Below are 121,896 nucleotides of genomic sequence, written 5' to 3'. Positions count from 1 at the left end.
ACTGTCGTGACATTTATATGGTTGGAAGAGTGACCGGGGCCCTGAGTAATGTCCCCTACCCCCAATTGCTTCAGTGACTGGCTGAACCTGACTTCTGTAATGTGTATGTCACTTTGCATGAAGGGGTCTTCTAAACAAGGAAATGCATGAATCTAATTTGCATATGTGAAGGACACATCTTGGAGTAGGTGTTACCAGCTTACACTTAAAAGAACGAGTATGGTGCACAAATGTTATTTCTGCTAAGGAGTTAATGTAAATACCACAGTGTTTTGGGCACCAGCCAGAGCAGGTCAGACCAGTCCTGTCACATCAGATAACGTGGCGAGCATCTGAGCAGAAAGCCACCATCACCTCCTTGCGACACACCTGGCCGTCAAGTCTGCAGCTTCTCAAGTTTCACAGCTCCGGAGGGATGGGTCACAGGTAAATCCATGTAAGATTCATAATGGTACCTTCCATACGCGAGCAGATGGCCCATGCAGCATCCAGCTCTGTCCTTAATGGTTATGCTGGGAGTTTCATTAGACACCAATGACAACAGTCTTCACAACGTGACAGCGTACACACTCCCGTAGACTGAAGACTTGGCTTGAATCTGCAGCTTCATCCACACCCACATCACACTTAAAAAAAACACCAGCACACTCTTGTTATACAAGCCTTTCTCAATTTCATCTGCTTGGTAGGGGGAGGAGAATGTTACAAAATGACCTTTATATAAGAACCTAAACTAATTCCACAAATATTAAAAATAAGCTAATCTTCCAACGACTTATCCAGTTTCATGAAGTAGCGTATACCAAAAAAAAAAACACACAGATGACATGTTTAACAACCAAGCCTCCTTATAAAATGCCAGATAAATGGAATTGTGACATTGGGCACAAAGAAGATCGTAGCTGGTCCTTGTTGAAGCTGGCAGATACGCCAAAGTATCCCCGTTGGCTCATTCTGAGGTACACCTGCAGAAGATCACTTTGTTCAAGTATGAAAACTTGGTGAGACTCAGCAGGGATTTTGGCTGCAGAGCCGAACCCAGACAGCCTCCTCAAACAGACGCCCAAAGACCTCATTATAAATATCTCCTATGATCGATCACAACAGTTCCTTCAGAATGAGCCCAGACAGAACACACTGAGCCTTTCATATTTAAGCCGTACACATTAACGAGACACATTCACACACACAGCTGGGAGGTTTAATGTAACATGATATCCCACACTGCTCTTGTAACAAGATCTTTGCAATGCAACACATTCTAAGAAGGACCTCTCTCAACGGTACATCACAGTCCCCCCCGTAGCTCATTACATAACTTCATGCTTAATTACAGGGCCACCGGTTATACCTTATATTACAAATTAAATGTTACATTACTCAGCTTCACTAAAAACTAAAATTCTTACAGCCATGAAAGACAGTGATACTATTTAAGATATGCATGGAAAAAAAAGATTTGCTCAGACTGATCCGTCACAAACAATCCCATATACAGTACAGCAGGTATTTACATATCTGTGTCCCAGAAGGTGCACATTAGTGGCAGTGGGATGAATGATCTTCTCACATCGTTCTCCTGTGTGACTATTGCAGGATAAACCAGCCAATGGGAGGCTGAGCTCCAGCCCTGAGCTCAGAGGTGCTTCCTGAGGAGCAGGGGAGCCTCAGTGCTTTAGCAACCCCAGCTTCCTTAGTGCCTCTCGGCGGGCCTCGCCCACATCTCCGCGGGGGCTGATCACTACACTGACACCCTGCGAGCGCGGGAGCTTGGGGGGGCCCAGCACGTATTGGGGGGCCACCTTCTCCCTGTCCCTGACTTCTGATGCCTTAGCATCTGTGTTCGGCAGCGAAATGTTGCCCCTTAAGTCATGCCTGTTGCCTAGAGAGGCGGGTCGAGGCCTTGAGTTGTGCTCGGAGGACGGGGAGCCGTTGCCGATGGCCTTGGAGGGGCCCTGATGGCTGCCAAAGGAGCCACGACCGGCCTGATGCCTTCTAGGGCTGCAGGGGCTTCGCTCCAAGGATGCAGATTTGACCCCAGGAAAGTTCACAGGCTTGTTGACCTGCTCTTGATGCCCCCCTGGAAGAGCTGGTCTGTCTCTCGCTTCATGGAGCTCCTTGAAGGTCGAGGCAGATGCTGGAACAATGTTAACATCGCTCGACTGTAAGAAGGTGGAGGAAGGGCTGATGGGTGGGGTAGGGAGCTGGAAAAATCTGTAAGACTTGGGGGAGTGGCCAGGACTGTGGGTGACCCCACAGTCAACGTCATCAGCCTTCAAAAGGCCAATTTTACGTAGGGCCTCCATCCTCACCTTCTGTGGGTCCATCACCAGCCTCTCGCTGGGGGAAGTAGTTGTGCTGTTTGTTGGAGATGCAGAGTCTTGGCTGGACCCTGGTGTCTTGTGGCTCTTCAGGATGATGTTGGAAGGCAGCTTCTTGGGCTTGGGGGCCACCGTGGGTGGGCTGCTCTTTTGTTCACCGAGCTCATGCATGGGTACAACCTCAGTAGGCGAAGATGGCATGCTGCCATTGAGGGTATGTTCAGGAAGAGGTTTCCCCTTGGGGTCAGGAGATACAGGAGGTGATTTCTTGAGACTGGCTTGATTTTGCAGTTTCTGAAGGTCATTGTGGATAAGTGGACCCCTGATGACTGGATCTTTCTGCTCCAATGGATCATCCCTGAAGTCTAACGGAGGTGGGATCAACTCCAGGCTGACTTCAGGTGGGACACTGTCCTGACCTTCATGGTTCTGGCTTTCTGCGGTGGACCTTGGTTGGTCAGGCAGTTCTGTGTTTAATTGTGTCGCTTTCAGCGGTGAGACGTCTACTCCAGGATGAATGGTGCGGTCGCTGTGTCCCATGTGCGGGGCAGGGGGGAGGGGGTCTCGTAATTCTTGCACCCCTGTACCCCCGTCGCCTTCCCATCCTGGAAGATGAAGCATAAAGTCAAATACACAGAAAATACTGAGACTACCATGGAATTTACCTGGTAGATTCTTCTCAATCTCTAGCAGAGAAAGAGAATAATGGCAGGTTTTGGTTACTGGTCCTCAATTATAATAGTTAGTCAGTATTATTAGTTTCCTGACAAAACCACTGGCTTTAGAAAACATGGAGGCGCTCTGTACCGGGTGGGTCCAAACTCCAAGACAAGGCCGGTGTCTCGAACGTCGGGCTATCCGTGATACTGGACGAGGCGTGATCCTCCTCAGCCTCTAGGGATTCGATGGTCTCCTCCAGGAACATCAGGCATTCCCTCTCCGCCGCAGACAGGTCCTCCAGACTGCCGTTGCTCTGCAGTACAGACACATGGGCCAGGGCCGGTTAGCAGGGGTGGAAGTCCAGCTTCGACAAACACCGGAAAGTCGCCGCCGTGACCGACCGTGGAAGCTATGACGCGGGACCATGCAGGATGACCATGATTACTGTTCTTTTTGATACAGCATCATGGTGACTAACCAGTTTTTAAAAGGAAACGTGATATTCCAGGGTGCTGATTCCTGCTAGTTCCAAGTTAGAATGGAAGCTTCAGAGCAGAAAAGGTGATTTTTTGAAAGCTATAAGGTGCTCGACAGGCGGTGGCCATGGGTATCGAAGGAATTTCAAAAGCTGACAGGTGTTTACTTTTCACATGACGCCGGTGGAATGGCAATCTAAACACGGGTGTCTTTCAGAGGCAGACTGCAGCTGCCTCAGCCCTGCAAGATCGCTTCAGATCTCTGAGGAGCTTGTGCCCCTCCAGCCACAAAGTGCCCGTAGTCCTAACTGGCGTCTTTTTGAATATCGCACCGCAGCTCCGTCTGGGACGAAGGTAAGAACCTTCACCCGCCTGCCTCTGCCCTCCAACCCTGACACACCGTGGTGAACAAAACAATGTTTAATGACCTGGCAAAGCAAGTCGACCCAGCTACATATTTACCCAAGACCCATATGAAAGAAACCACACTAAGAATTTATTGAACTAAATTTAAATAGAGCCCGAGGTTTGATATGTCTCATGTGCTTAAAATACAGCCATCACTAAAGCCTGCTCTTGAGTTTAGGACCAGCGTAATTTGTATAGCAAACTTGTATCTTAAAACCGTAAAAGCAAGTCACTATAAAACTGTCTGCCAAGTGAAACAAACACAAAAAGAGCACATTCTGTGCAGCCAGCAATCCCTCCTAAATTAACCGTTGAAATAAAATTTACGGTCTACTAATCTAGCAAGCTCCATCTATTTTCGCTTTGGCTGGGGTCACTCAAAGCACAAGGGGTCTGAATGGTGTTTTCCGAGAGCGTTCCTGATGGCTGCAATAAGTCCGGCTGTGTTGTGCGAGGTTGAAGTGTGGGTCTCACTAAATGGTGAGATGAATTTGGACGGAGAGGAAGGTTAGAAGGAGACTTGCCACTTACAAGGGCAGGGCCGAGGCTGACCGCACTGTCACAGCTGCCATCGTAGGCCACGCTGGGGATGCCTTCCACAGTCATGCTGCCTGGCCACACGGCACTCTTTGGCATCACACCAGAACAAGGGCGTGGCGGCACTCCCGGCGCCCTCTGCTGGTGTGGGGGAGGGATAGTGTTAGATCACATACAATAATGCATAAAAACACACGCAAGTCACTCCTCTAAAGTTAGGACAGTTCTCCTATTTTGTGTGGTTCTGTGGGTTAGGGCGCTGCGATCAGAAGGTCATTGGATCAAATCCTAGGGTCGGCAGAGTGGTTTTACTGTTGGCTCCCAGAGCAAGGCCCTTAACCCCCAGTTGCTCTGGGGCATGACTGCTTACTTAATACAGGGTCTCGGCGAGTCTGGACCCTATCCTAGGAAACACAAGCAGGGACACATGCATAACCCCCCAAACACGGAGCAGGGGCACAGACCAAGCATACGGAGGCACTTTGGGGGGGGGGGGCATTTGGGGGACAGTATCTCGCAACGTAAACCAGCAAACCGACCACAGCTAACCCAGCCTGGCCCTCCTACTCCCCATGGCAGGGGGGTTATGAGGCCTGGTGCCCCCCAGCACTAATGTTAACAGCCCCTCCTGTGTTTTACTCGGTGATGAGAGAATCAAGATTCAAGATTTTTATTCGTCACATGCATGAATGTAGTGGTACACCAGCAGTGAGATGAAATTGCTGCTACTCCAGACTGTGCAAAAAAACAAAGCAGAAGGATAACGTAAATTATAAAAAATACAGAAATGTATACAAAGTATATAAAAGTAAAGATAAAAGTTATGCAAAAATATGAGAAAATCATCAAAGTGCAGACTGCAGTTATACCTTACTTTAGTTACTAATTGGTGTTGTGTGTAAGTAAGTAAGTCCACTTACTAACTTGTGTTAGTAAGTGGTGTTGTTCTCAGAGATATCCAGGTCCAAATTATTACCACAGAGACAGCTCCTCCACATCGTCCAGGTATGCCGTCTCAACCCTGGTGGTCGTCAAACCATGTGGGGCTCTGATGGAGTGTTCTAATGGTCGACTGCATAATACAAGCAGTCTAAATCAAGGTTTCTCAACCCAGTCCTCGGGGACCACCAGACGGTCCACGTTTTTGCTCTCTCCCAATTGGCGAGGACCGGGTTGAGAAACCCTGGTCTAAATTATACTGCTTGCCGTTATATAGCTAGCATCAGTGCTGCTTCGCACCTGCAGGGTTGTGGGCTTGAATCCCCCCCACATGTGTGACACTGTGTATTCTCCCTGTGCTGCTTAGGTTTGGCTCCAGACCCACCCCTGAAAAAGATATGTGGCTTGACAATGAATAAATACAGAGATAAACTGATACATTTATTATATCTAAACTATACAGGGGCTGCGTGTGGCACAGTGGGTTAGGACACTTGTGCCTGTGATCGGAAGGTTGCCAGTTCAAATCCCAGGTTTAGCAAAGTGATGTCATCACTTGGCCCCTGAGCAAGGCCCTTAATTGTTAGCTGCTTCAACAATCGTCCAACCCTGCTTTCCCCCTCCAAAAAAATGTATGTCACTTTAAATAAAAGTACTTACTAAATAAATGTAATATATAACGTGTTTATATGTATACATATAGAACATAAGAACATATGAAATTAAAAAACGAGAGGAGGCCATTCGGCCCATCAAGCTTGTTTGGGGAGAACTTAACTAATAGCTCAGAGTTGTTAAAATCTTATCTAGCTCTGATTTAAAGGAACCCAGGGTTTTAGCTTGCACTACACTAGCAGGAAGACTATTCCATACTCTAACTACACGCTGTGTAAAGAAGTACTTCCTCAAATTCATTTAAAAATGTTCTCCAGGTAATTTCCACCTATGGCCACAAGTTCTAGTATTTAAACTAATATTGAAATAGCCATTTGGCTGAACAGCATCCAGACCTGTTAGAATCTTATAGACCTGGATCATGTCCCCCCTTAGTCTCCTTTGCTCAAGGCTAAACAGATTCAGCTCAGCTAACCTCTCCTCAAAAGACATTCCTCTAAGACCAGGAATCATTCTCATAGCCCTCCGTTGCACCTTTTCAAAGGCAGCAATGTCCTTCTTAAGTTATGGTGACCAAACCTGACCATAATATTCTAGTTGGAGTCCTACCAAGGAATTATATAATCGTAGCATCACCTCCCTTGACTTAAACTCCACACACCTAGAGATGTAACCCAACATCCTATTGGCCTTTTTTATTGCTTCCCCACACTGGCGAGAGTGGGACATGGAAGCATCAACATACACACCGAGGTCTTTCTCATAATCAGCAACCTTTATTTCAGTGGAACCCATAAAATATCTGTACTTTATATTTCTGCTCCCCGCAAGGATTACCTTACATTTATCTATGTTAAATTTCATCTGCCAGGTATCAGCCCAGTCACTAATTAAATCAAGATCTCGTTGTAGCCTCTCTGCTGCTAGATCAGTATCTGCTACACCAACCACCTTGGTATTGTCTGCAAATTTAACCAGTTTACTGTATGTATTGGTGTCAATATCATTAATGGAAATTAGGAACAATAGTGGTCCGAAAATTGAACCCTGTGGTACCCCACTATGAACACAGGCCCACTGTGACATTGTGCCTCTAATAACTACTCGCTGCTTCCTGTCTGTTAAGCAGTTTTCGTGTGTTTGTGGTATAAACACGAACAAAACTGCCGTTATAGTTCCAGCTCTAGGTTCCCATGTCGGTTCTGCTTTCCCAGAGAAACTCACGGACAAAATGGAAAACAGCAGATCAGGCTGAACTGGTCCATCACAGGAATATGTGGCAGCCAATTATCCACTTTCGTTATACTCTACAGACTGTACCAGATGTACGATGGCTCGCACGTACAACCGAAGGTTATTTTTTTTAAATTAATGTATGGAAAAATAAATTTCAGGTGACGTTTCGCCCAACTGCGCTATACTACCTAATATGTGCCACATGTCGTACGATAGTCGACGCGGGAAAATACTGCACTATACGGCAGCACGGCCATCCCAGACTCACACGATCTCTCATCTTCCTCCAAATCATTCTGGACGGCATGATCTGCTAACTATTATTACAATATACGCTGCTCTCTTTTTTGGCATATAATTATTCTCCTCTCTTTTCTCAGTCTTCATTTATTCACCTTCTCTATATCCAGGGACTGAGGGAAAGTCAGCTCACTAGATGAGCCAATGATTGGATCATTGTTACAGCTCAGCAATGTTATCCAGCAATAAAGTAAAGTCAGCTGAGTACCTGAATCTACTGAATGGCCAGGTTACACCTCCATCCATCATCAATGGATTTTTTCTTTCCTGTTGGCATGGGCATATTCCAGGACAATAATGCCAAGATTCATCAGCCTCAAATTGTCAAAGAGAGGTTCAGGGAGCATGAGGAATCGTTTTCACATATGAATTGACCACCACACAGTCTTGACCTTAACCGTATTGAAAGTATTTGGGATTTGCAGAAGACGACTTTACGGAGTGGTTCAATTCATCTACCATCAAAACAAGCGATTGACAAAAACGAATGTAAAACTTCATGAAAAAAATGTCGAAATGTTGCATAAGCACGTGGAAACTATGGATTGCCGAAAGTGCGCCATAATCAAAGCTAAAGGCGAGCCGACGAAATATAAAGTGTGCGGTTTTTGTGGGGGTGGGAGCAGGCAGTGTACAAAGCCACGACTTCACACCATTATAACACATCCAGTTACACGCAGAAGCACAGAGGTTCACCTCGCCGAGTGTTTTCAGCACTTCAAACGTCAGCAGGCACCAAAGACTGGCAGCAAGAGGCCCCGCCCCCAGCTCAGGGCCGACGCCCACATACGTCATTCTGGCAGGAATGTTATTTTGCTGGCTGGATTTTATTTTTAAACTGCGTTCGGTTTAACCTGCTTCCCCCGTTTCGGCAGGTATGACGAAGTCGGTTTGTGCCGAGAAGTGCGGACAGAGAAAAACACGGTACTTCATACCGGCTCGGCCCACAGGAATGGCTAATCATTGACAGATCGACGAACTTTGTTGCGCAACTATCAATGTGTACATGAACAAACACACATTTATAATGGCCGCCTTTTCATTCTTCAGTTCTATAATCCAAAAAGAATTAGGATTGCTAAATATGTACACTATTTGCTGATTTATGAATACAACATACGCGCAACACTTTAGCCCTGTGACTCGGCTGGAATCACCCGTTCACGTGCAAACAGGCATGCAAAAATGCGACATCCTGCAGACTTATACACATACACACTTAATGTGTGATACTTTCTGTAACATTCTTTGCAACAATAAACATTTTTATTATCAAGTTTATTAATGCATTTTTACTGACTACTACTGTACTACTGTAAATCTGCAATTTCCTTCGGGATTAATAAACTCACTCATACCATTTCTATACCGGTGAGCACTTCAGTGTTGGCAAAATCCGGTTAACCCATTAAGTCAGGGGTGCCCAATCTTATCCGCAAAGGGCCGGTGTGTATGCAGGTTTTTGGGATAACCTTTAGGTCAGCTGTTCAAACCCAGGTGTGAGGATTCTTCAGCCAATCAGTCCTCTAATTAGTAATCTAATTAGGGAGTTGCAGCGAAAACCCGCATACACACCGGCCCTTTGCGGATAAGATTGGCCACCCCTGCATTAAGTGAACCACAGGACAGGTGGTGAGAGTCAGTGGATAGTAATTGGACAACAAAACACTAATTCGAAGTAAAGCAATCCCCGGTCCATCTATCTGCATACACAGAAATAGGGTTCCCTGGAAGTGGAATCCAAACATGCTGCCGACAGATTATTACTAAAAATTACATTAATTGCACACATTTGTTGCACAGCATATGAAAAGCTGCGTTTTGTAAAGTTAAAAGAAACATCTCATTATGCTGAATGTATTTTATTCGCGATGTGAATGTACTTACCCGATCAGATAAAGAATGAATACTGAGGTTAACTGGCCGCCGAGACCCCCTACATCTCTTTCAATAAAATAACAAGGCTCCATATATGAGGTGAAATTACGAAAAAGTATGTTGCAACATAAACCAAATTTCCCGGAATTAGCATAATGTCTTAAAAGCATATAGTAATTCTTTGTAAACGTAACACGCAGAGTGCCACCTGCAAAATAAAAAAAGCCTTTAATTAGTTTAACTTAAGCTGTGATCCTATACTGGATTAACGGATGGAAGATGGATGTATGGGTGAGTATTTTAATACGTTTTCTTCATATTAATCACCCCAGCCCTAGCTCTCATACAGAAATTCACTATTATCAAATAACTGTAGATAATGATTAAACAACCCCGGTTAACATGTTACTCCTGTAAAGATGACTTTGCCACTGGGACTCCAAAACAAAAACAGTATTAAGTCGGATGAGATTTGCAGCCTGTTTAAATGTTTCAGAGTAAGAAGTTCGTTCACTTTTAATCGAACACTCAAAACATATGCGGCTCTCTACCTTATTTAGGGGGGCTTCAGCTAATTTTATATACATTTCGTATCCCGTGCTAGGCAAACTTTCTCGTGGGAACCGCCCTCTCCCCTTGTCAGATTTAATCGAGTGGGTCCGGGGGATGGCGGTCGTCTCACACTAAGCAGGTTAAATGATAGTATACGTATTTCTGTGTGTAATACAATCAACACGAATACAAATCTGTAACGCACGTAGGAGAACCAAGCATAGGTAAAAAGTGATTCAAACCAGAACGTGGCCAGTGATGCCATTATATGCGTCGGACAAAGTGCGGTATTCCCTTACCTTCACGGAGCAGGTGACCGGCCGCTTCGCTTTTCCTGCGCCTATTGCGCATCCGCAACCAGGCTGCCGGACCGTAGCCGCTCCCTCAGCCCCATAGCGCCGCCCCGGCCGGCCCTTTCGCTCTCCCGTCCGCCCTGCAGGTGGAGATCGGCAGCTCCCGCCCTTCTCTCCCCTCTCGGCGGAGTTTAACCCGCGGATTCCACCCACAGGACCTTCCCGACTTGTTAAAATGCATTTTAAAATGGTTGGCACCCCTTTGCAGCTATAACAGCTGCCGCTCTTCTAGCAAGGCTTTCCACAGGATTTTGGGGTGTGTCTGTGGGAATTTCTGAGGACCATGCTTGACTGAGCTCTTCAGAATGACCCCATTCTTTCACAATGTCTGTAAACCTGACTTCATGTCTAGGTGCTTGATTTTAAACACCTGCAGTGGCAATGGGTCTGAAATCAATGATTAAGAGGTGTGTCCCAATACTTGTCCATATACTGTAGTGTATATAAATATGTTTGTACTAGTAATATGGTTACTTTGAGTTGTTCTAAATCTACAGTATATATCATGTAACTATAGTAGCAGGCAGGGCTAAACTGGAATTAAAAATCGGCCTTGGACTTTGGGAGGGGTTGAGGGATCCACCACAATAATACAATAAATTTAGTCGAGGGGGTGTCCAAATAACCATCCATCCATCCATTTTCCAACCTGCTTATCCTTTTCAGGTTGCAGGGGGTCTGGAGCCTATCCCAGAAGCTACGGGCATGAGGCAGGGAACAACCCTGGACGGGGGGCCAGCCCATCACAGGGCACGCTCACACACCACTCACTCACACACCATTCACTCACACACCATTCACTAACACACCATTCACTCACACATGCACGCTTATGGGCAATTTAGGAACTCCAATTAGCCTCAGCATGTCTTTGGACTGTGGGGGGAAACTGCAGTACCCAGAGGAAACCCCACGACGACATGGGAAGAACATGTAAACTCCACACACATATGACCCAGGCGGAGACTCGAACCCGGGTCCCAGAGGTGTCAGGCCCCTAGTCCAAATAACTTTTCAATAAATTTTGCTGGCCCACATGCCCTGTGCCCGGTATGCCAGACGCCGGATCAGCCCTGGTGACGGTGACAGTGACAGTGGGGCTGTGCCGCTCTGTCGTCACACCGTAGCTCGCAGATACCATCTCTCCGCAGATACCATCTCTCCACAGATACCATCTCTCCGCAGGCACTCCTGCACATATGCAAAGCAGAGCTGCTTTACATGCATCCTTAAACCAGACAGCGACCGTAAGATCCCTGCACATGCAGATCGCACTGGATAATCCCTGAAAATGAATTAGCTTCTGTTTTAGATGTACACTCACCTAAAGGACTATTAGGAACACCGTACTAATACGGTGTTTGACCCCCTTTCGCCTTCAGAACTGCCTTAATTCTACGTGGCATTGATTCAACAAGGTGCTGAAAGCATTCTTTAGAAATGTTGGCCCATATTGATAGGATAGCATCTTGCAGTTGATGGAGATTTGTGGGATGCACATCCAGGGCACGAAGCTCCCGTTCCACCACATCCCAAAGATGCTCTATTGGGTTGCGATCTGGTGACTGTGTGGGGCCATTGAAGTACAGTGAACTCATTGTCATGTTCAAGAAACCAATTTGAAATGATTCGAGCTTTGTGACATGGTGCATTATCCTGCTGGAAGTAGCCATCAGAAGATGGGTACATGGTGGTCATAAAGGGATGGACATGGTCAGAAACAATGCTCAGGTAGGCCGTGGCATTTAAACGATGCCCAATTGGCACTAAGGGGCCTAAAGTGTGCCAAGAAAACATCCCCCACACCATTACACCACCACCACCAGCCTGCACAGTGGTAACAAGGCATGATGGATCCATGTTCTCATTCTGTTTACGCCAAATTCTGACTCTACCATTTGAATGTCTCAACAGAAATCAAGACTCATCAGACCAGGCAACATTTTTCCAGTCTTCAACTGTCCAATTTTGGTGAGCTCGTGCAAATTGTAGCCTCTTTTTCCTATTTGTAGTGGAGATGAGTGGTACCCGGTGGGGTCTTCTGCTGTTGTAGCCCATCCGCCTCAAGGTTGTGCGTGTTGTGGCTTCACAAATGCTTTGCTGCATACCTCGGTTGTAACGAGTGGTTATTTCAGTCAAAGTTGCTCTTCTATCAGCTTGAATCAGTCGGCCCATTCTCCTCTGACCTCTAGCATCAACAAGGCATTTTCGCCCACAGGACTGCCGCATACTGGATGTTTTTCCCTTTGCACACCATTCTTTGTAAACCCTAGAAATGGTTGTGCGTGAAAATCCCAGTAACTGAGCAGATTGTGAAATACTCAGACCGGCCCGTCTGGCACCAACAACCATGCCACGCTCAAAATTGCTTAAATCACCTTTCTTTCCCATTCTGACATTCAGTTTGGAGTTCAGGAGATTGTCTTGACCAGGACCACACCCCTAAATGCATTGAAGCAACTGCCATGTGATTGGTTGATTAGATAATTGCATTAATGAGAAATTGAACAGGTGTTCCTAATAATGCTTTAGGTGAGTGTAGAAGGTTCAGAAGCCAAATGAAAATCCCGTCAAAATGGCCGACGTGGTCTGAACGGCTACGTACGGCCGAATGTAACTTGGTGGCGGCCAGGAGATCTCATGCTCAAAGCTCAAAGGACGCCACACACGGAATGACAGATTCCCAGGGTCAGCCTGGTCACGTTACAGCGCATGAAAAAAGACACCAAAACAAACAGACAGTCATTTAACTCGGTAATGATTAACAGGGTAACAGGCGCGGTCGCTGTGTGAGTGAGCGAGCGGTCAGTGAGTGACCCCAGACGTTGCCCCACCTTGCTTCACCTCTCATTGTTTGTCGCGGTGGAGACGCTGTTTCCAGAGTCAGGAGAGCCTGGAAGCCTCAGAGGATGGCTTTTGACCAGAACTCTGCGTGACGCTGGTCCTAACCCAACTCCCAGATGACCAACACGAACCCTGTGGTAAATATATTGCAGTTTTCAGGGTTAAAGAGTTCCAGTCACCTTTGAGGAATCAGAGAACAGGCAGATAAATTAAGGCTTTCTGAAAATGTCACCGGAGCCAAGTGGATAATTACAGATGAGCAGAAACGGCACAAAGCTGATCTTCTCAAGAATGGAAATCTCATAAGGATGCTTTACTGTAGCTAAAAACACTAAACAAATATACCCACCGTTAGGGAAGAAAAATTAACATATTGCAGTGTAATTGCTCATAGTGCTGTTTTGCAATGGAAATGATGGGGGGACAGGGTGGGGGGGGGTGTCACACAGTTGACGCACCACGTATATCTGACATTGTGCCAATGGAACCCAGGGCAGGAGGTCATCCTGGATACACCGGGAATAACCTTCCTGTCATGCCTGCGGTCCATAATTCCAGGGAAAATGCTAGGCAGCTCAACGTGTGACAGCGCCTCCTGTAGACAGGAAGTTAACATCCAATTCTTTTGTTCTGTCAAGTTCATGCTGATCTCAGGTCAGTTTTGGGGAGCTTAGGGTGTAATTAGAGGCAGCACCAGCACAGTGTAATGGCAGCAGTCCCAGAAAGGCAGTATGTATGCACCCTGTGGATCAGCCTCACGAGAAAACCACACCCATATGCATCATAAAACCTCAGGAAGGTTGGTGGCTGCATCTGAATGCAGGGGCTGCGTCCTTCTGAGGCTGCATTCGAAAACCAAATGCATCACAGCGGTGCAACAAGACCTCTTGAAATGCAGCCTAGAAATGCCTCCTTCTTTTGCCATGTTGTGAAGGATCCACCCATTGGATCCTTTGCAGCCCAACGTATCTCAAGATTCGTTGCGCGGACCTTCAAATGCCACAGCCTACAAAAGCCTACATAAACCCTGCCCTTCGAAGGATGCAGACGCTTTTGGATACAGCCGGCGTCTAAAGTGAACAGATCACACAACACCTTTCCCTGCAACCATCACCAGAAGACCCCAGGTGTCCCATACCCAGCGGTTCCAGGCCAAAGATGAGAGAAGCTTTAACAACCCCATGGAGAAATTCCATTCTCCACACTACAAAACTCAAACCCACAATCATGGAGGTATTAAGCCCATGCTGAGCTAACCAGCTGAGCTAACCAGCCATGTCATTCATACAGTGCGAGCAGGCGTGGCAAAACGTGGACCTCAAAGCTTGCAGACCTGGCCTGGGACGTCCTGGTGCCACTAAGGGATCCCTATCAGGGGTAAAGGACAAAAAAAGCGTGAAGGAATTTGTGATGTGATGAACAAGTCTGCGTCAGAGGTGACGCCATGCTGTCATGTTTATGTGATAACAGCCCAGGGATGAGTGACAACAGATCCCATCCATGATGTCCACTAGAAGACGGTGTGGGCTGGCAAAACAAAAGCGACAGCCACACCATACGGTGAACGCCATACAGTGAACACCATACAGTGAATGCACACTGCTGTACACATGAGAAACCTGAAACGCAGGAGCCTCGTTCACCGTGACCCACCAACACGCCCCCTGATATCACCGTGTCACTTTAGACAGCAGATCTGATGAGACCTGTCAGTGACCCAGCAGTTCCAGAGGTGGGGAACAGGATATCGACAGCAGTGAACAAGCGTGACGTGTGAAAATTCGCTCGGCACAGCACGAACAGCAAATATGCAGACTCGGGCTGGTGTAGAATTACTCAAACCACAATATAAGGACATTCCGGACTTCATTCATTTTTCAGATGTTCATACCTAACATACGTCTACTGTAGTCTTCTTATATCTTAAGGTGCTTTCAAAGTCATCCAGCGTTGGGTATCACATGACTGTGGGTGTGAACCGAAGGTCTAATCTGCGTCCCAATTCAGGTGCTGCATCCTTCGAAGGACGTGGTCAAGGTAGCCTTTGTGGGCTGCGTCCTTCGAAGGTTTGCGCACTGAATCTTGGGATCTCGGCTGAAGAATAACATGTTTCTAGATTGCATTTGTAGGAGCCTTTGAAAGGGACCATCCTTGTGGCACCACTGAGACATATTCTGTCTTGGAATGCAGCCTTAAAAGGACGCAGCCCCTTAATTGGGACACGGCCCTAGTAATAGATGGGACGCGCTGCAGTGCAGCATACCTGCCTGTGTGGGGAGCAGCTGAGTACAGGTCAAGGCCTCGTACCTCTGAGGTGCACAGCTCCCGGATACTACAGCAGGAGAGCAGCAGCAGCACCACGTGTCCATCACCACCCAGCCCCCCAATTAGCATACAGATGGTCATGTGTCCCTCTGACAGGAGACACTGCGCAGGCAGTGTTTAACACCACTCAAACCACACTGCATCACTGGCGCCAGCTCACCAGCTGGAAATCCATCGCAGCTGTTATGCAGGCAGGTAGAAGCCACACGGTGATTTTACGAAACAGAGTATGTGTGTAAATAACAACCAGACAGTAACATTGTCTTTTATTATATTAATATTTTATGAAACAATTATATTTTCTTGGTACTTCCAGCATCAGGGTCATACTGCTTGCATATTTAGTGCAAATACATACAGAGCTGGTTCATAGTTATACATTTCTGCACATATTGATATTGGAGTTTACTGGGCAGTCAACCCAGAAACTCTGGCATTTAAGCTGCAGTCCTGCCAGCAGGGGGCACCAAACCATCACACTAAATCAGGGGTGGCCAATCTTATCCGCAAAGGGCCGCTGTGTATGCGGGTTTTCGCGGCAACTCCCTAATTAGATTACTAATTAGAGGACTGATTGTCTGAAGAATCCTCACACCTGGGTTTGAACAGCTGACTTACAGGTTATCCCAAAAACCTGCATACACACCGGCCCTTTGCAGGTAAGATTGGCCACCCCTGCACTAAATGGAGTTTCAGTCAAAATAGAACCATCTAAACAAACATCCCTACACTCACTGGCCTACATTAATTAAGGGCTGAGGGACAAAGCAATCAAAGTACATGTATTTTCATGCTAAAAAACAAACATTGAAAGGTATCTGCTGTTAATACAAAATTATTTATTTCACATCAAGACAGATATGGAATGTTCCGCTGAATGAGGCTAGGAAGTTGTAATATGTATGTATGTTACATACAAGCACTGGAAAATCTTGAGAAAGCAGCAGGGAGATTCGCTGGCCTCACATTACAGTGGATGTAAGGCAATGTTCCAAAGGCCACGCCCACCCGAGGCCACGCCCACCGGAGACCACACCCACCAGAGGTCTCACCCTAATGCCGAGGTTTCTGCAAACAAAAGGAACCGCACTTGATATAAGGGCACCTCGGTCTGTCATAAACTCAAGGAAAAATTATTCATGCACCAAAATCTCTAAGCAAAGGATTAGTAACAATTAAACTGAACATTTTCACATTTGACAGTGTATAAGTGGTAAATTAAGAGTCTCACAGATTAACAGACAGATGAACGGGTGCAACCGCAATCCTGCCCTGGGTCAGCTGGAGGATGGATACATGAAGCCCTAAGATAATATTACACAGTGGACGTCACTGCCCAAACAGCTTACCCGTGAACTCATCAAGACGCATTTGGGGAGGATAGGGTTCCAGCTGCCACCTTGTAAGCAGGTGACCTTGTGCGCCCCCTGCAGGCGAAAGCCCTTTTTACACTTGATCATTACTGTCCGGCCAGCAGCTGTGTGTTTGGGAGAAGGTGCACCATTTTCAACTATAATCTCTGGGCATTTTATCACTGGAAAAGAGCAGAAAAGGAGAAGGTGTGTTACAAAAAAAAGCTGACGGCTAACTTTACAGCTACTGTATTAGCAAAATAAGCGACAGGCCAGACTCCACCACTGCTGGTGTGTTAGAAGAACAGGGACACGCATGCACACGCACACACACAAGACTGTAATTATATCTTTGTGGGGACTCTCCGTTCATTTTTATGGGAAAAACTAAATTAATCACAACATGACGACCCTAACCCCTACCCAGGCCCTAACCTTAACCATAAGTAACCAAACAAAATACGAGACTTTAATTTATTTGATTGCATTCACAGATCTTTGTGGGGACCTGAAAAATGGTCTCTACAATGTAAAAAAAAACAGGTTTTTATTACGTTGTGGGGGACATCTGGTCCAAAAGCTCCAAAAATATTTAATTGTTCACAGCCAACTTGCAAATAACCGGACCTGCGAGTGTCAAGTCCGCAGACGTGAAGGGGTCTCTCCGTGGCCGGCTGGTCTTCTTGAGTACCGTGGGGTCACTGTACTGCCTTTCCAGTTATCTTGGATGATGTTGCTGTTTTTCCACGGCTGCGGGAGATTCTTTGTCCATGTTTTTTGAAAGACCTTATACACCTGATTTGCCAAGAGCTCCCCTTCTTGCTTTAGTATTTCTGCAAGCAGTCTATCCGGTGAACACAGCTTCATCTTCAACTGAGGTCTACTTAACTAATGCGACCACAAGCTAAAACGCAACAGGATTTACAACGCTGTGGTGACATTAGGTCCCAACAATCCAGTACATACAAAACACACACACACACACACACACACATCCACTCATACCCAGACACAGACGCACACATGCACACAGGCTCACACAGATACACACACAGAGACACGCACTCAGATACCCACCTGTGCACTTGGGCAGGGCTGGCTTCCACTGCCCCTTGGCACTGCATGTCGCACTGCTGTTCCCACTCAGGACGTAGCCCTTGCGGCACTGGAATGACACAGAGTCTCCATACTTATAAATCAGGTGAAAGCCACTGGTCTTCTCGCCATTGGGCACCCTGGGACTCGAACAGGTTGTGTCTGTCAGGGACATAAAGTTGAGTCAGATGCTGTACCCCCAGGGGGAGTGGCCACAGGGCCCCATCAGTCCCGGTCTCTGGGTGGGTGGGGAGGGGGGGGCGTACCTCGGCATGTTGGTGCTTCGGAGCTCCATCTGCCGTCGTGGGTACAGTAAATCTCACTCTTCCCTATGAGCTGCCCTTTCAGGCACTGGTAGGTGACCACTGTCCTGTAAGGGAACGTGCCATCCCTCGGTCCGGACCACTCAGCACTGACTACACTGGGCGGCTCGTCACACTGCACGGCTGGGAACAAGCACAGACACACTCAGCTCCCCCAGCCCCTGCTCTCCCCAGTTGGCAATTCTACAGGATACCCCCCTGCCCCTCCTCCCCTAGCAGGGTCAGGAGTGCAGCTCAATGGGATTCACCTTCACAAACAGGATCCCTGCCATCCCAGCCCATCTCCAGGCAATGCCTGTAAGGACGACCAATGAGCTCGTATCTGGGGAGAGAAGGGGAGGAGCATCACTTGCACTGGATACTGTGAGGGTTAGGGGTCAGGGTTCAAGGATTTAGGGGTTAGAGGTTAAAGTTCAAGGTTTATGTCTTAGAGGTTATGAGTAGGGATTTAGGGGTTAAAGGTTAGGGGTTATGGTTCAGGGTTTAGAGGTTACAATTCAGTGTTTGGGTTTAGGGTTTAGGGGTTACAGTTCAGGGTTTGGGTTCAGTTTTTAGGCAGGTAGGAGCTTAGAGAACCCAGCACAAGTTCATCTGCTACCTAAACCATCTCCCCAAGGAGACTTTGTGAAACGTGACCTTCAACTGCGTCTTAGAAAGCATGTGAAGCTCCTCACTACATCAGCTGCAAGTGTCTCCCAAACACTGGGTGTGTCCGAAATCGCGCACTTGCCTCAGTGCACTGAGATGTAGTGCGTAGTGCGCACTGCGCACTTCCTTCTGTAGTGCACACTACCATGGGTAAGTGCTGTCCTAAATGGAACACTAACGTTTTGCACTTACCGGAAGTGAGGGACAGGCATTTGATCGCGATTCTCCAGCGCGACAAAATATCTGCCGTGTTTTGTTTACAATGAATTTCCTTGTGGTTTTATTTGCGTGTATATAACCTATCTACGACCGGCTAAAAAACAGCTAACATTTACGTGTGCAAACTCTTTTATGTCGATATAATCACAAACTCAAATTATCTATAACTGTCGTCAGAGAGTGACAGGCTACACACTGCAGTATACATCAGTAAAATAATTTTATTAACATTACTTAGATTTATATGAAGCAGTTGCCTCCGCTTGGGCTTACGTGTCTGTGTTGTCCGCCTTCATTTAACAATGAAAACTTGCCGAAAGTCCCTCCCCTTCCGCTACGTAGTCAAAATGGCGTCTGTTTAGTGCGAGTAGTGTCCATCATTCTGCACTGCGTTTTCTGGCCGTTTTCAGTGCACCATCCGGGTACTTTCAGTGCACTGAATTTTGGCTTAGTTGTCAGTGTGAACGCACTACGCCCTAAAATCGCGCACTAAAAGTGCGCAAGTGCGCGATTTCGGACACACCCACTCTTTTACCCCTTTTCCACTGCAAAGGTGCCGGTGCCGTTCCGGTGCCGATCCCCAATTTGGAACCAGTGCCACGTTTTTCCACAGAAAAAAAAAAGGCGCCGGTGCCGCAAAATCGGCTCTGAACCTTTGCTGGTCTGGATGAAGCACAGGTGTCGTCGTGAGAGGTGGGCGGAGTAACCGAGGCAACGCAAAATAAAGATAATGTTGGAAAGTGGGCGTGGTTTGTGAAATGGGCGAAGTGTTGTCACCCGGTTCCCACTGGGCTCTGAAGTCCGTGGAAATGCAGGCCGGCTCTTGCTGATTCACAACTTCAGCACTGGCCGAGCACCAGACCCAGTGCCAGCACTGGCACCAGTGGAGTGGAAATGGGGCCTTTCATTGCTGGATCCGTGTGCGGAACCAAATCCAGGTCAAGCTTCCGGAATGCCCAGTCTGCGCACGCACAGGTGACCTCTCTCCAAGAGAGAGAAGGATGCTTACCCCTGATCGCAGACAGCTGTAGCCTGATCGCCAAACTGGACCCCCTGATAATTGTAGTGGCCGTGAAGGATCTCCCCTGCAGAGCCACAAAGCTTCCCTGCCAGCGAAGCAAAACACAGAACAGAAATGAGTCGGTTTTAAAACATAATGGCAGCATTCTATGCAGCACCCCCCATTCTGCATATTGCATCAATTCACATCAGTTCTAATTCTGCTCCAAACTCTTGCACAAGCACTGTACCCTTCAAAACCAGAAGAGGATGCAGTGAGATTTCTGCTGTTGAAAATGCAGAACATCTAGAAGTGTGAATGATTAAGAATATAACACCTGCAAAAGCACCTGCATCAGTGTCGAAACATGCTACCAGCTGCATTCATCGCCACTGCAAATGCAAATATGCATGTATACAAAATGCACACTCAAAAAGTACGCATTTCTCAGCCTGATCGACAGCGACGCAGGATCACCATGATAACAATGTAGTTACACTGTCAGGTTTGGTAGTCGTACACCCTATGTCCATGTGAGAGGGTTTCTTACGCTGGCATTTCATGTTAATCTGTGTCCAGTGGCCGTCTGTGCACTCGCTGATGCGTCTAGTGCCCCAGGTCCTCGTGTACCCCATGGCGCACTCATAGGTCACGCGGGATTTCAGTGGGAACAGCTGCTGCGCTAAATCTACGCCGACGGGGTGCATGTTGGGGTAGGAAGCAGGAGGGCCACAGCTTTCTGAGACACGAGAGAAGCAGAGCTGTCAGTTAAAAACCCCCCTATGACCACCCTGACCAAACCCCACGTGCTGGAACACTGCGACTTCTTTTGCAGAGAAAAGAAATTGCAAAAGCAGTTGCACCCAGCTACATAGAAAGACACGCAGCATAAAAGTAATCTCTTAGCAACAGCGACCTCTATCTGCGGGGGGAAGGCACTGCGGAGGCTGGGGGTCCCATTGCCCGTCCGGACCACAGGCGATCTCTTCGGGTCCGTTCAGGTCAAAGCCGTCCCTGCAGGCGAATCTCACAGAGTCTGTGGGTCTGTAGGAGGTGCTGTTCATCACCCCGCTAATCATCACCCCGTTGGCCACAGGCGGGCTGGGGCAGCTTATCGCGGAGGGCTCACCTGAAACGATATGCCACCACAATCTCGTCACCTTCCAGCTTCAGACAAATGTTACTCCATTCCTGATTTCTTTAATAAATATGTCTGATTTTCCATATCCCATTAATCCCAGCGACATCTGAGAGAGCATGGAGTTGGTGTGGAGGGAGAACAGAAAGAACCGAAACACTCCGAAGCGCAAAAAAAAGAACGGAATCTCCTTCAAAGCGGATCAAAGGAGGGCATTTAATTAAGGGGCACCGAAGGAGAACAGAAAGAACAGAATCCCCCACAGTGAACGAAGGGGGCATTTAAGGAGCACGGAGGCAGACGGGACGCCCCTGCACACTTACGCTCACAGCGGTGGTTGAGCTGCGTCCACAGCCCGTCTTTGCACCTCACGAACAGCGACCCTGCGGCATTAGTGTAACCCAAGGCGCAGTTGTAGAAGACCCGCTCGCCAGAGAAGTAGGAGCTCCGTGGCCGACTGGACTTCTTGAGTAGCGTGGGGTAATCCGGCGGCGGATCTCGGCACGACTTCAACGCTGTAGTTGCGTAAGGGCAGCGGGAATTAGACATTTTTGCGGCGCGTCTATTCTAAAACCTACTTCACTGCTGTTATTGACTAATACTACTACTAGGCCGCCTACTACTACTACTACTACTACTCCTAATAATAATAATAAAAATTATAGGCCTTATAAATTATTTTTCGCGTGGGTTCACATACACGTATACATACATATAGTACAATAGGCTACAGTTACCCGCAGGACACCTAGCTCATTTTAATAGTAAAATTTCATTCCTAAACCCGTTATCAGAAAGGACTTAGATACGGAGCTTACTTGCGGTCTTCACCATTAAAAGAGGTGCCATCAGCAGCAAGAGAAGGTAGCTTCCACAGTCGCTCGCCATCTCTGTTTTCCGCACGATTTCCTCTGATCCTGCGCTTTATACCACAGCCGAGTGCAACGGTGTCCGAAATCCTTACAGCCAGCGGGAACGCCCCCTCCGTGCTACGCAAGCGCTCACACTGATGAATTTGCCAAAGAGTAAATACAGTATATATATATATTAAAAATACCTACCTGGGCATGACTTATGCACTGGTAAGTATGACAGCTGGGTCATTTCTTTGTTCCATCCACCAAACTGAAGACACGTGGGGATCCTGTTTTTCAGATTGTTTTTCCCAGATTATGTAACAATCGTCCACTGGCGCTGAGGTCGGTGGAATAAGTTTGTTAAAGTGTAAACTCAAGACACAATTGTCTAGGATGGTCTTTGTATAGCTTTGTTATACGTCATTTAATTAAACTTTGTTTTTTTTCTTCTTGTACGGCTCTTTGTGACGTTTGTCTGTGAAAGGCGCTATATATAAGTGCGTTTCAGCGTCATATTTTCGACGAACAGCATACGGATATCACAAAACGATTTAGGCCTACACTAAAACTGCTTCCAAAGTGCGTGTGTGCGGGGGACAGAATTTACTAAAGTTCATTAAACGTTCTCCAAGAGCGTCCACAACAGGCAGGCGCAACAATTATTGCGTAAAACCACAGTGTTTTATTCACAAATAGCGCCATGCAACCACGAAAGATTACGTTTGCAAACATATAACGTAGCCAGTGTTAGGACATAGGTGAGTCAAACACCTACACTCACGGATTTCAACAAGTTACACGTTATTCAAACTGTAAAATTCCTTTTATTTTTCTAAGATCTACATTGAACACGACATTCCACATTTATGCTACTAAAAATTAATTTAAAAATAGTCGCACGTACGTTACCTCCACACACACAAAGGTGAGATTCAAACACCCAACCCTCTACGGTCGAGGCAAAGGCCATCATTTAACTAGTATTTAATGATTTAGTAGATATTTCAAATGTTAATACATTTGTTTGACTATACAGCCGCGGGAAAAAAATGAAGAGACCGCTCTATATTTTTAAACAAATCTGCATCTTTAAATCATAGTTTAATTGTGGTTCTGTGGGAGAAAGATACGCTGAGCAGCATGATGCTTTCTGGTTTAAACTTTCTAAGACAGCTGTACACAGAAATAAGGTGAAGCAGGAGACACTGGGAAGGACTAGAAACTAGCCAGGTAAAAGGCGGAAGCGACATTCTAATGCCAGAGATGACCGTTAACTGATCCGACAGTTTCTCATGAATCGGTGGATGGCATCAAGTGACCTTCAAATGGAATGGGAAACATTAAGTGCAGGTGTGAAGTGCCCTGCTAGGACAGTTCATATCAGGCTCTTAGAAGCAGGACTGAAGTCCCATAAAGCAAGGAAGAAACAGGGAAGAATCAGACTGCAGTTTGCAGAAATATATACAATTATTCACAGACGTATAGCCATAAATTGAGAAATGAATGAAACAAAAACTGGTACACGAAAGATTAATGTCGCGCTGACAACTCTGTGTGAAACATTAAGTAATTGACATATAGGGCTAACTTAAATGCTGCCCTTAAGAGTATCACACGTAAACCATTTATTGTGTAAGACACTGATTGTATGATTGTGCAGCATGCAGGCCTAATCGATAACACAATCCTATATTTGACACCTCTTGTCTTACTTCGTGCAGAATATGTCCATTATATAAATAAAAAAAAAACTTCCCTTCGCAGTATGTTCCGGTACAGCTCTTGCCAATTGTACAAAAGCAGCATTACACAGCTGCTAGACTGGAAATCCACAATAGTCTATTAATAGATTTACATAAATGGCAGTGTGCCTAAAACAATCCCATGTCGGTTTGTGACAGAAACCATGCAGTGGGCTACTGCCCTAGTCTGATTCGACTGTTATTCTTACATCCAATGAAAAATGAGTCTTATGAAATATAATCTTCATTCTGACTTGAATCAAATAACAGAACGGTATACAATTCTCTCAATACTCTAGTATTACTTTTGCGTTCAGAATGATAAAAGTTTTAAATCGACGTATCTGCATTTTGTCTTTATTTAGCACAAATTCTTTACGCATGTTTTAAACTTATAATAATATTGTCGTCTCATTTAAGAGGCTTGTTGGTGACAAATAGACACAAATGAAATAATTTACTATATTTGGGATAAAGTGCGGCATTGCATCACAGGAAAGTGTTCTGACGAGTTGAGCTACCTATCGAGACGTGCCATCGGGCCTTTCTGCGCATGTGCAGTTCCACCGTTTTGGGATTAGGGTTAGGTTTTAGGGAGTTAGGGTAAGAGTTAGGGCTATCGATTAGTACTACGGTAGCCTAACTCGACAAAGTAGCTCAACTCGACAGAACACCGGCTGTCCGCTTTTGAGAGATGCGTCATAAATGGGTATCTTGTTCCGGTTAGGGTCCCGGCTAATTTAGCAGGGGCCTGAATCGTGTGCGGCGAACGGGTATCTCGCTGCTTGCTGGAAAGGAAAAATGAGCGCAAATCACCACACAATGAAATAAAAAGTAGACAAAGGCCTATGCAGAAATCCTTCGATGGAAACCAGGTGCCACCCATACGGTATTTGGGAACAGAACATTCTGTTTTTTATTTGTTATAAAAATGTGTTACATTTGTTATCTGTCCATGTTCAAGCATAACATCCGCCTACACTGTACAAGGACTAGACAAAGATACTGCGTAGAAAATGAATTATTATTCACCAATGTTCTGGAATATACATATCAAATACAGTTCATTCACATTTTGCGCACTTCGTAAGGAATTTCCAATACAAACACGCCGTTTGCATGCCTTATGCACATGTAATCGCTGTTTGTCGCGCTGATCCCACGCTGTCTGGTGGGTTGCTGCCCGCAGCGTGCGGCTACGCCGGGCGGTACCCGAGGGCGAGCCCTGCATTTACGGAGCACGGGCGTTTCGCCAGCCGCCTACTTTTTCCTCACGACTTTTGCGTAACACTAACCACGGGGCTCGTAGAACAATATCCATAATCCCACTTCCACCGAAAGGAAAACAACTTAAAAACAACGAAACCCAGCAGACCGCTGGCCAGCCCATATGACAATGACTTATGTTCAGAGACGTAATAAAAAAAAAACAAAACCCGTTTCCTGTGTGACTTGTTTGAAGCAGAAGACGCGATCCCGTAAAGAGGCAGCCTTTCCTGTCACCCCCTCTCGGGGACAGCTGGATGAGGTGCCACCGGACACGCATGCCCGCTTTGGTAACACCCCCCTTTCCAGACATGAGGCAGCGTCTCCGGGGCTCGCCTGCTCCTCCGGCTGTGCTCTGTGCTCTGCAAATGGCGAGAGGGAGAGACAGGTCGTCAGCGGCAGGTAATTTCCGAACAATCAGGCCTCTATATGCTCGCCAGACCGCTGCATGCTGATGGCCACATGCAGCGCTGCACTGCTCCCAACTGCCTATGGCGATTTCACTGAATTCACATGGACACATTCAGGCTCACAGGTATTTTAATTAGGGGGTGCAAAGAGCAAGTGGAACAAAAAATTCAAAAACATCTGTTGCTACATTCAATGAGAGCCATTTACACCAGACTTAATATTTACTTTTCTTCCAAAAGAGATGCCAGCTAGCTAGTTAGCAGCCAGATGGTCTGTACTACTGAAGTGTTTTAATATAAATGACCTGACAAAATATGTTGTTTTCTTCTGCCCCGGGGAGGTGGGGCTCTCAGAAATCAAGTAGCCCAGGGGCCTCTGTCCACACCCACCCTGGGAGCACACAGCGGCGATATTTACCACCACTCATAGCACGCATTTGCACAAGGTCCCCTGTTGGCACAAATAGTCATTGCACTAAAAATTAAATAGAAACAACATGTTCCAGAAGGTCATTGCTAGTTAGCTGGTTAAAAACAGGGGCGCTATAAGTGGGCGGGGGGGGGGATGTCCAAGGTCCCTGAGTGATATATCATCTATCAGCATCCCTGACTAGCAAGCAATGGGGGGGGGGGGGGGCACCAGAGTCCCGCCCCCGGGAGTAAACACCATCTTCCAGGGAAGCTTCATGCTCTCATGGAGAACTTCAGAGCTACTACCACGAGCAAAGCCCATTTTGTACCATTTAAATACATTTCAAACAGACTTCAGTGGAGTGAATGCAGTCAGGGGTCAGGATATTGAACCTAAAACAAAATCCAACCAATTGCTATATGTTAGTGAAGATGTCTGATAATGCTGAACTGTTACGTTTTGTATTATTTATTTATTATTAATTGGGACTTGTGGACTGAATGAAGTACCATATAGGATATGAAGGTTCAATGCAAACAAGCAGACAAACTAGCACATATTCTTATAGAAACTGAAGGGGAATCACATACACATCACACTAAAAATATTATATCCACACAACATTATAATGTTTCTATCATACTACACACATGCATGCATAGACATGCATGCCATATAATGTACACATTACATACACTGTTCATCTGTGATATATATTGCTTGTACAAGTTGGGTAGCAAAATATCATTTTATGCTTACATGTACCAGAAATCTCGACGGGATCAGTCGCTGCCTTGCTCCTCTCTGTTCTCCCATTCACTTGCCATCCTGTTTGTTACTTTGTGTTCTGGCACCTTTGTTGTTTCCTATTGTTGTTCCCTGGGTTGTTAAGTGGCTGAATGGGCTAAGCAGGTGGGTGAGAACTGTTGCTTCCCTTCTGTTCTGGGCTCAATAATATTCAACATTTTTCTTGAACCCCTTGTTATACTAACTTTTGTGTTTCTGTATTGGATGTTTTTGTGCCTTGGTTCTCGGTTATGTCCCGTTCGCTTACATGCCTTGTACCTCCTAGTGTTTGATTTCTGAGTCTTTAGTGCCTGTTAACAACCATCACCTGTTCCCTGTAGTACCTAGTTGGTTGTATGTAATTGGTAATAACCCACACCTGTCCTTCATATTAAGTGCCTACCTATGCCCTGTTCCTTTGTAAGTCATTGTTACTGCTGTGTGTGTTTCCGTGTGTTATCCTGTGATTCCTTATGTTTTCGTTCTAGCCTTGGTTTAATTCTCATCACCTTCCCACCTGTGATTAAACTCATCATGGACCCTTTTGTTTCTGGTTCACTTCTGAGTTTAGTTTATAATAAATATCCCTTTGTTGTCAGCAAGCTGCACTGGGATCACCATTCAGCATACTGTATCATTTCAGATCTTTGTTTACCAAAGGTGTACACAAAGTGTGCTGCGTTTAACTGTGTAACTTTTAGCCCTAAATGACCTGTATGAAGACCCTACACAGGCTGCATGCACATGGGTTATCACTTTTGTGGCTGACACCGCGAACCTTCCCAGACGGGACGGACAGCGATCAGCTGGAATGCCACTGAAGCGCTGTAACCACCAGCAATGCTTGGCAAGTATCAGCTGGAGGTCTGTGGAGGGGCGGGGCTTCCGGTGGTGGCAGACATGTGACCGAGACGACAGGGTGAGGGGGGGGTGAGGATTATGGCCAGGGGACCCTCCTCCGAACCCCCCCTGCCTCACACAGACACACGTGTACCGGAAACATTTTAGGCTGTGGCTGACTCACTGATACAGGAAACGCTTTGGGCTGCGTCACACTGACACTGTGGAACATCTACGGCAGGATTGGGGAGGCGAGACCAGGAGGCGTCAGGAACGGAAGGGCAGCTCAAAACACGGCCAGCATGGGAGATAAAAGGCCCCAGGGACCCTACGCTGCACTGGGGCTTAGGTCCCCAGGCTGGGGGCACTGACGGGCGTCCAAGGGTGTGCCCGCTTGGAGTACGGACCAGGAGCCGCCTGTGTGCAAACACCGCAGCATTAAAGAGACGCGTGTTTGGGAGGTGGCAGACAGCCATTCTGAGAGGCGGCACAGGCAGTTTGCACAGTCTGCTGGTGTCTAGCAGATGAGCTGCGTGTTGAAGAAGGAGCAGCGATGGACACCGTGTCTATGGAATCGCTCAGAGAGACCCTCAGGCCACACACATAGAAAGACGGGTGATTCCCGGCACTGAGAGGCGAAAAGGAGGGACAGGGAAGGAAGCAGAAAAAAAACCACAAAATGGACGGCCAGTAGCTGGGGGCTAGACCAGCTAAGTCAGTTTCAGCAATTTTATGGCAGCACTTCAGATAAACAGTGATCAGCACAGTGGTGTAAGGACAGGAGATGACACAGATATGGAAGCCACTCTGACATTCCACTGATGGATTTATAAGTGGGGCAGGGGTGGATGGGGTGGGGGGGGGACCAGCACTGCGTTAAATTTAGAGTGATGACAAGCCAGCGCTGTCCGCAGCAGGGTGTTCAACACTAACTTGGCTTTCTGGAATTGCTGCCCCCTCTCGTGGTTCAGGGAAGTGCAGGGCCCCCGGAGGGGGGGGTGAGGGGCAGCCCCGACTGGCTGTCAGTGCTGCAGCGGGGGCGCTTGGCCTGCTCGTGACTGGATAGGGGGGTGAAACTAATCCGCCGGGGGAGGCCAGGTGCGGAGTTCCTCTGGGCTAAGTCCTGATTAAAGGAGAGAGACCAGGGAATTAAAAGAGATGGAACAGATGCAGGTGAGTGAGCCCATGCAAGAGAGCAGAGAGGCAGCCCTACCAGGAGAGGGCGCTGGACTTTCAGCCTGACTGACACAGCTGGATGCTTGCAGGTAAAGGATGCCAAAGGCACAGCAGCTCAGGTCAGGCAAGCGAGGAATAGGCTGGCAGAGACGTCACAGGGGTCACAAAGTCACAGACTGGTTTGGATTCGTTAAGCTGGCACATTGCGGGACAGCCGAACAGGCACATTGCGGGACAGCCAAAGATCCAAGCAGGCAGATTGCGGGACAGCCAAAGAGCCGAACAGGCAGATTGCGGGACAGCCAAAGATCCAAGCAGGCAGATTGCGGGAGAGCAGGCAGATTGTGGAACAGGCAAATTGCCGAGCAGGCAGATTGCAGGACAGCCGAAGAGCCGAGCAGGCAGATTGCAGGACAGCCAAAGAGCTGAGCTACTTAGGCTGGCCAAACACAGAGGGAGCAGATTCCCAGACATTGGCCCCTGAGACAGACAATACTCTAGTAGATAACGGTACGTTTTAGACCACTCTGTCTTGCAATGTTCCTGCGTTTATGGGACACTGTCTTGTTTAGGGTTACATGGCCAGGTAGACATAGCAAAGACGACCGGCAGGTCTTACCGTCAGACGGTCCCGCTGGGTGCTCACAGCCTCCACCTTCAGGTCGAACCTGTCCACTTTGCAACCTGCGTGAAAGGGCAGGATGATGATGCCTGTGACTCCCCCCCCCCCCCCAAGACAGGGCCCCTGTTAGTGAGGCTGGACGCCTTCCTGGTCTCTTACCATAAGCCACTGGGGTGAGTTTGAGGACCTCATGAAGAGGGCAGTTCAGGTAAGGCAGCTCGTCTGTGGAGGCAGACGGTGAGGTCAGTGCCGCGCGTGACTGACAGCGAGCGAAGCCTACGGCACCACAGACAGCTCAGAAACAGGAAAAAACAGAGCTAAGCTATCATGACTGATGTTTGAACAAGAACATAAAAACAGGAAGCAATCTCCGTTTCCGCTAGCGGATGGATGTCTGCAGGGCACTAAAAGCAGCATCCACTCCCCCCCCCCCATCCAGCCTATGCTCGTCCCTGAAGAACACAGCACTTCTGTCTATTATCTGTGCCACCAGCTCCGAAGGAGAGTGAGCAGGGAGTGAGAGGGCAGTGAGAAGAGTGAGAGGGGAATGAGGGGGGAATGAAGAGTCTAGTGAAAGGGGAGTGAGAGAGGAGTGAGTGGAGAGCGAGAGGGTATAAATCAATCAATCGGACTTTATTTTATATAGCACTTTTCCTGCAAACTCAATGAAAAACAAAGGGCTTTAAACACTGAAAAACAATATCAACCCACCGCCACTGCCAGCCTCACCCAAACTATGTAGAATAAAGGGGCAAAAGACATGAAGGACAATTATAAATAAATTAGTAAATAAACAAACGGGTAAATAGACACAACAATAAAATTAGGAACTGATAATAAAAACAGGAACTTAGGTAGTGAAGAGTCTAGTGAGAGGAGTGAGAAGAGAGTGAGAGGGACGTGAGAAAGAAAGAGTAAAGAGAGAGACGTGAGAAGGGAGTGAAAGCAGAGTAGGAGATGAATGAGTAGGGAGTGAGAGGAGAGTGAGGTGTGACTCATAGTCTGTGTATCTGAAAAGAGGAAATGGGAGGAGCTTGAGGGGCTCTCAGCGACGCCCCTAAGGGTCGGGGTGGTAACGGCAGCACGGTGTCCCCCTGTGTCACCAGCGGACGTGTCCCCCAGCAAACCTGCACTCTTGTCCAGGAAGTAGGCCAGCAGGCAGCGCATGACGGCCTGGTGGCAGATCACCAGCACGTTGCCCTGTCTCTCTAGCTCCATGATCACGGGTTCAAGTCTCTGCACCAGGTCCTGGTAGGACTGCAGACAAACAGCGGCTGTGTGTGAGGCCTCACAGCCCGGCCGGGGCGCGCGTTCAGGGCAGGCCAGCGTCAGGGCAGGCCAGCGTCAGGTCACCCACCTCTCCTCCTGGGTAGCGGTAGTGGTACTTGTCCTGGTTCCTCAGCGCAAACTCTTCTGGGTAGGAATCCTCAATCATCTCGTAGGTCATCTCCTCACAAACCCCCTGAGAGTATGACACCCACGAGGGACTTTCTCAGTACCATGGGAAAACAGTAACTCCTAGCATAGATATACAGTAACCCCCTGGCATAGATATACAGTAACTCCTAGCATGGATATACAGTAACACCTGGCATGGATATACAGTAACACCTGGCATGGATATACAGTAACTCCTAGCATGGATATACAGTAACACCTGGCATAGATATGCAGTAACCCCTGGCATAGATATACAGTAACCCCTGGCATAGATATACAGTGACTCCTAGCATGGATATACAGCCACTGATGCATTAAGCACCAGCAGTCAGCCTTAGCGAAACATCACACGGCGCGAGAACGGGGGGGGGGCTCTGACCGCGTCAATCTCGTTGAGGATCTTCCACTGCTCGTAGGGCACGCCCAGCTCCTCCGCCGTCTGGATGGTTCTCCTCAGTTGACTGGTCCAGACCTTGAGGTCCGGGAGACTTTGCTCCTCGATGAAACCCCGCAGAGCACGGGAGAACTATGGGGGGGGGGGGGGCGAAGGGAAGGATGAGGGCCGGTCAGCATTCTTGGAGAGGGAGGGGCGGCATGGGGATGGGGGGAAGTGGGGGGGGACCGTACCTGCCTCCCGCGCAGGGAGAGCGCGGAGTCGCCGCCGATGCGGCCCTGCACGTTGTGCTCACTCTCACCGTGCCGGCACAGGTAGATGGAGTGCGAGTGCACATGGATGTTCATGAGGTAGTAAACTATGCGGCTCTGGATGTAGTCCTGCACCTGGTTGACGAGGAAGCGCTGGCCCACATTGATCACCTTGATGAAGGACTTGTCCCTGATAGGGGGAGACGCAGGGGTGCAGTATGTGAAACACCTGACAGCAATTCAGGCTGAATGGAGAGTGGAGCAGAACCTCAGCCCACATCAATCCTCCTCCACTGACCAGCACTCAGGTTGCTGCCACTTCCTCTCATTTTCATACCAGGACTTTCAGTTTACGGGACGATTTTCTCCATGTGATATTTTTCAGCCAAAGAATATGCTAAAAATGCTACAAACTGCGATTTTTCAGCATTACAGTTACAGTCACACATTGCATTGTGCAGCACTTTCCTCAGCACACTAAACACATAGAGTAAAACCTAATTACATTACATTTTATTGAATAAAAATGTTCTTTGTTACATGTGTAACCTTTTTGTGTTGATCTCAAGATGTTTGGGGAAATTGCTTAATGTTTTTAGGTTTTCCTAATTAAAATAACAGAAAAACGTTTTTGGTTGATGTTTTTCATAAACTAATTAGTAATGTAAATCGACAGAAGGCTGTACAGTTGTGATAAAAAGTTATGAGAATGACACAAGTATTGGTTTTCACAAAGTTTGCTGCTTCAGTGATTGTAGATCTTTTGTTAGATGTTTCTATTGTTTACTGAAGTATAATTACAAGCATTTCAAAAGTGTCAAAGGTTTTTATTGTCAATTATATTAAGTTTATGCAAAGAGTCAATGTTTGCAGTGCTGGCCCTTCTTTTACAAGACCTCTGCAATTCGCCCTGGCCTGCTGTCAATCAGCCTCTTCAAATCCTGAATGAAGGCAGCTCATTCTCGCATAATCAATGCATGCTTGCAGATGCAGTCACACCTGCCTGTTGCCATTCCTGAGCAAGCTCTGCACTGGTGGTGCCCCGATCACACAGCGGAATGAACTTTAGGAGACGGTCCAGGTGCTTGCTGGACTTTCTTGGGCGTCCTGAAGCCTTCTTCATAAAAATTGAACCTCTCTCCTTGAAGTTCTTGATGACCTGATAAATGGTTGATTTAGGTGCAGTCTTACTAGCGGCGATACCCTTGCCTGTGAAGCCCTTTTTGTGCAAAGCAATGATGACTGCATGTGTTTCCTTGTAGGTAACCATGGCTACGTACAAAGCATCCATTCTGCTATTCTAACTCAATCAGCATGACAGAGTGATCTCCAGCCTTGTCCTCATCAACATTGTCACCTTTTGTGGCAGGGCTGAAATGCAGTGGAAATGGGTTTTTTGGCATTAAGTTCACTTTCAAGGACTTTGTAATTAATTGCAATTCATCTGATCACTCTTCATAACATTCTGGAATATATGCAAATTGCCGTCATAAAAACTGAGGCAGCAGACTTTGTGAAAATTAATATTTGTGTCATTCTCAAAACTTTTGGCCACGACTGTACTGCATGGTCAGTTCTAAGGATGAACTGACCGGTGCTGTCATCGTACATCGCTGGCTCCACCTAGTGTTCTATTCATTGTATTGCATCAAAATAATTCCTTATTAGGCCTCCTCCATCTTCCATGACCATCAATCTAGTACCGGGTCACAGTAATAATTAACTAATAAAAAGCATCCTAACAAAATGCAAGACTTTTGGCATCGATGTCCCTAATCCAAGACATCCCAGTCCGAATTAAAGCCCACTCAGGAAGGAACTCAAGGCCTTCCTCTTCCCATGCAATACACCCACATTTTTCCTTATTGCGTCCACAGATTTTCATGAAATTGAGGTTATTTAAATGGGGACCTGAAAAATGTCCCCAAAAGTAAAAATGTTTCAGGTTTTAATCATACTTCGGGGACATTTCGGTCCCCAAATGTAATCTATGCAAAATAGAGACACCAATTCATCTAAACATGTTTTTAGACTGTGTAACGAGTCCCGAGTGGACATGGAGACCCGCAGACTCGACAGACAGAGCAGAGCAGGAATCGAACCCTGCAGATGAAGCCAGAGCCTGTATGCAGCCAGCTGCATCAAAGATGTTAAGATAAGCAAACAGGTGATGCTTAAGGGGAATGATTTGCATATAAAAAAAAACATACCTATCATATTCATCTGGATCCAGAGCTTGGTAGGTGACCTTGTAGCATTCGATCCTCTTGAGGAAGTCATCCATAATTCGCTCCCTGTGTCTCTCTGGGTAATCTGGGCTGGACACCTTCACGTCCTGGAGAAAGAAAGAACCACCACAGCTAAAGTGACACGCTGACCTTTCATCTAAGAACCCAGAAGGCGGACGTCAGGTCAGGTCCCATGGAACTTACCAAGATATTGGCTGCAATCACCTCTGGGTCATTACACACTGACTCCACGAAAAACACCTGGAGAGAAACATCAGGAACATCACACATCATGGCCCTCGTGTCCACGTGCGAGTCAGCCCTTGAACAAATCTTTCGGCAAAGTCCCCGGCTTTTGTATAAGTCACACAGAGTTTATAAAAAGCTGGCTTTAGAAACCAACAAAAAATTGATCACTAATTAAAGCAGACTAAAAAACTTTAACAGAGAGGATCAGCAATGAGTGTGTTTCTGTGAGCTTGGTAGAGGGATGGGTTTGGACAGGAGCTCACAAACGGGTCATGGGAACAAGAGAGAGAGAGACAGTGAGTCAGGCAGCCGTACGAGAGAGAGAGAGAGAGAGAGAGAGAGAGAGCCAGGGTGCCGTATAAGAGAGAGAAAGAGAGCGCCAGGGTGCCATATAAGAGAGAGAGAGAGAGAGCCAGGGTGCCGTATAAGAGAGAGAGAGAGCCAGGGTGCCGTATAAGAGAGAGAGAGAGAGAGAGAGAGAGAGAGCCAGGGTGCAGTATAAGAGAGAGAGAGAGAGAGAGCCAGGGTGCCGTATAAGAGAGAGCCAGGCTACCTTAAGCACACTCCCTATACTTTTCACTTGTTTTATCCAAAGCAACATTTTTTTTTTAGAAAACAGACAGTCCCTGAAGCAACTGGGGGTTAAGGGCTTAGTTTAGGGGCCCAACAGATTGCTGACCCTGGGAATGAAATCAGCAACTTACTGATCATAGGCACAATGTCCTAACCCACTGAGAGACACCCCAACCCACGTGTTCACATTTAGCGTGTTCTCTGTGTGTGTTTACATTAAGCATGTTCTCTGTGCGTGTTTACATTAAGCGTGTTCTCTGTGCGTGTTTTCTATGTGTTACCTTAAGTGCATTTTCTATGCATGTCATCGCTATATGTGTTTACCTCATGCCTGTTCACCATAAGCATGTTCTCCATGCGCATCTACCTTAAGCATGCTTTCTATGCATGTTACCTTAAACGCATTCTCCTTTGCAAAATCCAGGATGAGGTCTCTTCTTTCCCTGGTGGTGTTAGTGGCATCAAAGACCTGAAAGATGCCCAGCATCACCAGACTGACTGCTCCCCTCATTAAACCCCCAGAGAAACAAATCAAGAGTCCGGCATCTTCCACCAGACAGACTTAAAGTTAGGGGTGGATAGTTCAAGTCCAGAAAGCAAAAAAAAAAAATCCAGTAAATATGAGTACATTCCACCAGACTTCAGAATCTTAATCTGAATGCTGAGACATTGGCACTAAAAGCCACTTAATCATAAGCAGGAATAAACAGGGTTACTTACAGCAATCTGACCTCCCTCCTCGCCCAGGTAAACCTTGACATCCTGCAGGGCCACCAAGGCACACTGTCTGTGGGAGTAAGGGTCCAAACAGCAGCTGAGGGACAATCTTACTTATTACCACAGTGTAGCACAAATGACAGGGTACCAGATAAGCACTGGAACCCCAGCGCAGCTGCAGTGTCACACAAAGGAAATATTTCAGTAAAAAGTGGGGGAATCTGTCCACACTGAACAGAACATCCAAGTGCTTAGTAATGACTGGGACCGGACCTGGGCGTACCCACAAACGATGCTGCCCATTCCCCGTCAGAGCCCTTCTTCTAGGACTCGGACAGGAATCCACCCGAATCAGCTTCAGTCCACACTGATTAGAAGCTCCCAGAGACACAGTCGGGGTGGGGGGGGCAGCCCATTGTGTTATTTCCCCCCCAGACACCGAGTCAATGATTATGGCGTCACAGCACAGACCTAGAACTGGAGTTTCAGCATTTTTGCCAAACCTCTGCATCTGACACCACTAACCGGCCAGACGTGACGAAGCAGCACGCGCTGATGTAATCAAACTATAGGCAAAGTGGGGATGTTCTGTTTGGGCCCGACCTGAGACACGGACGCCGTCAGTGCACAGGGAGCGCGTCCAGACTGCACCCGAGCTTTCTGCGGTCGGGATCCGCCTGCTAGAGGCATCTGGTGCGTCTCTCTGTACAGACCCATTCGCCAAAGCACATCGTCAAGTCTCTGCAATAATTTCATGCTTCCAGCACATTCTCTGCATTCACCGGGAGCACAACCACCAACACCACCACTGGATGGCATGGGATTGGAAGTGTAATACGGTCATTTTATATTTACATTAACAAAGCAACTTTACTCCTCTGGGGTGGGAGAGAGGAGATTTGCTTTTCTGACGATTGATTCGCCCAACGTTGGGGAGTCACAGGTGATGTCACTCCTCCAATCATCACATTTCCCTCCAAAACAGCTGATTTGCTCTGGGTAAATAGGGTGGAGCAACACACAAAATGTCTCCTTCTAGTTTGTGCCGGTTCTGTTAGGACCCTGTGCCAATGATCAGAAGGTCATCAGTTCAAATCCCGTGGTTGGCAGAGTGATGCTACTCTTGGGCCATGGGGTAAGACCCTTAATCCCAGTTACTCCAGATGAATTCCCCATAGGCGTGAATACAGTATCACTATTCTATTCTAAATAAAAGGATAAAGCAATGTGCCTCAAAAATGCAACAGCAGTATCCCTTAAGTCAGGGGTGTCAAACTGCAGTCCTGGGGGGCCGGAGCCCTGTGTAGCTTAGTTTTTTCCCTGTTCCACCATAAATGATTCAGCTCAAGAACTGTGTGGTAATTAGCACAAGGAGTTGATTCAGGTGTGTTAAATGAGGGGAAACCCAAAAATGTGTAGGGCTCCGGCCCCCCAGGACTGGAGTTTGACACCTGTGCCTTAAAAAGGCTTGTGATTTATTATACTTATTTCTCTCTGTGCTGTTTGTTTTTCACCATGTAATCGCATACTCCTGCTATAAGCACTTTTATGTCCCTTTGGGGATTAATAAAGTTCATCCAACCGTACATGCACCTAACTAGCAAGCTAGTTACATATCCCGGCTGCTACTGGCATTGTGCATGTCGCCATGGATACGCTTGCCACACTGGACAGGAAGTGTTTCTGGCCTCAGCTCGCTGGGGCCAAACCGAATCCTCACACTCACTTGCGAATCTTCATGGCTTCCTCGTTGTCATGCCTGAAGAAATCATAGGACTTGTAGGACTTGACAGCCTCGCGCCGATACTGGCCCAGGTTAAACACTGCGGGGTTACAAACAGGACGGGCTGAAGCCTTCGGTTACGCATCATTTCCTTGCATGCCATCCTGATGACATCATCACGCCGGACAGGTTCCACTGCTGCTCACGTCAACACAGTGCTGTCCCGGAGTAACCTGTACACCTTCAGATTGGTTACCCAAGACAGTCAGTGAGCCAATCAGAATGACACACACGTTTCACTCACTAGCACGTTGGACCTAATATGCATCTTTCATTTTAATATGACATGTAAATGTCCTGCCTGTCTTTGGCCTACATTATACCTGGTTTTGAAATGCGTCTGGTTTTAAAAGTGTGCATCCTTGTCGGGGACACCTCAGGACGCATTAGTGTTTACACCACAAAAGATATGTCGAGTCCCAGGCCACCCCGACATTTGGTTTGAGTGATCGGATCACAATACGTCCCCGTGGTCGTTTAGTGCCGTCTACTTGCGATCTGATCACCCCAGACGCATTTTAAAACCAAGTGTAAACAGGGTCTGTGTTGTTCAAAGGGACTCGGTGGGATATTGGGTCAGGGCCCATCGGGACCTGTGACGAGTGCCACTCCACCCCCTCACCTTTGGTGGGCACGCCGATCCAGTTGAGGTAGCGAGTGAGCTTCTTGGACATGTAGGTCTTGCCGCGGGCCGGCAGGCCGATCATCACGATCAAGGTGGGCGAGTTGGTCATGTGGGAGGCCCATGCTACACACACACACACACACACACGATAGAGGATTCAATTCAATTCATTTTCATATAGCGCCTTTCGCTCCAAGGAGCATTACATGGGTCATTAAGATAGAGTAGTACAAAATAGGGAAAAGAAAAGACAAAAAAAATGAAATGAAGAAAGACAGATGATGCTTTACCAAAAACTCCCAAGTAAGGAGAAAAAAAAACCTCTGGGGCTCCAAGGTCAACTGGCTGCCCCCCCCCCCCCCAGGGAAAACTATTATTATTAATATAATATAAATAATTACTATTATTGAAAACGGAAAAGAGTGGACTTGCTTGCTAAAAGCAAGGTGAAAAGGATGAAAAACATCATCAAAACACACACAGACGCTCCTGTGCCGGTTTCCCACAGGCTTCTACTGCCGGTAGTTTGCTTTTACCCTGGTGCCACGGAGATAATTCAAAATGTCTGTTTCTCAGATGTTACTTAAGTGGCTGCCTCCATCTGTGTCTGAGTCTTATACTTTGTATCTGTGACACAGATAAATGACCCAGCAGAGCTACACCTACAAATAGCCACTTAAATCGCTCTATAACATGGTTTTAAGTGCTAAATTTCCTCTCATTTCCGCTGTATTTGCCCATTTATCTGTTAATTACCAGATTCCAGCAGGTAACCCTCTCGCTCTGCCTCCAATTTCAGGTGGTGCAGAGGCAACCATGAAGCCTGCCTAGACATCTCCACCCTTCAGCTGCACCTATATGTGCGATGCTGGCTAATGGGGAATGGACCAGGTTCTGGGTGATTCATGCTTCTGCACCCTCCCAGCCCCGGAGATCCATATTTTTGTGGATCTCAATCCTTTGAAACACCATCTCACAAAGTCACCTATGCACAGCAATCCCTGAAACCTGAAGACCACATCAAACCTGACGTCTGGTGTCTGGCTCATCAGCTCCCAAATGCATATTAATCTGACAGATCAGGGAGATGCCGTTGAACCATCACATCTATTTTGAATTCAAATGCATCTGCAGACGACCAGTCAGGCAAAAATTCTCTTAAGGTCCCTTTAATGTTAAGAGTGATCTGGTTCCATAAAGACAGGAAGGTCTGTCCACAGTCCTCCGTAGAACACAACCTCTATATGGATGCACACCTCAGAAAACCGTCCAAGCATGCTGGAGTAGAAAAACTCAGCCCACCAGCGAGAGGCAAGACACGGCACGCTGTTTACATACCGACCACGGTCCCAAAGGCAGGCACACGTGTGTCTGTGGTGGGTCTGACACTTACAGCCAGTCTTCTCCTTCACTCTGGGCTCCATTTTCTTGCTTTCTGCTGAGCTGATCAGCTCAGCACCTCTGTGCAGTGCGGTGGCCATGACACATATATACCGGGTCTCCCTATTCTCCGCCGGAGTCCATCAGAGGGGGGGGTGAGTCCTAGGTGGACGGGGCATCCATCTCTCTAATAAGAAGAGATCAGTATCACTAACAGATTTTGATACAGATCAAAAATTCATATACAGTCTCCATGCCTCAGTTTAACTACAACTGAGAAGTGTTTAAACTTAAACTTTGCCGAATCAGTTAGTCGCACAAAGACAAAGTTTTGTTTATAACACACTTTTCGAACACAGATCTTAACTTGAAATGCAGCGACCAATGTGTTATTAAATCTGATTAGGACAGAAGACATGATCGACTGTTACTGTCACCAGGGCTGCCAACTATCACGCATCTAGCGTGACACACACAAGCCTTCTGTTTCTCACGCTCACGCAAGAAATCGCACGACATATCAATATTATTCCATCACAAACCTAAAATTAGCTACACCAAAAACGCTGGGGTAGAACCCTACAGATTATTTACAGGATGATAAAATTGTTGCATACATGTAAATACGTGTACAGACTTGTCTCGGATTGAAAATCTATCGCCAGCCAGCTGCTCAAAGTTGGCAAGCTTGAATGTCACTAACAGACACTCAGAGGAAGTGGGGGAAATTTCGTACGGTCAAGTAAGAAATGCGGAAAAAGTGCATCGAAAGTGCAACGAGACTATAAAGTGCGCTCTAGTCGGGGTATTATCCGAAAAGCAGACGGGTCCGGCAGGTATTGATGCATGTAAGCAAGATTTAAATACACTTACATGTGCAGGTTTCTTTCTTACAGTCGGTGAACTGATTACTGCAGGCAAAATTATCCGCGATCAATGTCTATAAAACGGCATTGAAACAGCACTAACCCACGACTCACCTGATCCACACCCGCCGGGCACCTGATTCACACACCGGAATAGTCGGTATGCGCTCCCAGCCCACAGTCCCTCCTAATGAATTCGCTCTTCGGTATGTTCCCTCCCTCGGCCGCCGCCTCCTCGACGCCTCGGATGCCCTGAACTGCTCTAAACCAGAAGCGGAACTCCCATTACTCCGGTCCGCCTCTCCCCGTGGCCCTTCAATCTACACGGCGCAGGTAATGCAGCTGCTGCCGGAGCGGGGCAGGTCGGGGGCGTCGGTTGCCGGCCGGCGGCCAATAGGAAGCAGCCGCCGTGTGCAAGCTGAGGAGCCGGCAGACGCAGCCTCAGTACCCCGCCTAATGCAGCCCTTTTAACCAGTGAAACAAATAACATGCGTCTGTAACAGAACACTTACTTATACATCAGAATTTTAAAGGAATGATAAAGCATATTTTAAGAAATCTGAAATAAATCATTTAATTTAAACAGGTCTATGCTTTAAAATGTAAGTTATTCAGTCACAGTGCATGCGGTTACTACTCCCCATATTCGTAAGGACTTCCTCATACCCCAAAAAACACATTTGTGAAAGAATCGGTGAATGTCTTCTCTGTGATGGACTGGCATCCAGTGCAGTGTGTTCTCCCTTGCTGCGGACAGGCTCCAATCTCCATCATTTACTCAAATAGACTTGTGTCATTATAAAATATGCCTCTTCCCTAAAACCACAGAAAGATTAAGACAGTTCAGAAAGATTAAGACAATTGCTTCCCATAGAATATACTTTCACATAAAGTCGCTATAGCTGGTGGGGTTGAACCACTGGCATTTCAAACAGAAAAATATGTAATTTATAAGTAAATTCCTGTTGGCTCTGCCACAATAGAGAAGGACATGGACTACCAGGAAGGACAAACCACTGCAGACATTTTATCGCACAGAGAAATCAAACAGAGTGATTTACCTGCTTAGTTGGACAGAATTTGCTGTGTCACTGCTTTTCAAACCACTGTATTTACACTAAATGATTAAAGTGATTACTTAAACACACCACCTAACTCCTCATTGGTACTGTATAGTAGTTAGTATCCCCATCGGTTATGTGGGGGTGATCAGAAGGTTGCTGGTTCAAATCCCATTCACAGCGTATCCCTATGCTTGGGCAGGGCCCTTAACCCCCACCCTAAACATGCTCTAGGGGTGCCCCCATCTCTGACTGCAGTCCACTTGTCCTGTCTGTGATCCTCTGATAAATAAAATATACAATTATAATGAGATATAAATAGATTAACACTGCATGTACTGTAACACTGTAAATCATTAATGCACCAGGATAAGTGATTGGAAGCTAAATGATTACTATATGATATTGTACATATATTCATAACAGCATGCTATTAGGAACATGAGTAACTGCAGTAGATGGAAAATGAAATTTACATTCATAAGGCAAGAGAGTATTTTAATTAAGCTTCTAAAAGCCAGTATATCGCCTATCAATGCCATGATCTTAAAGAATACAATTATATTCCATAAATCCATGTTTATTTGTGGAATGCACAGTAGTGCAGCATACAGCAGTAGATACAGCCAATGAAATTAGTTATATAAAATGAAAAAGCATTATATTGTGTATATATCCATGCATCTTTCCACCAATTCCTGGACAATGTTGCAGGGATGCGGGGGGAACTGGGGCCTAGCACAAGGCGCAAGCCAGGGGAAGACCCTGGACGGCATGCCAACCACATATACACGACATACATACAGAGAAAAACTAAGAACCGATCACCTCCTGTACGTTTTGCCATCTTATTACAGGTCTCGCGTTAACCAGCTAGTACTAAATATATCATCTCTCCAATCAGTGGCTTCCTTATTGCGATGTCAGTGTCGCTTTTAATGCGATTGGTCGAGTCTGTCGGCGGCGTTTGATTCTTTCAAGATGGCCGAGGTTGTAGAACTCCATAAGCTGAAGGTAATGCAATTCAAATAATATAAACACGCAAACCTTAACTAGACGTGAAATGTGCGGTTGAATTTAAGCGCTGGTGTAGTGTTTTTGTTTGGTACTTGACGACTGATTTTTGATTCGGAATATCTAAAGAGGGGAAGTTTAGCATAGCTAGCTAGCTTACTTGAATACTGGGTTAGCTTGTACATTAGCTGGTTAAACTGGATATGCGAGTCGGTTAATCGGGGATGTTATATGAAAAGGAACTGTTTATCTTACGAAGAAATAACCGGACATTTCGGGAAGTGCATGTCGTAATTGGGTTTTTAGTGTGGTGTTTCATTACTTAATAACGTAAATTGGCAAGGCATGGGATCGTACTTTTAATTCGACTGATAGCGATTATTTGGAGTTTACTGGGAACCGAGATTCTGCTGCTGCTCCTCTGCGCGAAACTTTTTGATCCTCCGAATTGTACCTTAAAATACAGAGTACGGTTAATTACTTCTTCCAGCTGGTTACCTTTGTCGTTGTGTTTGGTTGCAGCTGGCCGAGCTGAAGCAGGAATGTGCTGCCCGCGGTCTGGAAATGAAGGGAAACAAGGGGGACCTGATTGCCAGGTTACAGGCTTATCTGGAGGAGCATGGTACGACAGCGTTTAACAAGCATTACTTGTAAATCTGAAAATGACCTCTTTACACACCTGCCTTGCTCGCCATCACATTGCAGCCAGTCTGTAAGAATAAATGAATCTCTTAAAAGCCCTGGGTCTTTGTGTTGGTATATTCATTGATCAACAGTGAAGACTAAGCGACACTTTTGTTTGAGAGCGAACTAAACATGGTTTTGCGTTTGCCAGGAGATGAGGAGGTGAATGAGGAAGAGGTGCTTGCAGAAGAGCCTGAGGTAATCATTTTATTCATCTGGGATGGTTTTTATGCTGTATATGGTTATCTCCTCTGGGGATGAGGGCTCACTGCACATATGAAAGATGAATGGTGGTTTTCTCCTGTCACTAACATGGGAAACAGGCAATATTTACAGGGAGCTTAGACATGGCCTTTAGGTTATTAACATTCATTTTAAGAGCACTGACTGGAGACAAATCTGGAAATTACAGGAGTTGCCAAAAGTGGAAGAGCCTGTTGTTCCGAAACAACCAGTAGAATCCCCAGCACCCGAACCTGCACCGTGAGTCCTTACCCTCTCCGCCTCCCCATGTCTAAATAGCCACCGCTTTCCGGTCTTTTCTCACATGTGTGCCCGCCCCTAGGATGAGTCCCAGGTTACTCACAAAAGCTGCTCACTTCTGTTTGAAGCAAGTTGGATTTAGTCTGTAATTCATTAAGTGCTGAATACATTTGGTTGTAAGATGCTTTTTGAGGAGATTACTAAGGGCTGAATATGCTTACCAGCCATGCTGGGGATTAACCATAACCATACTGCATAGTGTAGGCTATGCTCTATGCTGAGGGTACTGTGTGGCCGGCTGCTTTCCCACCGCAACCCCCCCCCCCCCCCCCCCAGAGCCCCCTCTTCACAGTGTGCTCATTTTCTCATTTGTTGTTTTTTTTTTTTTTTTACTTTTTTTTTGTGAAATGTCTTTAAAAAATTGTAGCGAGTTCAAGAAATTATGTCGACCTAAGAATAACTTTTATGGTTTCTGTGTCAGGGTGCCTGAGAAGAAGCTGGTCAAAATCACCCCACCGAGCTCTCTCAATGAGGTGTGTGTCCCCTGTTCAGCGGCCAGTTCTCTGACAGACATGTGTACTCGATTGTGCATGATGTTGATAATGTTCCTCCGTGGGTTACCCTCCCTCTCTTGTCTTTACTAGCGGTTGCAGAAGAGAGCTGAGCGTTTCAATATGCCCGCATCTACTGATGCTAAGAAGGTGATCCGTGCTGCCAGGTAAGGATGTGACCGTGGCGACAGAGTGCTCCTCGTCTCCAGGCGACACTCCAATGCCTGGTCTGTGAAGTGGGCCCATTTTCTGAACTGCACCTGCCATTTTCTCTTCCAGATTTGGCTTACCGGTTTCTGAGTCCATTTCCACACAGGGTAAGCCCTGCCTATCACGTGTACACATTCACAGCATTACTGCAGTTTTGTGAGAGCTTAATTTGATGCCTTTTTCCTTTAAATCAGGTTCTTCTGCAAGCAGCAAACCAGGGGTGAGTATATATGTAAAGGTTTGCCGAGCATTGATGTATAGGGCAAAGTTGCACTTGCATAATTTTTTACGTGGATTACTCAAAGGTACGGTACGTAAACTTGATTTTCCGACTTTTCTCAAGGTCAGTGTGGAAATCTTGAAGAAAAGAGCTCAAAGGTTTGGCATGAACGTGTCGTCCGTTTCCAAGAAGGTGAGTGGACCATGCTGGCCTTCTGTCTGAAATATTTCAGCAGACAAAAACTTGTGTACAGCCAGGAAGCCCCATCAAACTAATCTGTGAGATGTGTGTGTTCATGTTTCATTCATTCAAGGTTGAAGAAGATGAGAAGCTGAAGAAGAGGAAGGAACGATTCGGAATTCTCACCGGAGCTGCTGCCGTTGGAGACGACGCAGAGGTACCAAAGTTGCCCAGATTCATCTAATGAATCTAATTCCTTGCAAACATCAATGGACTGGGTGTGAAAAGAGTGCGGTCTTGCCAGTGTGGCTCTTTCTTATCCGAGCGAGTGTTCAGTGTTTACTGTGTTCATCAGAACACTCATGATAATGAAACTTGAAAGCTTTTTCCTTCGAAAGCACCTGACGGTCTGAGGATGTTTGTTTTTACATTGCAGGCAAAGAAGAGGAAGCGAGCGGAGCGCTTTGGGAATGTGTAGAGCTGCGCCAGCTTTTCTTTTTTTTTTTTTTTACACCCTTCGGCTTTGTTCTTAATGCTTTTGCTTTTGTATTTTAAACACATTCTCATGGAAGAACAATCCAGGGAGGCTCAAAGAACAGAGTTTTACAGTGAACCACATGTCACAATTTGTAAATTAAAGGAAGGTTTTCATAAATTGTGTATGTTGCTTTTCTTAGCTTCTCTTGGATGTAGTCACCTCGAATAAAAATATTTTAGGAGTATTTGGCACGTTGAATTGTGATCAGTGAAACTGAAGCTGATATTCCAGCATTCAGCTCAGAGTTTTTAGATGGCATGCAGATCTGTTCAATGTGGAGGTGCATGAGATCACCACCTCTGAGGCCATCACGCTTTTCATCTTAAACAATGGGGTGCAAGATTTCCTTTTATGGGCGTTACAGAAACGTATAAGAATTGCGATTTTCTGTTATTTGTGAGTTCTCTTCTTTGGAACAGGGATACTCTGTCTCTTTCCTGTTGCTAATTTAATAATTATAAACAAATTTTATCTTACTCAAGTCATTTCAGGTAAATCTTCATACCTGGTGCCGAACAGATTTTAGAGAAATAGAAGCCAGTACAAGTTTTTTTTAATTCCACATTGTCCCTGGAACTAAAATTTCCTGCAAGGTCTTCACCTGCTCACATGTCTCTGTTCATATAGTGTTCCATTTCCAATAAACATGAAAAAGAGAATAAGCATTTCAAAGGGAAAAAGTTTGTTTTACTGGAAAAATGTCCTTTTGCATAAGTATTATTATACTATAATTACTGTTGTTATTGCTACATGTACAATGTGCATACGCATTGTTTTACGTATAAGCAGTGAAACAAGAGTTAAGTATGTGTACGAACATAGTGAAACAAAATCCTAAATGAATATAATATATAAGCAGTATGAAACAAGAGTTAAATCCATATTCAGTCGCTCTCTCTCAGCCAGGAGAGCTACAACGCCATTTAAGGTCAGGTCATTCACCAAAACAACAAGTGCAGTTTTCCTTATCTCGTAAATTGAAACCGTTTGTTTGTCCCATCACACAACACAAATGAGATAACGACTGCAATCCCAGCATGCTCTCCTTCCTATTGATGTTATAATTTACATGTTAAATAACCTACAAAGAATTTGCAGTACTAGACAAAAGTCTGGAAACACCTGCTTTTAATGCATTTGTCTCTATTTTAGCTTTGTGATTCAACTTATAGTAAAAGTCCTTGAGGCAATAAAGTAAGACATATCCGATACTGCTACAACCAGGAGTCGTCTTCCACATCTCAAGGTTTTCTCAAACTTTAGACACTTCAAAATAGCCCTTTTGTTTCAATGCCAGCATTGCAGACTCTTGGCATTCCCTCAATCAGCTACCAGATGCAGCCACATGGAATGCTTCTCCAAAAGTCCTGAAGGAGGTAGCTACCTTGCTCTTATTCTTCGCTCCAACTTTCCCCAAACCAGCTCTATAGGGCTTAGGTCATTTGTCTCATCACTCTCTCTCTCCTTGTTCACAATTTAATATTTATTACATAATGTTGAGGTGTGCTGAGGGTCGTCATCTTGTTGGAAAGCAAATGACTTTCAGTAGGTGTGTCCTGACTTTTAACTGGCACTGCATAACAGCCAAACACACTTGTGGCATTCTTTCTGCAATGAAAATCAAATATTGATCAGAAACTTCTTCCCCAGCACATAAATGTGTTACAGTTGTAGGCCGCGTTTGTTTCACCGACCTGCCAGATGGAGTTTAAGTCTGAAGACATAATTTGAAATCTACTGTTTTGTTATTTTTCTATAAGATAATTCCGACATAGCCTGGGGGGTCATTTGGATCACTTTGTTGATGAAGGATCAACCCCTGACCAATTAAGCATAGACCAGAGGCCATTGCATGGTGCTGCACAATGAAGTGGTAGCCCTTCTGATTCAGGGTGCCAGGCATTCTGTGCATCAGAAACCACAACACCTCTTTCCAACAAGCCACTCCCCACACCTAGCCACAACACATTAGGAAGCATCGTATCTTGTTACCGTAAAAGTCAGATCCTTTTTGTTCTAATTGCGCATAATTTATTAGCACAGAATTGCTGTTGACTCTCAGAAACTTGTCTTCTGATTCTGTTTGGGTCTGTCAGGCCTCTTCCCCTCAGGCTCCTCCAATGTCCAATGGTATTTTGGTGGTGTAGGAAATGCACTGTGATGTGGTGTAGATTTGGATTTTCTAAAGTCTATTATTAAAAATTATATTGGAAATTCAGTATACAATGAGCCTTGTGCGGAAACTGAAATACTCAATCCTACCCCAGAAACCTAGTCTAGTGGAACAGAACCATCACAGAGAGAATGCTCACGTTAAATAGTACACTGGTATAATTTGCAATTTGCCCTGGTACAACTGGGGCAAGGACTCGAGTAGGAAAATGTACTGTCGGTGAGCTTCAGTTAAAAAACCTCTACCCAGGAAGATCTCCCTAAATCTGAGCCACCCAGAACCCTCTTCCCCAGGGCTGCCCGTCTCCTCTTTTTACCTGTACTTGTCATCTTTGTTTTCTTTAAGCACTCTCTACATGTGTATATGCAAAGACGTATCTTCACTGCTTGCAGTGTATTATATAGGATTACCTCGACACCATACATCGCAAATGCAAATTAAGTTTATTTCCGGAATAGTAAAATAACTTGTACGGATGGATAAACTTGTCAAATTTGCAAGGTATATACTATTTATAGTTATTTATCGGTGAATTCTTCAAACGTACTGCCAAAATTAAAAGCGACAAACAGATAACATATATTGTATAATAATGTATGCGCAAGTTCATTATATTAGCATGCAAAGCCTGACTGACCGTACCCTATAATGACCGGCGGCGGAAGCTGCGCGAAGTCGGAAGATCGCGTCAATGCCGCGCGGCCGCTGACGCAAGTTCCTCTGACGCACTGGGTTTTTAAAATATTATTGTCCTCCTCAGTAATGGCGGCTTCGTTTCCTTCTCCTTCTGTAACAAACAACAAATGGTATTTTACAAGGGAAGAAATCGAGAATAGCCCGTCTCGTCGTGCGGGACTTGATCCCGACAAAGAACTGTCTTACAGACAGCAAGCCGCAAACCTATTACAGGACATGGGACAACGGCTCAATGTGTATCTTTTTGCCGGAGGAGCGGGGTATAACGTGCACTTCACGGTTTTGCGGCTGCTGTGGCGGCTCGAACAGCCGCGACTCCATCGGTCGTTTTGATTTTATTCTCATTTTAAGCTAGTCTCTGTCCTCGGCGAGCGGCAAAAGTGAATGACGGGGAAACGCGACCGAGACGCATGCGATTCTCGCCTGGCAGGCGAAGCGCGCGCAAGCCGCGCGGCTCAGCGGTCTCCAAGAGCGGCCCGGGCTCGTTGCTAAGGATCGGGGTTTATGGGATGTGTAGGCCTCATCTGCGGCCTGCGGGGTTACCGGGAAACAAAAGCCGGGCGGCTCGTCAGCGAAGGGACGGTCTCGTAAAAGACCGATTAACGCAAAAATATGGCGTTTATATCGCCGTGAGGGCCCTCGCAGCGCCACCTTTAAGGTTGTCTTATGGCGTTTTTCGAAAAAAGCGTTTCTCTGTGGTGGCACTCCGACCTGCTGAGAAACTGAAAGTAGACTAGCCGGCTCCGTGGCTCGCTAGCTGCTAAAGAAACCCACAAAAGAAAACCTTTAACAGATATGAGGATACCAAACCATACTGTTACTGCTTGCTTAATTGCATTTTATTTGGTAATTTGACGTTGCCGAGCCCCATGTCTTCCATATAAGCGACAATATATACGTTTGTGTTTGGGTTACGCGAAAACCGTCGACTAAGTATGAAACCTTGGAGAAGCAAGGTGTGCACAATATGAAGGCTCATATTTAACAGTTTTGATGCTATCCTGTTGTCTGCATCGACCGGTGCACCGAGACCGCAGCCAAAGCGGCCCAGGGTTACACAGCTACCGGCCGGCTGGCTTTCCCTACAGTCCCTTTGATTGATTTTTACAAGAAAGTGCAAGTAAAAGGGAAACCAGCACACGTGATCTTTGGGGTCCCGGAATATTAAAGTATTAACAATTGAAGAATGCATGTCGAGTGCAATGCAGTGTGCTTTAAAAGTAACTAAAAGCCGTCAGTGAGTCCATATCCATGGCCAGGATAATGTTTTAAAAGCACCGGTTAAGGAAAAATAAAAATAATGTACACATTTCATGAATAGGAATGAAGCTGTCACTACAGCTGATGAATTTCTGTTTTGATTCTGCTGATCCCAGGACCAAAGTTGTAGGGGAAGATGTTTGATAAATGAGCTTAATAAAGGCATGACTGGGTGGTAATGAAATTACAGCTGATAAGTCCCTTGAATACAGTATGGGGATAGATCGGTGTAGGCCGGACCTTAATGATATCGGAGGCTGTCGTTAGGGGTGTCTACGGTGTGATGATTCGTCGGAGTCCCTTTTACTTGGGCTGCTGTGTCGTTCCTTAACCACCACTCTACAGCTCCCAGCTGACTATCAACACTGCCATTGTGTATATGCACCGCTTCTACATGATCCAGTCCTTCACCCGCTTCCACAGAAACGTGAGTACCCCACTCACCTGGCACACGTCCCCTTCATTTTTTTATCCTTATGTTAATTTATTTTACCCACAGCAGAAATACTTGTCATTGTATTGCTGTCCCCTGCTACTTGCTCTTTTCTTTCTCCTTTTATATGTATATATATATAATTAGGGGTGCAGTATTACACTAAATTCACAGTTCGGTACAAACTTCAGTTTCGAGTTAAGGGTTTGGTGGTGCAATTTAAGTACAGCAAGGAAATTAAAAGTTTGTTTTGAAATTATGCATTATTAAAACAACAAACAATTAGGATCAGATATAAACTGAAAGGTGACATGTCTGTTGACATATCTGAATAAAAAAAAAAAACCTGAGATGCTTATTTGCGTGTTGTACAAATATATACGTAAAATAAAAAATGTGACGACATATGAACTGAATCCCACATTAGTCCCGTTTTCTACTACATAGTATGGTTGCATATATGTGTATGTAAACTGTTGATTATGACTCATGTTAACCAGCATTAGCCATAACCAGCTCAGCCACAAACAGATTGTCTTCCGTGTCGAATATCTACTTGTGAATTTAGTGCCCGTGTCAGTAACTCTTCATTCGTTTCATTGAGTGTACCAAACTGAACGCTACATGACAAATATGTGAACAATTACAGAGCTAGTATATGTAATCTGAATGCTGTGAATAATATAAAAAGCAAATGCGATGCCCTAGTTCAACTGTATCATGCAAGTCTGTTCATTGCTGGGTGTGGGAATGAATATTCGTGTCTTGGATGAATTTGCAGTGGTGAAGTGTAACTGAATCCGAATAACAGGTTCACTCTGAAAAGTTGTCTTAATTACTTTGCGTCTTGGTAATTGTAATAGCCAGACGTTCTTGATTCGTTTTGGGTGTTTACAAGCTGCGCTTTGCATTCGAGCTGGACCCCTTCTTACCTCCCTCAACACTGTCCTCAGGTGATAGCTCCAGCGGCCTTGTTCCTGGCTGCGAAGGTAGAGGAGCAGCCTCGCAAACTGGAGCATGTGATCAAGGTGGCCCATGCTTGCCTGCACCCTCAGGACCCTTCGCCAGATACTCGGAGTGATGTAAGTACTCTGGGCCAGAGCTGTTCGCTGCAGCTACTTTCAGTCCTGGCTTGAGCCATGTTGGTAAATCCTAGATTCCCCCCCCCCCCCAGATTTAGCATGTTTGTCTCCTATAAATACACATTTGTAAACATACTGGCCTAAATATTTCATTTCAGATAGGTGGAAATTGACATTTTATTATTGTTTATCAGTACTAGGCTGGTAAATTTAGTAAAGATCTGTTTGACATAAAAAAACGGCAGCAAAATTTAACAACCTGTGGTTTTCAATTTCATGATTTTTCTGTTTCATTGCTAAATGCTTGCCACAATATGTAAAGCCTAATAGTACTGTATGCAGTAGAATTTGCAATGATACCCCTAATTATAAAACTTTGTAATGTTTTAATTACATTTCCAGTTGCATTGTCAAAATCACTTATTGGGTTAAAAAATAAAAAGCATATTAGTCTTTAATGGAATATTTAATTTCATGCAAATTATTGTACAATAAACTTTGGAAAATAAAAAAATCAGCTGTGAATTCCTCCACATTGGTCCTGCGTTCAGTCTTTTTTTTTCCCCCTCAGCATTAACATAAAAATTTTAAAACATTAAATGCACGCCTTTGTGCCCCTGCCAGTCTCTTCTGAATAAAGAGACCTTCATTAAGGCTTTAAATGTGTCTAGTTGATTTTAGCTGGGTTTTGCATGTTAAACTCAAATTAAAGATGGTTTCCAGGTGTCCGTTTATAGCTGCTTTCCGACACTGCTTGGCCCGTAATGTTGTCCTGTTTCCATGGCCTCGGTTTCCAGGAGCTGGCTGTGACGTCATGGGGCTCCTTGTCCTTTAGGCCTTTCCTGGGGGTGCTCAGCAGGTGTCACTGCTGGTCTTCAGCTGAAAGTAAAAATAGCTCGTTGGAATGTTTCCCAGGGCTCTTCTTGTGCTTGGTGTCAGGGAAGGGTTTATAGTGGAGGAGTGGTAAGGTGATGAGCCATGGCCCCAGAGCAAAGACAGGGGCGGCCATCTGGGGGAAATATTCCTGTAGGGGGAGTTTCTGCCTCATTCCTCCGTAAGTAACCTGCCTGTCCTCTCGACCTCAGGCTTACCTGCAGCAGGCCCAGGACCTGGTCATTCTGGAGAGCATTATCCTCCAGACCCTGGGTAAGTCGGAGGACCCGGGAGGTGTGAGTGTGAGGTAGTAGCATGCTGGTGTCCCTCTTCGCTCAGCTGATGTTTGCTGAAGAAAGAAACGACGTGAGAAACTCACACAGCAAGCTGGTTTTTGTGCTCGTAAATACAGAGAGGAGTGGCAAATAAGCTCTGAGCGTGTCCTGCTGGGTGCTGTGGTTTATGGAGCAGGGCGGCTCTCCTGAGGTCTCCTCAGCTTTCCCCGTGTGTCCCTGTGAGGAGATGCCCGTCGCCTGCTCCTCAGTGAGGAGAGCGTCATGCTTTCACGAGGCTCCTACTGAGTAGCTCTTGGTGTGGCCTGCCATGTGTAGGGCATCTGACTGAAATCTTTCTGTTGTGTAGGACATGGCCTAAACAGGTGTCTTTCTCTCTCCTCCTCTCGCGCTCTCTTCCTCCTCCCATGGATCGCAGCGTTCGAAATCACCATTGACCACCCGCACACACACGTTGTGAAGTGCACTCAGCTTGTCAGAGGTGAGTGTCTCCATCTCACACATACATTGGTTACTGCCTCTAACGCATCTTAGGCAGAACTACCAGCAGCCACCTTGCCGTCTATTCTTAAGGTGTCTGGACCGGCGAGGGGGCAAGGCACCATTGTTCAGTGTTGCTTGCAGTAGACTGTCTCGGTCCGTGCTCCAGAATTCCCAGTAAGTTTACTGGGCCTCTTGTGATGGCCATACCAGATGTAAAGCATGCAGGTGAATGCTCTGGAGTTGGGGTTGCTGGGCCCCAGTGGGCCCTACCGGGGCCTGTGGTCATCTTCTGGGGGGGCCCCACTTCTGGCAGAGGGACGACCCATTTGAGCGCTTTGTTCGCAGAGCTATACCTGTCCTGCATTTTTCTGCTTCCCCATTAAAACTCTGTGGGGCAGACTGCTCTCTTAACATTATGTTGGCAGTTATCGGTGTGTGGTGCATGTTTAGTTCTGGTTCAAATTGAAAATGATCCAGCTTTTCTGGTTTTGACACTTCGTTCCCTTCTTCTCTTATAGCGAGCAAGGACTTGGCTCAGACGTCATACTTCATGGCCACCAACAGGTGTGTGTCAGCTGGGCGCGGGTGCTTGTGTGTTGACCTGTCGCGTGTGTCTGGCCACTGACGTGAGTCTCTATCTCTGGCCTGGCGGCTTCACGGTGGCTCACGGGCAGCCTGCACCTGACCACCTTCTGCCTGCAGTACAGCCCCCCTGTGGTGGCTTGCGTCTGCATCCACCTGGCCTGCAAGTGGTCCAACTGGGAGATCCCAGTGTCCACAGACAGCAAGCACTGGTGGGAGTACGTGGACCCCACAGTGACCCTTGAGCTGCTGGATGGTATGTGTGTGTGCCATCCTCTCTCAGCCTGGAATGAGGGGTCACGGTATAGACTGATGAGCGTCACCACACTAGTATATGTGCTGGCCCGCATCCCTGGCAACATGGTGATTGAAGCTAAAATTTACTTTTGTAAAAGCTGTGAATCTTTGAGCAAAAAAAGAAAAACGTCACATTTGGTGTTTCCGATTTGAAGTGCTGCTGGATTTCAGGAACTGCGCCACAGAAAGTGCACTTGCAATTAGGCTGTTTTGTTCCCTCGCACTGCTCTGCACACTGCACTGCTGTATTACCGTATATACATGCGTGACCTCAGTGTGAAACACCTCCCGCAGAGCTGACCCATGAGTTCCTGCAGATCCTGGAGAAGACCCCGAGCCGCCTGAAGCGTATCCGTAACTGGAAGGTGAGCGTGGGGGTTTGGGAGGTGGGGGGGGGTGTCTTTGCATGGAGCAGGAAGGGTTGACTAGGAGTGTGTCCCTTTCAGGCAGCGGGACAGACTGTGAAGAAGACGAAGGTGCAGGAGGACGGTGACCAGACGGAGGCCATGATGAGCATGATCTCCATGGTGTCCTCCGACACCACGATCGCCGGCCTCATGAGCCTCTCCGCCTCGTCCTGTTCCCTCAGCACCACCCCTCTGGATGACAAGGAGCGCAGCACTGGGTCCTCAGGGACTCAGCACTGGCAACCCAGCACCAAGGCGCACGGTGGCATGGACCCTGGGCCGGCGACACAGGGCCCACAGGGTACCCACGTTCCCGCCAAGGTGTCACTGAGCGAGTACCGCGCCAAGAACGCTGACGTGCTGGCGGCTCAGAAGCGCAAGCTGGAGAACATGGAGGCTAGCGTAAAGCGGGAGTATGCCTCTGCCGCCCAGGCCCTCATCAGCCAGCAGAGGAAGGAGAAGTACCAGGAGCCGCCCGGGGGCCATCCCGGAGCCACGGCCTCTGACGTGAGTAGCCCCTCGCCCATCATCCTCAAGATCCCCCTGGAGAAGGAGCGCCAAGACCGCAACTCCCTGAAGATGCGGCTTCCACTGGCAGCCGGGGCGGGACACGGCGGCCACGGGGGACACGGGGGACACGGTGGCGGAGGGCACAGTGGAGGGGGGCACGCGGGGGGAGGTGGGGGAGGCAGCCGGACTGCGGACGATTTCAAAGTGCGGATCCGCGTGCCGGACAGACGCGGGGGTCTGGTGGAAGACGGCAAGAGCAGGGAGAAGCACAGAGAGAGGTCCAACCACCACCATCATCACCACCACCACCACTCGGCCAGCAGTGCCGGCGCCACCTCCTCCTCCTCCTCCTCCTCCTCGCATAAACACTCAAGCAGTGGGGGCGGCTCACTAGGGAGCAGCAAAAAATCGGCTGACTCCTCCAGCAGGACAAGCTTGTCCTCATCATCGTCTTCATCCCGGAAGCGGCCTCACTCCATGGAGCCGTCACCCGCCTCGCACCCACCCAAACCCAGCAAGTCCTCCAGGACTTCTTACCAGCTGCCCCCAGCGCCAGCCACTGCGGGCCATGCCCTGGGCTCGGGCCCCGACGGCCTGCCCCCCACAGCTGTGTCCCACCATCAAGGCTCCTACTCTCACTCCAAGGCGGACAAGGCGGACACCAACGGGCACAGCGCTGCTGGGGGTGGCGGCCAGTCCAACGAGTACCAGGACACGTTTGAGATGCTCAACTCCCTGCTTAGTGCCCAGGGCGTCCAGCCCACTCAGCCTCCCGTGTTTGACTACCGCTCGCAGTACGGCGAGTACCGCTACTCCGGAAGCCAGCGAGGCAATAGCGCCCGCCCTCCTCCCCTCCCCGCGGAGCCGCCCCCCCCACTGCCACCCCTCCCCAAGTGAGAACAGCTGTCAACCTCCAACACAAGGCTCTAGGCCTGCGTGGCTCTGCTCTGTGTTTGGGGGTCCTTGACTTGACAGCAGAGTAATGTATTCATTCAGAGTCCTCAGATTTCATACCTATTTTTCAATGTTTTTTTCCACATTTTTTAAAGCAGTCTTACCCCATGTACAGGGCAATAACAATGAATGCATAAAACGGTGAAAACCTAGAAGAGAATGCCAATCAGTCACTCGTTCGATCGTGTAAATACTATTTTTGATGTCATTCTGTTTGAGGTACATCAGATATTTGTATTGAAGTCTTTAACCCAATCATAAGGAGCCAGTGTGTTGCTTGGTTGAACTTGAAACAGAGAAAAAAAAACGTGATTACATTGAATGCATGGGGAAATTTTGCATTTGTGAGCTAAAGGACTTATTTGTACAATTTTGCAAGCCTTGTTTTAATAGGCATCAGATGGATTCAATACGTCAAAAATATTTATTTTGTACTCCTCCCATCTGTATGTAGCATTGTTGTTATAGCCCCTTTATTCCTCTTCGGTTTCCACGACATCTAGTCAACCGTAGTCAACATTTTAAACGCGATCCTGGTGCTCAGTCTATTCCTAATAGTCATATATAAAAAAACAGAGGAATATTTAATTGATTTTACCGTTTTTATTTTGTAAATATTTAAGGAAAAAAAAAAGATACAATGTCAATGTTTTATATTATGTACATGTGAACTGAAAAAGTGAATATAAAATGTATTTTTACATTTTGTATAGAAAAAAGATCATTGTAAATTAACTTTTAGTTTTTAGATTTTCAATGTGATGCAGTCATTGTTTTAAATGGTTGTAAAAAGCTATAGTATGACAGATGATGATGTTATATAGCTACATTTTCTTCCCAAAATGCAGCCGTACCGTTATGGTGTTAAACAGTCTACATGGGCTGTGTCGTGCTGATTAGCCGCCGACACGCGGCGTGTCGGGCCCAGGAAGGGCACCCTGCGTAAAGGCTTCAGTGTGCCGAAGGGGCGTCTAAGCCACATGGCAACTGAGCAGGTCACCTGACCCTTATGTCATCCGCTCCCCGCGCCGTAGCTGCTCCGCCCAGCGCCCGGGCACACCCCGAGCCACCTGCCGCCGCGTAAAAAGCTCCACGCTTCTCCTTCACCACTTGAGAACGATCAGGAAATTGTGTGTATATCTCATATAACCATGATTGTGTCTATGGGTTCTTTTGGATTTAATCACAGGTTTGCATAAATGACCTATAAATATAAGTATTTGCTATATTTCTGCAGCTACTATGAGTGTATGGGCTAAGTGAATTGTACTGATTTAACACCAAAGGCTTTCGTCATAGTCTTCATTTTAAGCCCATTCTTTAAAAGCGGTAGCTTCTGAAATTGACACATTTACAGCCAGTTTAATATAGTAAAACTGCTTTTTATCTTTTGACTTAGTTCCTTATTTTCAGTGCAGTTCGTTTCTGTAAAATATGGGAGAAAACAAGCTGTTACTGGATTTTTGGGTATCTGTTTCTTGTGATAAAACTGAAAGATATGATCCAAAATGCATATTATAACCTGTCATTGTCCCCCACATTATCAGAATGTATGGTCACTTCACATAAACTGGAAAAAGCAGATAAAGTTGAATCCTCTATGTCGCAGTCATTGATTCTTGTGTCATGTGGATAAGGTGTGATGTCCATGCAATTTAAAGTCTGCAGTAGTAACCTTGAGGTGTAATTTGATTTAAATACTTGCCTGCACTAAGAATTGCTGTAATGGACTTGGCATTTCCCACAGTTTTAGCAGTTTTTAGCTGCTGTTTGTTTGGTTTGGTGATTTAAAGCAATTAAAGATTACTTGAATTAATTCCTCATGGAAAACAAACATTGATTCAAATCAGACATTGTTTCTTCATGAAAGACAGTATTGTGGCTGTGGTCATATCTGACAAATACGGCTCTGGAAAAAATTAAGAGACCACAGCGCACTTTTTTGTTTCATTCATTTCTAAATTTATGGGTATGCATATCTGCAAAATATACATGTTTTTTGCAAACTGCAGCCTGGTTCTTCCCTGTTTCTCATTAACGAATGGCTTCATCCTTGCTTTATGGGACTTCAGTCCTGCTTCTAGGAACCTGATCAGAACAGTCCTAAGTGCATTTCAAACCTGCACTTAATGTTTCCCGTTCCTTTTGAAGGTCACTTGATGTCATCCTCCAATTCATGAGAAACTGTTGGATAACTTGACGGTCATGTCTGCCATTAGAAAGTCGCTTCTGTCCTCTACCTGGCTGGTTTTTGGTCGTTCCCAGTGTATTCCGCCTCACAGTGAACCCTTCTGCCAGCAGAACCAGGATTAAACAAGGATTTAACAATGAGATTCTTAACATACGGAGTGGTCTCTTAATTTTTTCCAGAGCTGTATTTGTGATAAATGCATGAAATGCTACTGATTTGTTACTGATGCAGCGTGGTTTTCACTTCTGTGATGCCTTCCATGTGTACACACACCTGCCCTCTGCTGTGACTCATGCTTGAAGAATACCACTGCGTTCACTGGATCCCACAGTAGTTTTGACTAATATTTCTCTCTGTAATTTTGTCTTACAGACTTTTTTTCTAAGGATATTCATTTTGAGAGGAATATTTCTGAACTATACATACATTTTTGTATGTTGTACCAGATGAACTCAGGTTTAGAATTTGGGGGAAATTTTGATGTGAACTTCAGGAAGTCCAAGGCCTACATTTATTAGTTTGTGTTTTGTGAGCAATTTTTAATGGTGAATGGTTTTACTCCCATAAATAAATGTTTTAAAGTAAAATCCAAGCACTATTTTTATTCATGTAGATATTAGTGACTGGCACAAAGTAGCAGTAATATTCTAGAAGAGGTAAGCCATTTTATTCTATATGATCTTAGTTTCAGTTGAAATTGAGGACAGCGTCAAAAAAATGGTGTGGAATCTTGTGTATGAGGAAGATTCCAGCTGATGACAACCAACAAAAACACAGAACTCATTAGTTTATGAAACTGGCAAAGAATATTTGTAGTTTGGAAAATTAATGTGTATTGCGCATGTACACAAACTAAACCTTTGAAGTGTATTTACATTGTTTATTAAGTCAACTTAATTCTGAATGAGAAAATACCTAAATAAATCCGTGTTGGCATCTCAATAATTTTAACAACATTGACTATCATTTGGTGTTGTTTTTGACATGGCACACAAGGTGAGGGTCTCTAGACTACAGACAATACTAATGAAATGTATGAAGGGTGGCCAGTCCTATCCAGAAAAGGCTGTTGTGTATGTAGGTTTTTTGCTGCAACTCCCTAATTAGATTACTAATTGGGGGACTGATTATCTAAAGAGTCCTCACTCCTGGGTTTGAACAGCTGACCTAATGGTTATCCCAAAAGCCTGTATACACAGCGGCCATTTGCAGATAAGATTGGCCATCCCTGCAATGTATTATTTTACAGTAGTTATATGGTATTGCTCTCAAGTAAATGGCTTATGGTAAAACCCCAAAGTCTCCCTGCACTAGCTTAGTATCAGGTCATCAGGTATCTCTAAGTGTGCCATCTGTCTTCTAACCAATTATGCTGGTAATGTCACATTTTGGGGGGATTGGAGCCCGTCCCATGTAGTACAGTAGAAGACTGGGGTAAATCCTGGGGGGGGGGGGGGTCACTGCCCATCTGGATATAGAATAATAAATACATCCCCCCAGGAATGGTGGCTATCTGTTTTAAGCCCTATCTGATGTGATGTGATACAGATGGATGTTACTATATACCCTTCAGTGCTGTGTCATATATTCTCCCTCAATTTCTTGAAACTACTCGGCGACAAATATATATATAGACGAAGACCACTTCTATTGCATACCAAGGAAATTCTGCATTAGAAGTCACATTTAGGCAGTATTTTTGTTAGCAGTAACGACGTGGGAAAATTGTATTTAAATCATTAGACACATGCAGGAACACAGTATGCATAATTGGTAGCGTGGCGAAATTTTCTTTAATAAAGCCTTTGATTCTATTTATTTGGCATGAACGTTCACAAACTAAGGCTGGGCTGTTCGTTTGACAGACAGCCACATTAACATATGATTCACTGGCAAGCTGTTGCTCCGCACCTATAGCGGTGCGATGTGGGCGGGACTTACGGCGATCTGTGTCTCGAGGAAGCAGATCAGAAAAACTGTTCAGTAGTTACGGGGGAAAGCGGGCGGAGGTAGGCTTTCTTTCGGTCTGCCGTTACTAGTGTATCACAAACATTTACCATAAGCTTATCGAGTATTCAGAAAATAAATAATATAACGGACGTTTAATAGCTGATTGTTGGTCTGAGCAGTGATGACTGGCGTCTTTGTACAGGTTTGCGCTAACGAGCAAGCTAAAAGATGGCGGCGACTCCAAATATGGCGCGCGGAGGCGTCCCTGTCGGAAGGCTGTGCAGCCACGGCCGTATGATGCTCATCTAATAAAAATCGCGTCCTGACATAGTCTTAATTAAAACCACGATATTTCAGAACTTAGTCTCCTGCGTTTAACATTGCTGGTATAGAATCGGTGCCTTTACGAGTTGTCTGTGTAATGGTAAACGACGGGCGCTTTACCGATAAGTGATCGCCATCTGAACGTTAACAGGAAAATGCTCAGTCCGACAATAAATACAGACGCGACGCTGTATTTGTCGTATTTATATGGTCTCTAACTACTGCAAATTGAAATCGCCGAACGATGCATCTGGTCTCTCGCTGTGAATTTCCAGTGCGCTTTCAAAATGGCAGCTACTGGGCGCGTTAGGGCCACGCGCATGCGTGTCGCCACGGGACCCCTTGTGAACTGCGTTGCCTGGATACTGTATTACCGTATAACCGCTGTAAATAGCCAGCTTTCAGCTTTTATACTTTTTGTGGAAGTACTGAACCTAGATATCTACAATAAATACAATGTTAAGTGTCTTTAGCCATCTTATGTTAGTATTAGTTACTCATTTTGTTACTACATTGATTTTATTATAAACAGTTTCTTTTAAAGAGTCACGTGTGTTTGCGTGGATGTATAACTTTAATTTCCTGTGCTAACCTGGGTGTTACTTTAGGATTTAGGATGAACCGAATCCGGATCCACGTGTTGCCGTCCAGCAGGGGCCGGGTCACTCCTGCTTCCCGCACCCAGGAACAGCAGACCTGCTCGTTCACTCAGCGGCCCTGCTCACAGCCCCGGATCGAGGGACTGGAGTTCTGCATTAAGCATGTCCTGGAGGACAAGAATGCCCCCTACAGGCAGTGCAGCTATGTCTCCAACAAGAATGGCAAGCGATGCCCCAATGCGGCTCCAAAGCCAGAGAAAAAAGATGGGTGAGTTTTGCGGATGATGATTTAACATCCAGCTGGGGGTGCTGTGGGTTACATTCTACTTCTCTGCTGATTTCCTGATTAAGCTGGGCCTGGTGGCCTGTCTCCTATGGCCGTACCAGCTGTTGTTTGTGCCTCATTCTGCTGCAAAGCCTTTGGCGATGGTGAGTGGAGTGAGACTGGCTGCCACTTTGTTCCAGAGTTACGTTCTGCGCCGAACACGCACACAGGAACGCTTTGGCCCTGCAGGCTCAGATGAGGAAGGCGTGCTCTGGCCCTTCTCCCGAGCTCCTGCTGTCCCAGCTGAGTGGCTACAGCCGGCCCGAGTCGGGGGCCCAGAGCCAGGACGGCGGTCGCAGCGAGGCCAGCCGCGTGCTAGGTGAGCTTCAAGAGTGGGATTAGGAAAGGCAGCTAGGCTCCGAGACCACACACTCAGTGCTGTGATCTCTGAGGTTTACTTGGTGATATGTTCCTCCAGATGAGGATAGCTGGAGCGAGGAGGATCAGGATCCGGTGGTCCTGGACCAGACGTGGAGGGGAGACCCTGACAGCGAGGCCGACAGCATCGATAGTGATCACGAGGACCCTCTGAAGTAAGAAAAGCAGCTGGTGGACTTGTGGAAACTTAGTGTTCCCCTGTGATACTGAGTTTCCCTTTTGGATATTCAGCTTTGCCAGGAATGCTGGGAGGTCATGGAATCTTTCAGGTCTGTGAGCCGACGGCTCGCCACGGGTTTCGGGTCTGTGCACTGAGAGCTCGCCCGTAGGACCTGACATGTGCTCCAGACCTGCTGAAATCAGAGGAACTCCTGTCTTAAGACAGTAGATTTCAGCCTGAGTTGTGTGCGCTTCTCACAGAGTAGACCGTAAGGGCATCCCTGTGCTTGTGTGTGCCATAGGCATGCAGGTGTTTACACGGCAGAGGAGGTCGCCCTGATCACACGTGAGAAGCTCATCCGCCTGCAGTCGCTCTACATCGAGCAGTTTAAACGCCTGCAGTACCTGCTGAAGGAGAAGAGGAGGCGCTATCTCCACAGCCGCAAGGTGGAGCACGAGACCATAGGTAAGCCACCGTCACGGTCGGCCCACCTCACCACACCATGTCAACCCATGACCGCGCGACGGTGACGAGTGGGGACCTGTGCTGACAGGGAGCAGCCTGCTGACGGGGCCCGAGGGCCTCTCCATAAAGGAGCGCGACAACCTGAAGAAGCTCAAGGCCCTGCGCAGGTATCGCAGGCGCTACGGGGTCGAGGCCCTGCTGCACCGGCAGCTCCGCGAGCGCAGGCTGGCGGCCACTGAGGGAGTCTCCATGCAGGTCAGTGCCTCAGAGTCAACTGTCTGTGTGTGACAGGGTTAGGGGACAGCAGGGGCTGCACTGACCTTTATGGTCAGCAGGGGGCAGCAGCCCCGTATGCTCATTAGTGTCGTGTAAAGGGTGGTATTTTATACTGGCTGGTATCACCATTTCTCATGTGTGTTACGTTTTCTAGTACAGTGGAAACCACTTATAGTGATCAGCCGCTTATATGGATCAAAAAAGCTTGGGACAGAATCATTCCTGCACAAATACAGACACTCCTCCTTACAAACTTCCGACTTAGGAAATTTCAGGCATACGAACGAAGAGGACTGCAAGTCCAAATTATGTTCATTGGGCTCCCATTTCCTGTCCGCAACATGAATTTTTTTTTTCTGCTCGCCAATTCCGCCTAGTTCGACTTCTGCCCACTACTCCCGCCGCGCAGCAACGTAGCGTGCGTACTCCCAGCATCCTAGTTCTTTGTACTTGCGCAAACCCTTAAAATGATGTTGAATAACGACTTACAAACATTTCAAGTTATGAAAGGCCGTTCAGAACGTAACTCATTCGTAAATAGAGGAGCATCTGTACTGTTTAAATAATTTGCTTATAGTAATCAAATAGTCCACTTACAGTGTTCATTTTGGGGTATTTTATACACGACAACATATGGAAAAAATAAACTAAGGTAATTTTTTTATTATTATTTTTTTTAATTTTACTTTGATCACCCTACTTTGCCTTGCGGTTACCCGTCTGCTTCTGTCTAGCTACCTGAAGCTAATGCTGCATGAACAGATAACATGATGGGAAAAAGACTCATTTTCTCCCAAAGAAAAATAGACTCATCAAAGCTTATGGTGAACTGTGAAAAATGAGCCAATGAGATGCAGCAGCAAAACTACAATAAGCTATATTTTATGTACAGTACTGTAATTTCAAAAGTTTTAAACAGCTGTACCGTATTTTGAGTAAAAAAAAAATCAGTAAATAGTCAGTTTTATTACCATATATTAGTGTAATAAATATACAAATCTCAATTAGATGGTAATCTGCCTGAGATGTAAAGAAGAAAAATCGGTGATAATGATCATCTGCTTATAGTGATTAATTTCACCTAGACAGCCGTGATCGCTATAAGCGGTTTCCACTGTATGATTAGATAAAACCCATGACAGTCAGAGCGTCTTTGCAGGGTGGGATGGAGCTCAGTGGGTAGCATTGTTCCTCACACTTCCAGGGTTGGGGTTCGAATCGAGCCCCTGTTCTGGGTATGTAGACTTTCACTGGGCATGAATGAACAGTACTTATTATCTGTGAACAATACAGATTACCTTTGGAAAATGCTGGTTACCCAAAGACAGTACTAGTTATCCATGGATAATGCAGATTAACCATGAAAAGTATTGGTTATCCATGGACAGTACATATTATCCATGAATATTAGAGATTAACCATGGACTACTGGTTAACCATGGACAATACCATTTATTCATGGGTATTAAGAACATAAGAAATTTACAAATGAGAGGAGGCCATTCGGCCCATCAAGCTCGTTTGGGGAGAACTTAACTAATAGCTCAGAGTTGTTAAAATCTTATCTAGCTCTGATTTAAAGAAACCCAGGGTTTTAGCTTCCGCTACACTAGCAGGAAGACTATTCCATACTCTACACACTGTATAAAGAAGTACTTCCTCAAATTAATTTTAAAATGTTCTCCCACTAATTTCCACTTATGGCCACGAGTTCTAGTATTTAAACTAATATTGAAATAGCCATTTGGCTGAACAGCATCCAGACCTGTTAGAATCTTACAGACCTGGATCATGTCCCCCCTTAGTCTCCTTTGCTCAAGGCTAAACAGATTCAGCTCAGCTAACCTCTCCTCATAAGACATTCCTCTAAGACCAGGAATCATTCTCGTAGCCCTCCGTTGCACCTTTTCTAAGGCAGCAATGAACTTCTTAAGGTATGGTGACCAAACCTGCACACAATATTCTAGGTGGGGTCTTACCAAAGAATTATATAAATGTAACATGACCTCCCTTGACTTAAACTCCACACACCTAGAGATATAACCCAACATTCTATTGGCCTTTTTTATTGCTTCCCCACACTGGCGAGAGTGGGACATGGATGCATCAACATACACACGAGATCTTTCTCGTAATCAGCTACCTTTATTTCAGTGGAACCCATAAAATATCTGTACTTCATATTTCTGCTCCCTGCATGGATTACCTTACATTTATCTGTGTTAAATTTCATCTGCCAAGTATCAGCCCAGTCGCTAATTAAATCCAGATCCCTCTCTGCTGCTAGATCAGTATCTGCTACACCACCCACCTTGGTGTCGTCTGCAAATCAAGGTGGGTGGTGTAGCAGATTCTAACGGGTTATTACAGATTAACCATGGACAGTACCATTTATTTATGGGTATTACAGGTTGAACATGGACAGTACCAGTTATCCATGAATATTATAGATTAATCATGGGCAGTACTCGTAAACCATAAACCCTGCAGATTAACCATGGACATTATCATTTTAAGACCGCGAGCCACCTCACTAACCATGTCGGTTGTGTCTGGCCCAGGTTCATGCTGCTCGCTCCAGTCAGCGCTGCATTTCCTTCGTGGATGGCGCGCGCTGCCCAAACCAGTGCCTGCCCATGACTCGCCACTGCGTCTCCCGTATCCTTCATGCTATCACGTGACCACCTTGCCGTAGCCTGTCGGCTGCCCCCTCCTCTCCAGAGGGGCCCTTGGTATTTAGGTGGCTGCTTCCCCAGCATGGTGCCGACAGGTTAAACGCTCTCCAGTTCCCCTCCTTGACCGTGTGCCGAGCAGACATCTACCAGGACAGCCACCAGGTGCTCTTCAAGATGTGTCCGGGACTTAAAGACGTGCCGTGCACCCGGCCCGTGCACATGGGCCAGTCCGAGGAGCCACGCTGCCCCCTGCACCTCTCCCTGCCGCCCCCCCTGTACCAGCCTGAGCCGGAGCCCCTGGTGCCCGAGCAGCTGGCCCCCGCCCCCTTGGACATGTACCTGAGCGTTGCTGAACTGCAGCCCACCGAGAACCTGCCCCTGGAGTTCAGTGATGTAGGTGCAGCGCCCCTAGTGTCATGTGTCAGGATAGCGAGTCAGTCTGATCTAGGGCTGCAAAAAGACCATTGTTCTGATAATTGGTTAATCATTTGATAAGGTGATCAACTAATCGATTAGTTGGTCTAAAACAGGGTTTAACGAAACGTGCACATGCTTTATGTAAATAAACATCGAGGTATTTTTAAGTCGCAGTTGTAATAACTTTAGAGAATCATTAAAGTGACAAATTGGCATTTTTATCTTAAAAGCAACTGTACTTTTATACTGTGGTATTCAGTGTCGCAGACATATTTTTCAAAGGAATCGCTATTCTAGTGTTATGAACCTTGGTGATGAAATTCGCTGATGGGGGGGGTCCAGCTAATTTTGTTGCTGAGATTTTAGAAATACCGTATTACCGAAATACGGCCGAGGCCTGGTAACAACTTTGAACTGTTCATGAAAGCTTACCCATGTCATTACCCTGCTCGTGTCTGTGTTTGTTGCAATATGTCTGCTCTCTCCTGGTCTTTATGCATGCACTGACCATGACTGTCTGTCCACGGACCAATGTAGTACACACAGCCGTAACGGCATGCGGAAAAGTGCAATATGAAATCATCTTAACGTTGACGCTGCTATGTGGTGATGTAAACTGTGTATAATTGCACAGCAAACCACAGAAATCCAACCGATGGATGACAAAATTCGTTGTTGACTGCTTTTCTTACCGATTTATTATCGATTAGCTATTGTGGCCCTAATCCGATTGGGGAAAAAAAAATGTAGGACTCACTGGGGTATGGGTTCGAATGGGTCTTCCAGAAGCATCCACAAGTCAAACGGCACAGTGTGCCTTCAGCAGGGCCTGATCTCAGTAGGGTGACTTCCGTAAGCTTCCTATCACACGTGTCTGTGGGCAACAGGACCTGGACGTGGTCGGGGACAGTATGCAATGCCCCCCGTCTCCCCTGCTGTTTGACACCGCCCTCGCTCTGGAGGACCAGACCATCCGCGAGATCGCAGAGGCGCCCATGGACATTCTGACGGGTGAGGAGCAGCCTGAGCTGGAGCTCTCAGAGAGAGACGGGGAGAGCCCTACGGCGCAGGTGAGAGCATGGGGGGGCACCAGGGTGGGTGCAGGAATGCGTGCATAGATGGATGGATATAATTTGACTGAGGAAATTTATGGTATTTATATGCAAAATGCACAGACACAGTGTGAAGACAGTACAATCAATACAGAAATTAATATACAGGCAGTTCCCAGGTTAAGAAGATCAAACTAACAGGTGCCTTATACTTACGAATGCACTGCCATAAAGCCTACTATATTAAAATACTCTGATGCTCGTGAAAATGTTGCACGGCTTCAGCAGTCCATTGTCTTGAGGTTCAGTACAATACCCTATGTAGTTACTGTTGTTACTATGATTATGAAGTCTTATTTTTGTTCCGACTTGCCTACAAATTCGACACAAAGATAGACTTAAGGAACAGATCTCTTTGGTAACCTGGGAACTGCCTGTACATTAATGAGGGATGTTAATGTGCCACACAGATCACTGCAATGTACAGGGGCTCCTTCTTAAATGCCGCCCGGTGTGTTTTTAAAAACAGGCAATGACATCATGTGTAACGGCATATGGCTGTACGCCTTCACATGCACACCTTCATTTGCGGTTATTTATATATTCAAAGTCAGTACAAGGTGGTGGGATTGCTCTGCAGAACTACTGTACTGGTGTCGTACTGGTTATCCAGGGCGCAGTCATGAGAAGGTGGCCCTTTCCCCCGCAGGATGTTTGCGAGCTCCCTGAAGAGGGCATCGTGCTGGGGGTCCCGTCGGATGTGGTCAAAGGGCCGGCAGACGCCACCTGACCGGATGCTGCCTCCGCCCACGCCACCACCGCCACCTCGAGCTGCGCCAGAGATCGGCGTTAGTGTTCGGGAACACACGAGCCTGTTTGCTGGATGAAAGCCAATCCCCTCTGAACTCTGGCTTCCATTAAGCTTAACGAACTTGCAGGATTACTCATCATTTTAATCTGTCCATCTCGCAGCAACACCGAATGTGTTTTGCTGTTCAGTCGCATTTCCTGCAGACATTTCTGAAATTCACTTGGCCACTTGTCAAATAAATTGGCTTTCGGAATTAGACACAGACCCGCTTGAAGCCTTCAGAGCTCCTCCCAGCTCCCGTCCCGAGTCGAAGCCCGTAAGCCGTCTCTCACACTGACGACAATAAACTCTTGGTTACTACCTGCCTTTTGGTTCCGCCTTTCTTGAAGCAGCTGCAATGGGACCGGACCGGGTTTGCTGTTGTGTGGTTTGAGTGCTGGTACACGATGCCTTTGAGGGACATGTGCCCGCTGAGTGCTTCTGATTGCTCAGTAGGTGCATGCTGGTACCATAGGGCTTAGCGCACCTGAAAGAGGAGGCAGCCCTCCCTGGCCATCGACCATGGTGTTATGGTTCTAGTCCGAAGCTCTGAGGTAATGCCGGCTGAGGTAGATATGGTCGCATGCCCTCAGGCGCTGTGTACTCGGGTGACACAGTGAGCAGGACAGCTGCGTCCCCCTTCTGAACTTTATAATAATGAAGATGATGGGGGAAACAGGTTTGCCAAGAATTCTCATACGAGAGGCCGCTTCTATCCATCCATCCATCATGCCGTTGCTCACCCAGTACAGGATCTGAGGTGGGGACACTGGGCACGATGCCAGTCCATCACAGGGCACAGTCACACATTTAGTACCAATTCACTTAACCTGCGTGTTTTTGCACTGAAGAACGAAATCCATTCAATCGATCCATGCAGAACATACGAAATTCAGACAATTTGGGGGATTTGAACCCATACCCTGGTGGTGTAAGGTTACAGTGCTGCTATTTTCATTACTTATACATGACTTTGATAATGATGTGCTTAACACAGCCAACTGATAACATAATCCACGTAATCCAGTTTCAGCGTGTATATCCCTGTGATTAAGCGGAGTCCGGGCAGCCTACAGCAGCAACTGGCCTGTCACAGACCTCATCTTAAGCTATCAGGTCGCTTCATGTATCTGCAGAAAGGCTCAGGAACGTGTACGTGTGAGCTTCACACAAAGGAGGTGCCCGATGCGGAACCGGGCAGCGGTAACGTTACTTTCAAAGGCGGGTTTATAGCAACGTGTGAAGAACTGAAGCTGCAAATACTGTAACATCTACTGTATGCCGGGGTGGCGAGCCCTGGCGGTGCAGCGTTTACTCTACACGGCGTGATCAGTACTGACATTAGTACTATATTTAGTAATAGTCACGTTTGCGAAGGTATCGCACGCCCGGTGTTATAAAGCCATCGCTTGCAAGGCGGACCGGCCCCATGCTGCCCCGTGGAGGGAAGAGACAGGGCGGCGGATGCGGCTCCCAGCCATGACATCACCGTCCCTGACGAGGGGCTGAGATACGGGGGAAATGAGCGCAGTGCCCGGGGAGCAGGAAGCACGGCTCGTCGGCGCTAATCAAAGCCCCTTAACGCGCGTCCCGGCATCGGGGTTGAGCCTCTTTTTGTCTCATTTTTCTGCGGTCCCCGGCGACTAATGAGGTAAGACGCTGAAAAGCATTTACAAAGCTCGTCGGTTCTGGTTCGGGTCGCCAGCCGCCCGTGCGTGATCTAAGGTGCATTTATAAATGCAGGTCGCCTCTGGTTCGGGTCGTCAGTTGCATGTCCGTGATCAAAGGTATCTTTTAAAATGCGGGTCGCCTGTGGTTCGGATCGTCAGTTGCATGTCCGTGATCTAAGATGCCCCTTTAAATGCAGATTGTTATTTTATGATAATTTTTACACGTTCACATTAAGCGGAGGCAAAGCAGGAGCCTCCGGTTCTTTTGTCGGGACCCGGCATGTTTGTGGGAGGCCGGACCGTGTCGGTGTCACCGGCACAGGCATGCATGCATGCGGGGCTGGCAGCGCCTTCAGCCCGGGGGGGGGGGGGATGCAGCGCTCCAGCCGTGACTGTCCGCCACTGACCGCTGACTTTTCTGGCTTTTATTCAGCGTTGGATGGGGGTCGTGCTGGGAAAACGCACCGCCCTGGCTGCAGCGCCTCTTTACTGTGTACATTAATCATTTCCAGCGTTAGTATGGGATTAACAGGATATGCGATGTCTGCGAGGCTGCAGGCTTCTTATTTTCATATTTGCCTGAATTAGGGTCTTTTTTAATGAACCAGTTACAGAATTAAATCGTATTTCTAAATACTGAATTTTATTAGAAGTACTCAGATAGGATGTTTTCACGGTACTGATAAAATACGCTAGGTAAGTTATAAAGGATGGTTCATCCTCCCTGTACCATTGGAGTGATGTTTGTGTGGCTCCTGGATGGGATATTATGTCCCCGTTGTGAGTTTATACCTGCAATTTCGGCGCTGTTAGAAAGTAGGGCTCGGAATTTGACTATCTGGGGGAAGTGTGTTATAGTACTAAAATGTTAACGTTAAGGGTGGCTTATTAATTATTGCTCAATATAAATTATTAACCTAGCGAAGATGTGTTACATGAAGAAATTAAAATGCTTATAAACCTAAAATGGCAGGCCTCGTTCGTTGGAATGCTTAGGCAAATAATTTTGCATCTTTGAATCTGTTCATTTATATTTCTTATAAGTGAAACCGGTGTGAAATTAAAAGCAGTTTGCATGCAGCTTACGGGCAATCTGATTAAAATCCGGGGGTGTTAGGCGTGACCAGGGCTATCCTCATCACTATCTGGTCACACAGATCACACGTGTGACACTGCGGTATTTCCCGTGATGCTGTGTGTGGGGGGGGGGGGGGGGGTCGACCCTCAGGGACACTGGGCCTTCCCGTGCCGGCCGGCCGGATCCTGCTTCTGCTCCCCTCCTTCCCTTTCGGCGGAGTCGTTTTTCTTCACCAGGGGCGGTCAGCAGCAGCCCGAGGCGAGTTCCTCTCAGGAAATGCCCCAAGCCTATATGTGGCCTAAATGCTGATGCCATGAATAGTCGTGTAAGTGTGTACGGACACACATGGCGTGCTGTGAGTCACCCCAACAGACCATCCCTGACATGTTTTTGCCATACATTTGGTTGACAGCTCAACATGTCTTTTCAGGAACAACAGATTCGTGAGCAAACTGTCGTACGGTTGACATGAGGAGGATACATCACCCCTGCAGGTTACCCTCTGGGTGAGGTTTAATCAGCCCTACAGTCTGGGCACCTTTTCATTCAGACGTCCGAGCTGCTGATTCCTCCTTTGTGACAGAGCACAGGGCACGCCAGTCTTCCTGCTCGCTGGGAGCGTTTATCAGGAACAACGGTTTGCGAGGGCTACAGGGATGCGGTTTTAACCTCGAACCCGGAACCGGTCCCCAGCTTTGAAACGGTGGGTAATTACAGGGTGACTGAGCTAAGAGCAGCACCCCCCCCCCCCCCCCAGCTGTGCCAGATATGTCCCTGCATTTTCCCACATGCTCTGGGCCACGTTGCCTCACATAAACGCTCGTCCCTGTGCCCCTCTGCCCCAGACATACTGCTTGTAGTGGGCTGCTGGGTTACCTCGCCGCGTTTGCCAGCTTCTGCCTGCCCCACGTAACTCGGTGATTACAGCACAGCCGTGTCTCCCCCAGCCGCTGCTCCGCCTCTCCCTTCCCTCTGACACCACGTCTGGTTTTGAGATCTGCCAACGTCACGCGGGGCACATGGCCAGCAGATGGAGGATGTTAAACGGGGTAGGATGTGACCCCCCACACCCCCCAGTGTGAGGTAGCATTGCCTCTCCCACGCAGATGCGGCCGTGGTTCCCCCTGCCCCCCCCCCCTCCACGTCAACCTTCCTGTTCCGGCGCCTCTGTTTAGGCTGCATGCAGAACTTCAAGGCAGCACATTCTCAGACAGGAGCCCTTTGATCTCAGACTTGCTGTCAGTAGGGAGGATGTCAAACAGGGTTGGGGTTTTCCTCTTCATTTTCACAGGCATTTATTCCAGCAGGGGGGTCTGAACACCTCCCCCCCCCCAACCTGATTTCACCACCCTTTATGTCTGACGGCAGACATTTTTTATTATTTTTTCACCGCACAGCTTTCAGATGTCCGGCTGTGAGTGAGAGTCCCGTCGTTCAGTGCAGTTTGTTTCATACTGAGCTTCACTGTTCCCACGTTGCATGTCCATGTTCTCTACCTCCCTAAGGCTGCCCTCTTCCTCTAGATTCAGGTCCCGCCGCTGTGCATGTCCGTTTGGCTCCCGCTCGTGCCCAAGTATGCAGCGTAACGCGTGACTGACGAGTGCGAGACGTGGACCTCGGCTTCCGGGGTCTTGGAGCAGGACCAGACTGGCTGAGAGCCACTCCTGAAGGTTTGCTGATAGTCTTATTCAGAAGAGAGACTTACCTTCATTTAGTAAGATATGAAAGGAGGATGAATGTCCTTGTATCAGGGTGTTCCTGGGGTATTTGGACAAAAAAACTGCTTGGTCTTCAGCATACACCATCAGACAGTACGAGACCCCATTTACAGTTTTGTGATCTCGACTCTACGCTCGTTGAGCCTGGTGGACAGGGTGCAGTTTGGACGGTGTGGAACCTTTGTGGGAACCTTTATTTAAAGAGAGACAGTTACTGACACGAGTTTCCAATACAGAAATCAAATGAAGTACGGGATTGAGGATCTCCCAGGAAAGCTTTTCGACCAAAAGCCAAGCAGACGATGGAGTTTCCGCTTGATTACTCTAGGGCAACGTTTCCTAATCTGGTCCTTGGGGACCCGCAGACAGTCCACATTTTTGCTCCCTCCTAACTCCCTGCCAGGCCCAGGGAGCGGCAATGCTGCTCTTGGGGGCCAGAGGGTCGCAACGGAGCATTGGACTTCTGGGGGTTTCAGCACGGGCTGAGCTCCTGAAATGCTGATCATTTTGAGGGCTGCTGCAGGACGCTGCCTCACTGCTTGTTCTGCTGCTGCCTTGATGTGGGGATGGTTCCCAACTCTGCATGTGGTCGGGCTGAGGAGAGTCTGAGGCTGTGGAAGACTGTGAAGAGCACGTGAGCTTTGCCATTCCTCCTCCGTACCTCTGTCTGTGCTGGGAATTTAAAAGGATCACTCACATCTGTCTGGTCTTTGCTCTTTAAGTAGATCAGCTGTAAATCTCAGACCAACAGACCCTTAAACCCAGCAGGCTTCATATGTGAATGAAAGACACATGCTCTGCACACCATGTCTGTCGGTCTGTCTCTCTCTGTCTGAATCTCTGTGCGTCTCTCTCTCTGTGACTCTGTGTCTCTCTGTCTATGTCTCTTTCTCTGTCGGTGTCTCTGTTTCTCTCTCTATGACTGTGTCTCTGTCTATGTCTCTCTCTGACTGTGTCTCTCTCACTTTCGGTCTGTGTCTGTATCAGTCTCTGTCTTGGTCTATGTCTCTCTGTCTGTCTGTGCCTTTATGGATGAGTTGACTTTAATGTTAAGGTTGTTAGTGTCGCTATTTGGAAAATATGAATAAGGGCTGTTTCAGCAGGGGGTAGCGTGAGTCCTCAGCTGAATGCTTTTGGGTCATGATTGACACACACACACACACACACACACACACTCACACACACTGTCATTCACACATCCACACTGAAGCAGCCATCAGCAGCAGTCTGCGCTTCCACTCCTATCTTGTGCCCCCCCCCCCCCCACGTCTCTGGGAGGCGGTTACCATGGTTATGTGCTGAGGACCAGCTTTTGGAGCACATTAGGATGTAGAAATATTCACCAACGGCTCCCCCTAGCAGCAGCAGGGTGATGGCAACACAGTGACCCTCTTCCTCCTCTGTGTCATTCTGCAGATTTATTCTGCTTTCCAGTCAGTCACATCAGCTCTGGGTTGGGCTTGTTCATTTATCAACATATTTATGTGAAGTTAAGTCTTCTGTTGCATAGTAAGCTGGTAAACTACACCGTGCCTTAAGCGAACCCTGTAACGCACAGTGCGTCGTCCCATTAAGCGCGCAGCTGGTGGTGCACTCCCCCCTATGGAAATGCCCCTGAATCGGACCCCCTCAGACTCCCACAAGCAGCTCTGTTTGACAAGAGCTTGGAGATTATATGTTAAGCTGTGTAAAAATTTGTTACAGTTAACAAAGGGTTAAAATCCGTAAATGACTAAAACAGACACCCAGGGGCGGGGGGGGGGGGCATGTAAATTTGTTGGGTCAGTGATGGAGAGTCACAGCTGGGGCAGTTAGCCACCCTGATTAATATGATTGGTTGGCACAGTCAGGGGTGGGACTGCAAAGCCCCACCCCCCAATCCCAAACACACACGTGAACACTGATGTCCTCCTGTCATCTCTCTGACCCTGAGACGGCTGCAGGCGGCTGGGTGGGGGCTGGGTGAGGCCCCCCTCATTCGGGGCTGGCTGTACGGCGATGCTCACATGTGGCTCTGGCTGTGGGATTAGCGCAGCACATTACCGGTATGAATATGGCGCCATGGTAACAACGTGAGCCGGAGGTGAGGGTAACCCTGCTTTGTCGCCATGGCGACCTGCACATCTGTGGGGCTGTCCACTTGACCATGCGAATCTCCTGTTAAATTTATCCGGCTAAGTTGCAGCAAGCCAGTAGGGTGGTCCCTGTGATAACCCTGCAGAGGACTTGCATACAGCACATTAGATCATTTTATATTAGTCCCGCTTATCTTCTAAAGGGTTGGATGTTTGCTGAAATCTAACCCAGGCCTAGGCTATGGCCGGCGAGGGAGACACCGTTTCTGAGCATCTGTTTACATCACGGCTTGCCGCCTCGCGTCAGTGCACTGCACCGCGGTGGCGGTGAGGACACTCACACAGTCAGTTCCACGTGACTGTTCCCGTCCAGCCTGTCAGACACTGCGTCCTCTTTCTACCTCTTCCCAGGGTGTTCCCGTCGGAGCTGGGGGTGGCACAGTTCAGGGGGACAAACCCTGGGTGTACTGCTTGGCGCCCCTTGATGGTGAATGGGATTAACTTCTGACGGTGTGCCCCGGGGTGTCTCAGATCTGAGCCGCGGGGTCGGGGGGCTATAGCTGTAATTCGCAGCGTGTGTGTGGTATTCGGGGGGTGTCACGGATGGGTAACGGCTTTACACAGGATAGGGGTGGGGTCTGAGCTTGGCTATGTGATTTGTTGATACATTTTGCTGATTGACAGTGGAATAAAGGAACGTTTTCTGAACAGCATGAGATTCCCATGAGCTGTTCTGTTTTGTAAGAGCAGGATGGAGTTGGGGGCTCTCTGGCCCGTAGCGCAGTGTGAGTTGGGGGCTTTTCCGGCATTAAAACGGCAGTAGTCCGGAGCTGGGAGAAGGAACTGGGGGGGGGGGGGGTTTGTTGGCAACTCCCACCCCGTTCAATTCCCTAGTGTGGCTGCACCCCTCCCCCGACGACTCAGCTGCAGATATTTCCGGCACATCTGGTTTTGCTGGATGTGTTGTTATTTGGCTGTGATTTTGGGACACAGGACTGCCTTCACGTGTGGTGCCAGAACAGATGGGCTCTGGGGGGGTGGATCCTCCAGGCTGGGGAGGCAGTGTGGATGCCCCTAGAGTCACATATTAGCTCATGGGTGACAGTGTGGAGCCATTGGTCAGCTGTCTGAGCACCCTGCACATGCCCCGCCCCTTCTCCACCTCCAAGCCCAGGTCTCCCTCAGCTGGGCATCCCTCACTCATCACTGTAGGGATTATATTGTGTTTGGCTGGTTAACAAGGCCGTGGTTGAAGCTCTGACTGCTCTGTATCATGCTGCCCTGCAGGGGGCAGTGTAGTGCCGTCATCTCTCTCTATGTGAGGAGGGGGGTGTCACTATTTGACCCCTCTCCTTTGGTGTGAATAATGGGGTTGTGACACAAAAACACTATGTCTGTAGGAAGCCAGCATTAAAGTCACCTGACTGGGGGGCTGTCTGCACCCCCCCTTTCTTGGGCAGCTCTGGCAGCTCAGGGGTTAATGCTCATCCGGAACAGCGGCTGCAGTGGAGGAGGGGAGGGGGCGGGGGAATGGAGCGCAGCTGCTCCCACTGGCAGCTCCACCCCCCCCCCCCCCCCACTCCGCAGCCCCTGGAACAATGGCAGGCGGCCCACAGTCGAAGGCGGCTCATGGCCGGGGCCAGGAGGGGCGGCTGGCAGTGAGCGGACGAGCGGCGAAGACCCCGTCTGTCTTTCTGTGGCACCCCAAAGGTCTCAAGGGGCCGGAAGGGCAGCGGCAGACGTCTGCGCAGACGCAGGGGGTCCATCTACGCAGACGCAGGGGGTCCAGGGTAAGGGGGCCAGGGAGCAGCACTTATCCTGGTCCGGGTTACAGGGGGCCTGGAGCTTGTCCCATCCTGGACGGGATGGCTGGCCCAGTACAAGGTGACTAAATTGCAGATACACACATTGACAGATTACAGGCAGCTAGAGACAGCAGGCAGCTTGGGGGCCACGTCCTTAGACTACAGGCAACGGGGAGGACATGCGAGGCAGTATTTGTAGTAAGAGTACTGCTCTTTATAGTATCATGGTACTGGTGGCAGTATTTATAGCAATATGTGTAGTAATAGTGTAGTACTTGTAGTAGTACTTGTAGTAGTAAAAAAACATTGGAGTATAGTTGAACACACAAAACTAGTGCATTTGAAAATGGGCCGTTAGAATGATTTTGGATGCATGTTTACAGAAGCAGTAACGTGACATGAGCCATGAACACTGACAGCGTTATTTAACAAAGATGGGTTATTTAGTAACTGTGGAAATGTTAACGCCTGTATAAGCTACTGAAACCACGAAAGAGGTTATTTATTTATTAATTAAGTTATTTACCTTTGCGACGTATTCAGTAATGTGCAATGTATGGACAGCAGCAGGGTTCAGTTGCTGATCTTTCCACACCGTGAGAATATGCCATTCCTGTTTGTTCAGTGTGGGGGGCGGCATTTGTTGAGGAATATCTTTGTGCTGCCTTTGTTAAGGGACATCTCGCTGCTGCCTTTGTTAAGGGACATCCACTCAGCCGTCTTTGTTAAGGGACATCCCGCAGCCACCTTTGTTAAGGGACATCCCGCAGCCACCTTTGTTAAGGGACATCCCGCAGCCACCTTTGTTAAGGGACATCTCGCTGCCGCCTTTGTTAAGGGACATCCACTCAGCCGTCTTTGTTAAGGGACATCCCGCAGCCACCTTTGTTAAGGGACATCCACTCAGCCGTCTTTGTTAAGGGACATCCCGCAGCCACCTTTGTTAAGGGACATCCACTCAGCCGTCTTTGTTAAGGGACATCCCGCAGCCACCTTTGTTAAGGGACATCCCGCAGCCACCTTTGTTAAGGGACATCCACTCAGCCGTCTTTGTTAAGGGACATCCACTCAGCCGTCTTTGTTAAGGGACATCCCGCAGCCACCTTTGTTAAGGGACATCCACTCAGCCGTCTTTGTTAAGGGACATCCCGCAGCCACCTTTGTTAAGGGACATCCACTCAGCCGTCTTTGTTAAGGGACATCCCGCAGCCACCTTTGTTAAGGGACATCCCGCAGCCACCTTTGTTAAGGGACATCCACTCAGCCGTCTTTGTTAAGGGACATCCACTCAGCCGTCTTTGTTAAGGGACATCCCGCAGCCACCTTTGTTAAGGGACATCCACTCAGCTGTCTTTAAGGGACATCCCGCAGCCACCTTTGTTAAGGGACATCCCGCAGCCACCTTTGTTAAGGGACATCCACTCAGCCGTCTTTGTTAAGGGATATCCCGCAGCCACCTTTGTTAAGGGACATCCACTCAGCCGTCTTTGTTAAGGGACATCCACTCAGCTGTCTTTGTTAAGGGACATCCACTCAGCTGTCTTTGTTAAGGGACATCCACTCAGCCATCTTTGTTAAGGGACATCCACTCAGCCGTCTTTGTTAAGGGACATCCCGCAGCCACCTTTGTTAAGGGACATCCACTCAGCCGTCTTTGTTAAGGGATATCCCACAGCCACCTTTGTTAAGGGACATCCACTCAGCCGTCTTTGTTAAGGGACATCCACTCAGCCGTCTTTGTTAAGGGATATCCCGCAGCCACCTTTGTTAAGGGACATCCACTCAGCCGTCTTTGTTAAGGGACATCCACTCAGCTGTCTTTGTTAAGGGACATCCACTCAGCTGTCTTTGTTAAGGGACATCCACTCAGCCATCTTTGTTAAGGGACATCCACTCAGCCGTCTTTGTTAAGGGACATCCCGCAGCCACCTTTGTTAAGGGACATCCACTCAGCCGTCTTTGTTAAGGGACATCCACTCAGCCGTCTTTGTTAAGGGACATCCACTCAGCCATCTTTGTTAAGGGACATCCACTCAGCCGTCTTTGTTAAGGGATATCCCACAGCCGCCTTTGTTAAGGGACATCTACTCAGCCACCTTTGTTGAGGGATATCCTGCAGCTGCCTTTAAGTGACATTCCGCAGCCACCTTTGTTGAGGGACATCCTGCGGCTGCTTTTGTTAAGGGACATCCACGCAGCGTCCTTTGTTAAGGGACATCTTTCCACTGTGTTCTGTAAGCTGTCAGCCTGCATACGGTCACATGCACATACTGGATGCGAGGTGAGTGTAGCAGCAGATACACAAAGGGAGCCTTGGGATTCACACGAGGCTGAGGCGCACAGCAGATCATCATAGTGTCAATAGGCTGACTGCGTCTCATTCATTCAGAGAGCGATGCCTTTGTTCGTTCTGTCTGTAGTGGCATCATCCATTCATTTTCTCTATATTGTTATCCTCATAAAGCTTATGGTTGGATGACCTATTTTCAGATGGAAACCCTGCGTTTCTGGTATGGTGGCCTGAATCCTGCCCAGGGTGCCGTCTGCCCTCTGCCACTGGGACGGGCTCCAGGCCGCTGGGACCCTGTGCAGGATACATGGCTGCAAGGTGGATGCATGGAAATCATGAAGGGACATCCTCAGGATTTTTGTCTTTTTAAACCAAATAGCACAAGTAGCTCAGTAGATGTGCATTTCAGCGCTTCTGTAAGTGTTCACCGTTATTGTACTCTCACACTTTATTGGATCAGCTGACTATATTGTGGTTATATTGTGGTTATATTTTGGTTAATGGCAAAGTGTAAGTGTTGATAAGCAGTATAAAATGTGTCCACGTTTCACTGCGGAATGATCCTGATATTGCCTGTTTTCTTGTGCGCTCAATGGGCTATTTGATGCTGCATTGCTAAGAGAGGGAGGCAAACGGCAGGTCAGAGGTGCTTTCCGGAGCGGGCGTGTCGGGGCCGATGGCGGGCGGTGGACGGCGGGCGAGCGGTGGACGGCGGGCGGGAGGGCCGCTGTGACGCGCCGCTCTGCTCTCTCGTCCCGCAGGGCGACGGACACAAGCTGCTCTGGCGGGACACACCACCGGCTTCCTGACCTGAGCAGACCCAGCCCTGCAGGTGTGCTATAACATCTATGTTCTTCATTTTAATCGCCGTTTGTGCCTGCATTCATTCATTCATTCATTCATTCACCCCCCACCCCTCCTGTGTGACCCCAGTGTGTCTCCTAACCCAAACCCTACTGTCATGTGAGATGGGGGCTGATTGCGTCTCTGTCTCTGTTTATCTATGGCAGTATATGGGTTTGTATTTAGTACATTTCGGTTGAGCCCCTATGTCCACAGAGGCCTAAGAGGGACAGGCATGTGTGTATATATGTGTGTGTGCACGCATGTGTGCATGCCTGGTCCAGATATAGCTTACTTTGTGGGGACCAAATGTCCCCACAACGTGATGAATGGCTCTTTTCTAAAAATCCGTGACTGCAATCAAAAAATTAATCATGCAAAAGTGCTTATATTCGGTTATTTATGGTTACGGATAGGGCTGGGTAGGGAATAAGGTTGTCATAGCATTAGCATTTTTCCCATAGAAATTAATGAACGTGCGTGTGTGTGTGCGTGCACATGTGTGTGTGTGTATGTGTGTGCGTGTGTGTGTGTACGTGCATGTGTGTGCGTGTGTGCCTCCCCTCCTCAGCCTTGAGCCTCCGGGTAGGATGCTGTGCCGTTTCTGGTGCCTGCTGACCCGTGATAAAGGCCCTCACTGGCTGTAAAGTGGCATTGTTGCTGTCATCAAAGGCAGTGCAGAAGAGAGCCACTCGGGGGGGTTCGAGACGTATCTGGGACGCTGTTTGGGAGCCAATCCCGGCCTGAGGCTTCAGACACGTGGCCTGTCCTGATTCTTCATGCTTCAAGTGGACAGGGAGCAGCCTGATAAAATAAGGGGTGACCTCTCCACTGTCCCCTGTCCCCTCCCAGCCATCCTCTCAGCCACCCGACAAGGGACCTTCCTGTCCCCTGATGTCACCTTGTGAACACTGCTCTCTCCTTAGCTCATGATGTCTGACGAGACCAAAATGTGTGATGAATCCTTTGGGTCAGAAGAGGGCGACGCTGAGCCATTTCTGGAGGAGGGGGAGAACACCAGGGAGCTGCTGGGGAGGCTCAGGGAGCTGGAGGTAAGCAGTAGGGCATTCAGCAGGCACAGGCAGGGTCTGGGACCCCTTTTTAACCACATCGTTTTAACAGTAGATTATTAACATACTAAAAAAAACATTCTTTCCCTATTGGCCATTCCATTTAATGGTCTGCTGTGTCCTGGTTTACTTGTCTTTCACCTTGTGCTCTGTCGCCCCCTACAGGCAGAGAACTCCGCTCTCGCTCTCGCCAATGAGAGTCAGAGGGAGGCATATGAACGCTGTCTGGATGAGGTGAGTCTCACATCTTGTCGCAGAAAAGTGCCAAGGACTGGGTCAGTCAGAATGAGCCAATCAGCTAATCCTGTGTGATTTCCCAGGTGGCCAATCACGTGGTTCAAGCTCTGCTCAACCAAAAGGTAAGAGGATGGACGAATAGTGCACTCATGACAGGACAAGGGAACCCCGCTGTACACACTCACTCATAAATATACTGCGGTTTGTATTTCTGTGTCCATGGTGGAGTCTGGATCACAACCGTAGAATTAAACTGGGTGTCACATGATCTATTGATTTGAGCCTGCTGTACAACCCTGCTTCCAAAAAATTTGGGACACTGTGTAAAATGTTAATAAAAACAGAATGCAGTGATTTATAAATCGTATAAACCCATATTTAATTGACAGTAGAACAAAGACAACATATCAAATGTTAATGTTATCGTTTTATAAGAAATACATGCCCGATTCAATTTGGTGCCAGTAGCATGTTTCAAATAAGTTGGGACAGGGGCATGTTTACCTCTCTTCATTTACAGTAACTACACTCTGTAAATGTTTGGGAACTGAGGAGACCAAGGGCCTGTTTCAGGAAGCAGGATTTCTTGGTGAGCTGGATAAGTTGTCAGATTTAAGGTAGTCTGGGCTAAATGGACTTAATCTGTTCACTTATATTTACCCCAGACTACCTTAAATCCAACAAGTTATCCAGCTAAGCAAGAAACCCTGCTTTGTGGAACTGGCCCCAGATGCTGCAGTTTTGAAAGTGAAATGTTGTCCCATTCTTGCCCGATATAGGATTTCAGCTGCTCAACAGTTCAGGGTCTCCTTTGTTGTATTTTTCATTTCTTGATGCACCAAATGTTTTCAGTGGGTGACAGGTCTGGACAGCAGGCAGGCCGGTCTCGTGCCCGCAGTTTCCTACTATGGAGACCATGCTGTTATAATACACAAAGAATGCAGTTAGGCATTGTCTTGCTGAAATATACAAGACTTTCTCTGAAAAAGACTTTGTCTGGATGGCAGCATATGTTGCTCCAGAACCTGTATATATCTACCCAAGCCATGGGCACTAATGCACCCCCATACCATCACGGATTCTGGCTTTTGAACTGTCTGCTGATAACAAGCTGGATGGTCCCTCTCCTCTTTAGTCCATGATTTACAAAAAGAATTTGAAATTTTGATTCATCAGACCACAGGGCAGTTTTCCATTTTGCCTCAGTCCATCATAATGAGCTCAGGCCCAGAAGGCGTTTCTGGATCATGGTTAGATCTGGTTTCTCCTTTGCATGGTAGAGTTTCATCCTTCATTTGTGGATGTAGCGAACTGTATTCAAAGACGGTGGTTTTCAGAAGTTTTCCTGAGCCCATGCAATGATTTCCAATATAGACTCATGTCTGTGCTGTCTGAGGACCCAAAGATCACAGCTATTCAATGCTGGTTTTCAGCCTCGTCCCATCCATATAGAGATTTCTCTGGATTCTCTGAATCTCTTCATGATATTATGTACCGTAGATGATGAAATTTGCAATATTACATTGAGGAACATTATTCTAAAATAGCTGCACGCAGTCTTTCACAGAGTGGTGACTCCCACCCGCAGTCTTTCACAGAGTGGTGACTCCCACCCATCTTCACTACACAGAGACTCTCTAGAAGGTTATTTTTATACCCAATCATTTTACTGACCATTCGCCAGTTAACCTAATTAGTTGTCAGATACTCAACCAGGTGTTTTGTTTTAGCATTATAAGTCTTTTCCAGCCTGTTGTTGCCCCTGTTCCAACTTTTTAAAAACATGTTGTTGGCATCAAATTCAGATTCAGCATATAGTTGTCATAAAACAATAAAACAAAATAGTCTCTTTTGTTTGATATGTTGCCATTGTTTTATTTTCAATTAAATATGGGTTTATATGATTTGCAAATCATTGCATTCGGTTTTTATTCGCATTTTACACACCGTCCCTACTCTTTGTAGTCGGGGTTGTAGAAAGAGGCCCTCCTGACAGGTGTGTGCGTTTGTGCGTGTGGCTCATCCAGGACTTACGGGAGGAGTGTATCAAGCTGAAGGTGAGGGTGTTCGACCTGGAGAGGCAGAACCGGGCCCTGAGTGAACTTCTGAACCAGAAGCTCCACAGTGAGCTCAGCCCCCACCAGCAGGTCAGGTGGCACTAGGCTCTACTCCGTGTCTTCTTACCAAAGTATACGAAAAAAAACACACCCAGCAGTGCCATTTACCACCGCTCAGACCATGCATACATTCATCTGTGTGGGACCCCTGTTGGTCACACACAGTCACTACACTAAATATTAAAAAACACCTTCCTAATTTATAAGACGCTGAAGCAGCGTGTTCTGCTAACCAGCTAGCGAGCTGAGATCTTCTGATTCACTGGCTATTGATTTAGTTTTTGAAACCTCTGGGGGGGGGGGGGGACCCATATACAGAGACACATAAATGGGGAACAAACCAAAGCAGGAGGTTCACCTGAGGAACCTCATGCTCCTCACAGCAGATCCTGCTACATGTGTTTTCCTGCCTGGCAGTTTACTCACAGCTCTGTGTTTTTCTTGTTGTAGGCATCTTCTGGACCTCAGCTGGAGCCTGGTCCTGATCCACTCCTCGCTGGTACTAACAGGCAGCCAGAATCTCAACATGAAACAGCAACCAAGGTAACAGAACCTGTGTTTCTCCCATGTTAAATTATATAGAAAATACGAATGGAAGCCGGCTGAGGAGTTTGTAGATTTTACTTTCTGTTTTGGCCTGGGTTGGGGATGCATGTGGATGTGTCACTCAGGCGCCTTTAAACTTTCATGGCCTTGCAGTTTCACTCATCTGAAGGTCTCTTATTGCAGAGTGATGGGGAACACACGAGGGGAAATACCCCAGGTGCTCAGGGACTCGCTGTGTCCATGGAGGCTCTGTCCCCTTTCTTCAAGAAGAAAGCCCACATCCTGGAAGTGCTGCGTCGGCTGGAGGAGACCGACCCTCTGAAATTCCACCCAGGCGGGGGTCTCCCATCCTGCTGCCATTTCACACCGGCTTTGGTACCAGCCGGGGCCACAATCACGTCACACTTGTGTCTGGACACCAATGCGTCAGCTGTGATGAATGGCGAAGGCCATGGGACTCCACACGAGAGCTGCCAGTCCTGCTTGATGCTCTCCCAGAGGAATGTGGACGTGGGCGCTAAGGTCCACCAAGTTAGAGGCACTTCACAACCCAGAGCAGAGGAGCAACTTGATGGCCAAGGGGACTCAGGTTCCCAAGCCACTGACCCTCCTTCTGGCAGCACAACCAAACCATGCATGCACAGCACACCTGCGGAGGAATCCGGGTTACCCACGGACCCCTCACACACCGTCAGTACCGATGCTTACCTCTATTCCATTATTAAAGACGCTGCTCAGAAACATCCTTCCAGTGAAACACCAGAGGGAGGGGAGCCCAGTGAAGAGAGATACTGTGACAAGCACTCGGGTGTAGCGCTAAGCATGCCGTGTACATCACAAGCCAATGAACTGGACTCCCTGCCCCTGAAGCACATAGGCGCAGTAGCCATCCAAAGCTTGGCTACAGGACAGATCGCGGAAGGGTACTGCTTCAAACTGGCCAGTGAAGTAGCAAAGGTGAAGAACTACTTGTACACCTCTACCTCATACCAGCCAGTCCCTGGTGTGATAGACCACCAGGCCAGGGTGCAAATCTGCAATAGACTGCACCTCGCATCCAATGAGGACCCAAGTCTTAGAAATCTGGCGGTGGCTGATTGTGGCCCCGTCCCTGACAACAGCACAGTGCAGCAACCATCCCCTGGGAAGGTAAGCGTTGCACTCGGGCCCACGTCCATTTCATGCCTTAGCGAGGCTAAGGCCTCCCCGATCTCCTCCCCCTCCAGGCTGCTCAGGTTCCTAAAAATCCCTTCAATGGGAGAGCGGGCGCAAGTGGCGAGTCCCCTACGACTGAGCCCCCAGCTCACCCGCAGCTCCAAAATACCCTGCCGGAACAACACCTATGAGATTTACCACTCTGCAGTTGTGTCCCGGCAAGCTACCAGCACAGAAAGGGAAACACAGTCGTCTTCCTCAAAGACTAATACGTACCCCGCTACGCATTCTGCACCCGCTTCCCCTCCCAAGGATGCCTGTTTGTCTGTGGCTAAGAATTATGTTTTTAACAGTCACTCTGCACCAAAAGCCAGCTGCAGTGCCAAGCTGAAACCAGCACAGAGGAACATCCAGAAGCAGCCCCACTACGAGAATGTATCCGGCCATTCAGCTGCAGGAGTACCGCAGCACCTTGAAAGGATGAACATTTCTCACTTTCCTCCCTACCCTGGCCACTCGGATGCTCCAGACACACAGCCGAGCTCCAGCACAGAATTGTCCTCGGGCCTCCAGTCATCAAGCCGCGACACTTATGCAGAAAGTGCGCTCTGGTACCAGGCACAGAGCCACCACAGTCTGCCCAACTCCTTGGTTTTTCAGAAAGCCCAGAGTGGATGCGTTTTCTCCGGTGTGAGGGAGAAAACACCAGACAGATATGCTCCACGGGGCCCCGATGTCATCCGGGCTAGTGATAGCCCTAAGAGAGGTGATAGCCCTTCCGTTTCAAAGAAGCAAATGGTAGCGAAATCCGAGGGAGATTCCTGCCATCTGCTATTCAAGGAGCGCTTAGCCGCACTCGGCAAGCTAAGGAGCACTGACGACTTACCGGTGAATCCACGGGCGGTGGACAGGAGGCATGCCCGGTGCAGCGCCGGCAAAGTCTCTGGGGCGAGCATTAACGAGAAAAGCAGGACGGCTGAAAGGCAGGGCGACCGCACTCCGTCGGAACACAAGCACACCAAGTACACAGGTTCCCTAGATGGAAAGTCTTACCCTAAAGCCAATCTCAGTAGCTATGCTTTGAAGTCCCCAGGCACCTGCCTGCCTTGTGAACCAGGAGCCAAGTCACTGCCATTGGGCTCTGTAGCTGCCAAGACTGAGATTGAGATGTCCTCCTCCAGAGTTCATGCAACTAAGCTCAAGGGTGGCATGCCGTCATCCAGCACAGAACCCCCTCACGTTCTACGCAACTATGTGAAGTGCGTACCTTCCCACAGTACCAGAACTACTCCTAGCCCTCAGAGCAGCCCAGCAAAGGTCTCATCAAAGTCCCCCTCCAGACCTGGCCAGGCTTCCTCCTATCCCCGAGGGAGCAAGCCTGCTCATGATGATCGTGGCTCTTCACAAAAGCAGGCATCACGGCCAGAAGACAGAGGCAAGCTAACCGGTAGTAAGAAAAGGAGTGCCGTCTACGCTGAAGGCCACCCGGCCTCACCTGCAAGGCAGTATGTTCCTGGGCCTCGATCTGCCATCGAGCAGAAAGTCATGAAGGGGATTGAGGAGAACATGCTGAAGTTGCAGGAGCAGGACCGAGGGCAGGGCGCCGAGGCCAAGCAGAAGGCCTCCAACGGCATTGCCAGCTGGTTCGGCCTGAGGAAGAGCAAGCTGCCGGCACTCAGCCGCAAACCCGACACATCCAAACCCAAGGAGGGGAAGCTCAGTGCGTCCTCCATGGGAAAGGATCCCAAAGCAGCCACCAAGAAGAAGCTGGAGGTGGAGAGCCTGAATATCTCCAAGCTGATGGAGAAGGCAGAGGACCTGCGGCGGGCCCTGGAGGAGGAGCGCGCTCTCATGAACGGGGTGGCCCTGGACCGTCCAGGGAGGGGGCACTCTTGTGAGGTAGTGATGGACCAGGCTCAGGGGCAGCTATCAGTCATGTATAGGGGGGTGACTTCTGACAACTTCATGCAGCAGTTGCTGAACAGGTAAGAATAATAAAAGCATGACCCAGTGATGTGAGAAAGCTTAGGGTGTATGACCCAGTGATGTGAGAAAGCATAGGGTGTATGACCCAGTGATGTGAGAAAGCATAGGGTGTATGACCCAGTGATGTGAGAAAGCATATGGTGTATGACCCAGTGATGTGAGAAAGCATAGGGTGTATGACCCAGTGATGTGAGAAAGCATAGGGTGTATGACCCAGTGATGTGAGAAAGCATAGGGTGTATGACCCAGTGATGTGAGAAAGTATAGGGGGTGAGCCTGGCCTAGGAGCTGAATGCTGTTGTTCTGCTCCCCTGCTGCAGGGTGGACGAGCGGGACACAAGCCACTTTGGTCTGGCACACCGGCGCCTCTCTTTTGACTCCAAGAAGTCCAGACCCCTTTTTATCCACCACAGAAGTGGCGGCATTCCTCACACCAAGAGTAATGAAGACATGGAGAAGGTGTGGGCCTTTCCTGACTGTTACGCTGCTTCTTTGCCAAGTGATTTTTTTTTTTTTTGAGTACAGATGGCCTTTGAAAATGGAGATCATGTTTTGCTCTGTGTTCAGGGCTCGGGCATGGTGAGAAAGGGTGAAATTACATCAGAGGAGAGCCTGGCTGAATCCGTCACCTCCCAGCACTTTGCAGGTAAGGAAATGGAAGCCTTTAGCTTTGGAAAACAACCCTTTTCAGTTCATTTCAATGGCCTGAGGCCTAAGATCATGCCAGTGTCTGTAGGGCCTGCACTTAGACCCTTCAGAGTCACCACTGGGGTGTCAGACCGAGTACAGATGCTAAATGATAGCTACTGGAGTATTGTGAATGGATGCTTTGTCACAGGGGCTGGCCTGTGCTGACTGGGCTCCTCATCCCTGTCCACAGGCTCCGCTGCCTCCACACACACACTGGACAGCGGCATCGGCACCTTCCCTCTACCCGACTATACGGGCAGCGCGCTGGGGATCCCGAGGGTGAAGCCCCATCAGGAGCGAGACACGCCGCGGCCAGGGACCAAGGCGTCCCGCCGGACCCGGACCCTGGAGCTGTCGGCTTTGGAGGAGGCTCCCCCGAGGGATGCAGAGCAGAACAGAGAAACGCTCTATGCCGCCGCCCTGGAGGAAAAGGCCACCGCTGCACCCCTGTCCTGCACCATCACAGGAGGTAAGGAGGAACATCTTCATCTCCATCCCAGCTAATGAATGACCAAACGTGTGACCTGTCTTCTTGGGGCTGAATGAACTGGTCTGGATCTCCTGCAGATGACAGTACCGATGACGCCTTTGGAGCGCAGGTAGCCTCTTTACCCTCTAAGAACTGGACCTTTCCCAGCGTGAAAGCTCCTGCGGGCCAAGCAGAGGTGTACCTGGGTGTCGGGGAGGAGGTGCAGCTGGCCAGCCATGGGAGTCCCTTCAGACAGGTGTGAAAGGCGAGTCCTTTGTGGAGGCATGAACAGGACACGGCCTGAACATGTCAACCATGGAGAGATGCACAGCGAAACTCCATTAAGATATATGTGTAAAAACCAAGCTGCGGCCTTGAGCCTGGAGAAGGTGTGGCTTGCTGGGGGTGTGGCCAGTGGAGGGTATAGCATACTAGGGCGGGACCTGGAGAGGGTGTGGCTTGCTGGGGGTGTGGCCAGTAGAGGGTATAGCATACTAGGGCGGGACCTGGAGAGGGTGTGGCTTGCTGGGGGTGTGGCCAGTAGAGGGTATAGCATACCAGGGCGGGACCTGGAGAGGGTGTGGCTTGCTGGGGGTGTGGCCATTAGAGGGTATAGCATACCAGGGCGGGACCTGGAGAGGGTGTGGCTTGCTGGGGGTGTGGCCAGTAGAGGGTATAGCATACCAGGGCGGGACCTGGAGAGGGTGTGGCTTGCTGGGGGTGTGGCCAGTAGAGGGTATAGCATACCAGGGCGGGACCTGGAGAGGGTGTGGCTTGCTGGGGGTGTGGCCAGTAGAGGGTATAGCATACCAGGGCGGGACCTGGAGAGGGTGTGGCTTGCTGGGGGTATGGCCAATAGAGGGTATAGCATACCAGGGCGGGACCTGGAGAGGGTGTGGCTACTGTAGCTCATGGATTCGATAATGGAATGTTTCCTCCAAAGAATGGCAACCTAGTTTATGCTATTAAATAGGTATACCTGCTTTCGTTATTATTTGTTTACCTGCAGACAAAACGGCTCTCCCCCTGATGGTTTGGAGTACCGTAAAACTAACATCCCCACGCTCTCCTCAGATTCTGAAGCCCTCTGGCCCACCAGCCCCCACTGAAGCTGAGTCACAGAGCCTTTCACTACCTCCTCAGCAGGCACAGGGCCGCCGGGCCAAAGGTCGAGCTCCCAGCAGCCCTGAGGTGGCCAAGGAGGTGGGGCTGGAGCTGGGGAATGAGCGGCCAGACGGCGTGACGTCTGCCAGCCAGCCCCAGGTGCTGGAGACCCCGGAGTCGCCGAGCGACTCGCTGTACGACAGCCTTTCCTCCTGCGGCAGCCAGGGTTAAGGGGTGGAGTCACACATGTAGCCCTGCCCTCAGAAGGGGGCGGAGCCTGAGTCCACAGCATCTCTCCAGTCTCTGCTGGACAGTGGACTTGGCACATGATCACCGTTCCTCAGGGTCTGACCAAACAGCAGAGCCGCAGATATCTGAAGAGGACTGAGCAGATAGACAACCTGAACCCACTTCTGAAGCTCTTCCAGAAAGATGGACTCAAGGTGGAACTCCTCACAAAATTGGGAGGATTTCAGTCTTGGGAGACCAAGATCATGTCAAATTAAATAAAGTCCGGATTGTCCCAGCCGTGAAAATCACACTGTTATCCCCACTTAAGATTCCTTTTTTAGTTTAATTTTAATTGGTAGATAAACATATTTTAATTGATGCTTCTCTTAAGTTTTGTATCGGTTCTGATGTGAATATTGTTGTCATCTATAGTTCTGCATTTCTGTTTCCTAATGATTGCTTTTTTAATGAACCGGCAGAACTTGCGGCAGCGCCTGACCCTCTGTGTTACAGACTGGAAACGATTTAAAATTGCAGTTCAAGTTGGCAATAAATTTGTGAGCCCAAACAGGTGGAGCTGAGAGCAGAACCTGGTGTCCTGTTTGCTTCAGAAGAGCCTGTGGCACCCTACACTACTTCAATTTAGCAGAGGTTTTTGTCCAAAGAGATAAATAGGTGAGAGAGCAGAGTCAGTAAGTCCCTGATGCAACTGACCTTAAAGGCCTTGTTCAAGGGCCCAACGGTGAAATCACTGGGCTGGCGATGGCGTTTGAACCTGTGACCTACTGATCACAAGTGCTAATCTGCAGAGCTGCACACTGTCCCAGGGAAACAGCACCTGTTCACATCCCCTGTTTACACACCGGAACTGTCTCCCTGTTTGCTCTCATTCACATCGAGATCATGTGTGATGCACGCCATAGGCAAATCGACGGACCGTGGCCAGTTGAGCTGGTATCTGTGTACTTCCCCCGAGCTTGAGTGTGTGCCACCCCCGCCTCGGGGTGGCCCTTGTTTTATGCTGTTCATCAGCTGGAAAATCCCACAGAAAGACAGAGCCTGGACTCAAACCCACAATCATCTGGTTATCAGGCAACAGAAACCTGCCCACACAGATACCTCCAGGAATTCCTTCGCAAAATCATTAATGTTCAGGTCGTCAGGTGCCCTGAGTACGAGGTGTGCCTTTGCGTTGTGTAAATCTGCCATCTTGGGCACACAGATGCCGGGGGGGGGTTGTTGTTTATGGGGCCCCAGTCAAAGAAAAAAAGTCACCCCCTCCTCGCATTTACATTTCTCTGACACTTTCATCCAAAAGCTACTTACAGTACAGGGGAGGCTTACAATTGATGTGTATTACATGGGATTTTAACCACCGACCTTTGACTTGTTAGGGCGGCGCTTCTACTTGTTGAGCTTAGAGGAGGACAAAACTAAATGAATAGCTATAGTGTGTATAGTCAGAGTATTGTATCTAGCTATTTGGTCAGCAGAATATGCTGCTTCAGCATCTCCTAAATAAGGAACATGGTAATTAATATTTAGTGTAGTGACTGTCTGTGGCTGACGGGGGGGCATGCAAATGCGTGGTTTGAGAGGTGGGGGTAGACGTGCCTGTCAATGCTGGAATATTCCTCTTTGCGGTGGGGAAACCCGGGGACTACCCTTCATACACAGCAATTACTGTGTATGAATCATTGCGCTCAGGTGGATCCCTCTCTGTCCTGCAGAACAAACAGTGGAGTGTGGCGGTCACAGCGTGGGGGACAACCCCGGCCTCTCAGGTATCGCTGGAGAAACGCAGACACCAGCAAGTGTCAACATGAGCTTGATTTCCATAAGCCGCAGTGATGGCAAACCTGACCTATATATTTATTTGTGTAGTGCCGCACAGAGGTAGCAATACACAACAAATGACTCATCAAATGTCACAATAAAGAAATGGGTTTCTTCCAAACATATACCTTCTAAGCATTTATCATGGTCAGGATCATGGGGGGGTATGATCCCAAAAGCCAGGTAGTCCCATTCCCAATGCAATTTAAGAAAAATAAATAAATAAATAAATTATATATATATATATAGAACCGAATTCTGCTGACGATTTTATATATAAATATATATATATATATATTTATATATAAAATCGTCAGCAGAATTCGGTTCTTACCTAACTAACTGACAGAGGGGGAAAAAACTAAAACACAGAATACTGGATCCAAGGTTGCTATACATAACTCGATATCCCCATGTTCACAGTGCCTTCGACCTTAGAAACCTTGCTGATCTAGCGTTTCAGCACCTTCGTCTACCGACTCCCACCCTTATTGGCAGTAACAGTTCATTTCCTGCTGTAATATCTGACAACAAAATCAAGCAACATCAACTAGTTTCCCAGATCACTTTACGGGCGACTTTGATATTTCAGTGTTTATAGTTGCATGTCACGGTCAATAACTGTGTTGCTTTCCGTAATGATAAGACACAGTGTAATTATTAATAAATATGTATAAAACACATAATCTGGTAATTAAATGGCATGTATTGTAATGTGTCTATTCAAAGTAAAAAGGGTAGAATTAGTGAAATAATAACTATAAAACTAAATAGCTGTCACTCGCTTACATGGGTAGTGAATGGACACAGTGCAATTATTAATAAAAACATCAGGTTTAGTCTCATGTTTTTTGCACAGGTCACTTCAGGAGTTCCGGAGTTACGACCTCAATGATTTTTGCAACAAGCAATACCTGGCGAATGAACTATTTTATGTAGGCCTACATCATGAACTTAACCGAAATCCGCAGAAACTCCTTTATTGTGAAAACGAGCGTGGCAGTAGCCAACAACACATATAGGCCTATGTGGCCATTCTCAGGAACATGAAATAATCCTTAACCAAAAGAAAAAATTGTAGCAATTTTATACAGTGTTTGAAATTTGTATAACTTATTAGGTATATATTAAAATTACGTAATTTATAGTTCTTTTTTTGTGACCAAATTTGTAATTTATAGTTCTAATCGCTCCACCATTTCCCCAGACAGTACTAATTGCATTTATAAGATCAAATAACATAAAACTAGATAAAACATTTATAAATTTATAAATAATAAGATGTACATTCATTTCTTCAAAATCGACGTTTATCAGCAATATATTTTAAGTACTTCTGTTGTCAATCTAATAAAAAACAAACTAGGGGAACTTGATAGACTGTGTTACGGTAATGAGTTCGTGAGAATGATCGAATACGTGAAGACCTACATCGGCGTTTTCCCCCCTCTTCATTCAGAGTAAATCTGTAAACAAGTAAATTCGCCTAAATAGTAAATATGGTGTAAATCTTAGGATTATTAGTAACGTGGACTGTATATTTAGAATGCATAGCAGGGAAAAAAAATAATGCAATCAACTGCATAACCATACTACGCGATGTCCGTATTAAAACCATTTTCTAGTCACTACCACTAAAAACCCACACGTCTACCCCATTTAGCGTAGAATGGTTACCAATTAGGCGAGTATCCTGGTCAGGTAGGTCCGTTGGGTGTACGTACGAAGCGTATGTACCTACCCTACTTTATTAAACATGCTTAGAACATTTACATTAGCCTGCAGTTGGGCAGAATCATTAACAATAAGTGTATTTTATAATAAAGGGTTGAATACCTCATGTAATTTACTGAATAATGTACTGAAATTGAAAAACATTTACCCATCGTAAAGCTGAAATATTGTAACACGGACCATCGGAAGCCGGGGAGCCTCTGTATGAGCTAGACCCCTACTGGTATCTGCTTGTATATTTTTATATACTAGTATGCTATATAATTCTTAAATAGTATGTTATCTAATTCTGGATTGAAACATTGTTTCTAAATGTGTGATACATGTCAGAACGTTTAGTTTTGTTACATGTTCGGCTTTCTGTTAACTGTAGTATTGCGTTTGGCAGTGTAGAGTAGCGTGACGTAATACTCCCTTGCCAGAGCTCGTAGGGATAACGCACCTACTGTAGTTAGCGGCTAGTTAGCGACACGCTCATATTTTGGTGTTTCTCCGCCCAAAGTGCGTAAATCGCCTACGTGCACTTAAAACCCACACTTAGGTCGATGGGGAAATACGATTAAGTCAAAAAGACGTGCGCCTTTTTGGACCTAATTCATGCGAAACATCCTAGAACCTCTTGCATTTAGTTCTGCTCAATTAGTATTTGGACGCACAGTTCAGGGTCCATTGAAATGATCATATAAGAAATTGTTGTCTCAAGAAGAGAGTGCTAAAGCCAGTGTGCTTGTTTTTGTTAGCAAACTTCGGGAACATTTCAGGAAAGAGGTTGAGTATCTGTTGGAGGATGGATTTGCAATTCCTACTGTTCTTAAAGTTTCCTTGTCTATTAGTGCATTTGTACTTCTGTACAGATTATAGTAAAGTCAATGTCATCACAAAGCCTGATTCGTTTCCCTTTCCTCGCATGGAGGATTGTAGGAGGGTGTACACTAGTGGCCAAAATTGTGGAAACACTTTAAAACTTTATTTACTGTTGCTGCAGTTGCTTATTTAATCGCCCAGTGTATGATTTTATGAATATGGGCAGAGTGGTGGCTTTGAGGCTGGGAATCTGTGCTGGCAACTGGAAGGTTGCTGCTTTGAATCCTGTGAATGCCAAGAGTGATTCTACTCTGTTGGGCAAGGCCCCTTAAGCAAGGCCCTTAACCTGTAATGGCTTCGTGCTGGTTGTGATGTTAACCTACATCCAGCCCTGCAAGCAGGTCCTCTAACTTTCAGGAAAAAATTTGGGGGTTGGTGGCAGGGTTGCTTCACACTGTTCCATTCCACTCAAACTAGTGTGGTGCTGAGGTATCACTCACTGCACAGCTGCCCTTGGATTCTCATGCCTTAGGTGGTTCGTCATGTGGTGGATTTGGCAAAGCTCTGTATCAGTGTGTGCTCCTGAATTCTCTCACTGCTATGGAAAGATCTCTGAGGGCCAGTTACGTTTGTTTTTAAGAATGGCTGGACGTTACCAAGGCTTTTGTATAATTTTTTTTTTTGCTGTTGTGACTTCACTAACCGACCTTTTACATGGCAGTAGGTTTCTATTTGGTCAGACGATTGTCAAAATGTGTTTGAATTCGTGAATGTTTTACCGTGTGGCACACTCATTTTGGCTGCCTTTGAGTTTTCTTGTCCATTTAAACTGGAAGTGGGTGCTAGTATTACTGGGGCAGGTGCAGTGTTATTACAGAAAGCAATCTTGGATCGGTTCTTTCCCCACAGTAGTTTACACCGACCGCAATCATTTGGTTTTCCTAAGTCAAATATGGGTATAATTTCCCTGGTGCCCCTGTAATGAGGAGTCTAGCCCGAGTTAATGGCAGTGACTCATTCTTTTTTATTTAACTCTCCCCTTCCAGTTCCGGGAGTCACACACACACAAGATCGGCTACACACAACAACAAATGATGATATACAACAAAAGGTTAATGTGGTAGTATCTGTTTGCTCAGTTGTTCCCATTAAATATCAAACACAAGAAAGTGGTTGAAAATATTGTTGCAGATGCCCAGTCCCATGTCGATATGTAGCTTATTTTTGTGTATTTTTGGTGCTCAAACACTGGAGATGTTTGTTCTTCTGGGTGAGGGTGTTATGAGCGATGATACTTCATATTGTGTCTGCATCTTTTCCATTTCTCTCCCTGTTTCTTCCTTCTAATGATGATGATTGAAGGAGGTATTCATGCTCCATGGTGAAATTGTAAGAGGAAGATACAAAGGATCACTACAATAGTGCTCTTCCACCTGAGACTACCCGATCACTCTGTCTGCTGTTAGACAAAATATCTGCTTGTGGATGCAGAAATGTCTGCGTCTATATGGTGATGTGTAATTTTATTCCCTTTTTATCATTTTGTGAGATTGTAGCAGGTATAGTTATATACTACTTTTGTTTGCTGAGGAAGTTTGTTGTTAGTGACTTTTTTGTTTATTTTGGCTTCACTCAACCCTGAGCTCCTGGTTTCCCTTCATTAAATAAAATTGCTTTTGTTATTCATTATTAAACACGGTGCGGCTTGTTTTGGTCTGAAAGCTGGGAAGCAAGAGGGTGGGAGGCATCTTCTACAATATTCTCATTACGCTCTCTGACTAGATGGGTCACAATTAACAGAAATCTTCCACCAGCTGTGCCTTTTACTCACACATTTTCCTTGGTATATCACAGCGTATATCCAGGTTCTTTTATTAATATGCCATATTTTTTCGTCCTAGGTTGCCAGGAACCCAAAGAAGATACAAACATTATCTGGAAACACACAATTCTTCCACAAGACTCTTTGTCAGCATAGAGGAATGTCTTGGCCAGGGAAGATGAGATCTCATCTTCGCTTGTGATCACTGACTCAAACCTCAGGCTCTCCTGAGTAGGGTCCATGACCCCTCCCCCCCTTGCTCTTGGGATAACAAAGCCCTGTCTTATTAATTGTATATAGCTTTGGGTAAAATGTAATGTTTCACTCCCAAATATTTGTGTCATATATTGTCAAAAGGCAGAAGAAAAGAAAGTTGACTCCGGAGAGAGTAGCCGAGAGATAAAACTTTCCATGTGATGCTGCTCCTTTCCTTTCCCCAGCCTGACACTAGCACCAAGTACATACTCACGCTTGGCCTTATACTGTGCACGAGCACAATTGTTCCCTCTCCCCAGTCCCCTGCTGGTCTGCACTCACATTGCACTTTACGTTCCAAGTCTGAGTATGGTTTCTTCTTGTATTGAAGAAAACACAGAAATAAAAGTGCTACTGTACAGCAAGAGAAGTTCATGTTTAATGACCTTATTTTGTGGTGCATTTTGAGTTGTTTTGGGCACCATGACGCATGACCCTCTTGTAGATTTATCGAGTATGCAACAGAGTGATTTTCATTTAACTATGCTGCACGTATGAAAAGATGAAAAATCCCATATTGTACCAGATATCTTGACGGTTTTGTGTGTTTCTCCTGGATACTCCCATCACCCCAAATTAGCAGCAAACACCATACCTCTGCAGCAGACGAAAGTGATCCGTTTTTCATAATGTTTGTTTAATGTTTGTTGCTATTTGGACAGCCTACCTGATCCATTTCTTCCAGGTCCAGTTCATTATACTGTACATGTGTGCATGCATGTGCCACTTACAGTGCTGTGAAAAAGTGTCTGCTCCCTTCCTGGTTTCTTATTTTATCGTATGTTTGTCACACGTAAATGTTTCAGATCATCAATCAAATTTAAATATTAGACAAAGATGACACAAGTAAACACAAAATGCAGTTCTTAAATGAAGGTGTTCATTATCAAGGGGAATAAAAACTCCAAACCTACAAGGCCCAGTGTGAAAAAGTGATTACCCCCTAAACCTAATAACTGGTTGGGCCACAATTTGCAGCAACAACTGCAATCAAGCGTTTGCGATAACTGGCAGTGAGTCCTTTACAGCACCGTGGAGGAATTTTGGCCCACTCATCTTTGCAGAATTGTTGTAATCCAGCCACATTGGAGGGTTTTTGAGCATGAACCGCCTTTTTAAGGTCATGGCACAGCATCTCAATTGGATTCAGGTCAGGACTTTGACTAGGCCACTCCAAAGTCTTCATTTTGTTATTCTTAAGCCATTCAGAGGTGGACTTGCTGGTATGTTTTGGATCATTGTCCTGCTGCAGAACCCAAGTGCACTTCAGCTTGAGGGCACGAACAGATGGTCGGACATTCTCCTTCTGGATGTTTTGGTAGACAGCAGAATTCATGGTTCCATTTACCACAGAAAGTCTTCCAGGTCCTGAAGCAGCAAAACAGCCCCAGACCATCACATTACCACCACCTTATTTTACGGTTGGTATGATGTTCCTTTTCTGAAATGCTGTGTTACTTTTACGGAAGATGTAAGACAGACACCTTCCAAAAAGTTTATCTTTTGTCTCATCAGTCCACAAAGCATTTTCCCAAAAGTCTTGGTGATCATTAAAATGTTTTCTAGAAAAACTGAGACAAGCCTTTATGTTCCTTTTGCTCAGCAGTGGTTTTTGTCTTGGAACTCTGCCATGCAGGTCATTCTTGCCCAGTCTCTTTCTTATGGTGGAGTCATGAACATTGACCTTAACTGAGGCAAGTGAGACCTGCAGGTCTTTGGATGTTGTTCTGGGGTCTTTTGGGACCTCTTGGATGAATCGTCGCTGCACTCTCGGGGTAATTTTGGTCAGCCGGTCACTCCTGGGAAGGTTCACCACTGTTCCATGTTTTCGCCATTTGTGGATAATGGCTTTCACTGTGGTTTGAGTCCCAAAGCTTTAGAAATGGCTTTATACCCTTTTCCAGACTGATAGATCTCAATTCCTTAAGACATTCATTTAAAAACTGCATTTTGTGTCATCTTTGTCTAATTTTTAAATCTGTTTGATGATCTGAAACATTTGCATGTGAGAAACATACAAAAAAAATAATAAATCAAGAAGGGGGCAAATACTTTTTCACACGACTGTACATCATTGATGTTATGTCTGTGTTCTGTGTTCAGGCACGGTTAGTGATCATACTAAATGCGTACCAGGACTAAATCCAACTGAACTATGCCCAGACCCACCTTTTCAAGCAGATCCAGCATGGTTCAGCATGCCGTGGTTGTGCACAGTATGGAGCAATTGCACTAGTCAAAGGAACTGGACTTCAGACGTGCTTGGGAATCACCTAGTGTGAGTACACCTTAACACAGCCTGCTAAAATGTTTACAGAGACACTGCATTCATTACACCAGTGTGTAAATCAAATTTGAGTTCATCCATTTCTACAGCTTCATTCCATTCTGTGTGCTGCTTCAGAAATATACACCATTTCAGTCTGCGTTACAGCCAGGGGCGTTGCTAGAGATTTTGGGCCCCATGAAAGCATATCATATTAGGCCCCCCAGTCCAAACCAATCCAGTTATTTTCCTAATTTTTTAGGGCCCCTGTCACTCAGGGGCCCTTGGAATCGTCCTAGCTTTCCTCCCCCTTACGGCGCCCCTGCTTACAGCTACAATAAGAATATGCAACAATGAAACTTGACTGATTCACTTTTAATAAAAATATTTCTCAATGCTAGGTAACAAATGACAGGGGCGTTAGCAGTTTAACAGGACAAGAAGTCTAAGACCACCTTCCCCTCCCAGGATGGCAAACAATGAAAATGATTCATGGAACATGTGGTACTGAAATGCAAAACAAAGATGAATTCATGCAAAGCATCACTGAGGTCATGACTGCTGAAAGCATATAAATGTTACTGAGGTGGGAAGCGGCAGTCAGACCAAACTGTCGTCTGCCCTTTGGAGAAAAAACCTGGACAGAGAATGAACGCCTTGGAGCCCCTGCTGGTGAGTGTCCTCTACTTGTTCGAGAAACTGTGCCAAGAGATTTGATTGGTTGGAACCGGTTATGCTTGCATGAAACACCTCTTGCGATTCACCAGGAAAACTAAGAGAGAAAAGATAACTTTTTACAGAAGCATCTTTATTCACTGAGATCTGAAGGCTGCTGGTACACGTACTAGGAGGGCGTGGATGTTATCCTAAAATGCTCAAATAAAAATAGTTAAAACTTAACTTTGAATGAGATGGCTGTAAACTGTGAATCAAAGCATCTCATAGAAACAGTCATGACCTTATGGATTGGTACCCTAATTAAACAAAACCAACTGGCTCTGATTGATAAGGATATTTTTCTCCAGAATACTATTAATGAGTAATGAATGAGATGAGGAGAAGCGTGAAGAAGCGTCTTGGGTATCTATCTGTTGAGTCTGAGGTTTTTGGTTTTCTATCCTGCTCACACAGGTACTGCTGCTGTGCGTATCTCCATCTGTACTGCAGAGTATAGACTGCCACCCGACAGGCGGACACACACCTGAATCGCTGGGGAAATGCATACCGTACAGAACCACACTCAGCCTGCACGTAGACAGGAAGACTGCAAACAGATCGGTGGCCCCCTGGACATACATGTGAGTCTCACTACAAGTCCATGAATGACATGCCGCACAATGTAATGAGATGGGCCCGTGTTCAAACGTGGCCCCAGAATGTTTCTGGTCTCCTTTTTGGGGTGGGGTATGGGACATCCATTTGTATTTAGCTGGTACTGTTGACATTTTATAAGACCTTAAGTTGCTGGTGATGACACACAATGATACAAGGACGAACTCTCATCTTTCCTCAGACAACACAAAGTTACCGACAGGATCCCAGAGACCATCTTCATTGCCAAATGTGACAAAAAGACCTGCCTAAATGACTCGACACTGGTGGTGACTCCAGTGAACATGACCATGCCAGTCTTCTATCGGCGGCACAGCAGCAACACAACTCGGTACCGTCTGGTTGTTCAGAAGTTCAGCTTTACAGTTGGCTGCACATGTATCCAGCTGAATCGGACTCGTTGAGGCCGGGCGCAAGGCTGTGTGGCGTCGGCCGTGTCCACAGGGCTGCAGCCACACAGGGATCATTCAATATCCATGATATTTTACAGTGTACCTTCATCTCAGGAATTAAATTTATCAATACAGAATAATCTGATGTTGAAACTAAGGTTAACTTCATATATGAATTTTGACTATGAATATTGTAATGTTCTAAGAGGCCACCCTTGGACACCACGTAGTGGTGACATGAGGTAGCGCAACACCTGAAAACGATCACAACACAGAGGCTCTGTTCAGTGATTCAAGTGAAGCTTGATTGTGCGTTGGCCATAGGGAAAATAGCAGGAAGCCAAAAAGTCACAAAGTAGTCAGACCGAAGATTTTATACAAAACGTCTTTTCTACGCATGACCAAAATAACCACATAATAGCGTATTTGATGAACAGTTTACTGAGAATGTCTGGAAGTACCAACATTTCATTCCTTGCTACAGGATTATAAAGACTCTGAAATGGCTACAAACAAAATGTTCCTATGGTAATACCCCACCTATGCTTTTGTGTCATTTTGATATTTTCATTCGAAACTAATTTATATTTTTGTTGTGGTTTCATTTTTCCCTAGATGTAAATTAGTTACATAATTTACTTTAGGTTTTAGTAATTTTATTTTTAGGGATAGATGGAAAGTTCTAGGCTTCTTCTGAGCACTGCAATGTAATGTAATGCTGTTGGACATTTCTAAGGTTCAAGGGCACAAAAGGATCAAAAATAAACAATCATTACTTTAGCTAAATAGTTTTTTACCATAACATTGCTATGCTAACATACGGAGCCCCTAAGGTGACAAGGGAGCAGGAAAAAAAACGGCAGAAGAAAAAAAAAAAAAAAAGTAATGTTTTGCGTTATAACCCAAAACTTTTCCGTAGTAATGCAACAATAAGATCAGGTGACTAGCGTACTTTTGGTCATTCGAGTGCAACTTCCAAAGCCGCAGTTTGCATGACGTGGTTGATCCCCGCTTCGCTTATTAATCTAATTTAACGGTTAAAAAAACTTGAGTTCAGTTTGGTAAGATTTGATTGTTTAATTCATAATTAGTAATTTGTAAAGCAAGCCTTGGTAATGTACGTTTCAGTAACATTGCTAATTAATGCTAATCTGATTTGGTTGATTTAAGCTTAAAGAATTGTTCGTTTTTTGTTGTTTCATGTTTATAATAAATTAATATAAATCAAATGCTTTTTTCTGACATGAAGTCCATTTATTCTGCATTTTGCATACATCCATCGATAACCATGAAGCTGCCCAGAGTGCAAAAGCTGCTCACAAATAAAGTTAATTACATCAACCCAAGTCGGAGTAGTTTTTCCGTTGGAATAATACCCTTTCACATAAAATCCTATTAATCTGCCTCAGACTTATGTGAACATCATGCCTAGATCCAAGAACAAACTGAATGTCCATATATTGTAGACCAAGATCAAAGTAAAATTCGATTAAACGCTCCATGTTTTCCTATCAATTATGTTCCTTACACTGACTGGTTACTCATACTTCCACTTCAAAGTCACAACAGTTTTGCCTTATGTCGCAAAAGTTTTGAGTTATAACGCAATGGTTTTGGGTTATATCGCAATGGTTTTGGGTTATAATGCAAAGGTTTCGGGTTATAACGGAAAGGTTTTGGGTTATATCGCAATGGTTTTGGGTTATAACGCAAAACATGACTTTTTTTTTTTTCTCCTCCTGCCATTTTTTTTTCTCCTCCTTTGTCCCCTTAGGGGCTCCGTACTAACAGGAAGTATTGCACATTTTTTAAAAAGTTTTTAAAGTTTATTTATATTGTTTCGGAAGCAATATTTATAGTTCTTATATAGTTGTAGTTTTATTTTCATATTTTATTTCAGCTAGTAAAATTCTTATTTTCATAACATCCATTCCACACATTATAAATGCAATTCAAAAGCAGCTTTGCTCTACAGCGCTACCCCAGGCTTGGCATCAAAATACGTGGTTGCCGGTTGTGTTGTTGCTAGAAAAATATTTCGGATCGTAGACAGTCCAGCTCTGCGGCCACTAATGTTTAGGCACTGGCAGTACCAACTGCAGCCTTTTAAGCAGCACCTTACGTACGACAAAATGCATTTTATCGTTCAAGCAACAAGCACAACGCAATGACACCAGCTACAACAATCTAGAATAAATTTATCATGAAAAACTTACCTGTCGTACAAGTAGAGAATGAACGAGCCAATGCATAATTTCTGAGTTTATTTAAACAATTTTCCATTACAGTCTGCAAAAGTACAACAATCCTTGGCAGAAAGAAAAGGGAGCAACCTGTCAGGCAGCGGCTCAGCTGCACTCCGCATCAGCAGAGCGCCCATGCGGGCTAAAAACCCAGTGCAGCAAGCAGCTGGCTGAGCTGTGCTCTACCATCAGCTGGGTGACCGCTGCGTGTTTGCAGCTCATGGACAGGTCTGTGCCGTGCTGGCCACATTTAGCTCTCTAGCGCCGGAAACAGAGATACTTATGGCACGTATGGGGACAGTAGGCTAGACCTCAGGGTCAATGTGCCCGAGAGGAGGAGGTCAAACTCAAGTTTCAACATCTTGCACACAGAAAAAAAAAAAAAAAAGCTCAGCATAACCACAGGCCCGCATTCCTCTGAAAACAGCACACAGAAAGGTAAGAAAAGCCAGCATATTAATGGTATGTGATCAGCCTCCAGCTCCCTGGAGCAAGGTCTCTGGGACCATGCTTTCAGAACTGTATTTGCTGGCTTTGCTTCAGTTTCTTTTAAGTTCTTTAAACTATAAACTGGTATTGAATTTTAAACTCATCAAATGGGAGGGAAAAGAATTTGAGTACCCAGATATACCTTTATCCATTGATTAACAGAAAGAATCACCACTTCATGTTATGGAAAAATGTTACATTTTAACAGTGCTGGCTATTAAGTGAGCAGCATCTCAATCAGGGACAATGAAGGGCTCAGCCAGAATGGCACACACAGAGGGGGGGTGGGTGGGGGGGGGACAGATACACGACCCTGTGGCCAGGAGAGTGACCCTCATTCCTCCACAGCCTTGTGCCCCTACGAAATAAGCAGCGTTCAAGAGTGAAATCCGAGCATAAAGCGTTTTCATTATGTGCTCAGTTGAACCACACTAAATGTACCTTGCCAATGTACTGCTAAGGAATAAGGGGTGAAAAGACTACAGCTTATGCACAGGACATCTACAAATGCACATCACAGTATCAACAGGAAACAGCCGATGGCACAGTACTGCCGGGCAACGGGCTCTGCACTCCCCCCCCCCACAGCTCTCTAGACCCTGTTCTCCCAGTAGCTTACCTGCCCCAAGCCCCCCTTCCTTATGGCAATATATACACTTCTACAACGGAGGTGAGAACGCTTGCAAATTTCTGCCAATTTTCCCAAATTAAAAGGCACAGCTAACATCGTCTTATCGTCAAGTGAAGCATTTTCCACTCACGTTCAAAGGATTTAAACAAATTGCCTGGAAAACAGCAGAAGCACAAAATTAACCAGCCTAAGTGTAAAGGAGGAAGCTGAGGTGCCCAGACACCAGATACTGCCAGCTACAGACATGCCCATTCCAAAACAGCGACTCCATCAGCTGGACAATACCGGTATTACAACATGAACACATCAGACTTTCTGTAAAGCCAAAGTCCTACACATCCGAAAATTAAGACACTAAATAAGGAAAACAAATCCAAATTATAATCCAGTAGTGGGGGTATATGCACCAGAAGCCTTTCACGCACTATTCTTGGCCATTAACCTTTTAATTTAGAGATTCATCTGTCTACTTCTTCTCCTTCTTCTTATCCTTGAGGAAACAGAAAGGATTCAATGTCAGTCTCCATTTTCATCAATAGTAGCACTGCTAAGAGTCCGGCATAAGGTCATCCCAGAAGTCCTGCATTTAATGTCATTCATTCCCTAATATCCTACCGATCACCCAACATGTTGAACCCTGCATTTTTAAACTGACACACATTTCCTGTTCCCCATTCTCAAAAAAGGGACTTACCTTTTCATTCATGGACAGGATTATCATGAGTTTCTTGAAGATCGTCACAAAGTCAAGAAAGAGCTCTACACAGTGCCTAAAAAAAAAAAAATCAGACCGCAAATAAAACTCATTTAGTGAAAAGTGGGCATTTCCCATTTGTTACCAAACCACAACCACTTAGCAAAATGGTTTAACATAGAGATTCGTTCGTCCCCCCCCCGTACTAACTGTATATGAGCCATTTCCCCCCCATTTCCTTTTTTTTTTTTTTAATCATGGTATTTGTCTAGTATAGCATACTCAGATGAAGGCCACATGTGCCTTTACAGGAACACCGGGTACTTCTGAGTAATGCAAGAGGGAGCCATGTACCAGATATAGTCCTTGTCATTATTCTCAGCCTTCTCAATGATGAGCTGAGTGTCAAACAGCACAAAGCCACACATGACGGCCAGGCCAAGGTACACGTGAGCCTGCATGTGGAGAAAGGGGCGGCGTTAGACAGTATACACCATGAGGGGCAGTGCCCCCTGCTCACTGGTGAGCAGCACCATTACAAAAGGCACGGGCTCTATCTGTATCTGACCTTAAAAAGCACCAGCGATCCGAAGAAGAGGTTGAACACGGACACCAGGAGCAGAACAGACAGGGCAGATGTTAAAATTCCTGGAAGGGAAGGCAGTTTCAACCGTTTAAGTCAGCTGTAGATATAAAAGGTAACCTTGAAAACAGTCTCTGACTGCACTTTCCAGGGGCCACAGAGAGCCGTGGACGGTTCTCACCTCCCAGGAACAGATAGCTCCGGCGCTTGGCATAGAGGGCACTCAAGGTGAAGCACAGGAAGATGACAGATGTTCCAAGGAAGGCAGTCACAATGATGCTGCGTAAACACAGCATAGAAGTACTCAGTTCAAACTGAAATGGACATTTATGTCAGTGTAAATGTGCATCTGTGTACGGAGTACGGCTGGGCAGTATCACATCAATATTACTTTGCGCGCGTGCAATAATCACCAGTGCTTCAGATGACGGGCAAAAGGTTTGGCCGGACTCCAGCTTTACAGTACTATATGTACATTTATGCACGTCCACAAATTAAGCAGATTAGTAGTATACCTAAAATACTAATGAGGCATTTTATGACCCAAAATTTAGTAATCAGTATAAATTCGGCATATCACATCAAAACAGTAATATGTGGTGTGCTCCGCTACAGTGCATATCACACGGAAGTATACCACACCTTAGTATACCAGAACAGTATTATGTGGTGTGCCTCACTAAACAAATTTAATCAACATAAAGATACACCAAGTTTACATATTTTTCCCTCCCTCCTGTCTGTAAGACCTCAGAGTACACTACAGTTTAATTTTATGTAGCCCTGCAAAATTATTACATTTTGGGTGCCATAAAACAGATCTCAAATATTTTAGCCATACAACTGATCTGCTTAAATTGTTGGCATAAATAAATGTCCACATAGTACTGAAAAGCTGACCTCTGGACAAATGTTTCACCAGTCATCTGAAGCCCTGGTGATTATTGTGCATGTCACATCGATATTGCATCGTGCATCGCCCAACCCTAGTGCGCGGGGGTCTTACCTAGGATTAACGACAATGGCAAAGTCAATAAGAGGCCCAAGACCGACACCTGGAGTCATGAAGAAAAGGAAACTGAGAAACAGTCTCGTTATCCTACTGCCACAGTGACAAATCCAGATATCAGACATTTATCATTGCGAAGCATCACCTGTAGACTGCAGAGCACCTAAAAAGAGCCCAGCTCACCGGTAAAGAAGGCAAAGCCCGCGAGCATGGCGAGCCTCTTCTTCTCAGACTCAGGGCTGTGCGGCGTCAGCGCCAGGCAGGCCATCATGCCCAAGGAGCCCAGCAGGGACAGAAACCCTCCCTGGAAAGAAGGAGAGGGTGCCTCTGAAAGTACGATCCATGTCACAACACGACCTTTAACTCCCAGTGCACCTTGGGAACACGATGGAGCAAGCAGGTGCCTGTGGAGACGTACCTGCAGGAGCCGGGTAACGACGTGGACGTAGGCGCCGGCCGCAGCCACAAACATGCACATGGAGAGGGAGGAGTACACATTCTTCAGGTGTTGCTGGGTGGAGTGGGAACTGGAGAGGGACGCAGGAGGTAGGGGAAGGAGGTGGTGACGCATGGGGGACGGCCAGTCACATGATAATCGCAGATAAGGCTGCCATTCAACACAGTTTTTTTTTTTTTGTTTTTTTATCTGCACACATACAGGTAACCCTACTGGTTTACCAAGGTGAGTGCTATATTAGTAGTGAGACAACCCCCAGTTCTCTCAAGCTGTGGTGAAACAGCCATGTTGTGTGTAAATTTCCCATAAGAGGCACTGTGTACATGTACACACAGACAGACTGCGAGCTGAAAAGTGACAGAGTAACTCTCAGCTTGTCATCCCCAGAATATGGGGGAGTCTCTCTGCTGCAACTTAATGTCCATTAAGTCTGCACAGCATCCTTTCCTTTGGACAGAAACAAACACACACACAGTTCCTGATCCAGTGATTCAAATGGAATGGGACTGAAGGACTCACTAATGTCAGCTCAGTTTATACTGTGGACATAGAGACAGCCGAAAAATTTAAGATAAGCAAGCTTTCACTTTCACTACTGACATACAGATCAGGCCATTGCACTCGCTCTAGTTGCTTTGACTCCTATTCAGGCAGAGCAAAAGCTTACATCTGGGAGAACTTAAACAGGGAGTCGAAATTGATGCTCCGGTCGAAGACGTTCATCTTGGCTGGTGCCTTAACTTCAGCTGGTTATCGGGGTGACACGGTACCTGCAAACAACCAAAAGAAAATATTAGCAGAGATCAATCCACCCTTAAATCGGACACGCTGTCATTAAAACTGGTGACGAATGTTTCATAACAAAATAAAACCCCGAAGAAGAGGAAATGGGCCTGCTAGAAAGAGCCGAAACACGGCTGGCAGTCGGATAGTAAAGTTAGTTAATGGTTAACCGCGGTGATACCTTCACACACACAGATAAAACAGCCAAGTCAGCGAGCCTGGGGGGGATCAGTCATGTTTTCATACTTAGTCCGAATACTAAGACAAGACTGTCAAGACACCCGGAACGCCTCGGTTCGGAACGCAGGCCGAACAGTGGGCCGCCGTCAAGCCGGAAAGGCGTCGAGTCGGCCGCGGAGACCCTGGGAGCAGGCCTAGGCTCGGCACCCCGTCAGGCGGACATCGGGAGAACCGACAAAAACGGACGGACCTCAGCATTCACCACAGACGAAAGAGAGACGCCCCTCATCTCACCTTCAGCGCGGGGATTCGCAGTTTTATCGCTCTTTCTGGGCAGTTTTAGCGCAGCAGTCCTCCAACGCCCGCTCGCGTCGCTCTATCTCGCGCACTCTCGTGCCGTCCCGCGCCGCGTGCTCGCGCTTCTACGTGCAGCTTCTCAGTCTTGTGTCACGCGGACGGCGCGTCATCGGTGACGCGTGAGCAGCGACTGATGAAACTCGGAGAAACATGGAAGATATTGCGTCTCCGTATAAATGTAAGATAACTATTACATATTAAAATATCAAGATATCAAGTTAGCATAAAGCTAATGTTTAAACGCACGCATTTGTTGCTGAACGCCACGGTTCGTTTTCGAGAGCTGACTAGATATCCTATAGTATTTGTGATTTATTCAATCACACTGTATTAATCTGAATAACATCACATTGATGAAAGTCTGGCTCAGATGTATCGCGGCATGCAGGAGAGGCTGGTGTACGTGGTAATCTGATGCTAGTTAAAATGTAAAAATCTAGAGGATTAACGGATTTAATTGATGTCCCTACATGGTTACAGGTGCTGTGCTGTAGCCACTGAGAACGTGATTCACTTAAATCAGCGGTGGCCGATCTTATCCGGAAAGGGCCGTTGTGTATGTCGGTTTTCGCTGCAACTCCTTACTTAGATTACTAATTAGAGGACTGATTGGAGTCCTCACACCAAAGTCTGAACATCTGACCTAAAGGTTATCCCAAAAACCTGCATATACACTGGCCCTTTGCAGAAAAGACTGGCCACCTCTGACTTAAATTCACCCATCCATTATCTAGCACAGGAAAGACCTCCCCTGAATTAGTAGTCATTATCAGGGACATGCAGAGGAGATGGGCTAGGGTGCCTGAGCAGCTGCTTAGTTTTCCCGAACGTCTGAAAGTGCCCCTTTCCCATCCCTGAAACAATTTACCCATCACCCGGCAAACTGCACCTGTTCCAGCACCTGGCCCTTGAAATGTCTCTGCATGACGCTGGTCCTTATATTAATCTCACTATACAAATGCATTTTCTTCATAACAGACTATAGATGATAAATTGTATCCCAGCATAAATATCAAATAAAAATCAGAGTAATATTTTTAGAATCAGTTTTTTCACTTTTTTAGGAATTCCTATAAAAACTGAATTCTCAATAGAAGTAGATAAATGTCACTGTTTATTTCTAATATATCCCTTAAATTTCCACCCTTCCTGTAAAAATGAGAAAAGCTTGTAGTATAATTAGGTAGAAAATGAGAAAACAGAAAAAGCTTTATTAGTATTTCTGGCAGCGTGTATGTATGCACCTGACAATGGACTGGCATCGTATCCAGGGCATACTGCAGCCTTATGCCCTGTTCTGGCAAACTTGACCTGGATAAGTCATTGGGGATGTTGAAATAATGTCATTTATTTTTCATTTAACTATCATCAGTGTTTCCAGAAAGAACCAAGGTCACTGACATAGAGGCAGATAAGTGATATGAATAAGCCCCACACTGTAAATTACGTCTAGCGTGTCCCAGATTACCATGAAACTCCAGTGTCCTCATGGTGTGAAGAGTACACTGTGCTGTCGTTCATCTCACAAGGCTGTTTCCTGTCCTTCGTCAGGCTTTGGAAGGTCTCCCAGACAACTCAGGGACCGTTTTCTCCAGGAGAACATCTCGTAGAGACTGACAGATCTCACTTATCGATACTGTCCCTCACGTATGAGAATGAACTTCAATCAGCCACTGCAAATATGACCAGTTGTGAAAGGCAGACTTCTTAAGGAGGGGAGGTTCATGGTGTGGGTCAGCAGTGAAGCCAGGTGACAGGAACACCTATGCTGCTGCACATTCCATTGTACATTAACGTGTCAATGCATGTTCTGACCATCCATGCTCTCGGCCTTCCTACATGTCTAGATGGTGTCTGGGGTGGACACCATCCGAGCCGGAGTCCTGTTTCAGTCCCATAGAGGCTCATTTTGTGCATGTGACCCACAAACTGTAACATTGTGGGTGCAGCCTTCAATCTGCCACCCTACACAGGCCAGCGTGGAGATCTGACTCATTGATGGACTTTAGCTTGACCTTAATCATAGTTTACACCTTGCGTTTGGCAAGCAAGTCCACTCTTTATATAATATTAACATGCCCAGGGGGGGTCGGGCAGCCAGATGACCTTGGACCCCCAGAGGTTTTTTTTCTCCCTGCTTGGGAGTTTTTGGTCCCCCCCCCCTCCATTGTCATCTGGCTTTTCTTTCATTCTTTTCCTTATTTTCCCTGTTTTTGCATATTACTCTGCTTTAATGATGTTGTATTACAACACACCATTTAAAAGTGTCTTGGGGGTGACACTGTTGTGAACGGTGCTATAAAGAAAATAATGAATTGAACACCAGAACATCTATGAGGTAACCAAAGTGAAGAGAACATGCTGGAAGTACTGGTAAAAAAGGAGGCCTAATTTCACTACCAGAACTGTAAAAAGTCACATTTTAAATAATAAAAATCCCAAAAGATGAAAAACAAAACAAATGTGAACAGCACTTTAATTATAGGTCACCTTAATACATCACATTTTCCACAAGGTGCTTCTAGTGCTACTCACTTCCAATAGTTAATTAAAAGCATCGCTGAACCCTAACCCCATTTAAACATTGTGTTGAAGCCAGGCTGGTATCAAGCGAGTAGACAGGCCCTCCGGACCCAATTTTTTTTAGTCACCTTAAGTCAGCTTCAGCCCATATGTGTTACATATACAGCTGTATTTTCCGCACATTAAAAAGCTGAAGAGATTCTGAAAAGGGCGCAGGGCTTCGCTGAGCCAAGCCATCTGCTGCCGGGACAGCACGGCTCTCCTATTACTCTCATTTACAAGATTCGACGCCATGCTGCTGCAGGGAGGTGGGAGATGTTAAGGCGGGACAATTTCCACACAGCCCTGCTGGATGGGCTGCCCCTCAAAGATCTTAAGAAGACGGCTGACATTGAAGCCAGTGACGTTTCATGCCAAATGGCTGACAGCTCCTCTCTGCGGTGCCACGGGGCTCCGGTCCTCAGCGACAGGCAGCATGTTGAGCAGCTGGGTCAGGCCAGGTACTCTCAGGTTGGGGATCCGGGCCGCTGGGGGCACCTAAAGGGCAGAGGGCATGAGGGTCAGCTCACAGGGCAGTGAATGTGAGGAGGGGGGGGGGCAGCTGTAGCCACAGTGGGCTCTCTGCTGGACTGATGTTGTAAATCACACACAAAAAGCCCCACATCTGCTAAAGAAACTCACACAGAGCGCCCCCTGCAGGACATACGCCAGACAACCATTCACAGGCATGAGGCTTCACGTCACGTTGCACATGCCCTACAAGAAGAGGACACAGATGAGAGTGCTGTAAGCCCCCCCACACCCCCCTGAAAGGAGCCCAAAGGCTCCTGGGCCGAGCAGCTCCATCCGGCCAACACTCAGACGCAGGCAGCCGTGTCCTGGGACAAGTAATCGAGAATAGGCCGGGTCCACGCAAACAGCCTATCCTGGATTACTTGAACCAGGCAGTGGCCAGAGGCTGTAGGTACAGATGGTGGTGGCGGTGGGGGGGGGGGGGGGGGGGTGTTAAAACAGAGAATCCCTGGGGATGAATCAGCATAATAAGTCTCTAATAATATTTACAGCTGATTTCCCAGGTTCATCATTGACACAGTATGTGTACAGTTTCAAAAATACATTAAATAACAGCTTCCCTAATCTGCTTTTAATAAATAAAGGCAAATTAATTAATTAAGGTTCATACTGAGCCATGCAAATGCCAGCACAATATTTACGAGAGGAACACAAAGCAAGCTGCACATCATGCAACTTTAATACACTTTACACCTCAATTCTCAACTGACATCGTCCTCACAAACCGTCTTATGTAAATACAGAAAATATAGTTGATGTCACTGCTTATTTTATCTTTATTGTATTTATTTCTATTATATTTTTGTTTGAATCTTATTTTTATTTATCTTTTTCTATTGTTTTTCTATGAATTGCATACTTCCTTTCGAGCGAGTAAATAAGCATTTCACTGCACACATAAAGTGTATGTATCAGTCACAAAACTAAAAAAGTGACTGGTAAACAAACCTGGGGTGCAAAACAATATTTAGCCAGCAGAGGGCGCACAGCACCGCATCGCTGCTAACTGCTGAATGAACATTACAGTACCACACACATTACACATTGCCGCCCCTCTCAGCTCCTCAGGCATCATACAAACAGACCTGGAGCTTTCGCTCGATGTCACATGGTGTCACATGGTCCCTTCAGCTCCCGCAGGCACGATGAAACCTGCTCTGCTGACAACCTGAAAGACAGAATGTAACAAAGGGCTGGAGACGGTTTCCTCTCGCACAAGGGCCTGATACCAGCAGTGGTGTTCCCAGTCCTGCAGGGGGCACTGGTTTTTCACTCTTACCGCCATTTACTAACAGGTGACCTAACCTTCAGTCCTGGACCACGAGGACAGTGATGTCACAGGTCCACCATAATGAAGGGCGTCATCTCGATGATCTGATCCCTTCGTGGCCAAATCTTATTCCGAAGCCTATAAACCCCAAAGGCTTTGCAGAGAGCGCAGCCTGCCGACACTTTTCAAGGGAGAATCGCAGAGCCGTGACCTGAAGGTCGTGAGTTTAGGTCACCCTTGACCGGCTCTGCATGCTATGGCTCAAAATGAAGCCCCGCCCAAATTCACACACGGGTGTGTGCTGCTGCTGAACGCTGTTTAAGTAGCAGCCGTGGCCGTCCTCAGGTGCCTTGTGGGGCCTTAAGTGCCATTTGCAGGAACGACCCCCCCCCCCCCACACACCAGGCAGTGCGTCTCACGCACTCAAAGAACCCGACAGCAGTAAGCCAAATAAACCCAGGGAAAGGGGGTCTCTCTCCCTTGCACCGCCCCCCTCCCCTCCCCTCTCTCCCTCCCTCTTGCTCACCCCCCCCCCCCGCCCTTCTTCTCTCCCTCTCTCTCTCATACACACACTGTTTACGGAGTTATTTACAGAGATTGCACGTCACCAAGACACCACCGGACAATTTTAACCTAGAGGGGAGGAAGGGGAGACTGAGGTGTGAGCATACAGCACCACAGAGCAGTGTTTATATATATTTACCGGCAGTCGAGTTTGCCTGGTACCTGCTTTTTTAAATGCAATGAAACCCTAAGAAGCTGCACGCTAAGAAACAGCCGGCCCAAACTGCCCTGAAATCACACTGTGCCTTTGCAAACATGAATAAAATTTAAGAGCCTGAGGAGGAGTAACAGTGTCACCTTGGTGACGGCCCTATTTGCTTGGTTTGCGGTACAGTATCCGAGGTGGGGTGCTGGCCGGGGGGGGGGGGGGTCCAAGAAGAGCACCAGCCTGCTGGGGGAGGAGACACGCTACATACAAGCTGAGGAGGTGCTCACAGGAGGTGCTCGGAGGCCAGAGGGCATGTCCAGTCTGATCCCAAAAGCCAGAGGAGACGTACAAGCCAGGGGGGCCCAGTTTGGGAGAGGAGCACATTCCCAGGGGCTGTCCTGCACACATAATCTGCTTTTAATGAGGTCGGCTGCCAGTGGTATGTAAACGCTACACAAGGCGCGGAGGAAGGGAACACGCACGTGGCGTGCGAGAGTGCAGCCTCTGTGTGACTGAATCAGGATGGCACCGCTGAGCGCTGCTCCATCTCTCAGACTCTGAGCCTGAATTACAGAACTGCAAGCTTCCATCGGAACGTAAATGTACTGATGTGTAATCAACATAGCACTTTTTTACGCTTAAAACCAAGATGGCCGGCAGGCAGCTCTACAGGTCGGACACCAGTGGCTGTGGGCAGAAGGTCACCGCTTTGAATCCCATGGCTGGCAGAGTGAGTATTTCGCCGCTGGGCCCTTAACCCTGGAGGAGCGGATGCCCGACCTCTCACCTGCGTGACTCACAGCGGGAGGCGCGCAAATGAAGGAAATAAACAACACACAAAACGTCTCTAATGATTGGACAGCACTGCCTAAAACAATAACATCAAACCGAGAACAATACTAAGACGAAAAATCCAACTACAGCTTGGCAGCTAATTAAATAAGAGCCTGGCACATTGTCACAACCGCCTCCCAGCCGGCTTATTACGCAATCTCCGCCAAGTACGGCTGCCAGGCAGGAACCGAGACGACGCGGAATGGACCGTGTGGAGCGACCCTGCCGCCGCCGACATGGTTTCTTATGTAACCCCTGGTGGGAGGAGCTGGAGCCCACAGGCTGCTGTGACTGTGGCGCTGTTTCGTACCAGTTTATACAGCCGTAGGGAGGGAAGGCAGTCACTGTACACAAGGATCCTCTGGCGACAAAAACGAGAACGTGGCCCAAGTTTTACAATCCAGACCCAGAATGGCACTAAATTCAGTCACCTGGCGAACAGCGGGATTTCACAGCAGCGGCTGCGGTGAATCCTCACACCCTAGTGGGAGGGCCATCCAGCAGCGGCGTGCTCTGCTTAATCATCACTGGCCAGAGCGGACTAAAGCACCAGTGAACAGATTAAGATAAAATAATGATGAATGGGATTACAAATCATCTGAAGTGTGTGTCACAGGAAGCACGCAGAGACCCATGTATCCAACATGCCTGCACCAGGATAGGCAGCGGGAGAGTCGGTTCTGCCAGACAGTCAGGGCGTCACTCTAACTGAAAGGAGCCAGACGGGTGTGTTCTGCAAATGGCAATCACAGCAGTGACAGCCCCTCCCTCTCACATCACTGCATTCCTCTCACACGTAAACGTGCCGGAGACAAGAGTTGAAAGTGTCATCACCACATAAACCCAGTCACTGGGATCGGTGAGACAAACCTCAAATCCAGTCAATCCCACTAGCGAGATCCGGCTAAGATGGAGGGATCACCTTGGAACGACTGCCTATGTCATACTGTGAAACCCGCTTTAAGGGAACAGAAAATACAAAGCAACTGGATTCATTACAAAACCAGCAAGAGATCAACTGAAATCTCAGGCCAGCATTTCACTGCAGAAGTATTTTTATGATAATCGTATTCAGCAAAGCTGTGCGTCACAAGGACCTCCATAAAAACACTGGAAACGAAAACAAGCGAACAGCTGGTAATGAGGAAAAAGGCAGCTCGCGGAGAGCTGTGTGGGAGCACATGAACCAAGTGACCCAGTACAAGCCACGCCCCAAACACTTGAATGACCCAGTACAGGCCACGCCCCAAACACTCGAATGACCAGGTACAAGCCACGCCCCATTCGTGCATAGCCCCCCTCACATAATCTCAGCCCTGTCCCCAGCCTTGGGGACCCTACAGATCACGGCATTCTGCTCCATGATTATGTATGCCCCTGCTTATAAACATCAACCAATTATATGCCATTCTCGCGATGCTAAAAAAACAATTTCAGAATGTATAATGCTCTGCCAACCACCACCCCAGGCACACTGCCTTCCTCCATGCTTTCATCTGCTAATTCAGGGCTGCTCTCGCAAGTCCAAAACACTCCTGTTGTCAAGCAGCACGACAGGCAGGTTTAGTACTAGGTTTCCCATCACTGAACATCCAGAGGACATCTAAAGCACTTTTGATGGACATTTTCTCCCCCATTAAACCTTCACACAAACTTTCTAACAATACGAAAATAATGAGCGAGCAAACTTCCCGTAAAGAAAGCCATAAAATGTCTCTGGGTTGCTGACACAATCAAATCATGTTCTACAGCCATCGTTACAGTTACAGGCCTCTCTGAGTGCAGGAAATCCCCACAGATGCCAGAAACATCTTTTCTATTTGGGAGGGACTTTAATTAGAATAACTAAGATCTCCAATCATCCTGGTGCTCTCAGGTGTGTTACAGCCACATATGACTGTACTACATGCATCACCTCCAGTCTCCTGCCTGTGTTACACAGTGTCCGAAGCACACTGTTCAACCCTCACTTTATACTATACACCATGTGAATTTGTGTATTTGAGTTCTTGCAGCAGGGACAACCCGAAAGTTAGAGATCCAGTACTTGCAAACCCATAGCGGTTGCACAAGGAACTAACCGTGAGCTCCACTGAGAAGAAAGGAGATGGAGACAGAGCCAGCCCTCATTGTCCTGCTCGACCTTTTGGATGGTACTGGGTTACGTCACAAGTGTAACATTAACTGCTGTAACACGACACACTTGTAGAAACTGCACTTTGGGTGCGCATGGTCATAATTTGTTCTGTACGTAATTAAATAATTGCTGTATAGCAATAAAATAACTGCTTGACATTGACAGCAGTTTATTTTTCCAATGAATAAACTGGGTCCCTATTAGGTAACAGGACAAACAGCATGGAATCTAAATTTACAGAAGCATTTACAAGCTAGTTTCACAGTTTTGCAACATGCAGCTAAAGCAAATTCAGTAAATGCACATCAGTTTTTCCCTGCAGTCCTGCTTATATTTTTTAACTTTGCATGTGGGAATAAAAAACAAAGAACACTGCCCCACAGTTGTTACACAGCTCAATGTAAACTGGCAGTTTAAAGAATGCATTTTGCAACGAGCCATATTACAAAACAAAGACATTTAACAGCTAACAACCTAACTTTACAATGTGTCAATAAAGTTAATTACGCAACAATTAATTTGTTGTCTCGTTCAAGTCTCAAATTTCAACAGACAAATCTTTTCTGTAATCTTGATGCTTGAGGTGACGTCGGTGTGACATTCCTCAAAATCACAAGTGACATAACAAGGGATGACATCATGACAGGATGTAGGAGCAGTGCAACCCAAGAACCCACTTAACAGACAGAAATATTACACCTACCCATTCAAACACAAGGCAAGAAAATGATGCCTTATATTTAAACTTGCCACAAAGCAGTTCTATATTACTGGTAGGAAGAAATTGTCAGGATGCATGTTTTCTGCAGTAAACTCTGGGAAAGGCATGGTATATTCCCTGGAGATGAACACACAGGAAATAATCCAGAGACTGCTTGGTTCACAAATCTCATATGGCGTACTGAGTTTAGAATTAAAACTCAACAAATCATGTCCCACCTATATGAAAATGGATGTTTCTCTCATCCCACCCTGGCGAGTTCGGCGGAAAGAATCGCACTGATTTAATAAACACGAAGCAAAGCAAATAAAAAAAAACCAAATAATTATTAAAAAGTAACAACAGCCATCATCACCACCACAACACGAAGCAAAACAAAAACAACACCGACGTCAACGCCCATTTCAGACTGAGACGGACCAATCAGTATGGCGCGCGCGCAATGACGCCACTCCCCGCGCTCTCAGCCGTTGGACCGTTAGCTAAGCAGCTAGCTTAGCAAAACACATCTACATCGAACCGGCGGTGGCCGAATAGAGACCCTGTGCCCTTACATCATCTCCCGTAGTTGCGGCACCGGGTATCCTGATTATACTCCCGGTGTCAGTCGGCTGAGAGCGGGCGGGTCCTGCTGTGTTAACGCGTTAAAACTGCCTACCGGGTGACGGCGGCGCTCCACAGGTCAGGCTGAACGCGCTGCCCAGCTGGACACGCAGCTCCCCCCCCCCGAGTCTCGGTTGTATGAGTCAAACTGTCCCACCGAGGCGAATCTCCGGCAGCCGCCCCGGATCGACCGCTCACAGAGAAGGATGAGAGGCTATTCACCTGCTGTGGGCGGCGGCGGAGCGTCCTCTCCCACTGCGCTTCCAGCCCGGGGGACCGCACCAGCTGCTGCATACCCCATCTCTCTCCAACTCCCTTGCACTTCTCTTGATGCAGGGGCGCCGTGTCTTGGGTCGCCTTGCACCGTCCAGCGTACCCCCGCCCCCAGTGAGCCCGCTGCCAGCCTGCCGCCGCTCCAACATGGAGAATCCGGGCGAAGGAGCGAAACACCCGAGGAAATGGGCGGGCCGGTTTCAAGTTCCCCTTACTACAGATAAACAACCCCACTGAACTTACACTTGGGACAAAGAAAACCCCGAACCAATCGCCCTCGTCAAAATCTCAGCCCGAACGAACATATCTCGAACCGATTTCGGATCACGTTAACCAATATTTATCGTATCCCGCGCTTTGTTTTCGCCTTTCGGGGACCTGCGAGGGCGCCTTGAAACCGCCGGTCGTCTCCGATTGGATCTTCGGGAAGTGGGAGTAAGGGAAGCGCGCTCCCGCGCCCTGTGCGCTCGCCCGCGCCTCAGCTCCGCGGAGCTCGCGGTGCTCGTTCGGTCATGGTGGGGATCCGTTTACTGGCGCTGTCACATCAACTCACATGCTGAAATCACAAGTGTGGTTGTTCCGTGTGCAAACTAAGGCGCGTGGCAGAAACGCTGAGTGACAGTGCAAAGCTACTTGGTAGTTTGAAAATTATCCACTGAGCGCACTTCTGACGTCTGTATATACGCTACTTTTATTGCATTTTAATTAACTGGTATTCTCATGAAGCAGAAGTACACTTCACAAAGTCAGCATGTCCCATTTTCTTTAGGAAACCTAAATACTATGACGTAATGTCAGGACTGTGTGTTGCCATACATACTGATCACCATTTTGTGTCTGCCGCAGAGAAGACAAAGGAATAATATATTGTGTTTATTCGATTTCATATATATTTTGTAGTAAATGCGATTTATATTAATATGGGATTGTATTGGTATAAGCTAAATTTAAAATATATTGTCGATTTATATGTCAGATTAATTCCATTCGTTTGTAGAATGTATGTTTTGCAATGAAATACAGAAAATGCAAATAAAATCTGGGTCAAAATATGATGCCATTAGTAAATATATAGTTTAATACAGTAGCCCAATACAAGAATAAGGCTTATTTCGGTGTTTTGACAGCAGTTAGATGTGAGTTCTTTGGGTAGCTGTATTTAACTTGATTTATTCAAAGCGGTTTGATTACTGTGACAGGTATAGGTTGTTGACAGAGGTGCATTTTGAAGGATGAAAACATGTTTATAATGACGCCGCGGGGAGATTTTTTTACCGCTATTCGAGCTCAGTGCAGCTTTTCTGAGTTGCTTTCATTCCGCGCGTGTATCTGTGTGTGTGTGTGTTGGTGGGGGGCTTTCAAGACCACCCTACCGATGTCTAGGACACAAATAATACTAATTAGCTGTAACTGCCTTCTGTAAGACAGCTGGAAGCCACCTGGTTTGCTCATGTCGTTTTCTCCTTTTGGAAAATGCACACCGCCAATTGATCTGCTCTGGCGCTAGCCTTGGAGAGTTGCTAGCGTCCTAGTTAGAAAAATCCCAGTTTGCTACATGTGTGATCAAAATATTATTTATTCATTTGGCTGTTTTTCATGGGGCTTGCATGGATATTATTACCAGCTAGGCTACAATGAAGTAATCTATAAAGGAAAAGACAAATAAAAAATACTATAAGAACAGAAAAACATGTTTTCGTTACACAGTTTACACTCATAACAGTGCCGTGTGGATGACCAAGATCAGCTCTCCAAAGAGTGAAAGAGAAGCTGGTTTAAGCTGTTAGACGCCGATTGCAGCTTGCTGGAGACGGGCTTTTGAACCTGTTCGTGATGAGCAGATGGGTTTGCAGTAACGTCTGTTTTGTGCAAATGAAGTGAAGCTTCGCTTCAGCCCATGTATGTATACGACTCCTTACGGGGGAAAGGAAGCGAGGAACGAGCGGCGGGGATCCGCTCTCTACCATCCGGTCAGCAGTATCGACTGGCTGCCGGAGCGGAATTCACGGAGAGCCCTATATGACACTGACATGATTGACCCCCACGCCTGCTGAAATGGAAGGCTTGTGGGAAGGCACAGGTTATAGTCACTTATATTTATTGTGTTCAGACGGGGGCGGCACGATTTATCACATCATTCAGTCACTTAGTTCTGTTTTCTATAGAACGTCTGACTAAGCCATAAACAGCGTATGTAACAGTACGTTACAGCCTTTATGCCGAATGGCCGTTCTGCACTGCTTTGCTCCTGTTTTCCGGATCTCCTTCTCCTTGGGGTGGCGGCGCCGCTGAGCCCCTCGGTTAGCTGCTATAACACCCGTACATTACTAGGAATACGTATAAACTGTTTTTCAAAACGAACATGCATGGCTGCCCTCCTGCTCAGCCGAAACCACATGATATGCATCCGAATAAGATGCAAATAAGATACCATTACGCTCTCAATTGATGCGATTAAATGTATTGAAGTAATATGAAGACATATTTAAAATGATTTACAGCTAAGTTTGTATTTACTTTGCATTGAAAAAAAAACACCTGAGATTGACAACTGAAGTTGATCGTAAAACCGTGACGTGGCAAATTATGACATGCGGCTGTAGTGAAGCGGCTATAGAAAAGACTTGTGACGGCTTAATTTATTGTTTTTTGGGAGAATTCCTTCTACATTTTGATCACATTTGGGCGGTTCTTTCCTAGACACGCAAAGCGAATTTCCGATTCGGACTGGGTTTTCATTAAATCACTAGTCTTCAAAATTACAATAAAATCTGTTGTTCCGTCTATCTAGACAAACACTGTGTATGGATGAATTCCAAGGCTAAATTTAAGGCTATTTTATATTTTTAAATGACAATTTTAGGAATAACGACTATTGATCGTATTAGTTATAGGCTACATGTCAATAGACCTAATAAAGATGTGTAAAGTTTAATGTTAATTCAATTTAAATAATAGAATAATGATACTTTATTAATCTCCGTGGGGAAATTCTCTTTTCATCTACCCCATCTTGCTCTCCATGCGACAGATCTATAGGTGAGAGCAAGCTTGGGGGTTACAGCACAGGGTCCGTCAGTGTGCAGCGCCCCTGGAGCTGGGGGTTAAGTGCCTTGCTCAGCGGTCCATGGATGTGTGATTATTCTGCCGAGGGTGGGGTTTGAGCTGGTGACCTCCTGATCACAAGCACAGAGGCTTAACTTGCTGAATCCTCTCCCCACCCACCTATATAATACAATAAAACGAATTGCATAGGTAAATGTAGGACATTTGTAATCATGCATAATCTTTAAAGTGCTTGGGAACTTCTCAGAGGCACATTTAAATTTTATACTTACATATTTTAATATAATGATATTTTTCAATTAAAAACTGCAAATCATAAATATTCACAAGGCAAATGATGTGTTGCCTTTGGGGTATGTAGGGAAGATGTCTGGATGAGAAAGATTAAATTATACACGCAGGAAAATATTGGGTTTGCACAGTTTAAGTTTTAGCAGGATCTTAAAAAAATGGAAACTCATTTTATTAGGATAAATTTGCGCATAAACACATTTGTATGCCTAGTTATGGGAACTTCCATGAACCACCAGTTTCAGACTGATAACAGACGAAATACTTTTGCACTTTGCATGAAGTTGTCTGCAGGGTCTGTTTTTCAGGCCTTTTAAAAGATCTTTGAAAGGGGAAAACAATCTCAGGCAGGGACAGAGAGGAATGTCTTTATCCCCGTGGTTTGCGTAGGACAAGCCTACGGAACCTTGAGATCATGTGACTTCCAGGAAGGAGCGGCCCACCCTCTCGTGTTAAAGCTCCCTTCTGCAGACCGGCCCCACCGTGGCCTCTGCTCCATTGCACTTCCAGGAAAAGGCCCTGCTGGTCAGGCTGTGGGGCCGGCGCAGGGAGAGCCCGGCATTTGGGTAAAAGCACACCATCCCGTCCAGCTTTCATGCTCTCCTCGGAAGAGTCAAAAAGAAAGTTGACTCTTAAAATCGGTCTGTCCAGTCTGCCGACAGACGCAGCACAGCGCAATGCAGACCGTGCACGTTAACGAACGTGAGATCGTGACAATGTGAAAAGAAGCATAAACGCGAACAGTTCCTTAAGTTATATTACAAATGTACATTCCAGCACACTTGTAAGACTGGGGTGAAACTTTTATTAAGCAATTTCTTTGAATCTGGAAAAATCTAGTGTTACTTCTGCTATCTTTTTTAACTTGACGTCAGGAGTTTCAGTTCCGATACCATTTTGCGCGAGTGCCATGCCGCACCTAAGTTTTAACGGCCGAGGGCACCACCTTGTGGCGAGAATTCAAAATGCTCCAGCACCATCAGGTTAATGCTATTCATGCCAAAGGACCTCTTATCAAAGGACGGTTAACTCACATCATCAGCAGAGTTAAAATACAGCGAATTACACAGGCGGAAGCGGCGGTGTGACACTAAGATTCACGATCCAATGGACTTAAATATTCTGGAACATATTCTGTACAAATTTACTTTTCTAAATTAAATAATGAACTGACTGACTTGATTAAATATTTCAAGCAAAGTTTTAAGGATTACTTGGAAAAACAAATTTGATCTAAATGAGAGTTATGCGATGTACAACTTTTTCTTGTATGTCTACATAAAAATGAAATGTATCAAAAAAACCTAAAATGTACATTTGTGATACCCAGTACTTGAAGTTGGCCGGTACTCATTGGTACACGGTACCAGCACCTCTTCAGAGTACTGGCACCACTCCATATTTTGTTGGTACTGGAATGACAAAGCTAGTACCGACACCTGGTACTGAATGACAAGGGGAGTACCAGCACCCGGTACAGGCTAATAATGGGAGTAACTGCACCTGGCACTGAATAACAAGGGGAGTACTGGCACCTGGTACTGAGTAATAATGGGAGTAACTGCACCTGGTACTGAATGCCAAGAGGAGTACCAGCACCTGTTTTCCCTGCTTCAAGCACCAATTATACCTATTAGTAACATTTTTTGAGTAGAACATGCAGAAATTATAGTCCAAATGTTTAGCAATTCTACTGAAAGGTGTGCATATGGTTTTGTGCCAGTTTCCAGCTACCTGTAACTACAGCTTGCCATTATTATAGTTATTTGAGCACAGAGATCAGTGCCTAACATGTGAAATGGAGCCCACAGGTGGCTCCTTTCATACCTTATATCCGTGTTCCTGCACCCAGTCCACGTTTTTGCTCCAGCCTAGCTCTCAGCACACCTGACAGGTACTTAGTGTTCGTGATTGGATGGGAGCTGGGGGCGGGGGGGGAGCAAAAACGTGGACTGTCTGGGGGTCTTTGAGGACTGGGTGGAGGAACACTGCATTACGTGACACGCATGTACAACCAGCAATCCTGAAAAATTAATTTAATGCTCATGAATAATACTGTAAAATATTCATCCTACTTTCATTATTTTACAAAGATCTTTATATTATGAAAAATTAAACATTATAACCAACATGATTCTCAGGACCAGGACAATGGAATTAATATAGCCCATTAGAGCCATCTCTCATCAGACAGTAGAGGGCAGCACCGACACCCCCTGCCAAACCCCGCCTCCACAGTTTGTATTTACCTCCCATGAGTGAACTGGGGCCTGTATCACAAAGCTGGATTACCAAGATAACTTGTAGGCTTTAAGGTAGTCTGGGAGAAATGTAACAACCAATTAAACTGGGGTACCTTAAATGCAACAAATCATCTAGCTAAACAATGAATCTCACTTCCTGCTATAGGCCCCAAGGTGCCTCAAAGCTGTCCGTGGTGTGTGTGTGTGTGTTTGGGTTAATCGTGCCAGCTTGTTCATCTGAACTATCAATATTTCTGCCATACTATGAAATCCTTTAAATTCAGTGTGAATGATTCTCTCGATAATTTGAACACATCACATACAGGTGCCAGTGTACCCCACACACTTCATAATCCCCAACAATTTTATAGTATCAAAAGTGTTTCTGAAAACATCTCTCAAAAATCAGTGGCAAAATTACTATTCAGTGTCATACGCGCAGTTATTTCAACTTCAGTTGGCCAGAATCAAGAGACAGGTGCCATATGCTCAGATCTCACATGGGCCCTAGTGCTCCAGGAAGGTGCGACCATGTGTCTCAAAGTCCACAGCGAGAACATTTACAAAGACCAGGTGACAGGTGTCAATGAGTGCATGACTGGTCCTACTCCACTATGAAACATCCCAGAAACATCTCTATTCCAGGATGTTGCTTTGCTGTTGGGAGAGCAGGTTGGGTTGAAGCACTATCTCCTGGGGAGGAACCCGTTTGGACCCCCCACTTCCGTGTGAGTTACACTCATTCACTCAATTCACAAACACTCATTCACTCATTTAATTGATTGAATGGACTCTTGGTAACGCTGCACCTCCAGGGTCAAGCTGGACTGCAGTCCACTTACTGTTTAATAAAAGTATGTAATCAGGAATAGTGTTGGTTTGGCAATTTGCGAGGAGTGATTCATTACACATAGAATGACATCACCCCACAGGGAAGGCTGCACAGTCAATGTGTTACACTGTCGAGTGTTAACACCACCCCAGCCTTTCACACCAAGCAAAGGAATCACCTCAAATTAACACTCTATTCGGTTCTGTAAATACAATCATGATTTCGTAAACCCTGCATACCGTAAGGACCCACGATGAACAGCACTTATTATGCTGCTGAGCCCCAGTGATCCATTTGGATCTTGTAACCTCTACAGTGAGCAGAGTTCTGATAACACAGGGCTATTCACTAAAAGAAAACAACGGTAAACTGGATTAAAAGTAGC

General features: G+C 46.7%; 8 protein-coding genes and 1 pseudogene across 23 annotated transcripts in view; 4 read left to right on the top strand and 5 right to left on the bottom strand.

Annotated features, from left to right (window-relative positions):
• Positions 1–1,179: 1,179 nt before the first annotated feature.
• On the bottom strand, positions 1,180–10,376 carry LOC111837033 (specifically androgen-regulated gene protein). 4 transcript variants are annotated; one of them, XM_023798780.2, is made up of 4 exons: positions 10,222–10,376; positions 4,397–4,543; positions 3,129–3,294; positions 1,180–2,926 (listed from the first exon to the last, which is right to left on the bottom strand). In XM_023798780.2, exons 2-4 carry the CDS (start codon positions 4,499–4,501, stop codon positions 1,668–1,670), a joined length of 1,530 nt encoding a protein of 509 aa, XP_023654548.2. In that variant the 5' UTR covers positions 4,502–4,543; positions 10,222–10,376; the 3' UTR covers positions 1,180–1,667. The 4 variants fall into 4 exon arrangements, with proteins under 4 accessions (XP_023654548.2, XP_023654549.2, XP_023654547.2 ...); XM_023798781.2 differs by having other exon boundaries at positions 4,397–4,540; XM_023798779.2 differs by lacking the exon at positions 10,222–10,376 and adding an exon at positions 8,851–8,943.
• A 5,327-nt stretch (positions 10,377–15,703) lies between these two features.
• On the bottom strand, positions 15,704–22,391 carry LOC111837034 (membrane cofactor protein-like). Its single transcript, XM_023798782.2, has 11 exons — positions 22,281–22,391; positions 22,038–22,208; positions 21,543–21,734; positions 20,998–21,210; positions 20,632–20,820; positions 20,091–20,187; positions 18,463–18,536; positions 18,158–18,337; positions 17,874–18,053; positions 16,794–16,978; positions 15,704–16,512 (listed from the first exon to the last, which is right to left on the bottom strand). Exons 2-11 carry the CDS (start codon positions 22,105–22,107, stop codon positions 16,498–16,500), a joined length of 1,395 nt encoding a protein of 464 aa, XP_023654550.2. The 5' UTR covers positions 22,108–22,208; positions 22,281–22,391; the 3' UTR covers positions 15,704–16,497.
• A 5,856-nt stretch (positions 22,392–28,247) lies between these two features.
• Positions 28,248–40,248, bottom strand: LOC111837107 (6-phosphofructo-2-kinase/fructose-2,6-bisphosphatase 2-like; annotated as a pseudogene).
• Positions 40,249–41,800: 1,552 nt separating this feature from the next.
• sarnp (SAP domain containing ribonucleoprotein) lies at positions 41,801–44,961 on the top strand. The gene is made up of 11 exons (XM_023798935.2): positions 41,801–41,911; positions 42,434–42,533; positions 42,747–42,793; positions 43,008–43,078; positions 43,560–43,611; positions 43,723–43,796; positions 43,909–43,946; positions 44,034–44,059; positions 44,183–44,251; positions 44,373–44,456; positions 44,676–44,961. The coding sequence occupies exons 1-11, from the start codon at positions 41,879–41,881 to the stop codon at positions 44,715–44,717; spliced, it is 636 nt and encodes a 211-aa protein (XP_023654703.1). The 5' UTR covers positions 41,801–41,878; the 3' UTR covers positions 44,718–44,961.
• Positions 44,962–47,663: 2,702 nt separating this feature from the next.
• ccnt1 (cyclin T1) lies at positions 47,664–57,956 on the top strand. 3 transcript variants are annotated; one of them, XM_023798926.2, is made up of 10 exons: positions 47,664–47,882; positions 49,252–49,333; positions 50,293–50,421; positions 51,507–51,567; positions 52,006–52,068; positions 52,161–52,244; positions 52,589–52,634; positions 52,745–52,908; positions 53,244–53,314; positions 53,396–57,956. In XM_023798926.2, the coding sequence occupies exons 1-10, from the start codon at positions 47,713–47,715 to the stop codon at positions 54,761–54,763; spliced, it is 2,238 nt and encodes a 745-aa protein (XP_023654694.2). In that variant the 5' UTR covers positions 47,664–47,712; the 3' UTR covers positions 54,764–57,956. The 3 variants fall into 3 exon arrangements, 2 of the variants coding, with proteins under 2 accessions (XP_023654694.2, XP_023654697.2); XM_023798929.2 differs by lacking the exon at positions 52,161–52,244; XR_002836574.2 differs by lacking the exons at positions 52,161–52,244; positions 52,745–52,908 and having other exon boundaries at positions 47,667–47,882; positions 53,396–53,534.
• A 955-nt stretch (positions 57,957–58,911) lies between these two features.
• kansl2 (KAT8 regulatory NSL complex subunit 2) lies at positions 58,912–66,808 on the top strand. 2 transcript variants are annotated; one of them, XM_023798934.2, is made up of 10 exons: positions 58,912–59,020; positions 59,894–60,152; positions 60,350–60,528; positions 60,628–60,742; positions 61,049–61,212; positions 61,301–61,467; positions 64,050–64,146; positions 64,303–64,556; positions 65,468–65,650; positions 66,342–66,808. In XM_023798934.2, the coding sequence occupies exons 2-10, from the start codon at positions 59,902–59,904 to the stop codon at positions 66,420–66,422; spliced, it is 1,491 nt and encodes a 496-aa protein (XP_023654702.2). In that variant the 5' UTR covers positions 58,912–59,020; positions 59,894–59,901; the 3' UTR covers positions 66,423–66,808. The 2 variants fall into 2 exon arrangements, with proteins under 2 accessions (XP_023654702.2, XP_072558115.1); XM_072702014.1 differs by lacking the exon at positions 58,912–59,020 and adding an exon at positions 59,673–59,767.
• Positions 66,809–67,364: 556 nt separating this feature from the next.
• Positions 67,365–88,155, top strand: LOC111837043 (nck-associated protein 5-like). 3 transcript variants are annotated; one of them, XM_023798794.2, is made up of 13 exons: positions 67,365–68,133; positions 77,880–77,950; positions 78,888–79,013; positions 79,197–79,265; positions 79,352–79,390; positions 81,296–81,415; positions 81,836–81,928; positions 82,115–85,071; positions 85,393–85,531; positions 85,640–85,718; positions 85,953–86,231; positions 86,330–86,487; positions 87,306–88,155. In XM_023798794.2, the coding sequence occupies exons 3-13, from the start codon at positions 78,891–78,893 to the stop codon at positions 87,564–87,566; spliced, it is 4,317 nt and encodes a 1,438-aa protein (XP_023654562.2). In that variant the 5' UTR covers positions 67,365–68,133; positions 77,880–77,950; positions 78,888–78,890; the 3' UTR covers positions 87,567–88,155. The 3 variants fall into 3 exon arrangements, with proteins under 3 accessions (XP_023654562.2, XP_023654563.2, XP_072558389.1); XM_023798795.2 differs by having other exon boundaries at positions 86,330–86,496; positions 87,306–87,440; XM_072702288.1 differs by lacking the exon at positions 67,365–68,133 and adding an exon at positions 71,562–71,582.
• A 12,101-nt stretch (positions 88,156–100,256) lies between these two features.
• On the bottom strand, positions 100,257–105,524 carry LOC111837062 (probable Bax inhibitor 1). Its single transcript, XM_023798829.2, has 10 exons — positions 105,371–105,524; positions 104,781–104,883; positions 104,075–104,183; positions 103,840–103,960; positions 103,654–103,702; positions 102,829–102,926; positions 102,633–102,712; positions 102,419–102,519; positions 102,065–102,140; positions 100,257–101,860 (listed from the first exon to the last, which is right to left on the bottom strand). The coding sequence occupies exons 2-10, from the start codon at positions 104,834–104,836 to the stop codon at positions 101,837–101,839; spliced, it is 714 nt and encodes a 237-aa protein (XP_023654597.1). The 5' UTR covers positions 104,837–104,883; positions 105,371–105,524; the 3' UTR covers positions 100,257–101,836.
• Positions 105,525–121,471: 15,947 nt separating this feature from the next.
• LOC111837060 (natural resistance-associated macrophage protein 2-like) overlaps positions 121,472–121,896 on the bottom strand; it is a 10,480-nt gene continuing 10,055 nt past the window's right edge. For all 8 annotated transcript variants that reach the window (XM_023798822.2, XM_023798821.2, XM_023798827.2 and 5 more), the window contains one exon: positions 121,472–121,896. This exon is cut by the window's right edge and continues 575 nt beyond it. The gene's annotated coding sequence lies outside the window, so the exon portion shown is untranslated.

Source organism: Paramormyrops kingsleyae, chromosome 18 (genome assembly GCF_048594095.1).
Source record: "Paramormyrops kingsleyae isolate MSU_618 chromosome 18, PKINGS_0.4, whole genome shotgun sequence".
NCBI lineage: Eukaryota > Metazoa > Chordata > Actinopteri > Osteoglossiformes > Mormyridae > Paramormyrops > Paramormyrops kingsleyae.
The sequence above is the reverse complement of the archived record's forward strand: the minus strand, read 5'-3'. Positions and strand labels throughout refer to the sequence as shown.

Coding starts and splice junctions, on each gene's coding strand:
- LOC111837033 (XM_023798779.2), bottom strand. Junction 3,295..4,396: donor TCAGCCTCGGCCCTGCCCTT/GTAAGTGGCAAG, acceptor TCTGTACTGCAG/AGCAACGGCAGTCTGGAGGA. Junction 2,927..3,128: donor TTGGAGTTTGGACCCACCCG/GTACAGAGCGCC, acceptor TTCATCTTCCAG/GATGGGAAGGCGACGGGGGT.
- LOC111837034 (XM_023798782.2), bottom strand. CDS start 22,107: ATGGCGAGCGACTGTGGAAGCTACCTTCTCTTGCTGCTGATGGCACCT. Junction 21,735..22,037: donor TTTAATGGTGAAGACCGCAA/GTAAGCTCCGTA, acceptor ACGCAACTACAG/CGTTGAAGTCGTGCCGAGAT. Junction 16,979..17,873: donor AGCCCTGCCCAAGTGCACAG/GTGGGTATCTGA, acceptor GCTCTTTTCCAG/TGATAAAATGCCCAGAGATT.
- sarnp (XM_023798935.2), top strand. CDS start 41,879: ATGGCCGAGGTTGTAGAACTCCATAAGCTGAAG. Junction 41,912..42,433: donor TAGAACTCCATAAGCTGAAG/GTAATGCAATTC, acceptor GTTTGGTTGCAG/CTGGCCGAGCTGAAGCAGGA. Junction 42,794..43,007: donor TGCTTGCAGAAGAGCCTGAG/GTAATCATTTTA, acceptor TGGAAATTACAG/GAGTTGCCAAAAGTGGAAGA.
- ccnt1 (XM_023798926.2), top strand. CDS start 47,713: ATGGCGGCTTCGTTTCCTTCTCCTTCTGTAACAAACAACAAATGGTAT. Junction 50,422..51,506: donor CGCCAGATACTCGGAGTGAT/GTAAGTACTCTG, acceptor TCTCGACCTCAG/GCTTACCTGCAGCAGGCCCA. Junction 52,909..53,243: donor GACCCTTGAGCTGCTGGATG/GTATGTGTGTGT, acceptor CACCTCCCGCAG/AGCTGACCCATGAGTTCCTG.
- kansl2 (XM_023798934.2), top strand. CDS start 59,902: ATGAACCGAATCCGGATCCACGTGTTGCCGTCCAGCAGGGGCCGGGTC. Junction 60,529..60,627: donor CGAGGCCAGCCGCGTGCTAG/GTGAGCTTCAAG, acceptor ATGTTCCTCCAG/ATGAGGATAGCTGGAGCGAG. Junction 64,147..64,302: donor GACTCGCCACTGCGTCTCCC/GTATCCTTCATG, acceptor TGTGCCGAGCAG/ACATCTACCAGGACAGCCAC.
- LOC111837043 (XM_023798794.2), top strand. CDS start 78,891: ATGATGTCTGACGAGACCAAAATGTGTGATGAATCCTTTGGGTCAGAA. Junction 85,532..85,639: donor GTAATGAAGACATGGAGAAG/GTGTGGGCCTTT, acceptor CTCTGTGTTCAG/GGCTCGGGCATGGTGAGAAA. Junction 86,232..86,329: donor GTCCTGCACCATCACAGGAG/GTAAGGAGGAAC, acceptor GATCTCCTGCAG/ATGACAGTACCGATGACGCC.
- LOC111837062 (XM_023798829.2), bottom strand. CDS start 104,836: ATGAACGTCTTCGACCGGAGCATCAATTTCGACTCCCTGTTTAAGTTC. Junction 102,520..102,632: donor GATCGCTGGTGCTTTTTAAG/GTCAGATACAGA, acceptor CTCCACATGCAG/GCTCACGTGTACCTTGGCCT. Junction 101,861..102,064: donor TCCTGTCCATGAATGAAAAG/GTAAGTCCCTTT, acceptor TGTTTCCTCAAG/GATAAGAAGAAGGAGAAGAA.